General features: G+C 54.9%; 3 protein-coding genes, 1 long non-coding RNA gene and 1 other non-coding gene across 11 annotated transcripts; 4 read left to right on the top strand and 1 right to left on the bottom strand.

Moving 5' to 3' along the window:
- Positions 1–7,412: 7,412 nt before the first annotated feature.
- On the top strand, positions 7,413–12,022 carry FAAP20 (FA core complex associated protein 20). Of its 2 annotated transcripts, XM_086344147.1 has the most exons (5): positions 7,413–7,498; positions 7,776–7,911; positions 8,001–8,308; positions 11,007–11,075; positions 11,421–12,022. In XM_086344147.1, the coding sequence occupies exons 1-5, from the start codon at positions 7,437–7,439 to the stop codon at positions 11,422–11,424; spliced, it is 579 nt and encodes a 192-aa protein (XP_086200273.1). In that variant the 5' UTR covers positions 7,413–7,436; the 3' UTR covers positions 11,425–12,022. The 2 variants fall into 2 exon arrangements, with proteins under 2 accessions (XP_086200273.1, XP_086200272.1); XM_086344146.1 differs by lacking the exon at positions 11,421–12,022 and having other exon boundaries at positions 11,007–11,170.
- A 1,655-nt stretch (positions 12,023–13,677) lies between these two features.
- On the bottom strand, positions 13,678–113,717 carry PRKCZ (protein kinase C zeta). Of its 5 annotated transcripts, XM_086344137.1 has the most exons (18): positions 113,470–113,717; positions 109,141–109,262; positions 108,134–108,223; positions 107,669–107,719; positions 40,469–40,554; positions 34,593–34,724; positions 33,934–34,015; positions 32,390–32,442; positions 31,183–31,371; positions 28,149–28,246; positions 20,648–20,734; positions 19,143–19,278; positions 18,869–18,956; positions 17,660–17,779; positions 16,577–16,656; positions 16,143–16,232; positions 14,258–14,373; positions 13,678–14,065 (listed from the first exon to the last, which is right to left on the bottom strand). In XM_086344137.1, exons 1-18 carry the CDS (start codon positions 113,544–113,546, stop codon positions 13,978–13,980), a joined length of 1,785 nt encoding a protein of 594 aa, XP_086200263.1. In that variant the 5' UTR covers positions 113,547–113,717; the 3' UTR covers positions 13,678–13,977. The 5 variants fall into 5 exon arrangements, with proteins under 5 accessions (XP_086200263.1, XP_086200264.1, XP_086200267.1 ...); XM_086344138.1 differs by lacking the exon at positions 109,141–109,262; XM_086344141.1 differs by lacking the exons at positions 107,669–107,719; positions 108,134–108,223; positions 109,141–109,262.
- Positions 75,431–75,538, top strand: LOC147356503 (U6 spliceosomal RNA). The gene has a single exon (XR_015143897.1). It is a non-coding gene; the product is annotated as a U6 spliceosomal RNA (small nuclear RNA).
- On the top strand, positions 77,539–81,089 carry LOC147356502 (uncharacterized). The gene is made up of 2 exons (XR_015143324.1): positions 77,539–77,673; positions 78,185–81,089. It is a non-coding gene; the product is annotated as an uncharacterized LOC147356502 (long non-coding RNA).
- A 74-nt stretch (positions 113,718–113,791) lies between the features above and the next one.
- LOC147356500 (uncharacterized) lies at positions 113,792–121,066 on the top strand. Of its 2 annotated transcripts, XM_086344145.1 has the most exons (4): positions 113,792–114,234; positions 114,349–114,444; positions 118,500–118,587; positions 120,717–121,066. In XM_086344145.1, exons 1-4 carry the CDS (start codon positions 113,905–113,907, stop codon positions 120,926–120,928), a joined length of 726 nt encoding a protein of 241 aa, XP_086200271.1. In that variant the 5' UTR covers positions 113,792–113,904; the 3' UTR covers positions 120,929–121,066. The 2 variants fall into 2 exon arrangements, 1 of the variants encoding a protein (XP_086200271.1); XR_015143323.1 differs by lacking the exons at positions 113,792–114,234; positions 120,717–121,066 and adding an exon at positions 120,226–120,419 and having other exon boundaries at positions 114,299–114,444.
- The last annotated feature ends 5,990 nt before the right edge of the window (positions 121,067–127,056 follow it).

The raw sequence follows: 127,056 nt of genomic DNA, 5'->3' as shown, positions 1-127,056 counted from the left end.
TAATTTACATACGATTCCATGTTGAAAAGCAGTATTTTAGATACGTTGGGTTAAAATGAAATATATTTTTACGATTAATTTCACTCTTCTTTTCCCTTTTCAGGGATGGCTGCTCTAATTTTGAGTGACCCAAGAGGAGGAGCAGGCAGACGGACGAAGGCTGGGAGGGAGAGGGCAGGTCGGAGAAGGGCACAGGGGGGCAAGCTGGGGACAACTGACTGCAGCCCCGTGAAGCACTGGGGGCAGGAGCTGGGGACCTGGCGAGAGCCATGCCGTTTGGGTTGGTCCGTAGGGTCCTGTGGTGCAGGGTGCCCTGGGAAGCTTGGTGCAGGCCCATGGCCCACCACTGCCTGAAGTCCTGTGGGTGGCCCCAGGTCTCAACCGCATCCTCCCTGCCCATGTGGCCAGCAACTCTTATCACGTGGGGAGGAAAATTTGCTATTCCAGGGGGCCGACCTCCCCAGGGCACCTAGCGGGGAACGGCTCCCTCAAAGGAGGTGGTGGTCCAGGAGATTTGGGGCAGTCTTTATTAACCGAGGGGCAGGCCAGGTGTCCAGGCCTGGGGACACCAGAAGGACACTGGCCACACACACCAGCTGCAGGTCAGCAGACCCTGGCAGTTGGGGTGGCTGCATGTGGGCAGAGTCGGGTGGGTAATCCTCTCCCCAAGGGCCTCAGGGGGCCTCTCCCAGCTCAGGAACAGCCTGTGAGACAAACAGGCACCCAGGATGGAAGGAGTTGGCTTCACTGTCTGCCTGTTCCTGGCCTGGGTCTCCCAGAGAAGCTGCCCCTTGTCCCCGTGCAGTGCTTGGAGCACCTGTACCACCTTCACCCTCAAGGTGGCCACTCAGGGGCAACAAGTCAGCAAGGCCACCAGCCAGGCAGCAGCACAGGAGACATGGGCTCAAGTCCCTGCCCAGAGCTCAGGGCTCATCAGCACAGCTGATGATGGGGGCTGGCAGCCCCCCTGTCGGTGGGGCAGGCAGGGCACCTCCGACACAGGGTGGGTATGCCCAGAAGTGAGCCCTGAACTGGGCTGCCTGTGGGCCAGGTATTGGGGAAGCAGTTCGGGGAGGCCGCCCAGCTGCCAGTCCTGTCCAGTAGCTTCCACAGCTGTGGCCCTGATGCGGCCCCCAAGCCCTGCATCCCGGTGGTCCTGAGTCATCAGAGACCTGCCTCACCTCCCCTCCTGAGTGGGTGGACAGTCAAGGCCGGGCTGAGCCCAGAGGAGGACTGTGTGGGCTCAGCTGGCCCCAGAGAGGGGGACCCATGTGCACTGGGTCTACCAGGAAGGCTGGCCCAGCTGGGCCCAGCCCAAGTGGGGTGACCAGTGATGTGGTCGGGAGGGCTTGGCCACAGAGGGCCCCTGGTTGCTCCCGAGGGAGAGGAAGGATGTGGTGGGGGAGGAGGGGGCTGCACCCCTTCTCCAGAGCCTACTGAACCCCTGGTAGGCCCTCACCACCCCGACTGGGGGCCCAGTCATGTTTTACAGGGATACTGCTCTCTAGGCAGGTGGGCGCAGCAGCTCAGGGAGGTGGACAATGGCCCAACACAAGTGCCCTGCCCCTGCCTCCTGGCCCCCTCCCCCACCCTTCTTCTCAGCAGCCAGATGGGCCTGAAGGTGCCTTGGGGCTGAGCAGGGCCTGCTCTCCCCCTGGGCTTCTGCCCCAGCTGGGAACCCTCCCTCCCTCCTGCCAACATCCTACTCAGGCCCTGTGGAATGGCCGAGGGGGTGGAAGCCCCAGGAGGAGGAGGAGGAGGAGGAGGGGAGATGGAGGCCCTAGGAGCAGAGGACAGGGTGGTCTCAGTGGCCAAGGAGGCTTAGGCAGGAGGGCGGCTGCCTGGGTGGTACCTACTGGCCACCTGGCTTGACTCCAGCCACGTCCTGCTTGGCCCCACCTTGGGCTTCAGGCCGGAGTGAAGCAGGTTCAGAGAAGTGACTCACAGGGCCGCAGCCACGGCTCTCACTGGCTGAACAGTCCCCTGCAGACTGCAAAGGGGACACTCAGGACTGGGGCTTCCCTCTGGCCTGGGGGGTTGCCAGGACCCTGGGGGCCATGTGGCAGCTGAGGCTGGAGCAGCCCAGTACCCAGGGCAATGGAAGGTGGGACCTGGGGTCCTGCTTCCTGCCTCCTGGATGGTGAGGCCAAGGAGTCTCAGGTCAGAAAGCTGGCTTCACCCCCCTCCTGCCCCCCACCTCCAGAACAGACACAGGCAGCCATGCCCTGACCAGCTGCTGCCCCAAACCTGGCAGTGGAAAGAGGAGACACAGGTCCTCTGCCAGGGCCTAGCATCTCTTGCAGAGTCTCAGGCTGTGACTCATGACCTGTGGTTGCTGCTGGGATCTCTGGTGGCTGAAGGCTGGGATCCCTGTGAGACTCAGAAGCAGGTAAAATAACTCCAGGTGCACAGCTGCAGCCCCCAACACACCCCTACCCGTTGGCCTGCCAGGGAGGCCAAACAACCGTCTGCTGACCCCTGACCTAGCCTCTGAGTCAATACGGGGAGGGGCTAAAGCCTTTGTGCCCTTGTGAAAAGAGGAGGGGGGTTGGTGGGGGAGGGGAAGGGAGGAGGACGAGTAGGGGGAGGAGGAGGAGCAGGGAGAGGACGCAGCTGAGCCCAGCAGCACCTCTGGGGGGGACGCCCAGCCCTGGCCAAGGACCGCCCTGCCCCTAGAGGCCCCCAGGGAGGGGCTCAAAGCTTTCGGTGTCAGGCCCCCTGCAGCGGGAGATCAGAGATGGCTCCACAGAAACGGGGGATGGGGGTGATGCAGTAGGGGCCTAGAAGGCCAGGCTCTGGCCAGCAGATCAGCTGTAAGCAGGTGAGAGGCCACTGCAGTGAGGAGCCGGTCCACCCCGGGGTCTCCATCTGGAGAGGCTGCCATCTCTGGGAGGCAGAGGGGGAGGGGAGAGGCAGGGGGAAGGAGAAGGAGGGGGAGAGGCGGGGCGGCAGAGAGGAGGGGAGGGTCCTGCCCCACCCTGGATCCGCTGGACCCGGCCTTCTCCCCAGGACACTTGCAGAGCTGGCTCTCCTCAGGCCACATTCTCGGCCACAGGACAGCAGCTTCCCCGTCCTGGGGATGCTGACGGGACCCTGGGTGAGAGAGGACACCCTGCTGCCCCCTCCTCCTCCGCACTCGGGGTCTTCAAGCCGCATGTGGTGCTGACAACTTGGAGAGTCCCTGTGTCCAAGTCCAGTGGCTGCTGCACAAATGACCAACTGGGGGCCTCAGCAACGGTGTCCACCTTCACACTCTGGAGGCCAGAACTCCACACTCAGGGCATTGCTGGGGCCCCAGCCCCCTAGAGGCACTGGAGAGGACCCTTCCTACCACCTCTGGCCTTCTGCAGCTCCGTGTTCCTGGATTTGTGGCTGCACGCCTCCGCCCACTGCCTCCACTGCTGCCTGGCTGGCCTCTGTGTGGCTGTGTCCAGCCATGCATCTTCATGCAAGGACACCAGTAGTGCTGGACTCAGGGCCCACCCTGACCCAGCACGGCGCCGTCTTAACCCTATTCCAGCTGCAAAGACCCCATTTCCAGCAAAGTCACACTTTCACGTTCCCAGGAACACTGCTCAGCTGCCCAGTAGCCTCAAAGCTTGGTCTCTGCTGGACCAACATTCTCCACAGGAGCCAAGGTGGTGCCCCCGCCAGCTCCCACGCCCCCTCCTCTGGGCCCAGCACTCCTGAAGCTCGGGGACACTGTGGGAAGGACATGGCACCCTCGCCCCATGAGTCCCACTGTGGGGCAGGAAAACCCAGCCAGGCGATGGGTTTCGGGAGGGTCAGGAGGGCTTCTCTGCAGGCAGGCCCCAGAAGAGAGCCTGGTGGTCAGTAGGGGTGGAGATGTGGGGACAGAGATGGGGCCGGGGAGCACAGGGCAGCAGCAGAGGAGGGTGTTGGGGTGGGAGGGAGGGGACCTCAGGGAGGACGAGGTTCGCTATGCATGCTGGGAGAGGGTGGCTGTCCAGGCGAGAGGTGGTAGCCAGGGTGGACTCCTGGTCACAGGCCACCATCTCTCCCCCCGCCACCTACGACTTTCAGGCTTTTGAAGTGGGGGCTGGAGGTCCAGCTGGTCCTTGGCTTTAGCCTGCTGTCAGTGGTGGCTCCTGGCTACGGACACCCACTCCTCTGCAGCCGTGACGAGGGGTCCTGAGGAAGCCGTGGTGCCCTCGCTTCCACAAGGGTGAGTGGGCCCTGAGCACCCGCTCTGCTGCCCAGTGGATCCTGCGATGTTTCCCTGGCAACTGTTTCAACCCAGCCTGTTTGCCTGGAGCTCCGCATGCCCATGAACGCCACCACATGGCTCCAGGCCTGCTTGCCCCCTTGGCACCCACAGGCCAGCAGGTGTGGCTGCCTGGGAAAGCTGGGCTCCAGCTCTCAAGGCCAAGCTGGGCAGCACACGCACCAACAGGGCACCCACATGGAGTACAGGAGCCCAGTCCCCAGTTCCACTTGGCAATCAGAGGCTGCGCTGCTCCACGGGGCTGGTTATGCCCACCAGCCTCAGGCCCTATTCTGCCTGCCTGCGCCGTCTTGACCCCACTTGCCGGGTGCCCTGATGGCAGAACTGGCCCTCAAGCAATCAAAGGAGGGTATGGGGAAGCCAAGTGGGGCTCGGACCTCACCAGCCAGCTGGGGTCCAGCCGACAGATCTTACCCTGCCGGCTTGCCTCAGAGTTGGAGGGCTTGGCGTGGGTCAGTCAGTGGCAAGACCCACTCCATGGAGAGGAGGGCAGAGCACAGTCACCAGGCTCCGAGGATACCAGGAGCCTGGACACCTGTGGCTCCTGGTTGTCGGAAGGTGCTGGAGAGGTCTGGGCCCTGACCAGCTGGCAGCAGACGGCACCCTGATTCTGGGAGGGAAGGAAAGGGGAGAGGGGACTTGGTTCGCCATCACAGACGAAGCCAGAGCACCAGAGGGTGGCAGTCTCTCAGCTGGGCCTTGCCTGCGGCTGCAGGGTGGGGTTGTCACCCCCTCACCCCCACCCACTGGAGCCCTTTCTGCTTCATTGGAGGGGTGCCTCCTTCAGAACGCTGAAACATTCTCTGTAAACATGAATTTGGCTTGTAAAAATTTCATTTCCGTAGTGCAGCGTCAGTCCCAATCAGAAATTATTTCCCAGTAAAGCCCATGGCCCCTCACTGCAGCAGATGGCTCAGAAAACGGGAGCCTTTTAATCAAGTTCAACTTTTAAACTTCCTCCAGCACCCCCTCCTGGCACTCCATCTTGCTTATAGCGCCGGGACAGCTGGGACAAGGTAGTCTCCTTCCACCTCCAGAAGGTCCCCGCGCGGGCTGGGCAGGCGGCGGGCAGCTGTTGGGAGAGTGCCGGCCGAGGGGCTAGGACTCCTGCTGGGGCCAGCACCTGCTGTGTGCTTGGCACAGGGGTCACCCCGGCTCCATTCTTGGTGGAAGTGTCCCAGGCTGGAGGTCCTGGTGATGATGGGGGAGTTAATCCCCAGCAGCCGGATGAAATCAGAGAGGAGAAGACCCCGGAGACAGCTTCGACTTGTCACTCTGGCTCTGCCATCCCCACATGCAGGCCCTGAGGGCCTCCGTTCTGCCCCCACCAGCAGCCCAGGGTAGAGGAGACCCCTGGGGTGGTTAAGGCCATAGGAGAGTAGGTGCCCGCTCACCTCATGCTGAAGGCTGGACCCGGGCTCAGCCAGCCCCTGGCAGCCCCTGGGACCTGCACCTCCTTGGGGCACCTGCCCTCAGGCCTCCCTATTGTCCTGGGTCCACCTGAGACCTTCCTGGCTCCTGCCTCAAGCTACCCTTCCTGGGTCTGGGAGCTGGCGGTGTGAGGTCCTTAGAGGAAGTGGCCGGGATGCTGAAGACCCCAGGGCTCCTTTTGCGGGGATCAGTAACTCACAAAATGTCCCCACACAGCTTCTCAGCATGCCCTGAGATCTGGGCACAGGCTGGCTGTTGGAGGCCTGGTAGGTCCTGCTTGCCTTGAGGAGGACTGGTGTTCCTCCTGAGAGTCTCCAGGCAGGCATGCAGATATGCAGTGACACTTCCAGGAACAGCTCTGAAGCAGTGGAGACTGAAGCCAGGGTGAGGGTAGGGGGACTGTGGCTGGGGACCACTGATGCGAGCCATTCGGGGGTCCTCAGTCAACCAGCCCCTGCAACATTCCAGGCCCGCCTGTGAGTCCTCTCACGTGGGCTTCTCTCACCTGGGAAAGTGGTAGGTCACCTCCTCTGGGGCCCTGAGACCACCCACTGTAGCAGCTCCCTTGTTTAGACATGCACAGGCTGTCTCCCAGGAACTGGCAGGCTCCAGGTGAGAGCTCTGTCTCATTCACTCCCCCAAGCGTCTTCAGCCTCTAGACCAGTCCCTGGCCCAGGAGAGTCCACTCTGCTCTGGAGGTCTGTGTAGCAGCTGGATGGAGGTCACTTGGGTGGCCTCAACTTGGGGATTGGGGCGCCTGGGGGCTGGAGTGTGCCACATGGTGGGTGCCACAGACCCGAGTTGGAAGAGGCAGTCTGTGATGTGAAGAGGGGCAGAGGTGAGGAGGCTATGGGAGTTCCTGCAGAAGGGTGTGCAGAACAGAGTCCCCGAAGCTGTGGGGCTGGGGAGGAGCCAGGGAGAGCCCATGACCCCGGCGGCATCTGCCTGTGGCCTGGAGAGGAGTTGGCCGCCACCCAGTACCCCCCGCACCCCTCAGCCCTGGTGGGACCCCAGGGCACCGACTGCACCAGCAGAACGGACAAGGGTGGCTGGGCATCTGCTGCCACCAAGTGGCGGATTGCAAGGTCGCTGGCTCAGCGAGAGCGTCTGGGGCCCAGTGTGTCCAGGAAACTCCTCGCAGGACCTCCGAGCACCCGGGCCCTGGTCTTCTCACTTCGTCTCTTAATTAAGCAAACTAGGCTCCTCCCTCCTGTAAGGAAACGCGGACATCCTGAGAAGGATCTCCCAGGCTCAGGATTGTCCAGGCAGAGGAAGGGGGCAGAACCAGGACCAGCGGCGGGTGGGGACGTCAGGGCCCCCGGCCGCCTTCTCGCCCAGTTCCACCTCCTCGGAGGTCCCTGCAGACCCCAGGTCTGAGGGTTGAGGGCGGCACCTCCCAGCTCAGCTGGAAAATGGCTCCCTCAGGGCAAGGCAGCCTCGCGACCTCAGTCCTGCCTCCACGGGGGAGGGAGCAACTCTGGCCTCCGTCTCCCTCCCTCCGATACTGCCACAAGAGGGAGGTCATCCCACGGTCTGGGGGTCGAGTCCAGCGCCCAGATGGGAGTGCGATTTCGGGTCCACAGAGCTCTCCGCGCGGTGCTGGGGCATTGAGGAGGGGACCCTGGGCCCGCTCTTGTCTGGGCCGGGCTACCCAGGGCGGGCTCCTGGGGGTGTGTCTTGTTGTGGGCGGGGTCTGTGCCAGGGGCGGGGCCTGGCGCGCCGGCCGCTCATTTCCGCCGGACGTGGGGCGTCTGGGTGGATGGAGGCTACGCGGAGGTCGCGGCTGAGTCTGAGCCGCCGGAGGCCGCCCTTGGGGGTCCGGTGAGGTTGGGGGCTGGGGGTAGCGGGAAGCGGGGGGCGGGAAGCGTCCTGGGTGGGGCCTAGTGTCCCCGGCCCAGCGGTAGCCGGGTGTCACGCCCCCACGTGCTCCCTGGAACCCGCCTCGATCCCGCCCCGCCAGCCCTCCTTCCGCCCCACTCCTTCCCCACTGCAGAGCTGCACCCCCAGTCTCTCCCCGTTGAGTCCTCCTTCCTGTTCCCCGAGGGCCCCGCTCCCCGCTTCCCCTGTGCTGTGATTATGCCCACCCTCGCCGCCCCAGGCCTCGGAGCAATACCGCCGGGTCCCTCCCGGACGGCGGCGAGTGCGCGAAGCTGTGGACTGAGTTGCTGCGCACCGCGAGCGCAGACCTGAACGTGGACGGCGAGCTGCCGCCGCTGCCCGCGTTCCCCGGCCAGGTGCGTGTGAAGTGGTCCCCGCGTGGCCCCGGGTCTCCAGCTGTGCCGGGGCGGGCAGGCGGGCGCGGTCCGACGACTCCTTTTTGCAGGAGCCCAGGCGCAGTCCTGAGCGTCCGCCCCCGGAAACATTCACCGTGGGAACCGAGACCTTCTTCTGGACGCCCTTCCCGGCGCCCCCGCCGGGGCGAGGCGGGAACTCGGGCGGTTCCGACCTTGTGCTCAGCGCGGTCCGGGGGCGCACGGGGTCCCCCCAACAATATGCAGCGCCCGAGCTCCGCGGAACCCCCAGCGCCGAGGAGCAGCCTTCGGAGGAGCAGCCCTCCCAGCGACAGTCGTCAGTGGACGGTGCGATGACCTTGCAGAGCTGTCCCATGTGCCAAGTCGACTTCGCCCCCGGGTGAGTGGCCCCCTAGGCCTCCCTCTCCTCCACTGCCACCCCCGTGGCCCCTGCCCTGTTTGGAAACCACAGGCAGTTTCTGAAGGCTAGGGTACCTTAGCTCAACTCTGGCTTTTTAAAGTGAAATTTCATGCATAGAAAGTTGGCAAAGTGCAGAGGCGGTGCTGATCAGCCGGAGGGCACAGGGCTGGGGGTCTGAAAGTCCCCCTGCAGGTACACTGGCCTGAGACCCTGCTGACAGGCTGCAGCCTCCCAGACACACCCCCTGCAGTGTGAAGGCAGGGAGGCTCTGGCTTTATCCGGGTCCACACTGACACCCGCCGGTGAGACTGCCTCCAGGGCCAGTCTGGGCTGTGGGTCACAGAGCAGTTTTTTGTTATGGTCCCTCGGACAACCTTCCCCATGGGTGGACTGCCGGTTTTAAAAATGAAGACTCTGTTTCAGTGTCTAGAGATGCCTTTTTTTGTTTTAGAAATCTGACATATATGCATTTTTTAAAGTAAGGTAATGGAATTTGACTTTGCTAAGTCCCACCTGTCCAGCTTTTGAGCCATGTGTCACATAGCTAAGGACACAGGCGTGGGGGTCAGGACAGCAGGAAGGAGCTTGGTCGGATGTAGGGGATAGATGGCAGGTTTTGGTAGCTGGTCTTACTCTGTGTGGCCTGTGGCCTGGAGACTGTGTTGAATTACATGCCTCGTCCCTGGTTTTTTGGAAACAAAACCAGCCCTAGGGGTGAAGGAAATGGCAGCTGATGACAAAAAGTTATCACAACAGTTACCAAAATGTGCAGCACAGACTGCAGAAAGGAGAAGAAACATGATCTGCATTCAGATATCCAGGCTCCTCCAATGGTGATGTTTCACAGGAACCAAGCCTTTGAGAGCTTGGACAGTTCACTGTGCAGGGAGCGAGGGCGAGGGGGTGGCTGTTCCCAGAAGGACCTGTGGTGAAGCCCCCCAGTAGGCACAGGTCTGCCGTGGCAGCAGGGCAGGTGTGGCGGCTTCGCTGAGATGCCTGTGCTCTGGAGAATTTGTAAAATGTCCTCAGACCCAGCGTTTCACTGAACACACCTCTTACCCCATATTGAGGCTCTTGGATGGTTGCGGGCTGAAGACACCAGCTCCCTTGCCAGTCCTGAGGAAGCCGTGAACACTTTTGGAAATACTAAGTCCTCTTGATTCGTACCAGTTTAGAGAAACCCAGGGACAGAAATATCATTGGAAGCCCTGGAGGGAAATTCATTTTCTTGGCAGAAGATGCCTTTGAAGCTTTCTGACACTGTCAGGGCACCCCAGCCCTGCCTCTCTGTTGTAGGAGCAGCTTTTGTTTTTGGATCGCTTGCTTTTCTAAACAGTCTAAGAAGGGAGTTCCTAAGACTTTGGAAGGATGTTGGAAAGAAAGTTCCAGTCTGAGCTCTTTGAGCAGTCAGCTAAGGCTTGGCAGAGTGCCTCAGCGTAGGTGTTGGTGTGGACGGTCCAGGTCTCCATGCGCCTGGAGTGCTTCTTATACGTTCTTCCCTTTGATTAAGGAGAGTGTACCCTGGCCAGGCCCCACCCCAAGGCTGCAGTGACTTGGGGACCCCCCCTCCCTGGGGACAGGCCAGGGCACGAGGGAGCAGAAATGAGTCTTGTGTCTAGAAACACGTTTGCTTTCAGGATTCTGGGTAATGTTTATGACCAGAGGGGGAAGCCCTGCCACCCTCTGAGCAGCGGAGGGATGGGGGCTGGGGGATGGGAGGTGGCTGCTGGTCTGCAGGAGGCACAGACAGCCTGGGTGCTTTGGGCAACCTAGTGCTTACAGGTCACTCAGAACCGGTGGTTCTCCGAGCTTCCTCTCTGACACCGAGGGCTGTCACAATGGTGGATTCCACAGACTGCATGCGAACACCCCTCCAGGTCCCTGTACCACAAGCTCTGGGGTAGTCAGGAAGACTGGCTCCACCTGCCACTTGACAGGAAGATGAGTCCCTGCATTTGCACGAGACCCAGGTTGGCCCGTGGGGTCTCACTGGCCCCTAGGCCCCTTGTACTGCTGGGTGTCCTGGAAGGTCTGGGCCATCAGTCCACACAGCAGGCTTTGGGCTCGAGTGGGATCTGCCTCAGAGCTCTCGTTGAGGGGGTTCTGAGGAAACCCCAGACAATGCTCCCCACTGAGGGACAGCACAGGCAGCGCCCAGACCCTCATGGGCCATCCCCTCCCCAGCAGGGCCAAGTCTGGCCCGAGGTGCATGCCCACCCTCATAGTGACTGCTCTCTATGGTGAGGTGCCACCCTTTACTCCCTGTGTTTTCCCAGTGGTTGTCAGAGGAGGGAAGGGTCGCCCGGGGCACATGTGATAAGAGCTTCTGCCTGAGAAGGGGTGGGGAAGACCCCGCCCTCCACCTCAGGGCCTGATTCTGCTGAGCCCACCTACACCCTTCACCCGCAGGTGGGTTCTCGGGGTTTTTCAGACACAGGGTCCCGGCCCTCAGATGCAGGCACTTGAGGAGTCTGGTGCCCTGGGGACCTTGGACCCAGGAACAGGGTCTGGAAAGGCCCTTTCTCATTGGGGGACCCCTGCCCCCTGTTCTGCCAGCTGAGGGGACCATCCTGGGTTTTTCTGTTATCAGCTCCCAGGAGGGGTGTGAAAGTGAGAGACACATACTCTGGCTGGGCACCCTCCCCGCCCATGACCCTCCCCTCTCCTCTGCTCACAGGCTGGCGCAGCTGGACATCGACGGCCACCTGGCCCAGTGCCTGGCAGACAGCACGGATGACATAGAGTGGTGAGCAGCCTGGCCAGTGCCTCCCCCGCCCTGGCTGGGCCACCTCCTCTCTGCTCTGTCCCCAAAAGCTGCATATTAAAGCATGTCGGCGTGAAGTGCTGTGTCCTATCTCTTTGTGTTGATACCGACACACTGAGTCCTTTTTCCTTTTCTGCTGATGCTGAGCGATGTGATGACTGAGGTGGACAGGGCCACCCAGCAGACGGACCAACCCCAGGTGGGTGACAGGGACAGTGTCACCAGCAGTGAGAGTATTTGAACTCAGGGTGGCTTGGGAATGGATGCTTTGCTGACTCCATGAACTTGACTCGGGCTTCACGACCATGTTTGAATTTGAATCCCCAGGTGAACCTGCTCCTGCAGCTGCAGGGAGGCAGAGCAGCCCCTGGAATTTGCAGAGAGGGATCAGGTCCGCCTGCTGACGTCCTGTGTGAGCTTTGTCTTGGAGGCCCTGTGCAGGGGGTCTTCTCTCCTGTGCCGTTCAGTCCACAGGTTCTGGAAAAGCCTCATCTTCAGCTCAGCCATGGCTGCAAAAGTCTAAGGTTACCGTCCAGAAGTCAGTATTTTCAAGAAAGGCTTCAGGCAAGCCATGAAAAGACACGGAGGAAAACTCCGTGCACACGGTACAGTGAAAGGCTACAAGCTGAGCAATTCCAACTCTAGGCTGTTCTGGAAAAGGCAGAACGCATGGAGACAGCGAAAAGATCAGCGGTTATCAGGGATTAGTGGGGAGAGGGTATAAACAGGCAGAGCACAGAGGATTTTTAGGGCAGAAAAACACTTTATGACTTGACGTGTCAGTGCAGCCTCTCATTTGCAACAAGTGCACCCCCTGGGGATGTGAAGGCGGGGGCTGGGGAGAAGGGGTCTCTGTCTTCCTCCCCACCAGAAATGGAAGTGAGGGACCTAAAACTGCTCTGAAAAATAAAACTTGTTTTTAAAAAGCATCTTCAGAAGCCTTTGTTCCTGGAGACACCTACTTTTAATGAAAATGACGACAGCACGCGTTGTCATTAAAGTCTTTAATAACGTGCAAGACTTGAGCAGCTGTGGCCCTGGTGGGCATGCCCTTTGCAAAAGGAAGGCCAAGGCCACGGCCCACCACTCACTGTACAAAACCACAGAACGTGTCTCCTGCTTCACAGTCCTGAAGGCGCCCGTTTCCAAGAACCATATCAGAGGACATGCCGTGTTGTGACTGGAACCGCTGGACCCACCTGGGCACATCCTTTGCCTTCTAAATTTATAAAAGCATGGGACCATGCACAAAATCACCCTGGCTGGGAGCCCAGGTTACACATAGGTCTGTACACCAGCAACCACACTGGTGACTAGGAGGCTGTATCTGGCACCACCGCAGCGTTGACATCAATGCCGTAAGTATGAACAAATCTGCGGCCCCTGTACTGTCTGAGCAGAGGTGTCACTGTCCCTGAGGTGGCACGTGACCCCGTTTGTGGGCACACTGGGGTCTCCCCAGGTGACTGCATAGCCCTCCTATGATGTCACCACAGGGTCACCACACCCACCAGGCCCGGGCAGCCCTGACTCTGGCCCAGGGCCCTCACTTCCATTTTGGGGGGTGGGGGTGGGGAGGTGCAAGTCTCCATGTTCTAGAGGTGCTGGCCTGCCACTGGGGCCTGGCTGGGATGCCCAGGGAGTCTGGGGGCACCAGGGGAGGCTGGTGTGTCTGCGCAGGGTCAGGCCAAGCCAGCAGCTTCTTTATTTTCAACTGCTGTTATCTGCTCCAGGCCGCTGCCACACTGAGAGAAGCGAGGCCCAAGGGTGCATGGCGATGTGGGACCCACACCCACAAGGGACATCCAGGGACCAGTGTCCTGAGGGTGCACAAGGCCCTCCTCCCCACTCTGCCTGGCCTGAGCCACACTTGACAATATCAGGGACTTAAAAAACCCACATGATTTACCTCTTTCTAAAAAACCTTGGGTTCAGCCTTTCACCTAAGAAGGAGGGTGGCCTGGTGGCCCAGTGACCGTGCCCCCTGCAGGTCATGGGAAGGAGGAGGTGAGCCCTGCCGGGAGGTGCATCCTTCTAAATATTTTAAATCTTATTCCTTTAAGGCTAGGGCCCATCATACACATACCCTTTTAATAGGTCTAATTCTGAGCATTATTACTCCTGATAAAAATACTCTCCAAAAATCTGATACATAACACAAGACATAATGTAGGCACTGCTTAGTGTTTCCAGAAATATATTTTGTGCAGATTTCTTTTTCAACTTTGTGGGTTTTTTTTTTTTTTTTTTTTTGGTTTGCGGGTGCTTTGGTGAGCCTTGTTTTAGAACCTCTATGACCCAATTTTCCTGGTCAGTCTAAGGCCCGGGTTGGGACCGATGGAGCCCACCTGGTGAAGGTGTAACCTGGGCGTCAGACCACAGGAACTGCTGACATGCTCGGTATGAAAATACTTGTTAAATATTAACAACAGGAACTTACCAGGATTTAGAAAATGTTCCGAATTTGTATAAACTCCACTGCGCAGGCACTTACACTCCGGCCATGCCTCCTCCGCGTGGGCCGCGCCTGCGACTCTGGGCGGGTGCCCCCCGCGGAAAAAAGGCATCAGAGGGAAGCGCCAGCATCAGAGGGACACTTTATTCCTCGGGACATTACAGGCCAACTCCAGGTGGAGCAGGTCAGTTCTGCTTCTGTGGAAAGTGTGCACCTTCGAAGTTGGGGGCAGTTTCTCCCTCGGACACGGTCACCGTGGCCCCTGCGGCGCAGGCGCGAGAAGCAAGTTCCTCTGGGCCTGAGGCCCATGGGCCGCACGGGGAGGCTGTTCTGCCCTGGGCACCGGCCCACGCCCGGCCCCGCATGCATGCGCAGGGGTCAGGGCCAGGGCCAGGGCCGTCCACGCGTCCACAACGAGAGCGCGGCGCCTCATACGGACTCCTCAGTGGACAGCAGCAGTGGGTTGATATACTCGAACCCTTCAAACTCCGACTGGTCGATCCTCTTGATTACGTCCCTGTGGCGCAGGACAGAGGAGGCTTGGTGGGCGTGTTCAAGACCTGGCCCTGTCTCGCCCCGCAGCTAAGGACGCCCCACCCCTGCATGGGACTTCTCCCCAACAAAGTTCAGGACGCCCTGCCTCCACCTGGGATACTTCCTCCCCGCCCCTGCAGCTCGACACCCTGCCCCACTGTGGTGCAGGCCTTACTCGTCGTCAGGGGTCAGCTGCACCGGCTCACTGGTGAACTGCGTATCGAAGTTGTCCAGGCCATAGTCGTCTGTGATCTGCGGCTGGAAGGGCGGGAGGGCCTGCTTCTTCCCCAGCTGCAGGAAGATATACGGTCAGAGCCACCTGCGCCGTCTCGGCGCTTTGCAAACTCAAACCACAGAATCAAACAGAAGAAAGGGTGCTTAAGTATATATGGCTCGTTTGATGGCCAATTGTTTTTCTCTAAAGTGTAGCAGAAATTTCTGCCAAAGTCAGAAAAACTCTACTTGAGCTGAAAAGTGCTGGCAGCACAGACCATGAGAGACATACCCCATGCCATCGAGGGCCTGCAACCCCACTCCTTAAACCAAAGGAGGCTGGTTTAGGGAGTTTTAATCTTGGAACCCCGGTGGTAAGAGAGCTGGGGCTTGGTAGGGATACCTATGTTCCACTGGGACCCCTCCTCCCGAGAAGCCTTAAACGGCCATTTCTAGTATTCTAGACTAGTATTCCTAATCCCAAAGGGATGCACGTCTCATCTTGGGGGTTGAGACATAGTGGTGTCTGGAGAGGGTAGAGTCACGTGGAGGAGGTAGAGCAACTCAAGAGTGGTTCCAATCACCGAGGGGGGCGGGCATGGGCCCCCAGGTTCATATACTCTTTACCTCTTCTCCCCTCCCTCCACCAAGTGTGTGCTGCACACAGGTGCCGGGCCAGGCCTGCTCCTCAGACCTCAGATAGAGCCACACAGGCATGGAGATCCCTGCCCGGAGGGACCGTCCCAGTCAGAAGGGAAGCTGGAGCCAGAGGACAGGCAGGAGCCAGTCCTCCAGTTGGACCACTGTACTCTCACAGCCGGGACAGCTTGATTCAGGGGGTGCATGACCCCGGCCTTTCAGGACTGGCTGCTGCCTTCCCTTGGAGGGTCCTGAGTGAGCCAGCCTGGAAACCCCTGCCTGGGTGGGGCCTCCACGTGACCAGGTTGGAGACATGGAACTGTCCCAAGGTCCCTGTAGGGAGAGAGCTCCAGCCAAGTCAGAAATAAGCCTCCAGTCCACTTCAGCTCACCCTGTCTTTGCATTGTGGGGCCAGGGCCCTTAGGAACACCACTTATGGCAACAAAAGCAAACTGGGCCTGGAAGGTTGAAACAGGTCCTGTAAGTTTGGGGGATTTGGGAAGCTGAACACACAAGTTCTGCTAATGAAGTTGGTGCAGGAAATGAGAATGTCACAGAGATGAATCCCCCAGTCCCGCCCGGTAGTGTCAGGGCTGAGGCCAGCACACCCAGGCCACCTGGAGAGGCACACCTATCTCTCTCACCCAGGGGATGCAGGAGGGGGGTGCGGAACAGAGGGGATGGGTGGACCCCACTGGCAGAAGGGGGCTACCAGTGTGTGTATGTGCATGCATGCAGGTGCCCACACACCCATGTGCACACTGCGATCCCAGGGCCCTGGGTGGCAGCACTGGGGGTGGGAGAAGGCCCAGACCCAGAGGGTTGAGTCCCCAGGACTGGGTGGGTCAAGGGCCACTGTAGGGGGAGGGGCCACAGTGCACCTGGGTGTCTAGTTGGGACTAGCTAGATGGTTAAGTGGAAGTATCTGTGAGCTGACTCAGGGCGTGGACATAGAGCTCAATCAATGGATGTATGGCTGTGCTCATCCACCCAAACACACCCCCACAGGACACCCAGCACAGCATGAATTGGACACCCCAGCAAGGCTGCTCTCAGGACCTTCAGGAAGCACTGCCACCAGGGCCTTGTCACAGCCCACCTCCTTGTTCTCAATCAGTGTTTCCCAATGCACCCCCATTTCCACCCATCCTGCCCCCTGGAGGCCCCTGCCCCCCAGGGAGGTGGGTATCAGGTTCCAACCACTTTACCAGGTCCCAGTCTATACTGCGGAAGAAGGCGTGAGACTTGATATCAGAAAATCCAGTCTGCGGCCGGCAGCCAAGCCTCTCCTTGGGGTCCTGGGGGGTCAGAGTTCAAATGAGGACAAGTCAGCACAGAGTAGGGCAGCCCTACTCAGTAGCGGGTGTTAAACAGCATCAGCAAACCATCCATGGCCGGCCCCCGACCCAGGTGAAACTGCTTCCTCCCAGCAGGTTAAGCTCCTTCAGGAAATGCCTCTTTGGCATAGTATCTCCTCATTATCTTTTGTCAAGTGTGAATAAGCAGCCATAGGACCACCAAGGAAGGAAGCAGAGTCACACCCACGTCCAGCACTGAACTAGCAGACCAGGTGGTAAAGCCTCAACCCCAGTAGCTGAGGAAGGGCTGCAGCCATGGCCGCTGGGGTGCCACAAGGGCGTACCTTGTTTAAAAATCCTTTCAACACGTGGGAGGCCTTGACGGACAGGAACCGGGGGATCCGGATGGGCTTCTCCAGGATGACTGCAGGACCGGAGGAGAGAGTTGTTCCTTCTGCTGCCCCTCCTCCAGCTCCCCCTCCCCACCCCCAGCCTGTCAGCTTTTCCCAGCAGCCTGCAGGGTACTGGGAACCTTTTCCGGGCGAGAGGGTCGCAGCAGTCATGGTGGCCTGGGCCTCTTCCTGCACCCCAGCAGGGTCTCCAAGCCTCAGAGGCCCTGGTGCCCATAATCAGGCATGCTCATGATCAGGGATGAACCAACGGCAGCTCAGCTGGTCCTGTCTTCCCACGTCCACAGGCGCAAGACAACACTGGGACACCTTCCCCATCCACAGGCACAAGAGGGCACTGTGGGACAGCCTCCCCACGTCCACAGGCACAAGAGGGCACTGTGGGGACAGCCTCCCCACATCCACAGGCGCAGGAGGGCACTGTGGGGACAGCCTCCCCACATCCACAGGCGCAGGAGGGCACTGTGGGGACAGCCTCCCCACGTCCACAGGCGCAGGAGGGCACTGTGGGGACAGCCTCCCCACGTCCACAGGCGCAGGAGGGCACTGTGGGGACAGCCTCCCCACGTCCACAGGCGCAGGAGGGCACTGTGGGGACAGCCTCCCCACGTCCACAGGCGCAGGAGGGCACTGTGGGGACAGCCTCCCCACGTCCACAGGCGCAGGAGGGCACTGTGGGGACAGCCTGGGTCAACATCCTGGGGGCAGTCAGTTCTGCTCCAGGGGCCCAGATGGCAAGGAGCTGAGGCTGAGCACAGCCCCCGCTGGGACTCCGGTGCACACCGGAGGTGGGGAGAAGGGGGCCTGGACTAAATCAGGACAGATTCTTTCTCATGGATGTGAAAGAGCAGTATCCTCCTGCCCACCATGCCTTGCTCCCTGGGAGCCAGTAGTGGACAGGTGGCCCCACCTAGTCTATGGAAGCCACAGCAACCAGTCAGGAGACTCTTTCACCCCCACTTCTAAAAGGGGAAAACACACAGGGCATGGAGGGAATAGGACATATGGCCCACGCACCTTGGAAAAGGTAGTCTTCAGTGTTCATGTCGGGGTTGTCAGTGATGATGTCGAAGGGGGAGCGGCCTGCCATCATCTCAAACATCAGCACGCCCAGCGCCCACCAGTCCACGCTGAACCCTGAGGGAGAGCCAGGCTGGTCAGGCCAGGATTCTCTATTTGTGCTATCCAGTCAAAGGGCAACAGCTGTGACCTGGGCCTGGACCACAGCTGAGGCTGGGTGTCCCCAGCATCTCCAGGTGGCCTGGCCTCCACTCTGTCCACCGTCTTGGCGGTTGTAAAGCTGTCTTCATGTGAAGGAAGCCCAGGGACAGCCAGCCGCCCCCGATGTCCAAAGGTGTGAAGCTCTGTCACACAGAGGACCCCCATCCTGGGAGGGCTATAGACTCTGCTCTGGACCATGGCTGCTGTCCATCCTCCTTGTTTGGTTATTAAGTGACTTCAATCGTACTGGCCTCCCGGGTGCCCAGGGATCTGAGGGGGAAGAGAACCTGCCCACCCTGCTACCCCCCAATTTCAATGGCAAAGAAAATATGTGGAACTATTTGAAAGAGTACTTGTGATGGGAAAACAGCAGAACCCCAAAATGCAGGGGGTGTGCACACACAGACACGTATGTACATATGTTCTAATCTCATTTTCATTTCACACCCAGAGGAGGGTGTGGATGCACTCCAGTGTCACAGGGGCTGTGGGTGGTTCTGGTAGGTTTGGGGAACCCACACTCGTGGGCGGCACCAGTGGCTTGGGACCCCTGCTTGGGGCCTGTCTTTGCATTGTCTTCTTCCCAAGCCTTTTGGGCTCCATGACCAGAGGGATCCTGTCCAGTGACCTCCCCAGGGGACACTCAGGTGGACACATGGGACAACAGCTGGGACTGAGGCCAGGTGATGACCTGGGGCTGGACAAAGTAAGGGTGTATGTTTTAGTGGAATTTGGTCAGGAAACCCTCTTCCTGGCAGCTGGGCCCGCTCCCCAGAGACCCTGGTTAGGACCCCGCCAGGGTTAGCCCCACTAGGATTGCCTCCTTCCCTCTGTGCTCCATCACAGAGTCTCCGGCAGAGGCAGCTCCCAGGGCTCAGGGTGTCCTGGTCCACTTCCGACTCAGATCCAAGTCCCTGGGCAAAGGAGGGTCTCAGGGCTTGGGGTGTCTGGGTGTCCTGGTCCACTCCAGCCTCAGAGCTGAGTGCCTGTCCCACCCGTGCTCACCATACTCTTCTCCGCGCAGGATTTCAGGGGCGATGTAGTTCGGGGTTCCGCAGAAAGTGCTTGTTGTATCACCAGGGCCCAGGCCTTCCTGTGGGGACAAAGCCAATTACCAGGAGGGAGGGCACCCCCAGACACGCCCCCACTAGTGGGAGAATGCAGAGGACTGTGGTCATGTGGAGGTGCCGGAGACCAGGCATGGGTGAGATGGTGCGGACGCCAGGCTGGCCATGACCCTGGGAGGCGGGCGGGTAGGAGCAGTGGGCGGGATGCTCACCTTGCACATGCCATAGTCCGTCAGCTTGATGTGGCCATCGGCGTCAAGGAGGACATTGTCCAGCTTCAGGTCCCGGTAGATAATCCCTCTCTCGTGTAGGAAGTTGAGTGCGATACAAATTTCAGCAGCATAGAACCTGGGGAAGGGGCAACACCTGTCATCAGCAGAGATAACCCAACCAGGAACCTGGACAGGAGGACACAAGACCTTGGAATTCTCTACTGATGAGCTCATGGGCCAATAGGACTGGGCAAGACACACGTGGGCCCACAGGACCAGGAAAGACAGGCAGCATCCCTATGGTCAGGGAGACACAACCCAAACCTACCATGAGACACCACCTCACACCTACCAAGACAGCCACTATACAACAGGCCCCCCATCCCTTCGAACAGAAAATGACAAGTGCTGGCAAGGATGTGGAGAAACTGCAACCCTCATGCACTGCTGGTTGGGATGTAAAATGGTGCAGCTGCTGTGGAAAATAGCTTGGAAGGTCCTCAGAACATTAAAAATAGAATTATCATGTGACCCAGCAATTCCACTTCTGTGAATAACTCGAAAGAATTGAAAACAGGGGCTCAAATGGGTATTTGTACCCCCTTGTTCACAGCAGTACTATTCACAGTAGCTAAATCATGGAAGCAACCCAAGTGTTCGTCAAAAGATAAGGATAAAATGTGGTCCATTCCTGTGATAGAATAGGATCCAGCCTTGGAAAGGGAGGAGGTGCCGACACTGACACCTGCTCCAATGTAGATGGACCTTAGGACATGACACGGAGTGAAACAAACCAGATGCAGGAGGATGCATCCTATGTGATTCCACTTCTCTGAGGTCCCTGGAGGAGTCAGAGTCACAGAGACAAAGTAGGAGTGTGTGGGTTGAGGGAGGGGATGTGGAACGAGTGTTTTATGGGGACAGAGCTTCGGTCCAGGAAGAGGAGAAAGTCCTGGCAATGAAAGTCCTGGTGACGAAAGTCCTGGAGATGGTGTTGGGCATGGATGCACAGCAATGTGAATGTGCCTGATGCCACTGGCTGTGCACTTAAAAATGGTTGAGGTGGGAATTTTATGTTATGCGTATTTTTCCACAATTAAAAAAGGAGAACATGAGTATGTGGGGTTCTTGATTTATTACTTGCCTCTCCCCAAAAAGGACCTATGGTGACTCACAGTGCCACATGGAATTATTTTTAAGTGAGGAAATGAGGAAAAGGGAAAAAAGTATGGGAAAACAGGAAAGAGATGTGTATGGGGTGGAAATAAATGCCCCACCCACCTGTGAGGTCGAGGCTGCAGGGGGGAGGGGGTGGCCAATGTGGTCAGTGTCCCTGAGAATCATTTAATAACAAAGATCATCCTGCTGAGGCCGGATGGCATCACTGCGTACACTGAGCGCCGAGGGTCAGGACCAAGGCCGGGTCACTCCCAGGACCCTCGAGGCTGTGGCCTGGCCTCCCCTGCCCCTCCCCCCACCCCCGTGCCTGCCCCAGCTGCACCCACCTGGCGTGCTCCTCGGGCAGCTTCCTCTGCCTCTGCATGTGGAACATGAGGTCGCCCCCGTTGACGTACTCGATGACCAGGAACAACCTGCAGGATACACAGGCTAGGGTTACCCTTGTCCTGAGAGGCCCAGGCAGGCGGCGACCAGACCATCCAACTCTGGGGTCAGTGGCAGGAGCCCCTCAGCTCTGATCCTGATGAAATAAAACTTGGGAGAGAAACTCTTGTCGACCACTCATGTCATTCAACACAGTTATTTACTCTCCCAATGATGCCTTTAGAGGGCTTCCCTGGTGGCTTAGGTGATAAAGAATCCACCTGCAATGTGGGTGACCTGGGTTCGATCCCTGGGTTGGGAAGATCTCCTGGAGAAAAGAACTGTTTCCCACTCTAGTATTCTGACCTGGAGAATTCCACGGACAGAAGAGCCTGGCAAGCTACAGTCCACGGGGCTGCAAAGAGTCAGACACGACTGAGTGACTTTCACTTTTCACTTTCAATGATGCCTGGCCTGCCTTTGGGGTAAAAATGTAAAAATAAAGCAGGGCTGGTGGCCGGGGGCTCACTGGGGCTGGGAGGGCACTATGTGGCTGGTTGCTATGGAAGGCCTCCCCAGGGAGCAGAGGCCTGGATGGTGCGTAGGAAGAGGTGGAGGAGGGCAAAGCTGAGGGACCACCCTGCAAGGAGAGGGGCCCAGCTCAGCTGGAGAAGCCAGAAGGGCGGGTGCACCAGCTGGGGGACATCAGTGACCCTCTGGCCACTGTCTGGGTGGACCTGGGGCAGGGAGATGGGTAGGCTGAAGGAGACGAGGTGCTCAGCCTCCTGGTGTAGCTGGCCTGGAGGGCCTGAGGCAGAGCCCACAAAATGGCCAGTGGGGTAAGCAGTCAGGAGGGGAAGGGCTGGGTGGAACCATGGGAGGGTCCCATGCACCCCTCCTGTGGGACCCACCCCAAGATGCGGGTCCAGAGTAAGAGGGTCCAACACGCTGACTTGGCCACTGGGAATCTGCAATGCTACGGGCCTCCCAGAGGAGGGTGGGGCTGCTGGCTGGAGGGGCCTGTGATTGACAGGCCTCTAGGAGGGTGGGGCAGCAGGGTGGGTGGGGGTGCTGGTGGGAGGGCCCTGTGATTGACAGGCCTCTAGGAGGGTGGGGGTGCTGGTGGGAGAGGCCTGTGATTGATAGGCCCATTCTCTGGAGGCAGGCAGGGCTCTTCAGGTCCCTAAACAATTTACCTTGTGGTTTCTTTCCTTGATAGGATCCTCCTCACATTTAATAAGGTTCTATTTTCAAAATTAAATTCACACACGAATTCCCTGAAATGCCCTGCTGAGGCCAGCTTGTGGATTTTTAGGTAACAGTTCCTCTGGGTATGGAGAGGGGCGGCTTTCAGAGAGTCGAGAGCACAGAGGGAGCCCTTCTGAGCACTGGCAGCCCGTCTGCATCACCGGTGCGATGATGGCGATGCCCAACACGTGGAGCATGTGAACAAGCTACAGACCACCTACCAAGCCTGTGATCACATATTTACACAAGAAACAATTCCTAAACGCACACAGCAGACATGGAGACTGAGGACTGAGTACTGGGGGAGCAGCCAGAGCTTTCCATGTGGTCCTGCAGGGCGGGACGGCTCTCATGCTTGGAGAGGGCCCAGTGACCCTGACCCTGACACTGGGCGGTCTGCACTGTAGCTAAGTTTTACTCACACGTTTGCCTGTGGCTGCTTTCACGCTACAACAGAGGTGAGAGACGGAAAAGGCTTGCCGATGTGGCACAAACAGGACAAGGATGGCTGCACAGCCCCCACAGACCTTTGCGCGCTGTTCCAACATGTGTGCACGTTGAACCCTGGCAGCCACCCTGGGCGAAACGTGCAGGTGCTCAAGCCCTGGGGAGAGGCCCAAGGCCTCGCCACTAAAAAACAAGAGCGTTTATTCAGAACGCTGTGACTTCAAAGAACAGGACAAGATTTGCCACGGTGATCAGGGATGGCGCTGCCCCAGGAGACGTGTCCACCCTACGTGGATATTCCCCAGGGAATGGATAGTGGCCGCCCACATGGACAGAAAGAAGTGCCATCTTGGAGCTGGTGACAGACACCAACATGAGGCCTCGGGGAGCAGAAGAGATGTTTAAAACCCGAGAAAAGTAGCAGCAATGGTGGCTTCCTCTCTGGATCTGGAGGAAAGCCTATAACAGGGGTTTCACAGAAGCCATGTGACTGCAGTGGACACGGAGGCACACTTGGCTGGTCTGTGACTGCCACCTGGGGCCCCGGGGCTCAGGTAAGTCGCTGATCAAGGAATTCATTTAATCCGCAACACTGATCAGCTGTAACAACAGGGCAGAGTGGGTTTTTTGTTTTTCTTATTTTTTTGGCCATGCCATGTGGCACATGGGTCCCCAGTTCCCTAATATTTTTTTCCTTTTACAGATAAACATTAACACTACTTTTGACATTTAAAAAAAAATGTATCCTGGAGTCTAGTTGACTTACGATGTCGTCTTAGTTTAGGTGTACTACCTTCAACATTTCTGTGGAGCAAACCCCTCAGGAGCCACCAGGGGCTGATTCACTCCGATGATGACGCTTCATGTGACTCCGATAAGCTGGCTGCTGTGACAAACACCCCAATGTCCATGGCCGAGCACAGCCAAGGGCCCGTCTCCGGGCTCAACTGGCTCTGCCCGTGAGCCCCAGATTGCATGGCTTGGTTGGCACGTGTGTGATGCCAGGACAGGAAAGAAGCCTCCCCCAGGGCCGAGACAGCAGGTCACGTTTCCTTAGTACTTAACTAAATGTACAGAATATAGTAAAAACTCACAAAACAGGATTAATCAAGAGCTGGAGACAGAAAGGGGCGTAAACACCACAGTCCACTCCTGGGCCAGAGACCAGGGCAGGAGCCAGGCTGCAGAGTGGGGGCCAGAGATGCTACCCACCTGACCCCTCACCCAGGATAAACCTGGAATGCCGGCCCCTCTGAGGGCTGAGGTGCCAGGGGGCAGGAGGGGACCACCTGAGCGCTTTCCTCATCTCAGGGCCAAGTCAGCCCAGCCTCCCTCCCCTATGGGGTAGATTACCAGCCTCACTCAGAGGGGACCCAGATGACACGGGACAGTGCTGAGATCAAGAGTAATGCCACCAGCATCTGACCACACCCACTCCCCAACCCGTGTCTGTCGATAAGGCTTTACTGGAACACTGCCTGCGTCCGTCTGCACCCCAGTGAGTAGCTGTCATAGAGACCATGTGGCCCTCAAAGGTGATGCTACTATCTGGTCTTCTGAGAAAAAGTGCTGACCCCCGGTATAAAAAAATAGTAAGAACACAGTTCTCACAACTCTCACAAAATGTCAGGTGCTGTTCTAAGCACACCTGTGTATGAAACTTAACCCAAGAACTTCATGGTAGATTCTAGGAGTTTTCTTATTTTAGACAGGTACATTGAGATGCTGGGAGGTCAAGTAATTTTCCCAGGACTACAGGTACTGTCTATGAGATCCGATACTGGGTGGCTTGGAGGAATCCAGAACCCACACCTGGAGCCCCACTTCCAGGTATAAACCCCCCAACCACAGGGTGGCCACCCCCGTCCCCCTGAAGCTAGGGGACAGAAGAAAGGAACAGAGGAAGCAGACAAGGGCCCGGGCTTCTGATAATGAAGGACAGACAAAAAAGGAGGTCAAAAGCCAAAGGGGCATCTCAGGATGGACCAGGCTTGTTCCCAAAGAAAACACAGATCAGAAACGCTAGGCAACCCCTGGACCCACATGGTCAGAACCTGGTCCCTGACTCAGAAGGATGCTCACATGATCCTGCTTGCTCACTGTGAGCAAGCAGACCAGACAGAGACCACAGCTCAGGGACAGATACTGACAGGAAATTGATGACACCGGCCCAGAGAAACCTCCTTCTGGATGAGAGGACAAACAAGCCTCCAGCTCCCCGTAAAGGACGTGTGCCCACCACACCACCCAACACATGTCCGAGTTCCAGGGCGAGTGCGACTGGGCTGAGTCCAGCTCAAATGCAGGTGCCCTCACATGTGAAGGATGCCTGGAACATGAACCGCACGTTCACAGGAGACATGCCTGATGATGAAATCAGGCAAAGTAGGAGAGACCAAAACAGCGGAGCAGCTGCAGAAGGACACTGAGGATATCACTACCTAGAAAATGTGAAAAGTACAGCGAGCAAAACTGGGCAGCAGGGAAGCCACCTTCTGAAATGCCCTTCTCCCCATGTGCACCCTCATGCTGAGACTCTAGTCCATGGGGTCGGGGCTGCACGTGGACCATTTCAGGGGATCTGCATGGAGAACAGAGGCTGACGTGGCTCCGCCCACACCCGCTGTCACTCAGCACCCCGCTTTCTATTCTGAGTTTAAATTATGACAGGAACAAATGCTCTACCTTTTGAAAGTACTATGACTCATGCTCCTAGGGAGGGGGCACCTGGCCTCTCAAGGTCAAAGCTGATTCCTCTCGGGGTCACAGCCTCTTGTGCAGGTTCTTGCATCGCAGCCGCTGGTGTGTCCTGTGAGCGCTTCCGCCATCTCCAGGGCCCCCAGGAACCAGTTCTCCCCAACCCCCATCAGGAGTAGGTGATCAGGCTGGACCCTGTGTCTGCTCACTGCAGACCCACCTGCTCCTCTTCTGATAACTGCTCATAAGAAGCTGGGTCTTATTCGCCAGGTTTTTGCTGCTGGGAGCCCACGGGCACAGCTCTGCTTGAGCAGGTGTCCACCGTTTGGCAGCACTGCAAGGACTCAGTGGGCCCCTGGCTCCACAGCAGGCGCTCGGGGGCAGACAACTCATGAGGAGCCTGGAGGAGGTGGTGCAGCAGCCAGCAGGTGCCCTGGCCACATCCCCACAGCCGTGCTGAATGCCGTAGGCCTTGCTGCCCCCTGCAGTGTCCACTCTGGTCTGTGTGGGGGTCCTGGTGGCTGCACTTGTCAGATGCTTTCCGACTCATGGGGGGTTCTATGTCAACAATGCCATCCACAGACTTGCAAAGGAGGTCTGCCCCGTGCAGACCCCTCCCGGCCCCCCAGCCAGCTCTGCACTGGGCATCTGTCCATCCCAAGGTCCCCGTCAGCCAACACGTGCAGGACCTGGAACTCCTGTGGGCACGTCATGACCTCTTACTATTTTCTCATTAATCAGACAGTCAAGCAAACTCTGACATACGCTCACTGTGCCTCTTTACCGAGAACATGGCTGCACTTAGAGAATCATCCTTTAACACTGTGACTGCCCATGAGGTGCCAGGATCAACCAACTGCTCAAAGCATGCCTGGCCCAGTTCTTAGGGAGTTCATACTGAGGGGCTGGGTCCAAGCAGGCACCGAGAAACAGCCTGGGAAAGACACCTGCCCCAACCATCCAGGTTTCAGGTGCTTCTAGAGGTTACTGCCGGGCTCTGTACCGTTGGGCTTCCCTGGTGGCTCAGAGGTCAAAGCGTCTGTCTGCAATGCGGGAGATCTGGGTTCGATCCCTGGGTCGGGAAAATCCCCTAGAGAAGGAAATGGCAACCCACTCCAGTATTCTTGCCTGGAGAATCCCATGGACAGAAGAGCCTGGTAGGCTACAGTCCACGGGGTCGTAAAGAGTCGGGCACAACTGAGCAACTTCACTTTCACTTTCTGTAATGTTAGAGGCAAGGAAACTAGATACAGACGATAACTGCTCCAGGGTGCCTCCCAGCTATGGTGCTGAAGGCTCTATATGAGTCTTCTCACGGCGGTCTGGAAAGGCAGTATCATGCGTGCCTGTATCGTGGGGATCACACAGGAGTGATCCTAACTTTAATGCACCTGGGAACATGTGAACTGGAGGGTTGCCAGGGCGTGAGCTCAGAGGGTGCTGTGCTCCCAGCAACAAAGCTGTAAGTGAGGCTGAAATATCTGACCCCTGTCTGTCCACACTCTTCATGTTCCATGTAGTAAAGTTAACAGAACATCACAGTGAAACCCATTTTAGAATCCATTTAGGAAGAGTGAAGTCAGGAGCACTCCCTCTCTAGGGTCTGTTCCATATCCCAGAGACCGGTCAGGGCCAAACAGAGGCGTGGAGAGTACACCAGACACAAGTCCCAGGCTCTCCATGCACCCTGGGCTGGGGAAGAAGAGGTGAGGAAAGGGCTGCGCGGCAAAGATGGACAGACTGGGATAGAGCCTGGTCGCAGGGCCTCATCCACATGCCTAGGAGCCTGGATGTTTCCCAGAAGCAACTGGGAAAGTGGTCAGAAGTCTCAGATCCGTGTTTTCAAACACGGCTCGGTTTCTGCATGGGGGAAGTGACAACCTGGTGCCCCAGGGACCGGATGCCCCGAGAGGCTGTGGCCAGGATTCAAGGGGAGGAAACAGAGGTGGCTGAGACCCTCTCAGGAGGCAGAATCACTGAGCCTGGGGACAGGGCTGGGGGACATCTGCAGACCCGGGGAAAGGCCAGTTCTGTGGGAACAGAGGGTCGGAGATGGGGGAGGTGAGGGGGCACACGGGGGTGGGGGTGACTCACTGCTCGTTACAGGGGACCTTGAGCAGAGACAGTGAGCACAGTGGGGCTGAGACCGCCCTGCTACACGCCGACTCCAGTGGAGTCACTGGCTCCCTGCGCTGATGCGAACCCTCCCCAAATGATGAGCTTGCCTCACACGATCACGCTGCAGAAACACTGCATCTGCCCTGGACACCTGCTGCTTACTGGGAGCCTGGGATTTGGCATGTGTTAGGTAGAGGTGCCTACATGACTCACCCCAGGTTTCACGATTCCTTTCAGAGGAATTCAAGGAGTCCCGTGGGACCCCATGCGGAGGGACTCCAGCCAGTGCACGCTTGGGTTCCTCCCATCTTTACCTCGAGCATCTTTGCCTTTTGCCAATTTTGCTTTATACCCTTTCCTGGAAGTAAGTCTCAGTCTTGAATTCAACATTGTGTTAAGTCCTGTGAGTTCTCCTAAGTCACTGAACCTGTGGGTGGGCCCTGAGGACTCTGACCCAGAACACAGTACTTTTTCAAATAAAACAAATTGTGTAAGTTCAAGTCATCTGGCCAAGAAAATTCCAAATTGAGTATATGCTGAATGTCATAGACCAGTAGTTCCAACCATTTTAAAGCAGAAATCTAACACATACAAAGCTTTTAAGTGAAGCTCCTGGTGTTTATTACTTTACTGCACTATCAGTGAGACCCACAAGTACAGAGACAGACCTCCCACTCACAGGGCCATACCAGCATCCAATCCCACACTTGTATCCCATACAGTGGGATGTGCTCAATAATATTTTGCAAATAGAATCAAAGAATTTAGCTTCATTTGTATGAAATTCAAGTCATATGACACCAGCTGAGAACAAAGTTAAGTGATGAACCAAAAAGCCTCGACACTTGCAAACAGGAGGGCCCCGCAGATAAAAGCGGAAACCTCACGCCAACTCAGCCTCTCCGCAGTTCAGACTAGAGAGCAGCAGAATCCCAGAAACACCCCTTATCTTACCGACTTGTTGTCTGGAAGCAGGAGTGTAAGCCGACCAAGAAAGGGTTGCTGGATGCCTGCTCAAACACGTGCTTCTCTGTCTGTACCCAGTCAATATCCTGAAATAGAAGCCAGGGAGTGTGAGTACTTCACAGACATCCTGGGGAAGGGGAGGCAACAGAGGAACTCTGCCAACTCTGCTTGAGGGGAGACAACGCAGAGAGGAAAGAAAACTCCCACTGAGACATTCTCCATCCCCACCACTGTCCCCGTTACCATCTGCCACCTTCACTGTCATCACCATCATCCTCACCACCACCACCACCATCACCATCATCATCACCACCACCACCACCACCACCACTGCCCTGACCACCATCTCCATCCCCACCAGCATCACCACCACAATCACCAACTCTATTACCATCAGGATCATGACTCATCAGTTATCACCATTTCTACCAAAGCACCACTAAAGCCACCATCACCAGCTGTGAGCTGGCCTCATGTGTTGCCCATGGTGCCGTGGAAGGTTCATATTATCATCTCCACTGAAGACGGGAGGAACAGAGAGTGGAGGATTCCCCACACCCCACACTCATCTCCCAAGCACCAGCTCCCACAATCGGACTGTCTCCCTCACAGTCCACGCTGAAACCTGGAGAAAAGTCAGCTTGACAGTCCCAGCTTTGGTTCCATTCCAACCGGAGAAAGAGCTGCATGAGGCCCAAGCCCCCAAATTCCCTAAGTTAAACCCCTTCTTTCAGGGAAAGTGAGAGGGAATGAGATGTGTTCAGAGTAGCCTGCCTTCCCCCAAGGAATTTGGGAAAAATTAGCAAACTCTCAGTGAGCACACATTTGGAGGGCCAAAGATCGTCTGGGTTCCTCATCCTAGGCTGGGTCCTGATCCCTCTGACCTCTATACCCCCCGAAGAGATGCTCTGGGAGGAATGGCTTCATCTAACCAGCCCTACCCAGCCCAGCTCTGCTTGCTCATGTGATGGCCACCTGGCATCTCCACTCAGAGTCTCAAATGCAGAGCCAGCCTTAAACACAGCCCTCAACTGTCCCTGTCTGTTCTCTAAGGCACCTGGCCACCCAGGTGCTCAGGAAGGAAACTTCAGTGGGTGCACGATACCCCCTCCCCCACATGGAGGCCAAACCGCCCCCACCCCTGGTCTGCCTTCCTCCCGCCTGCTGGACTCCCCAGGCTGTTGTAACAAAATGCCACAGAGTGCTGGGCTTTAACACTCCAGATTGCATCCTCTCGTTGCTTTGAGGCAGAAGCCTGAGCTCAGGTGTGGGCAGGGCCACGCTCTCTCCCAGGTGCCCACGGAGAGTTGTTCCTGCACCTCCAGGGGTCTCTGGCTCCTCTCTACCTCCCTCTTAACAGCTTCACTGTGTCTTTTCTTCTTTCTGTCTCAAATTTTCCCCTGCTTTTCTCTAAAAGGACACTTGTCCCTGGATTTAGGGCCCCTCCAGATAATCTAGAATGACCATCCCAGGATCCGTAATCACTTCTTGCCAAATAAGGTCCTGCTCACAGGTTCCAGGGATCAGATGCGGGCCACCCCTCAGTCCATTGACCAGGACCCAGGCCCGGGGCCACAGGATGGCAGAGTCTCACAAATGCACACAGCTGGCCCCTCTGCCAACTCCTAGTGTCTCATTCTCCTGAGACCACCTCAAAGTCCAGGCTCCAGCCCTGGCCCTGGCTATGTGATGATGCCAGGATCAACCACAGCAGTAACCCTCCCTGGAGACCTCTCCTCTCAGCATTCTAGAAAGTGCTCCACCCCCAAAGACACCATCAATCCTCCAGCCAGCTGTGCACTGGGCGGGGACTTGGAATCACCTTGCAGGGCTGTGACCAGCAGTGAAGACGCTGGGCCCCACACCTCCCAGAGGCTCCGCTTCCTCAGCTGAGAGGTAGGTTGCACCAGCTCAGTTGTGAGCTTAGCACCAGGGGCTGGCGGCCAGCTGGGCGGTGTGTGCACTGCACAAATGCACTTGCTGGGAGGGCAGGTGGGGACTTGGTGAAGCCCTGGCTCTGCCCTCTGAGCTGCAAGCCTGGGCAGCCCTGCCGTGGCCCCCACTCCATGTGTATCAAGTCGTCTCACAGTGACATCATCATTGCTCCCTCTGAAGTCACTCTGCTTCTAAGGGACATAACCCCCATTCAGGGGTCAAAGAATAGATCAAAAGTACACAGAGCCAAGAAGCCCATGAAAAGGTGCTGAATGCCTGTCAAAGCCACTAAACACCCGCTAGGACAGCAATAATCAAAAAAGAGAACACAGCCAGTATCGGCAAGAATGGGCAGAAGTGGGCCCTCGTGGCAGAACACAGCCAGTATCGACAAGAATGGGCAGAAGTGGGCCCTCGTGCATTGCTGGTGGGAATGTAAAACGACACAGGGGAAGACGGTTCAGTTGTTCCTCAGAGCGAAACACAAGATGACCCTACGACCTGACAGTCCCCTCCCAGGTGAACACCCAGAGGAGTAAAAACAGGGACTCAGCTGCACAGACGTTTACGGCAGCCGGAAATGGAGACAAGCCATGTGCTCATCAGGGACGGACACACGCCAAACGGGGCCTGTCCATAAAACACAACACAGCTGAGGCCTAGAAGAGACGGAGGTGTGCCGCGCCTCGATACACTTGGGTGGACCATGAGAATGAGATGCTCTGTCAGAGAAGCCAGACACAGAAGGTCCCACAGCACATGGTTCCATTTACATGTAGCGTCCAGAACAGGCAAATGCACAGAGACAGAAGTGGCCGGGCGGCTGTGGGGCTGGAAGAGACCGGGGAAAGACTGCTCACGGGGAGGAAACGTCGCGGGCTGGGCGGTAGCGATGGTTACCCAATACCGTGAATGCGCTAAAAGTCACTAAACTGCACACTGGAAAGCGGTAAAAGCACACATTCTGTTCTGTGCGCGTACTTGCACGCAGAGGAGCAGACAGGGAGGCCTGGCGTGCTGCAGGCCGTGTGTCGCAGAGCTGGACACAACTTGGCAACTGAACAAGTGGGAACAGATGCAGTCTCACCTCGTCGTCATGGACCAGCTCCTTCTTTACCACCTTCATGGCGTAGACCTGGTCGTTCTTCTTCAGCCGCACCAGCAGGACCTTGGCGTAGCTCCCGCGCCCGATGACCCTGATCAGGTCGAAGTCCTGCAGCCCGAGCCCCTGAGATATCTTGATCCCGTCCATCCCGTCGATGACTGGCTTGAGGTCCTGATGGGGGTGGACAAGATGCGAGGAAGCGGGAAGGGACTCATCATCCCCCATGCCCTCCCCACCCAGGAGCAGGCCCCTAGAGCTTCTGATGGAAGGAGCAGAGATCCAGGAGCCATCACCAGTCACAGGTGGCCCCTCTGTGAGCCAGGAGGGATGCTCAGGGCCAGCCTGCCCTGACTGCTGAGGAAGTGACCATGGGCTCACACACCCCAGGGCCATTGGTGCTGGGATCAGCTCACCTGGCCCTCCCCAGGGGGCACAAAGCATAACCTGCTAATGCCTCGGGAGACCCGCCACAGCAAGCGTCACTAGAAGCGACCGTCGATGGCAGGGAAAGGCCACGTGCGCCCCTCCTGAGGACTCTCTGAAGAGGGTTCTGTACTGGAGGAAAGGTAACTGAGTGCTCCTGACTCATTCCAGACACAGACGACCAGGAGAAAGAGCTCAAGTCCAGAGGGGACAAGGACCTTGGGAAAGGTGTGGCCTCCCCAGGTGCTGCGAGGAGGTTCAGTGGATGGAAGCTCCAGCTGGAACCGCCCTCGCACGGGACCAAACTTCTCAGAGCCTCATTTATCACCCAGAGTCAAACTGTGCTGTTGTGGTTGGTAATATAAAGTCCCTACTTGTTCAAGGGCCCCATTCCTGGCGCGGAGCTCCTAACCCCAGGGGGTTCCGGGTGCAGAGAGCCAGCAAAATGTCCCTTTGTCATGTTAACGAACCGCCTCGAGGGAAGTCTCTAGGTCACCTGAGGGTATGGCTGGTTGCCAGGGGAACCAGTCCTGGAATTAGAGGGTCAGTCCCACCTCCTGTCCGGCAATTGCCTCTGTGCTAAATGTCTCTTAAGACTTTGCAGACCTGTGACCCTGACGCCTTGGTGTATGCAATCCCTGATGCCCACCAGGCCGCGTCTCCCCGGACACTTGTAGTTCACCTTTAAGTTCCCACAGTGGCCCCAGAAATGAGCTGACGGACCTCTATAACAGAGACAGACACCGATGAGCCACTTTCTACTCACCTCAGCATCATCTTTAATGTTGTCATGTTTCCGGGTTGAAGAAATATAAGCAACTGGTGAAGAGGAAGGAAAAAGGTGGGGGGGGGGGTCACCGGCATCATCAGGCTTGTGGCCCAGGACCCAGGGACCCCATGGCCTCTGGCCCTCTGTGGACACGCAGTGCCGGGCCAGGCCAGGCCCCCTGCTGCTCAGGGGGCAGGCCTGGAGCAGCTGCTTCTGCCTCAACTAGAGACTCGGGAGAACAGTTTCCAGAGCCCACCCCCACCTGCCGACTCTCAGCTTCTGGGGCTGAGGCCTGGGAATCTGCATTTGTGACAACTTTCCCTCATGGTTCTTCTAGAAGTAAGCGGGCAGAAGGGTTTGATGTCGAGCCTTCCAGTCTCTGTTCTCAGTGTGTGCAGATGGGTGGGTAGACAGGTGGGCAGGTGGATGGATCGTGGGTGGATGGTGTGTGGATGGTGGGGGTGGGTGGAGAGTGAGTGGATGGTGGGTGGACGTGTGTGGATGGTGGGGGTGGATGGTGGGTGGGTGGATGTGTGTGGATGGTGGGTGGGTGGATGTGTGTGGATGGTGGGGGTGGGTGGAGAGTGAGTGGAAGTGTGTGTGGGGATGGTGGGGGTGGGTGGTGGGTGGATGTGTGTGGATGGTGGATGTGTGTGGATGGTAGGTAGGTGGACGTGTGGGGGTGGATGGTAGGTGGACGTGTACGGATGGTGGGTGGGTGGACGTGTGTGGGTGGTGGGGGTGGGTGGTGGTTGGACGTGTGGGGGTGGATGGCAGGTGGAGTATGTGGATGGTGGGTGGGTGGACAGTGAGTAGACGCGTGCGGATGGTGGGGGCGGATGGTGGGTGGATGTGTGTGGATGGTGGGGGTGGGTGGAGAGTGAGTGGACGTGTGTGGATGGTGGGGGTGGATGGTGGGTGGATGTGTGTGGATGGTGGGGGTGGGTGGAGAGTGAGTGGATGTGTGTGGATGTGGGTGGACAGGTGGGACAGGTGCGTGGGAGTCTCCTTTACATAAGGTGCTGTACTGCTTTGTGCTCTGTGGCCTCACATCACCCCTGGGGAAGGAACAAGTGTTTATCGAGTGAGGCCTAGGCTCTCGTACACCCTTGTGACTATGCACAGAACTGCAGAAGCTCAGAGCAGGGCCATCGGTCAAAATGGAATCAAAATTGCTCTCTGAATGCTTCTTAGCATTAAAAAAAAAAAAAAAATTCTGTACAACCAAAAAAAACAAACCTACTGAAACCCAAGAACTATGCAATACTGGGCATGGCAGACCTTTCCAGAGACGAGTATCTGTGGTGGCCACTGCATTAGAGCCTCATAGAACTCCCGAGGTTGGAACAGAGGGAACCCCAGCCCCAACCCCGACTCCCATGGGCAGCAGCACAGAAATGTGGGCGCCCAGGGCAGGCCAGCCTGCCCACTCCTGCTCTGGAGAGGCCGCCCCAGCCCTGCAGCGAGCGGCCATGCTCACAGGCTCTGTGGGAGACAGGAGGATCTAGAAAGGGTTCTGGGGGTGGGAGCAGCAGCCCTACTTCCATCGCTCTCCTCGGAGGGAAGGTCCACGTCGTCGCTCTTGTCGTCCACTGCAGGCTCCTGGGAAGGCATGACGGAATCCTGCAGAGACACAGGCCGAGTGACCAGGCAGTACCACACGGGGCTTCTGGAGACACTGCATGACCGGGACTCACCTGTCACATACACTGTGACGTCACAACACACGTCATTCACCTGTTACAGCATCGCCCTGAACATGGCAAGATGAGTACTGAAATTACCTGCGTTTCCACAGGCGGAGGTGGCCGCTTAGCCCTCAGGCTCCACTCTTCTAGCAGGCGCTTATAAAATGTGTCTTTTCACATAGTAACACTTAGTCCTGTCAGCCCTGCCCTCATCACACGGCGGCCGCAGTCAGGCCCTGGCTCCAGGTTCCATGGCTGACATCACAATTGAGGCAGCTCCCTACTGGTGGACCCTGGGGCCCCAGTAATGCTGGGGGACTCCTGGGGCTTGAGAACAGGCCCCGACCCAACTGCTGACCCAGGCCGTCACTCTGCAGCCCCTATGTCACCCCCTCTTCTCGTCTTGTGGGTAGCAGGGATGGGGTTAGCATCCCAGCTGGGCAGGGGGAGGCCGAGGGTCCCCAGGGGCAGCAGTGTGGACTGCACCCCAGCCGGCCGAGGTGTCTACTCACCATATGCCTGCTGCAGGTCAGTGGGACGAGCACGTAGCAGCGCTTATGAACCAGCAGTTTGCAGTGGATGCACCTGTAGCCCTGCCTCGCGAGGCCCCATATCCTCTCGCTGCACTGGCCGCAGTATGCTCTCTGCGTGGACAAGAATAGGCACCGTCAGCCAGGCCCGGTGGCCCCGTGGTTCCCCCACACCAAGGGGACACGCTGCCCTGTAACAACACGCAGCCGGGCCTGTGCCCCCATGGTCCCTCCACACTGAGGGGACATGCAGCCAGGCCAGAAAGAGGCCTCTTCATACCTGGTACCAGGCCCCACCCAGGCCTAGTAGCCCTGACTCAGGTCCGTCCCAAGGTTGGGGGAACCAAGGCCCCGAGGGGCTGGGGCTATGCTCCCATAGGACCTTGTGGGCAGATAACGAGACCTCTCCGTGGGCAGGGCCTCCTTGCCTGCAGGACCTGCAGCGGGGTTGCAAATCCAGCCTGGCTGTGCTCAGAACAGCCGAGGGGCCCCGCCTGAGTGAAGTGACCCAGGTGAGAAGGTCATGGGGGAGCCTGACCACTGCATGACCCTCGTCCAAACCCACATGACCCCTGCATGACGAACACAGAGGCGACCATGCCTAGCAACTGAATGCATCTGGATTCTGAACCACTCTAGGGCTCCATGCGATTCAGTTCAGTTCAGTTGTTCAGTTGTGTCCAATTCTTTGCGACCCCATGGGCTGTAGCATCCCAGGCTTCCCTGTCCATCACCAACTCCTGGAGCTTGCTCAAATTCATGTCCATTGAATCAGTGATGCCATCCAACTATCTCATCCTCTGTCATCCCCTTCTTCTCCTGCCTTCAATCTTGCCCAGCATCAGGATCTTTTCCAATGAGTCAGTTCTTTGCATCAGGTGGCCAAGGTATTGGAGTATCAGCATCAGTCCTTCCAATGAATATTCAGGAAATCCTAAAGGATTTCCTTTAGGATTGACTGGTTGGATCTCCTTGCTGTCCAAGGGACTCTCAAGAGTCTTTACCACCACAGTGCCTTTGAGTGTCTGAGTGTCTCCTGCAGAGTACAGGTCAGCAGTGGCCTGCGGCAGGGGCAGGGACTCTGGGTGCAGCAGACCTGGGTGTGGTATAAGCCCTCTTGGAGGAGGTCGCCATTAACCCCGCCACAGCGCCGTCAGAACTTACATAGGACTGGGGAAACAGACTCTTGGAGGGCACAAACAAAACCTTGTGCACTCCAGGACCCAGGAGAAAGGAGCAGTGACCCCACAAGAGACTGACCCAGACTTGCCTGCGAGTGTCCCTTCTAGTACTACTCCACCCTTGTATTTTTCTCAGCATTTTAAAAAGACTTTAAATGGTCAATCTTTGTTCCTCTTGGTTATAAAGGCTTGAGATTCATGATCATGATTGGCTCGTTTGGTGAGAATTTTGTAACTTTTGGAAGTCATAAAACGCAAAGATGAGTGTGTCCAGCAGTGGGGTCACCTGCCTACCACTTGGAGCCCAAGTCGTCTCCTTGGTTACACGGTGTCCGTACATTGGCAGGCTCCCGCTTACTTCTGTTGCAGCCATATCCCATTTACATGTTTTAGCCTCTTTTGTTACATTTAACAAATTTCTTTCCTTCAAGAAAGTTTCAAATTACTCCTGGAGAACAGAAAGGATGCACTGTACCGGCGCTGACCAGAGTGAATCTTCCCCAAGAGTGGGCCAAGGGTGCAGGACCAGCTACTGGCAGCCAGTGGGCACAAGGAGCTCATTTCCCCCCAGGAAGGAGCCTCTCCCCCACACAGAGCACACACATCTCAGTCACAGCCACATGGCCAGCACCTGGGATGGTGCCCAGCACACAGTGGGAGCCCAGTAAAGCTCTGCTGAAGACAAGTCCATGCATGCACACACACACATGCACACACACCACTGCTCACAACTTCAGGAAAAGAAGCATGTACCCAAGTCCCCCACGCTGCTGGAGTTGTCCCGACCCAAGGAGGCAACCACAGGTGATGGGGCTCCCTCTGGGCATGGCCCAAGAGACAGTGATGGCTGCGAAGGCCAGATGCGAGGCCAGCCACAGGGTCACCCCTCCTGAGAGCTCTGACTCTGGCCAGTCCAGTTTAATACTGGCACTGGCGCCTCCACCCAGAAGGGTGACTGCTCATGAGCAAATCCAGGATTCAAGGAGGGAGTGTCAAGCCCGAGACTGCTCTCACCCCTGTTTCCAGCCCGTCAGCATTCATGGAACCATTAAAAAAAGTCACGTCTTTGGGACTTCCCTGGCAGTCTAAGAATCTATCTTGCAGTGCAGCGGACGCAGGTTCAATCCCTGGTCAGGGAACCAAGATCCCGTAAGCTGTGTGGAATAGCCAAAAAGGAGTAGTAATAATAAATAAAAATAAGTATAAAACATAAAAAAATAATTGACTAATTAAATCATAAAAATAATAACAAAAATGAAGCTTCATCTCTCAGAAAATCATGTGAATTAACAGACTAATGGGTGAAAGTATTTTTCAGTCTGTCTCACGTGCTGCTCGGCTGGCCCCCTGCTCATGTTTTCAGTCATCAACCTCTGGGGCTGCTCTTACGTGGTCACATTGACTGCAGAGTTGTGCAGTTGCAACAGAGACTGCATGGCCCACAAAGCCTGAAACATTTACTCTCTGGCCCTTTGCAGGGGAGGTTTCCTCAGTTCGAAAAGCCCAGGAGAAATCCTCGACCAGCACAGCCAGCCCTGCTGGTGTCTTTACCCGGGTCTCCCCGCCCGCCTCTCACTCCATACTGTCCCTCCCCGCAGGACTCTCTCCTCATAATAAAAGCTGCAGTTCCTGAACCGTCTACCCAGCCAGTCCTGCAGCACAGGCGGCCCATGTGCCATTAGCAGACGCCCCTCCAGTTGTCCCAGGATGGGAAGAAGGCATCTACAGTGCCGAGGCTCAAACCCCTGCACTGGGGGGTTAAAGGCAGGGTTTCTCAGCACAGGGAGGGTGACAGTGATGTGGCCACTCCTCTAGGATGGACTCACTGCAGGGACAGCAGGACAGGGCACCTTAGAGCCACTGAGCTTTTCCCCAACTGCTTTCCAGAAAGCAGGGGTCTGGGTCTGCACCCCCAGAAGTACGAGGACTGTCACTGCATAAACAGCAGCCCGGGGCACTGGCAGGTCTGAATGTCCTGCGTTTCTCTGGTCACCAACAAGGTCAGGGTGCCTGCATTCATGTGCAGTGACCACTCTTGTTCTAACTGACCACTCACACCCTTGCCCAACTTCTGACTTGGGCATTTAGCAAAAGGCCAGAACTCTTTGGTACTAAACACATTTACTGTCTTGATCTCTTATTCCAGGTTCCGCTACAAACATCTTCCCTGTGTGTGTTTCGTGTTCAACGTTTGCGGGCTGCAGATGCCTGGCAAGCGATTATGGCTGAATCTGAAGACCACTCCCCCCGTTCCCCTCTGCCAGGTTTCTCTTGAGACCTGCAGCGCTTCTAGGTTTTGATTCTATTTTTCTGTGTGTGTGTGGCACTGCCAGGCTTGTGGGATCTCAGTTCTGAACCAGGCCACGCCAGTGAACACCTTCCCTGATGATCTGCCCCGACTCACTCTGCTGTGAACCCAGCCCTGGACAGCCCCTCCCTGCTGACTCACACTCAACCAGTATCTCCCTGGGATGGACTGGATGACCCTCCACCCTTACAGGAGACACTCACGCCCTGGGTCCCAGGCCAGGTTCTGATCGCCAGTTCTGTCCCAGAGACTGGGGGTCCCCATTGGCCCCTCGTGCTCCCTGTTCTGGGGTGGATGCTGCACCCCCCTCTTCTCTCTGCAAGTCCCTGGCTGAGCCTCTCTCTCTGCTCGAGATCACTTGTGTCCAGTGAAGGGAGCTCCGCCCTGGGAAGCTGACAGCCCTTGCTTTCGTCCTTAGGTCACCAGCAAAGATGGAGAGACGTGACCTCCTTCGTTGGCTCGTCCTTGTGAGCCCTGTTGACCCCACAGAGCCAGGTGTGCAGCTCCTGAGACATGTGGAGTGACTGCCCAGCGAACACAGGTGGATGGTATGGCCTCCAGATGTGGAGTCTGGGGACCCCAGGTGGGAAACCAGCCTGGGGATGAACAGCGACACGCCCACTTCCCCACCTGTGACGAGCCAGCTCCCGAAAGGCTGGGGGTATCAGGGTTGGCTCCCCCCTTGGCCTCCTGGTGTTTGTTAGAAGCTTGTCGGTGCTTGGGGGAGAGCAGATGGGAGAGGACTAGAGTGGCCACCCTCACCCCAAATTCCTGCTCTTCCTTGGAGAGGAAAAGCCTTGCCCACAATTTTGGGGAGGGGGTGTGGCAGGAGGAGTGCCAGGCTCTGCACCTGACGAATAGAGAAATGAGTTTTCCTCCTAGAACCTGTAGGCAGGAGAGGCCAGGCCCCTCTGAGCAGTCTTGCCAAGTGGGTGGGCTTCATCGTGGGCCAGTGAGCCACTTTGTCAAGAAGGGCGTGAGTGGTTCCCTGAGGTCCTTCAGGGCGGCCTGGCCCATCTGCCTGAGACCATCTATGGCCAGAACCTAACTGGTGCCCAAAGGCACAGGAGAGAAGCTGTCTGACCACAGGCTGGTCAGTCATCTGTTTCTTAACATGGGAGGGCAGGCAGTGGTACCTCGTGTCATCGGGGCTGGAAGTTTCGATTTCTCCAGGTTTCATCTTGTCTGTCTGGGTGCTTCACCGCAGTCTCACGTCCACACCCATCGGGTGGCCCGTCATCCCTGCAGCCCCCGCCCTCTGTCCACGCTCAGTGATGCCCAGCCTTCCCACGTTATCCGACACCCCAAGGACCTCGTGTCCTCTTGTCATTGTTGGAGGAACCAGGGCCCCCTCCTTCCCGACAGACACGCTTCATTCCTCGCTCACTCCTGACACAGCCCCGGGGCCCCTTGGCTGACTTCCCTCCAGTCGTTCATCACAGTGAACGGCACCCGCCACGCTGTGTGTGCCTACTCGTGCCAGGTGCAGGGGCCAGCCTCCAGGTCAGGGTGCCAGCACACGCGGGGCCCTAGGTCAGCAGGTGCTCGGCTGCTGTATGGGACTCAGTGGTGTCCCTCAAATTCATGTCCACCCATAAATGAGGTCAGATTGGGTCCTTGTCATGATGGGCATCCCGGAGGTGAGGAGTCGGGGGTGGGGGTGGGGTGCAGAGACAGGAGGTGGCAGAGGCAGGAGGGCTGTGCTCCCAGCCCAGGGCCTCCGAGGATGCCAGTGACCCTAGAAGCTACACAGAGGCAGGAGGGACTCTCCCTGAGAGCAGCTGGGCCCTAAGAGCAGTCCTCGTTTTGGACTTCAAACACCAGACCAACCTGCTAAGCGCCTAGCCTGGGGCGCTCTGTGTGGGGAGCCCTGAGGCAGGCGGTCTTCAGCCACAGGGCCTCTGCAGGCACCTCCCTTTCCACGTGGCAACAGGACAATGACCACGTGAGCCCCGTGGTCTCTACAGGACACAGGGCAGCGTGAGGAGAAATACCATACGTGTAGCTATAAAGCCTTTGGAGTGAGCTGGGCAGTGGGGCCAGGGGCTGGAGGGCCGTTATCAGGCCTTGGGCTTCACAGGACACCCTTGAGACCAGCAGGGGACACTGTGTGGTAACACATGCATCCTGGTTACAGGACAAATCCAGGGTCCCTTCTGAATGTCTATGGAGTCCCAGTGCCAGGACTGGGGTCATGTGATGGGACACGGTACCTGGAAGGGGGTCATGTGACAGGGACACACAGGTCACATTTGTCAGAAAAGACCTGAGCTGGCGCCTTGCCGGCTCAGGGAGCTCATGAAGGGCTTGTGGCCATCCAGGGCTGAGTGTGGAGCAGAGCCCAGCATCTCCCCCTGGGGGGGACTCACCCTGTTAAAGCGCTTGGCCTGGAAGAGGTGGCCGTTGGCGCGGTACAGCTTCCGCCATCTTCTGGCTCCACGGCGGTAGATGGATTCTGGAGAGAACATGAGAAGAGCGTAAAGAAATGGCCTTGGGGCTGCGAGCCCAGCTCTACCACACGGTGGGTGGTGGGGACAGGCCGCCAGTCCAGGCGGCCCGGGGCGGTGGCCGAGGAGCTGAGACGCCAGCACCCTCGCAGCTGTTCCACACCGCCGGGTGGGGAGATGGTGCCCCGGACGACCCACAAGGACGGCCGTCTGCAGGGGCTCAGGCTGTGAGGCCACTGGGGCCTGTGTGCCCCCATGGGCTTCCTGTCCACTCCCTTCCCTCCGGGCGTGAAAACCAGGTCCCGTTCCACATGGGGACTGGCTCCATGGGAGCCAAGGGTTCTCCAGACCTTTACATTCAATTGTCCAGGGAGGGACCCTGGCCGCTGGGAAGTCCACGGTCAGCCCAAGGCAGGCGTCCAGCCAGCACCGCCCCCCTCCCCCAGCTCCCCTTTAAGAACAAACCTAGGGGCAGAAACAAAGCAAAACCAACCGCACACTTATGCTGAGTTGAAAGTCACCAAAAACATCACATTCCCAACCTGCACCAGACTTGTGTGGAAGCAGCGGCTCATGAAACACGCTGAGGTACACGTATGACCAGGACGGGCGGTTTCATTCCTCCTCAAAAACATTTCCAACTTTGCTCCTTCCCAACGCTTTGAAAGTATGTGAAAACAAAATACTTGGGCTACAACGGGAAGCTTTGTGCTTTTACAGAGGTCTGTAGTGAAGGCGACTTTCATGAGAGTCAGGGAGCTGCCAGGAACATACAGAAGTGGAAACTGTAACGGAGTGTTTTTAAAACAAGCAAATGACCAGCTCTGGCTGGAACCTGTGAAACCTGGTCACAGTGACTGCAAAACCGGCTCCCCTCCCATCAACTGAGGGGTGAAGGGGGAAGCCAAGACGCCAACGCACAAACAGAACGGGGCTCCCCCGCCTATCTTGCCCTGGGCTCCAGGGGTTCCTGCTGATGCCCCAGGGTCCCTGCCTGATCACAGGGCATAGCCCTCCCAGCCAGATCTGGGGGAAGTCTGGCCCCCAGCAGGTCCCTGCCGACATCCACAGGGCTGACTGCCCTGTGTGTGGCGTTCACAACCCCCAGCCGTCCCTGCACGCGGCGGGGTGAGGCACCGAGTGACAGACCCCGAGACACAGAGGGAGCCGGGTTGTCAGGCAGGGACGCGGTGGCACAAGGCTCTGGCCCTTCCAGTGTTCAACACACACACAGCACGAAAGCCTGAAAATGCACCCACAGGACGCCCTTCACATTTCAGTAAAGCCACCCGAAATAAGGAACTCAAAGATGTCTAGCAGCCCCCAGCAGACCAGAAAGCTAGGCTAGGGGACAGAACAGAGCCCTTCGGGACTCCTATGTGTTGAGCAGGGCCGAGGGAACATGGGCGATGTCTTGTTGTCCACAGTGAGAGAAGCCGGGATCCCCGCTGTTGTGGAAGCTCTGACCACCCCCCTCAGCCCCTCTCCACTGCCCCATGTATGGCTGTATTCGGAGGCGGGGCCCCTGGGGAGGTCACTGAGTTCAGCGGTCATGCGTGGGGCCCCCTGATGGGGTCAGTACACTCATAAGAAGAGGAGGAGACACCTGACCTCTGTCTCCACTGCATGGGGACCCAGCCGGGGCAGTGTCTGTAAGCCATGAAGAGGGTGCTCATCAGACCCCGACCCTGCCGGCACCCGGAGCTCAGCCGTCCACCCCCAGACCCTGAGAAGTGAGGTCCTGTAGTCTCTGCTGCATACGGTGTATTGTGACAGTGACTCGAGCAGACCAGACGCCTGCCTCACTCCACACACAAATCATCCCCTCAGTATGTAGGGACTGAGGGACTTCCCTGGTGGTCCAGTGGCTAAGACTCTGTGCTCCCAATGCAAGGGCTCAAGTTCGATTCCTGGTCAGGGGACTAGATCCCACATGCCACAACCAAGACCTGGTGCCACCACACAAATACACTCATCTAAAAAGACAAGGACTGAAACTAAGGGGCAAAATGACAAGTCTTAGAAGGAAACCTGACGATCTTAATCGGAGGTGGAGAAAAACCCTGAAAACAAAAGGAGGAAAGGACACACGTTCACCCTAAGGCAACACGAGGCCAGACAAACCCCCGTCTCATTATCAGCTGTGCCACATGGGCTAATGATTCAGGATACAGGAGGCATGCCCACAAGTCAATGAGGGAAAACAGAAACGGAAACAGAAGATGAGTCTCCTGCAACGCCAAATACTGTCAAGGATCAGAGTAACCGAAGTCGCCTGTCCTTCTGGGGGAGCTCAACCACGGCCAGAATCAATGGTCGAGGGCATGTGTGCTTCCCCGGGACGCAGCAGTCACACTGCTCCTAGGTCAGCGCCTGACAGGCCTCACATGTGGGCTCACGGCCACCGGAGGATGTCTGCAGCCACCCAGGTCCAAGAGGACAGGTGACCTGGGGCATGGCTGTCTGGGAGGACCCTCAGTCAAAACCCAGCTTGAGCCACCCTCGGCCACACAAATGCATCTTCCAAAATCAAATCAAATCAAAAAATCAGTACAAAATCACAGGGGCTTCCCTAGCGGCTAAATGGTAAAGAATCTGCCTGCCAATGCAGGAGACATGGGTTTGATACCTGATCCAAGAAGATCCCATGTGCCGTGGAGCAGCTAAGCCTGTACACTACAACTACTGAGCCTTGCTCTAGAGCCCAGGAGCCACAGTGAAGCCCGAGTGTCCCAGAGCCTGTGTGCCACAGGAGAAGCCACTGCAGTGAGAAGCCTGTGCACCACTAGAGAGGAGACCCCGCTCACCACCATCAGAGAAAAGCCTGTGCAGCAACAAAGACCAGCACAGCCAAAGATAAACGAACAAATAAAAAAATTTTAAGTTATAAAATGGCAGACTGACGTATATGAAATGGGCTCTGTAAAATGACGCCTGTTATCAAACTAAAATGGCTTGCCCAGTGGCTCAGAGAGTAAAGAATCTGCACACAATGCAGGAGACCTGGTTTCAACCCCTGGATTGGGAAGATCCTATGGAGAAGGGAATGGCAACCCACTCCAGTATTCTTGCCTGGAGAATTCCATGGACAGAGGAGCCTGGAGGTCTACAGTCCACAGAGTCAAATTAAAAACCAAGAAAATGGACAGTGTGATGTTTCAGGATGCATGTTCATAAAGGGAAATCATCCTAGTAAGTAGACTGGGACAGTGCGTCAGTGCTGGGCAGGCTGGCTGCTGAGGGCGTGCATATCCACTCCACTGTATGTTTCATAACATGCGTGATTCCCATGTTCTTGGGGTGCCTCAAAGGCTGCAGTAAACAATATACAATAGGAACTGTAAAAACACAGCGAGGGGCCAGAGGTGGCAACAACATGGTCATAAATGAATCTCAGATCTTAGTAGAAACACTGAGCTCTGTCTCTGCACAGAGGCTCCAGCTGCTGCTGTGAGCCCACTGCAGGAACCATGTCCATGCCGCTGCTGCTTGTGCCCTGACCAGTGGGGAGCAGTGCCTGCAGACACACGCTCCATACCATGGGAGGACACTGGCTAGAGGGGTGGGCTCAGAGAGCCACAGGACAGATGCAACACGGCTCCCAGATGGCAGAGGTTATAGGTGTGTAAGTTGAGGGAGAAGCAGAGAGGAAGTGCTGAGCAGACAGGAGGGAAGTGGCGTCCTCCAAGCTCCAGAAGACAACCAGCCCTCCTGGGGGAGGGGTCAGTGTATGTCCAGCACGTTGCAGGACAGACACATGTCGGACAGAGGTGTGACCATGCTGTTGTCTTTAGCGGGAGACTGAGTGTGGATTCAGGAGGCACCTCTTGGCAGTGGGGGGTGGGGATGTGGTGGTTCATTTCATGTGTCAGCTAGGTGGACCACAGTGCCCAGATCTGTGGTCAAAATATCTTGGATGTTTCTATGAGGGCGCTTCCAGATGAGATGAACATTTAAGTCAATGGCCTCAGAGTGGAGCAGATTGCCCCCCACGGGTGGGCTTCATGTGATCAGGTGATGGCTTTGTTCAGTCACTCAGCCATGTCTGACTCTTTGTGATCCCATGAACTGCAGCATGCCAGGCTTTCCTGTCCCTCACTATCTCTTGGCGTTTGCTCAGATTCATGTCTATTGAGTTGGTGATGCCATCCAACCGTCTCATCCTCTGTCATGGTGACACCCTGAACAGACCCAAAGGCCACCTTCCCCCAGCGAGAGGGATACTGTGGCAGACAGCTTTGGACCTGGACCATGGCAGCAGCTCCTCCCACATCTCCAACCTGCAGGCCTGACTTGCGGCCTCCATGACCCTGTGAGCAGGATCCTTACAATAACGACTCTCCACATGTTCTGTCAGTTCTGCTTCTCTGGAGAACCTGACTCACATGGGCTCTCAGGTGTACCATCCATCACCCCCGTCCCTGGCAGGGATGGGGAGATGTCAGAGCCCCAGCAGTGCAGACCCTTGCCCCAATCCCAGCAGAGGCACAGGAGCCCCTGGTTGTCCAACCCACACCCACGTTGCCACCTGGAAAGCAGTGCCCTGTGGACTTATAAGGAACCATGAAGGACTGCAGGGAATCCCATACCTTTTTTTTGGGGGGGGTGGGGGGGACACTGCATGGCATGTGGGATCAAACCTGTGCCCCCTGCACTGGAAAGCAGTCTTAACCAATGGACTGCTAGGAAAGTCCCCATTTCACACTTACATTCTGGAGTGCGAAGTCAAGTGGGCCTTAAGAAGCAATGCTGTTAATAAAGCTAGTGGATGCGATGAAATTCCAGCAGAACTATTCAGATCCCTAAAGGATGATGCCATCAAGGTTTTGCATTCATTATGTGAGCAAATCTGGAAGACCCAGCAGTGGCCACAGGACTGGAAAAGGTCAATCCTCATCCCAATTCCCAAGAAGGGTAGTACTAAAGAATGTGTTAATCATCAGACAATTGCACTCATCTCCTGTGCTAGGAAGGTCATGCTTAAAATCTTGCATGCTAGGCTTCAGCATTATGCGAACCAAGAACTTCCAGATGTCCAGGCAGGGTTTCAAAAAGGAAGAGGACATAGAGATCAAATTGCCAACATTTGCTGGATTATAGAGAAAGCTAGGGAATTTTAGAAAAACATCTATCTGTTTCATCAACTATGCTAAAGCCTTTGACTGTGTGGATCACGACAAACTGTGGAAAGCTCTTAGAGAGACGGGAATACCAGACCATCTTACCTGTTTTCTGAGAAACCTGGATGTGGGTCAAGAAGCAACAGTTAGAACCCTGTATGGAACAACTGATTGGTTCAAGGTCAAGAAAGGAGTGTGACAGGGCTGTCTGCTGTCACCCTGTTTGTTTAACCTATACGCTGAGCACATGTGAGAAATGCCAGGCTGGGAGAAATATCAACAACCTCAGATATGCGGATGATACCACTCTAAGCTGAAGCTCCAATACTTTGGCCACTTGATGCAAAAAACTGACTCATCTGAAAAGGCCCTGATGCTGGGAAAGATTGAAGGAAGGAGGAGAAGGGGACAACAGAAGATGAGATGGTTGGATGGCATTACCGACTCGATGGACATGAGTTTGAGCAAGCTCTGAGAGTTGGTGATGGACAGGGAAGCCTGGCGTGCTGCAGTCCATGGGGTCGCAAAGAGTCGGACACGACTGAGTGACTGAACTGAACCAGTCTAATGGCAGAAAGCAAAGAACGGAAGCACATTCGGATCCCAACTCATCTCACACAACAGGCAACGGAGGCAGGCACACGCATGTGCAGAACACATGTCTGTGCAGATCCTGACTCACCCGACACAACAAGAAACGGAGAAGGGCACGTGTGCAGAGTGCTTCAAAGGGCCGGGCACACTGGGGATGACCTGCCCCTTCCCACCGCTCTGGCCGTGGGCCCTGCCTGTCCACCTTCCTGTGCAGCTGGTCTCAGTGGTAAGCAGTCCTGAAAACCAGCCAGGGGTGGGTGGGGGTAGCTGGCAAGACTTCCACAAGAAGAGGCACTGGTGGGCGACCCCAGCTGACCTCGCGGCTGCTCCACCCAGAGTCCTTGGGGATCAGGAGGCTCCACCTTAGTCACTGTGTCACGGCTGAGTTCAGAGTTGGAGCTGCTCAAAGCCACAGTCCACTTGGGAGCATCCAGTGGTCTCCGGGGTGCCTGCAATCTGAGTGCAGGGTGGGAACAACTGCAGTCCTCATGGTCCCTGGGCTCGGCCACTCTGGTATCTTCGCTCAGCCTCAGCGACACCCCCAGAGAAGCTCGCTGCTTGTCTTTGGAATTCTATAATTAGGGTGGCTGCAGGGAACTTTAATGAGCTCCGTTTCTATGGCAATCTAGCATCATGAGGGCTCTGACAAGGTGAAGAAACTACACTTTAAAAAGGGAGCTTAGAGCAACAGACCTCGAAACAAACCAGGCAGCCCCCAGATTGGGCGGGGCGGGGGGAGTGGTGCGTGAGGAGGTGCTGAATTTGCAGGGCAGGTCATGATGCTCTCGGAGGCTTCTCTGGCTTTTTGCTAGACATGGACCCACCGCCCAGGTGACTGGCCCAACCAGCACAGCCCCCAGTCCTGTAGCCTCAGAACTACAGCAGGAACGCACCTGCAGCAGGGCACCTGGGTCAGCAGAATGCGTCCCTGGCAGTTCTAGGTTGGTGACCAGCCCAAGGCAAGGCCAGGGAGCTGGGAGGTCCTCGCAGCCCTGGGGCTGGGCTGGGGTTGGGGTCCTTGGCAGAGCAGTGCTGTTTCCTCCAGGCCTGGCTTCCTGCAGGGGAGTCGTGTCCCCTGGGATCCAGGCCCCAGGAGGCAGGGCATTTACTCAGGTTGCCCTGTCCTCACCAACCACACGTTCCACCAAAACCCTCCTACTGCAGGCTGCACGTGACCATCTGAAAAAGAAGTCTGGGATTTAGGTGGGTTGCTGGCCTGAACTGGGGGACATGTCTGGAGCTGCTGTGGAACCTGGTGGCCGCATAGGCTGGGCATCCCTGAGGGACACAGTGAGACTGGACACAAGCCCCAGGAAGCCCATGGAGCCATACAGCTTGTGGGCCTTTCCCTAAGGGCTGGTATCACTTGACCGTGGCCACCCACTGCTAGGCACACCAAGTGACCTGTCTCAAGAGGGACCTGGCACTGCCCCTAGAGCCATACGACCCAGACCCATGTCCACCTGCAGCCCTGAAGGTCATGATGGGGGCAGGGCAGCAGTGAGCAGGACATGGCTGGGCTGACTAGGGGGGGCACCCCTCCAGGGTCCTCTCTCACATGGCTTCCTGCTTCTCACTCTGAACTGTGTCCTGCTGTCCTGAGAGGTGAGTGAAGGGGCCCAAGGCCAAAAACGCAGACTGGGAAGGGTTTCGGAGCTGCTATGGCAGGTAGCCAGCCACACAGGGATGGTGGCAGTTTGGTCCCCTCAGCAGGCTGGCTCCCACGAAGCCTGTCCCTCCTCACGTGGTCCTGACGCGGTTCCTAAGCCTTGACATTGCTGGTGGGGAGGTGATCTCATCTGGGTCTACCACAACCCAAGAAGGACAACCCTGGGATGTGACTGGCCCAGGGCCATCACGTAACCAAAACCACCCAATCAGGCTGCAGGCTCCGCCCCCCTCCCTGAGGCTGGCCACCCGGGCTGGCCAGAGGAGCAGGGACACGGGGCCTGGCATGGCTGGCTGCATGGATAAGGCAGGTCAGTCCCACAACAGCCATGGGAAGATAGAGTGACTGGGGCTGGGCTCAGCTGGACCCACCTCACGCCACCACCTCTGGACACATGCTGTGGGGACAACCTCCATCAGCTGTGGGCCCAGAGGTCTGTGGAGCACCTGCCAGCAGCGGGGCCAGCAGCACTGGGGGGGTGCACAACGGAAATTCCCCCAGGGAGCCTGGGACCAGACTGTGTCCTGTCTCCTGGGGCCTCACGTGCAATAGAGAGAAGAGGTACGGGGGCCCCACCCAATGCCACACCCTGTGTGCAGAGCAATGGGGCAGAGACATGTCCCCAGAGTTCACCTGCCTGACACTCTTCCCACCCGGTGGCCAAGATGGACATCTGAGTCGTGCCTGTGAGGACACAACAGCTGAAGGTCTGGACAGCAGAGTGGCTGTGTGGACAGCAGAGTGGCTGTGGGAGCCACGGAGCAGCCAAGTGTGGGGAGGGGAGGAGGGCAAGTTGGCCCTCGAGGCAGGAAGCCTTCAAGTCTCCGTTGAGGGAAGACAACAGCAGAGGCCCTGAAGAGTGGGTTCGCTCTCGCAAAAGTGTTGAGGGACCAGCATAGGACAAGGGTTCTGATGTTTGTAAAGAGAAATGCTTCAGTGAAACAAAGCCTTCTGCTTCCTGAGGCCGGGACCTCCATGTGGAGCCAGGGCCCAGCCAGCACCGTACACCAGGGTTTGGGGAGCCCAGCTACCAAGACCTCAAGGCCTGTCCCCATCGGCTCAGTTGCTGTCACAGGACCAGATGCTCCATCAAAGAACAAGACCTTGATGAGGCTCAGGCGGTGGAGACCAGGGTCACAGCCTCGGGGTCCCAGGAGGGGCAGGCCACCTACCTGGGCTCCTCAATCTGTCCCTCTGCCCCATTAGTGACCGTTATGAAGCCCAACCCTGGACTTGCCTGGTGGCTCAGTGGTAAAGAATCTGTCTGCCAGTGCAGGGGACAGGGGTTTGAGCCCTGGTCCCGGAAGATCCCACATGCCATGGAGCAACCGAGCCCACGCTCCACAATGAGAGAAGCCACTGCAATGAGAAGCCCATGCGACGCAACTAGAGAGTAGCTCCCGTTCACCGCAACTGGAGAAAAGCCCGCACAGCAATGAAGACCCAGCACAAGCAAAAACAAGGAAGCCCAACCTAAAAGGCATTCTGGGGGGTGGGGGTGGGGTGGGGTATTGTAACAGTTCCACTTTCTAACAAGTTTCGTCACAAAGAGACAAATTGTCACGAAGTGAGTTCAGTTTTGATGAAATAGCGGACCAAGACCAGGGTTTTCTCAAAGAGTTTCTGGAAAAACACAGAGACTTGCAAGTCATCTACTGCCACTGAGCTCATGCTGAACCAACCCATCTCTATTTGGAGGCTTTCCTTTGCGGATTCACTTTTAAAAACAGCACAAGTCCTGGAGCTGCTCACAGCCCACCTGTGCTGTCGGGGCCGGTGTTACCTGCTGCGTCCACGGCTGGGAGCACAGGGCCAGGCTGACTGAGACACAGCTCTGGCCCGAGAACATGTGCCCCACGTGTCCCCGGGGAAATGACGGGCAGAGACTGGGGATGCCGGCCTCTGAAGGTCAGCCAGCAATGGCTGGGCCACAGTCAAAACGGCGCCTGCATCACAGCCAAATGTGCGGGTCAAAGCAGGAGACGAGGCTGGTTCCTGGGAGGCCAAGCAGAGAGGGAGGCCCGGAGCTCGTGGGAACCAACTGTAGATAAAGGCTGGGATTTATGAGGAACTACATTCAATATACTATAATAAACCAAATAGAAAAAGAAAAATATATATATGTGTATAACCAAATCACTTTGCTGTACATGAGAAACTAACATAAAATTGTAAATTGACTATAGTAAAAATTAAAAAAAAATAAAAAACTGGGGTTCAGAGCAGCAAAGACAAGCCTCCTGAGGGGTCACCTCAGCCCTCCTAGACATGTGACAGACCCACAGGCTGTCTCCAGCAGGGTCTGGGGACTGAAGGTCTGGGTTCTGACAATGGCCTCTCCCCAGGGTCTCCTCTCACAGGGTATAAGCCCCCCAACCCCAACTATTTCCTCCCAAAGTCCTCATGGCCTCACACACATTTGGGGGTGGGGCTTCTGCACAGGACTTAGGGGTCACATTTGGTCCCAAACAATCTGTTCCTGGTTCCCCCAGATTCATGCTTCTCTTGCACACAAAACACTCCATCCAACAGCTCCAAGGCTCCTCTCCAGCAGCAACTCTGACATCCACAGTCTTATAAAAAATCATCTAAACTGCAGGAGTGACACTCAGCTGTAATTTGTCCTGAGGAAATCTACCCCACCCCTGCCCTCACCCAGCCCCAGCTCAGACCTGTTAGACCAGACAAGCTGTGTTTCGAAAATGCAATGCTGGGGGAACTTCCTTGTGGTCCAGTGGGTAGGACTCAGTGCTCCTCCTGCTGGGGCCCAGGTTCAATCCCTGGTCGGGAAACTAGGATTCCCACAAGCCATGCAGCGTGGCAAGAAAAAAAAAAAAATCAACATTGGACAGGAAGTGGATAGCCAGTCCCGCTCCAAATGGAGGAACGGAAAAGCAAGGAAAGCGACAGGTCCCCAGGGAGCCCACACTTGCCAAGGCAAGTCCACTGGCTCTATGAGGCTCAAGAACGACCCACCTGGTTTGATGCTGTCCCCTAGCCTCACCGGAGGATTGGGGTGACCCCCACTATGGGGCTCTCTCAAGGTCCCCGAGGAAACACGGATGTGAAGAAATGAACCTCAAATCCAAGCTTCCCTTCGAGGGAAGGGAACTACAAGTCCTACGCTGTGAAGTTCAGGGCAGAAGGTCACGAAACGAAGCTACACAGCTGTTAAATGGAAAACAAAAAAGCCCAATACGAGATTTTTGGCTGACTAATGGTGTCGGGGAGACAAAAGATGGAGACTGGGGTCCTAGTCACCCCCCAGACTTTTCCAGCTGCAATTACTACAAGACATTAAAGGAAAATGAGGAACAGACCAGCATCAGCGGAGTCCAGGTGACCCATCCACAGTCCATCTGCCGGGATGAGATCAAGTCCCTTCATGAGGAAATAACATCACTCAGAGCTCCTGCCACTTTGCAAACACAGGATCTGATATTCAGAAATCACCAGGCTGGCCAAAAAGCAGGAGCATTTGGGCCAACAGTCAATAGAAACGGACTCAGAGGAGATCCAGATATTCAACGTACATTGAAAAAGATGGCAAAAGGACAGAATTTTACCCAAGAACTGGATCTATTGAAAAAGGAGTCAAATTTTAAAGACCCTAGGATTTTAGAAATTCTCAAAGTGAAAATACAGCGTCTGAAATTAATAATTCAGGAGCCAGATTTAAGAATAGGCTAGGGCTTCCCTGGAGGCTCAGTGGTAAAGGATCTGCCTGACATTGCACGAGACACGGGTTCGATCCTTAGTCCAGGAAGATCCCACATGCTGAGGAGCAACTAAGCCTGGGAGCCAAAACTACTTGAGTCCATGTGCCACAACTACGGAAGCCTGCTCACCCTTAAGCCTGTGCTCCGCAACAAGAGAAGCCATCGCAGTGAGGAGCCAGGACCCTGCAACTAGATAGCAGCCCCTGCCCACCGCAAGTAGAGAAAAGCCCACAAGGCAAGGAAGACCAAGCACGGAAAAATAAAAATTAAAAAGAACAGGTTAGATAAAATAAGAGACAGAAGATCCAAAGCGTCCCTGGTAGCTCAGCTGGTAAAGAATCCGCCTGCAATGCAGGAGACTCCAGTTCGATTCCTGGTTTGGGATGATCCCCTGGGGAAGGGAAAGGCTACCCACTCCAGTATTCTGGCCTGGAGAATTCCACGGACTGTATAGTCCATGGGGTCACAGAGTTGGACGTGAATGAGCGACTTTCACTTTCAGATGAGAAGATTCAGACTGCAGCACAGAGAGGGGAAAGCAGGATAGAAGGAAGTGCAGAAGAGAGCAAAAGGGCCTGTGGGACCCGGTGAGAAGACAGGGATGCGGACGTGGAGTCTGAGGGGTAGCGGCAAGCGGGGAGGGGCCGGGCAGCACCTGAAAGGACCGGGCTGACACCTTACAGCGGAGATAAGAGACTCTGCCCAAGACGAGGCGCTCACAGTCTCAAAGTAAAGTCAATACTCCCCCTTTCTCAAGTCTGTTGAAACAGAAGAATGAAGGCTGTTCTTTTCATTGAAATCATTGATAATATTTATTAAGCATTTATGTAAAAGTATCCATCTAAGCTTTTTACTAGACTTCCCTGATGGTTCAGTCAGTCAAGAATCTGCCTGCAGCATAGGAAAGTCAGGTTCGATCCCTAGGTTGGGAAGATCCCCTGGAGAAGGGGATGGCTACCCACTCCAATATTCTTGCCTGGAGAATTCCATGGACAGAAGAGCCTGGAGGGCTACAGTCCATGGGATCACAGAGAGTCAGACAAGACTGAGTGATGTTCACTTTCAAGCTTTTTACAGAAATATCGCATTAAACATAACCCACACTTAGAATGAAATTTCAAATATCCTATAATCTTTCTAAAATGCACAGAAACTAAAGGATAAAGAGACTAAGTTGCTTGACCAAGGCACTCAAGCTATAAAAATACAGTCTGGCTTCCAAGATTTTGAAGCTCATGTGTGTAAGAAGGACAATTATGTAAAATAAATATCATGTCTGACAGATGAAACATGAGTTCACATACTCTGAAGATTAAGTTAAGAACAGGTCATGAGATATGATTTTCTTGCATTTATAAATACAAGAAATTTAAATGCAATTTAGTAATTTTAATATAATTTGACAAATTTGCCCAAAGACCATTTTTCAGGCAGCCAGAGAAGAAAGAGAAGCACCCACTCCCAGAGAGTAACAGGGTGGTCAGGCGAGTCTCTAAGAGACACAGCAACACAGCCGCGGCCAAGAGACCAAGCCCCAGGCATGCAGAGAGAGCATCCCTGCCCTCTGGGCAACACACCCAGAGAAAACAGCCTCAAAAATGAAGGCAGGCGAAAGACATCTGCACAGAACCAAAACCCAGCAATTCTGTTAGGAGAAATACTAAAAGGAGTACTTCAGGAAGGAAAATGGTCTTGGACGTAAGCACGGTCCTTCAGGAGGAAATGGGTGCATGAGGAGGGGAATCTGAATGAATGCCATTTAAAATAACATTAATAGTTGTTGTGGGGCTTAAAATATAAGTAGAGTTTACACATAAGACGACAACAGCATAAAAATTGATAAGAGAATAAATAAGACTAAAGCATTGTAAGGTTCTTGCATTACCTGGAAGAGTAAAAGGAATAACTTAAGGTACATTTCAAGAATGTTTTGTATAATTCCTAAGGTACCTGGAATATTTTTTAAAAAGTATTACTTAGCAAATATAATAAAAGGTGGGGGTGGGGGTGGAAAATAACACTTGATTAAACCAAAAGGAGGCAAGAAAGGAAGGCCAAAAGAAAGAACATATAGGCGTTACAAAATAAACAGTAAGATGATAGATTTAAATTGGAATTTACCAGAATAACATTAATTATAAATAAACTAATGCTTCAGTTAAAAGATACAGATTTCATGCTAGGTCAAAAACAACAATTAACTTCTGTTTATAAGAGCCATTTCCAAAACATGATACAGAGAAGTTGAGAGTATAGGATGGAAAAAATATATCACATGAACACTATGTCTCCCCCACCCTGCCACACATACACACACACAGAGGCATAGTTGTACTGATGTCAGACAAAGGGGACTCAAATGCCAATAATAGTTCTTCATCTAAAAGAGCAAAATTTCGTGATGATAAAATGTCACTTTTAAAGGAAGATATAATGATCCTAGATTTGTATGCACCGAATAAAGCACAAAATACATCAAGAAAAACGAAAGGAAAAAGACACATCTGCAAATGGGTAAAGGGGATCAACTGTATGATAACAAATGAAAACTAAATTTTTGGTGGTGACCATGCTGTTGTCAGAGAAGGCAATGGCAACCCACTCCAGTACTCTTGCTTGGAAAATCCCATGGACGGAGGAGCCTGGTAGGCTGCAGTCCATGGGGTCGCTAGGAGTCGGACATGACTCAGCAACTTCACTTTCACTTTTCACTTTTACGAACTGGAGAAGGAAATGGCAACCCACTGCAGTGTTCTTGCCTGGAGAATCCCAGGGATGGAGGAGCCTGGTGGGCTGGCATCTCTGGGGTCGCAGAGTCGGACACGACTGAAGCGACTTAACAGCAGCAGCATGCTGTTGTAGAAATATAACAAAGTAGAAACATAATGTTATACACATGAAACTTGTAATAATGTTATAAACCAAAGTTACCTCAGTAAGAAATACACTGCTGCTGCTGCTAAGTCGCATCAGTCGTGTCTGACTCTGTGCAACGCCATAGACGGCAACCCACCAGGCTCAAGAAATACACTAGTGAACCAAAAAATAAGTGAAACACAATTAAATTTAAAATGTTACCACAGAAAACTAAAACACCGGGTAGCTTGTACATGGTGGGAGTGGGAAAATAAAATGGAGAAGCTGCACGGTAAAAAAAAAGAGAAGACAAATCTGTAATAATTTAATGTCTACGGATATTAAAGATATTCTAAAGGGTAATAAAGATACACACTATGTAAATAAGTATGGTTTAGACTTGAAAATCTATGGGGTTGGAAAGAGCTGGACACGACTGAGTGACTTTCACTTTTTCTTTTCACTTTCAGACTTGAAAATATCCTTAAAAACACAACTTACTAAAGGTGATAAAAGAAGAAATAAAAAATCTGAATAATTTGTATTTTAAAAATTAAATCTAGAATTTAAAACATTCCCACAAAGGAAACTCCAGGCTCACAGACCTTTGCTGTGAATTCTTTCAAGTAATTAATTTAGAAATAATATTAATCTTAACATAAATCTTCCCAAGAATAAAAAAGCTCAATTAATTTTTTAAGGCCAATATACTTCAACATTAAAAAAAACTAAGAAAGGCATCTAGTCTTATCATTTCATGACAAAAAGAAAGGGAAAAAGTGAAAGCAATGACAGATTTTATTTTCTTGGGCTGCAAAATAACTGCAGACAGTAACTGCAGCCATGAAATTAAAATGCTTGCTCCTTGGAAGGGAAACCGTGGAAAATTTAGACAGTGTATTAAAAAGCAGAGACAGCACTTTTGCTAACCAAGGTCCAAGCTATAGTTTTTCCAGCAGTGATGTATGGATGTGAGAACTGGACCATAAAGAAGGCCGGGCACTGAAGAATTGATGCTTTCTAATTGTGATGCTGGAGATGACTCTTGAGAATCCCTTGGGCAGCAAGGAGATCAAAGCAGTCAATCCTAAAGGAAGTCAGTCCTCAATATTCACTGGAAGGACTGATGCTGAAGCTGAAGCTCCAATACTTCGGCTACCTGATGTGAAAAGCTGACTCATTGGAAAAGACCCTGATGTTGCGAAAGATTGAAGGCAGGAGGAGAAGGGGATGACAGAGGATGAGATGGTTGGATGGCATCACCAACTCGATAGACATGAGTTTGAGCAGGCTCTGGGAGATGGTGAAGGACAGGGAAGCCTGGAGTGCTGTAGTCCAAGGGGTTGCAAAGAACAACAAAAATAACCTCCATGTTTAACTGTGAAAACAAAGTTACCAAAAAAGAAAGAAAGAAAGTGGCAGGTCAACTTCTCTCATAAATAGTTGCAAAAATACCAACAAATGTTTGCAAACTGAATCCAGCAAAACATAGAAAAAACAACACATTATAGCCAAACAGGATGAACTAAGGGAATGCAAGTTTGGTTTAACAAAGTCAAATAGTATAATTCACCTTATTAATAGAATAAAAGAGAAAAGCATGTCAACAGATGAAGGGGGAAAAACGCTTTGATAAAATTCTATGTCATTCAGGATAAAAATCCTCAACAAGGAACAGAATAGAACCTCCTAAATTTGACGATGGGAATTTACAAGAGAAAGAAGAGTCATTCAGCAAACAACATCCTTAATGGCAGAATTCTGAAAACCTTCCACTGAAATCTAGAACAAGAGGATGCCTGTGGTCAGAACTTCTGTTCCATGGTGTTTTGGAAAGATAAACAGTGCCAGTGATGCAAGGTAACAGATGAAGGTTTGGAAAGAGAAATAAAATGCACTGGTGAACTGGGAGTGTACACAGGAAACCCAAAAGAACCCACAGATAAAGTCCTAGGATGAATACATGAATTTAACATGGTGGCTGGACAAGGGTTCAATATCAACAGTCAACTGTATTTCTCCATATATTTCTATAAGCAAACAAATAGGAAACAAAATTATAAAAGGAACACGATTTAAAGCAGCGTAAAAAGCCAAATGACAGTGGAGTGCTCCAGCAAAAAATGTGCAGGACTGCTCCACAGAAGACACAGATGTCACCGAAAAAATCTGAAGAAGAATTGAGTACATGTTCAAGGCTCAGAAACCTCAAGGCTGCGAAGATGTCGATTCTCCCATGCTGATCTATGAACTCAAATGTAATCCAAATAAAAAAATCTCACTGGGTTTTGGAAAACTTAAAACCAATTGTAAAATTTGTATAGAAATGGAAAAGCAAAAAACAACCAAGACAGACTTCCCTGGTGGTCCAGGGGTTAAGACTTTGCCATCCAATGCAGAGGGTGTGGGTTTGATCCCTGGTCAAGGAACTAAGATTCCACACGCCAAAAAAAAAAAAAGCCACAAAAAAACCCAGAAGCAGTGTTGTCACAAATCCAATAAAGACTTTAAAAATGGTCCACATCAAAAACTGTGGTGTTGGAAAAGACTCTTGAGAGTCCCTTGGACTGCAAGGAGATCCAACCAGAACATCCTAAAGGAAATCAGTCTTGAATATTCGTTGGAAGGACTGATGCTGAAGCCGAAACTCCAATACTCTGGCCACCTGATTCGAAGAACTGACTCATTGGAAAAGACCCTGATGCTGGGAAAGACTGAAGGCAGGAGGAGAAGGGGACGACAGAGGATGAGGTGGTTGGATGGCATCACCGACTCAATGGACATGAGTCTGAGTAAACTCTGGGAGTTGGCGATGGACAGGGAGGCCTGGAGTGCTGCAGTCCATGGGGTCACCAAGAGTCGGACACAACTGAGCAACTGAACTGAACATCCAAAAAAAAAAATCTTAACAACCACCACAAGAAAGATACCCTTGAAGAAAAACAAAAAATACATGATATTAAGAGTTATTATAAAGCCAAGTTAAAACCATGTGATATTGTGCAAAAGGCCAAAGGGACAGAAGTCCAGAAATGCCCCCTCCCCCACCCCGCAACAGTCGATGATAAAGACATCACTGAATTGTGGTGAGAGGAGGATGCTTTTCCTATAAGTGGTCCTGGCTCAACCGGCTATCACCACAGGGAGCAGGGGTGGGAAACCTCCCCCCATACACAGCTTACTCCCAGGTGTGGCAGGACTAACGAGGGTTATGACTCTGTCAGGAGGGAAACATTCAGGGCCTGGGGTTCAGGGGCAGCTTCTCTAACAAAAGGCACACACTGTAAAGGCACTGTCCATTTTTGTTCACCAAGAGTGGAAAGGCAAGCCGCCGAGTGAGATGCTAGCAGTGTCACAAACACACACAACACACAGAGCTCCTACAAATCAGTAACGTAGGCGCATGGCCCATTAAGTTGCTTTTCAACACCCTGAGTCTGAAACTGAGGAAAAGACTTGGAGGAGCAGCTGACAGCTGCTGCTGCTGCTAAGTCGCTTCAGGCGTGTCCAACTCTGTGCGACCCCATGGACTGCAGCCTACCAGGCTTCTCCGTCCATGGGATTCTCCAGGCAAGAACACTGGAGTGGGTTGCCATTTCCTTCTGCAGCTGACAGCAGTGGGTCCTAAACAGCTTATAAGCGAGAAGACACTTAGCTTTGGGGGCAAAGAGGAAACGCAGACCATGGCCACGATGTGACACTCACGCAGACAACTCTCAGGTCTACTCTGATGGCAGAGAGCTCTAACAAGCCCAGGGCTGGGGAGGCCAGGGAGCGGGACCGCAGAGCCCAGGGATGAGGGTGGATGGTCATCAAGGTTGGGCTCCTGACACATGCCTCCTGAGAGCCCAGAAGTCTCTGAGCATCCTTTGTAAGCTGATGAGACTGGCATCAGGTTGGGGGCTGGTCATCAAAGTCCAAGGCATGATTAGAGGGTCAGAACTTTCAGCCCCACACCTGACCTCTGGGGAGATGAAAGGGACAGAAGGTCATGCCTGACTCTGGGTCACAGACGGTCAGTGAGCTGCCCATACAGCCATGTCCCTCCCCTCTCTCCACACTTTCAACACTGTCTGTCCTTAAAGATTTGGGCACAGGTCCCCATCTGTCAACATCAATGGCCCTGACCTTCCCTGTCTTCGTCTACACCTCAGACCTACATCCCTCAGAGCCACCCACTTTCCAGGCCTCCATTTGTGCTGCTCCCAACCTTCGCTCTGCCTGGATGCCAGCCCTCATCCAACCTCAGAGACCATGACTCACCAAAACACCATGATCTTATGGACCAGAAAGATAGAAAATGACACTGCCAACTGAACGGCAACCCCAGGCTGCAGGATGCCTCAGTTTCAGCCACGTTAGACCTGATGGAATGAACCGGGTGTGGGGTACTCCCAGCCCCCCTGGAAGGAAGCCAGCCTGCCCTTCACCCTGTGCTGATCTCTTCCACTTGGGTGGACATTTAGGAACCTCGATGGACAGATGGCTGGGCAGCAGGTTGGACACACGCACATGCCAAGTTTTGTAAATCCTGAGTCTGAGGATGAATCATAAGGAATGAGGTCTGGGGAGAGGATCTGTACCTCGTGACACAGGAGCTCAGAAAGGGTCTGGCAAGGGTGGGCTTCATCCCAGGCAGGGCTGCGGTCCAAGCTGGGTCCAGGCTGAGCCGGGGAGGTTGGGGGGAGAGGGGAAGCAGTGCTCAAGAGCATGTGTCCCTAGAATGCAGGCTGGGGCCACCCACAGGGCCAGCAGCGAGCGAGCAGCGAGGAGGATGGTTCTGCGGCATGAACCAGCCCGTAGAAGCAGATCCAAAACCAGATGAAGGGGCGGGGGTGTGGTTGTGGGTGGGGCTCCTAACTGGAACTGACCCAGCAGGCTGGGCTGCCTCCCCTAATCCAAGTCCTTCGCCATCACTCATTCCCGCCCTGGACTCCTCACTGGTCACATCTCATCTCTAAACCTCCACCCTTCCGCATCGCTCCCAGGCCCCCAGACCCTAGCTTATCCACAGACCCCTAGTGCATCTGCAGCCTTCAGGGTGCATCCCCCTGCTCTCCCTTCCCTCACCCAAGACCCTCACATCAGCTCCCATCTCCCCTGTCTGGCTCCCTGGCTCTCCTCTCCACTGCCACTTTTTGGCTGATGTGTGGTCCTCTCTTGACCCGTTAGGTGGTCCCAAAATACCTTCCGAATCTTTTTCCACCCTACCCGCTGTTATGGATTGAATGTCTGCGTCCCCCTAAATTCCTGTATTGAAGCCCCACCCCCACTCCAGTGATAATATTAAGAGGTGACTGGGTTTAGATGAGGTCAGGCAAGTGGGGCTCTCACAAAAGGATTAGCGTCCTTCCTGGAAGAGAAAAAGGCCAGAGCACAGCACGCAGAAGGAGGGAGTCCCTCTCCTGACACCCTGGCCCTGCAGGTTTCATTCCCACCAGCTCAGTCCAGGCCACCTGTGGGGTTTTCCACCAGTGGTTTGAGGGTGGACAAGTGACCAAGGGCACGAGGCATCAGTGTGACCCAGTAGCGAGGGGACCCTGAGGAGGCACCTGATGGAGGGTGACTGCTCCGAGGAAGTCAGCATGCAGAGAGAGAAGCAGGTCTGGCCACCCCAGGATGAGCCAGCTCACTCCTGGCCATTGGGTTTCCAGTCTTTCCAGACTAGAGATCTGTCTTCAGTTTCCAGTCACTCACAGGAGCCCTAATGAAAGCACTCTCCTGTCCAGCTCTTCCCCCGCCACAGCTCCCCTGGCAGAAACCTGCCCTCCCTGAGTGCCCAGCCTGCAACCACATCCACTGATTCTGCCTCCAGATGACCCTAGACTCACCCCCGCATCCGGGGCCCCAGGTCCCGGCCTGACCATTGCTGTCCCGTGTGGTTCTTAGTACTGACACAATCAAATCTCAGGGACCCACACGCCCCCCAGACCATGCTGGGGGCTCCCCCTGCCCCGAGGTGGGCCTGTAAGATGGTCTGCAGACAGGGCTGCAGGGTGGCAGAGCCCAGACCTGGCACCCCCTATGTCAGCCACCGAGTCACAGCTGCTGTCACATTATCCCCTTCCTCAGGCCTTCCATGGGTGTCCTGAGGCAGCTCAGCCCAGCATGTTTGAATGCCTGTGATGACATCTGTTCATTATTAGAGGAAAAGGGGTGGCTACTATGACTTCACTTTACATATGAGCAAACTGAGGCCACCCAAGGCCAGGGGTCCCGGCTGCCCCCACCACCCCTGGGACTCCTGTCGGTGCCCTCTGTCTGGGTCTCACCCCAGGAATCCCTCCTCAGAAGCCAGAAACCGAAAGCATCTGTGGTTGGCTAAGTATCTGCCCCCAGGGACGTCCCATCCTAATCCCCAGCCTGAGCCTCCTCACATGGGGCAGGGACTCTGCTCAGTTAAGGTAAGGACCCTGGGAGGGGGTGATCCTGGATTATCTGGGGGTTAGTGTCATCACAAGGTCCCCATAAGGGGGAAGCAAGAGGGTCAAGTCAGAGGGAAGGCATGAGGACAGAGCCTCAGGGTGTGCCCCTCACTCACCTGGCTCCCAGGGGCTCGTCTGGTCCAACAAGGAACAAGAAGGAGGCCTCCGAGAGAGAGAGATGACTGGCCTCCACTCCCTTCCTTCTGCTGCAGTCCTGGAACCATGCCGGGGGCCAAGCAGGGCCCTAGTGGACAGCCCTATTCACCCCAAAGGAAAGCTCTCCATCCCCACTCAACATCTCACAGCAGCCAGCCAGCTCCTCCTTGCAGCTCTTAGGCTCATATGACCACCTCATCCCAAATCCATTTGCTCAGATGACCATTAGGGAGAACTGCACACACCATTCACGCTGCACTTGGTCACTCCCAGGCCACAGGGGAAAAGCCCCGTTTCATCAACTGTGAGCCCCAAGTGCACCCATGGCTGCCGTTCCCCCCACAACCCCAGCTCCTTTTAGGCTGTTCGTGCAGGTGGCCTGTGGGCCCCATCTCCCCTGCCAGGAACAAGTCGGCTCCTGGTCATCTGCAGGCCCGGTTACAAGACCACCTTCCCACCAATGCCGAGTCCTCAGCATCCTCGCCAAAAGAGTGCCATAATGCACATGGCGGCTATGCAGGAGACAGGAGTGACCCGGGGTCAGCCCCAGGGTCAGCCCAGCAGCTCCTGCCGAGGCCAGTGTCCCTGGCTGAATAAGTGCCTTGGACACATCTGTCCTCAAACAGGGACTATGCGTGCAGAGTCAACACCTCCAATCCCAGTGGCTTCTCCCCTCACTGGAGAGATGGGACTTGCACACCTGTCTATGCCCATGTTAACTTGCCTGCACCCACCTGAACACACTCAGCTGTCCACATTCACCTGCTCACACACACCTACTCACACTTACCTGTCCATGCTCACCAGCCCACACTTACCCACATGGTTCACATGGGACCCAGCCTCCAGTTCTCCCTTTCCTGGTCCTCCCAGGTCCTGCCAATCTCCTCTCAGCACTGGACTCCTGCCCCTTTTCCCCTTCCCTGACCCTCTGCCCCACTGTCTTTGGCCTTGTGGGCAGCAGGGGGCCCCACAGGCCTGCTGGCCCCAACCCACTCCAGCGCAGAGTGCCCACCTGGTCCACACCCCAACCACACAGTTGCACCTCACAGCCACACCAGGCTTCCTTCTCCTCCTCCTCCAGCTACACCAGGTCCCTCAGTATCCTAACTCTGTCCACACCAGGGCCCAGGCCTGCCCCACCCCACCTCTTGTCTCAGCTAAAACAGCATCTCCTTGGGGGTGGCAGTAGCCCTGTGACCTTCTGGCACCTGCATGTCCTCCCCTCTCCAGAGCACAGGCTCCACATGGACAGGTGGCATACCTGGGTCCCTGAACCAGACACGGGTTACAGGGGCCTTGCACACAGGAGCCGAGAGGTACGGGCAGCCTGTGATCAGCGAGGCCCACCCTCTCCTCGCTGCCCTGGGGGAGTGCCCAGCATCCATGGCTACTGCACCAGCCCCTGCAGCTCTGAGGCCCCGAGTCTGGTTTCAGCCACAGAGAAGGTAACCTGTGACGCTCAGCAGTTGACAGCCTCCACCCCCTGCCTTTCCCGCCACATTTGGGGTTGGGGCGGGGAGGATAGAAAGCCTAGAGGAGCGGGTGGGAGCGGGGAGGTTCACACCCTGAATGCCCCAGCCTGGCTCACCCCCTCCCCAAAACTTAAACCCAAGCTGCCCCCCAAGTCGTCTGGAACCAGCTCGGGAGCCCATGGCTCTCCCATGTCTCATGACGTGAGAAGGAAAGGCACCCTGTAGAGCCTGGGGCCCAGCGGGTGACAGTGCCCCCACCACCGCCCCTCGCTGCTGCCTGAACAGGAACCTGGGAGACACTGGCCCCTCAAGTCCCACGTCCAAGCACCCCCAGGAATTACTCTCCTCCTGGCCCGTGGGTTTCCCACGGGCAGGAGCTGAGTTCATGTATCTTCCAGGTGAGCAGCAGGAGCAAGGGCTAAACAGACAAGCAGCAGCTGCCAGTCAAATCCCCCTCCCCACCCCAAGATGGACTAAGGAGCAAACTGCAGCCCCACCCACTGGGACGGCTTCCCACAGAAAACAGCTTATTCAGCTGTCATGTTAAAGATTTGTCATGTCGATGTGATGTGAATTGATTTGAGAGACAGAAAGAGCACTAGGGCCACGTGTCCACGACCACCTCACATGTGTTCGGGAGGGGTGGTGCACTCCCCCACCGGGCGTGAGAGCATCTCCTAGGCCCCGCAGGCACACCTGCTTTTTCTCCACACCTTCCCAGCAGTGTATACATATGCATCCCCGTCAAGAAAAGCTCTCCCCCTCCCCAGGAGGAGAGGCCTCTTTATGAGAAAAACAGTAACAGAAAAAGTGATGGTGGGGCCATTCACGCCACAGTTGGCTGCACACCTTTGTTTTGCAGCCCTTTAGTAAGGCAAGGTGGGACTATGTTTTAGATTCTTTTCTGCAAAACTGTAGTAAAGAAGAGAGCAAAATACAAACAGTTCCTATGAATCTGGAAACAAACCAACAAAAACTTGTAAGCAGACCTCGAAAAGCCCACAGCAGACTCTGAAAGAAAAAAATGTAAATTCAAAAGACTCCTGTGGGGTGTCTTTTGACAAGGGGTGGGGTGGGGAGAGGACTGGCTCTGGGACCACCCCCAAGCCCCCCAGCCTGGCCCACCACACTTCTGACTTTAGGACCCAACCCAGAAGGATGAGCCTCCACCCACCAGACAGGAAGCACAGCCCTGCTGTGTCTGATAAAAAACAAAAGGGGGAGAGGGAGAGAAAACTGGATGTTTTCCCAAACTCCCATCACAGTCCTCCCCAGGGAAAAGGATCCCACAGTGATGAGAACCCTACGCAGGGCATTCGTGATCCACTGTTGGCACACACTAATCCTACAGTGTGCGCACCAATGATGTGTCTGCTATAGGTGCGTTTCTGCTGTATGTGCCTATGATGTATCTGCTCTGTGTCTGCTGCTATTGCTGCTAAGTCACTTCAGTCTCGTCTGACTCTGTGCGACCCCATAGACGGCAGCCCACCAGGCTCCGCCGTCCCTGGGATTCTCCAGGCAAGAACACTGGAGTGGGCTGCCATTTCCTTCTCCAATGCATGAAAGTGAAAAGTGAAAGTGAAGTCGCTCAGTCGTGTCCGACTCTTTGCGACCCCATGGACTGCAGCCTACCAGGCTCCTCTGTATCTATTATATATCTACACTGCGTCTGCTATGTGCCTATGATGTATCTGTTCTGGGTCCACTATATATCTTATATCTACACTGCATCTATGTGCCAATGATGTATCTGTTGTGTCTACCATGTATCCATTATATATCTATTCTGCATCTACTATGTATCTATGATGTATCTGCTCTATATCTATGATGGAGTTAATCTGTATCTATTTATATCTATCTTCTCTGTATGTACTGCATGTTTGTGATATATCTGTTCTGTATCTACTATATATTACATATCTAACATGTATCTACCATGTGTCTAAGATGTATATACTCTACTATGTACTACATGTCTACACTGTATCTACTATATATCTATGATGTATCCATTTTGTATCTCAGTTCAGTTCAGTCGCTCAGTCCTGTCTGACTCTTTGTGACCCCATGAATCACAGCACACCAGGCCTCCCTGTCCATCACCAACTCCCAGAGTTCACTCAGACTCACGTCCGTCCAGTCGCTGATGCCATCCAGCCATCTCATCCTGTCGTCCCCTTCTCCTCCTGCCCCCAATCCCTCCCAGCATCAGGGTCTTTTCCAATGAGTCAACTCTTCACATGAGGTGGCCAAAGTACTGGAGTTTCAGCTTTAGCATCATTCCTTCCAAAGAACACCCAGGACTGATCTCCTTCAGAATGGACTGGTTGGATCTCCTTGCAGTCCAAGGGACTCTCCAGAGTCTTCTCCAACACCACAGTTCAAAGCATCAATTCTTTGGCACTCAGCTTTCTTCACAGTCCAACTCTCACATCCATACATGACCACTGGAAAAACCATAGCCTTGACGAGATGGACCTTTGTTGGCAAAGTAATGTCTCTGCTTTTGAATATGCTATCGAGGTTGGTCATAACTTTCCTTCCAAGGAGTAAGCGTCTTTTAATTTCATGGCTGCAGTCAACATCTGCAGTGATTTTGGAGCTCAAAAAAAATAAAGTCTGACATTGTTTCCACTGTTTCCCCATCTATTTCCCATGAAGTGATGGGACCAGATGCCATGATCTTCGTTTTCTGAATGTTGAGCTTTAAGCCAACTTTTTCACTCTGCTCTTTCATCAAGAGGCTTTTTAGTTCCTCTTCACTTTCTGCCATAAGGGTGGTGTCATCTGCATGTCTGAGGTTATTGATATTTCTCCCGGCAATCTTGACTCCAGCTTGTGTTTCTTCCAGTCCAGCGTTTCTCATGATGTACTCTGCATATAAATTAAATAAGCAGGGTGACAATATACAGCCTTGACGTACTCCTTTTCCTATTTGGAACCAGTCTGTTGTTCCATGTCCAGTTCTAACTGTTGCCTCCTGACCTGCATATAGGTTTCTCAAGAGGCAGGTCAGGTGGTCTGGTATTCCTATCTCTTGAAGAATTTTCCACAGTTTACTATGAAGTATCTGTTCTGTATCTACGACAGTTGCTCTGTATCTATTATGTATCTACTCTGCATGTACTATATGCCTGTGACGTACCCTGTGACTATATGCCTGAGACTCGGTGTCTCTGCTACATATAACCTGGGATGTGTCCACTCTACTGTATCAGATGCTGATTTAGACCAAGGACACACTGAACCTAGATCCCCTCACAGGCCTCTGAGGGGGGCAAGCGTTGACATCTGTTTCACAGGCAGGCCTGCAGGACAGCATCTGGACTCCAGGTCAGCCCAGTATTTCCAAACTCGGTTTCATCCTTAACCTTCAAGTAACAGAGCAACAGACGTGAGGGACACACAGTGGACAGGAAAACATACACTAACGGCAGAAGTCCACTGGCCTGGCCGAGGCCTGTGTCCCCGTGCTTGGCTCTCATCCTAGCGCCTCATTCTAGGGGATGAGGGACAAACCGTCAGGGAGCTGTGACTACAGCTGGGGAGAAATGGCATAGAGCGGGGCAGGGGCTCGTGAGAGCGGGGGCAAGTGCTGGGCCCGCCCACCTGCCCTGCGAGGCAGCCCCTCCTAAGGGAAACTGAGGCCCAGGGAGCCTTGTCCTGCTTCCTGCAGCCAGAGCTGACTCAGGCCAGCTCAGCCCAAGGTGCCTGGCCGTGGTCTTGACAGCTGAGCTGGAATGAATGAATGAGTAAATGACACACACAAGCTGAAGAAAGAACAAGGCAATCAGCCTCAGACCCCCACGGAGGCTGTCCCTGGGCTCTCATGACCAGGTCAGAGGAGAAAGAGGCAGAGGGGGAGACAAGTGCCCGGGAAATCCTGGGCCACCTGGGAAGGGGCAGGGAGGATGCCCACCAGCCTCCCTCTGGTTGGAGGACTCAGCTGCTGCAAGTTTCCAGGTTTCTTAAATCACATCTGAGATTGAAAACTGCTTTGGTGATTAAACACATACAAGAGGCCGGCTTCTCCTTGAGATTAAGCCTTCTAAAAGGCTTTAAGAATTTATCAGGGGCAGGCGGTGGGGGGAAGCCCCAAGCTGTCACAACTAAATTTTGATGTGTGATTTGCATATATATTCGTGACTGAGCAACTTCACTTTCACTTTTCACTTTCATGCACTGGAGAAGGAAATGGCAACCCACTCCAGTGTTCTTGCCTGGAGAATCCCAGGGACGGCAAAGCCTGGTGGGCTGCTGTCTATGGGGTCGCACAGAGTCGGACATGACTGAAGCAACTTAGCAGCAGCAGCAGAGAAAGAGAGGACTCAAGGGTCAAGGGTCAGGGAAAGAGGAGGGGTGGGGCTGGCACCAGAGGAGCCCCCTTGGAATTCCCCCCACACAACAGAGAACCTTTTAATGTCTTTTTACAAAATAAAGTATTTCCTCCCTGTCCTACTCATTTTAGAAAGTCAGACCTAAGGAAGCCAGGACCCCAGGGCTTCCAGGAGGCGCGATGTCACACGGGGACAGCACGCCAGGAAAACGTGTTGTAAAGATCATGTATCAGCACAGGCACACCTCAGGGATGCTATGGGTTTGGCTCAAGCAAACATAAAGCAAGTATCATGATAAAGTGATACACACAAATGTTTTGGTTTCTCAGTGCAAAGTTACGTTTATACTATAACTATAGCCTATTAAGTCTAAAAAGAATGCCTAAAAAGAATGTACATGAAAGTGAAGTCGCTCAGTTGTGTCTGACTCCTTGCGATCCCATGGACTGTAGCTTACCAGGCTTCTCAGTCCATGGGATTTTCCAGGCAAGAGTACTGGGGTGGGTTGCCATTTCCTTCTCCAGGGGATCTTCCCGAGCCAGGGATCGAATCCAGGTCTCCCACATTGTAGGCAGACGCTTTACCCTCTGAGCCACCAGGGAAGCCCAAAAAGAATGTACATACCTCAGATAAAAAATATTTTATTGCTAAAAAATGGTAAGCGTCATCTTAGCCTTCAGCAAATCTCTTTTTATTTTCCCCACTGGAGAAGGGTCTAGTCTCCATGCTGATGGCTGCTGATTGATCAGGGTGCTGGTTGCTGAAGGCTGGGCTGGTTGTGGCAATTTCTTAAAATATAAGAACAATGACGTTTGCCAAATCAATGGATTCTTCATTCACAAACAACGGCTCTACAGCGGTAATGCTGGCTGACAGTATCTTACACGTGGGAGAACTTCCTTCAAAATTGGAGTTAAGCAACTCAAATCTTGATGCTGCTTTTTCAGCTCTGCTGTCATGTCAACAATCTTCACAGCATCTTCACCAGGAGCAAATTCTATCTCAAGAAACCACCTTCCTTGTCGTCCACAAGAAACAACTCCTCATCTGTTAGAGTTTTATCCTGAGATGCAGCAATTCAGCCACATCTTCAGCCCAACTTCTTTTTTTTTCAATCAATTTGTTGTTGTCTAGTCACTAAGTCACTAGAGATTTCTTCAAGAAAATCAGAAATACCAAGGGAACATTTCATGCAAAGATGGGCACAATAAAGGACAGAAAGAGTATGGACCTAACAGAAACAGAAGATATTAAGAAAAGGTGGCAAGAATACACAGAAGAACTATACAAAAAAGATCTTAATGACCTGGATAACCAAAATGGTACAATCACTCACCTAGAGCCAGACATCCTGGAGTGCAAAGTCAAGTGGGCCTTAGGAAGCATCACTATGAACAAAGCTAATGGAGGTGATAGAATTCCAGCTGAGCTATTTCAAACCCTAAACCATGATGCTGTGGAAGTTCTGCACTCAATATGCCAGAAAACTTGGAAAATTCAGCAGTGGCCATAGGACTGGAAAAGGTCAGTATTCATTTCAATCCCAAAGAAGGGCAGTGTGTAAGAATGTTTAAACTACCACACAATTGCACTCATTTCACATTCTAGCAAGGTAATGCTCAAAATTCTCTAAGCTAGGCTTCAACAGTACGTGAACCAAGAATTTTCAGATGTATAAGCTGGATTTAGAAAAGGCATAGGAACCAGAGATCACATTGCCAACATCTGCTGGATCACAGAAAGAAAAAGAGAATTCCAGAAAAACATCTACTTCTGCTTCACTGACTACGCTAAAACCTTTGACTGTCATGACTGAGGAACTGAACAAGTCACCAAGTCACGTCTGACTCCTTGCAACCTCAGGGACTGCAGCACGGCAGGCTCCCCTATCCTTTGCTATCTCTGGGAGTTTGTTCAAACTCATGTCCATTGATTCAGTGACACCATCTAGCCATCTTATCTTCTGTCACCCCTTTCTCCTCCTGCCCTCAGTCTTTTCCAGCCTCAGGGTCTTTTCCAATGAGTTAGCTCTTTGAATCAATGGCCAAAGTACTGAAGCTGAAGCTGAAGCTTCAGTGAATATTCAGGATTGATTTCCTTTAGGATTGACTGGTTTGATCTCCCTGCAGCCCAAGAGACCCTCAAGAGTCTTCTTCAAAAAAGTTGGAAAGTATCAGTTCTTTGCGTTCAGCCTTCTTTATGGTCCAACTCTCACATCTGTGCATGACTACTGGAAACACCATAGCTTTAATCATATGGACCTTTATTGGCAAAGTGATGTCTCTGCTTTTTAATATGCTGTCTAGGTTTGTCATAGCTTTTCTTCCAAGGAGCAAGTGTATTTTAATTTTGTAGTTGCATTAATTAATTACTATTTTTGGCTGTGCTGGGTCTTTATTGCTGCACTCATGCTCTCTCTAGCTGTGGTGAGCAGCAGCTGCTCTGGTGTGGTGTGGAGGCTTCCCACTGAAGTGCAGGCCCCACTTCTAATTCCAGCTCTCTCGCTGTTTCCACATCTGTAGTTGCTTCCTCCACTGAAGTTTGGAACTCCTCAAAGTCATCCATGAGCATTGGAATCCACTTCCTCCAAATTCCTGTTGTTGTTTAGTCACTAAGTTGTATCCAACTCTCTTGTGACCCCATGGAATGTGGCCCCCAGGCTCCTCTGTCCATGGGATTTCCCAGGCAAATATACCGGAATAGGTTGCCACTTCCTCCTCTAGGGGATCTTCCTGACCCAGGGATCGAACCAGAGTCTCCTGCGTCTCCTGTATTGGCAGGCAGATTCTTTACCACTGCCACTTGGGAAGCCCTTCCAAACTCCTGCGAATGTTGGTATTTTGTTGATATTCCCATGAATCATGAATGTTCTTAATGGCATCTAGAATGGTGAATCCTTTCCAGGTACTTTTCAATTGACTTTGCCTAGAAACAACAGAGGAATCACCACCTATGGGAGCTATAGCTTTATACAATGGGTTTCTTAAATAATATGACTTGAATGTTGAAATTCCTTCCTGGTCCACGGATGCGGAGTGGATGCTGTGTTTGCAGCATGAAAACAACACGAATCTTGTTGTCCTTCTGCATCAGAGCATGACCAGGTGTGTGGTCAATGAGCACTGACATTTTGAAAGGAGTATTTTTCTGAGCAGAAGGTCTCAACAATGGGCCTAAAATCTTGCAGGAAACCATGTGGTAAACAGATGTGCTGTCATTCAGGCTTTGTTATTCCATTTCCAAAGCACATGCACAGTGCATTCAGCTTAATTCTTCAGGGCCCCTTCGCTTGTGTCAAGGACTCCCAGGTGGCTCAGTGGTAAAGAATCCACCTGCCAATTCAAGAGACACGAGTTTGATCCCTGGGTCAGGAAGATCCCCTGGAGGAAGAAATGGCAACCCACTCCAGTATTCTTGCCTGGGAAATTCCATGGACAGAGGAGCCTGGTGGGCTACAGTCCATGGGATCGCAAAGAATCGGACACGACTGAGTAACTGAGCATACACGCACTTGTGTGGCCCCTTCATGCTCTGAGCTGGATCTTCTGGAAAACTTGCTACAGCTTCTTCATCAGCACTTGCTGCTTCACTTTGCACTTGACGCTGTAAAAATGGCTTCTTTCCTTAAACTTCATGAACCAACCCCTGTGGCTTCAGACTTTTCTTCTGCAGCTTCCTCTCCTCCCTCAGCCTTCACAGAACTGAAGAGTCAGGGCCTTGCTCTGCATGAGGCTTTGCCTTAAGGGAATACTGTAGCTGGTTTGATCTTCTATCGAGGCCATTAAAACCTTCTCCGTATCAGCGGTAAGGCTGTTTCGCTCTCTTACCATTTCTGCATTCACAGCAGCAGCATTTTTAACTTCCTTCAGGGCTTTTCTTGGTATTCATGACTTGGCTAATTGTTTGGTGCAAGGGACCCAGCTTTCAGTCTGTCTTGGTTTTTGACCTGTCTTCTTCCCTAAGCTTAACCATTTCTAGCTTTTGATTAAAACTGAGAGACGGGCGACTCTTCCTTTTACTTGAACACTTAAGAGGCCACTGCAGGAATTGTTTTGTCCTGGTTTGGGTGTTTTGGGGCCATGCCACACAGCTTGCAGGATCTTAAATCCCTGACCAGGGATGGAGCTGGGGCCCGAAACAGTGCAAGTGTGGCATCTTAACCACTGGACCACGAAGGAAGTCCCCCCATTGCAGGGTTATTAATTGGCCTGATTTCAATATTGTTGTGTCAGGGAACAGGAAGGCCCAAGGAGAGGGAGGAAGATGGGGGGACGGCCAATCAGTGGGGCAGGCAGAACACATCACGTTGACAGGTGAAGTTCAGCGGGTGTGGTTCGTGGCCCGGAAACAATGACACAGATCACAGATCACCACAACTAACGCAGTGATAATGAACTTGAAATACTGCGAGAACTACCAGAACATGACACACAGACATCCTTGACCACAGGCGCTAACCCTCATGATGGCGACCCTGGGGGGTTGTCCACGGTCAGTGTGCAGCCTGCAGATCTACAGAGCCTTGGGAGCAAACCACATCCCTCGGGGGACCAGGTAGGGGCTGGGAGGAAAGGGTGGCTCAGGGCCTTGGGGGTGGGGACAGGAGCAAGCAGGGTGAAAAAGCGAGATGCCAGCACAAAAGCTGCAGCCTTGGTGCCACAGATGGATGGTCCCACAATGGGTCTGTTTTTCCAGGTGGCAGATTTTGAAATAATTTTAGCAAGAGAGCCTCTATCACTGCAAAATAAAACCGAGGAAAAGCCTGGAGTGAAGGCTTAGGTCAAGGGGCTGAGACCAGCTCCTCCTCTGCCCCAGGGCCATGATCACGGGAAGGAGGGGTTGGGGGGGAAGACCCTGAAGGGGAAGACCCTGGAGGGGAAGACTCTGGAGTACCTGCATGCTTTGCAGGGACAAGAAGTAACACAGGCTTTTAACCAGCTGGTTCAGAGCAGGTGCACACAGCTCGCTGCCACCAGGGTGCGGAATCCGAGTGTTCTCTTTTCCTTTTTCCAGACTTACTTATTTTTGGCTGTGCTGGGTCTTGGTTGCTGCACCCAGGCTTTCTCTAGCTGTGGGAGCGGGAGCTGCTCTCTAGCTGTGGGCTTCTCATTGCAGTGGCTTCTCTTGTTCCGGAGCACAGCCTCTAAAGCGTGTGGGCCTCAGCAGCTGTGGGGCATGGGCTTAGCTGCTCTGCGGCGTGTGGGGTCTTCCTGGACCGGGATCGACCCCATGTCCCCTGCATTGGCAGGTGGACTCTTAACCACTGGGCCACCAGGGGAGCCCTCGAGTGTTGCATTTTCCCTCAGAAAAAATCCTCGTCTCACTTTCACTGCTTTAAAAATGCATTTCAAGGCTTCTCTGCTCCTTGCAAGTCATTTGATTTAGCTGGATGTGGACAAATGATTTTCAGCTTAACTGGAACAGCAAGTAGGTCATAACCGGGATTCAGGGCTGTTGAACCAACACCTTACAGGCTCACAAAACACAGGACTAAGGGGTGACCAGAGACTCCTGTGTGGCCCCCTCCCTGGCCTCCCCAGGGGTTCTGCCAGCAGGTTCTCCCAGTTCCTCTGAGGGGCCACACTCCCCACCCCTCAAGAACCTTGCCGGTCCCCTTCCATGGCCAGGTCAGCGAGTCCTCACCTCAGGTGTTACCCCTCCTTCCTGGGCCCCCAGCACCAGCCCTTTCCATCTTGGTGCCACTTACATTCACTACAAGCTGCAACTTTATCTGTTTCTGCACATGTGCTCACTAACCAGCTGAGACTAGGAGCACGTCCTCTATATCATGGTTCTCTCAGTATCTGCCTGGCCTGGAATCTGGGGCCATACCACTCAGATGTGGGAAAGGAGAAGGGAAAGGAAGGAAGAAGGAGGGAGGAGGGACAGGAGGGAGGGAGGAGAGGAGGGAGGAGGGAAAGGAGGGAGGGAGGAAGGAGAGGAGGGTGGAGGGAAAAGAGGGAGGGAGGAGGGAGAGGAGGGAGGAGGGAAAGGTGGGAGGAGGGAAAGGAAGGAGGGAGGGTGGAGGGAGGAGAGAGAGGAGGGAAAGGAGGGAGGGAGGAGGGAGAGAAGGGAAAGGAGGGAAAGGAGGGAGGGAGGAGGGAGAAGAGGGTGGAGGGACAGGAGGGAGGGAGGAGGGAGAAGAGGGTGGAGGGACAGGAGGGAGGGAGGGAGGAGGGAGAGGAGGGTGGAGGGAAAAGAGGGAGGAGGGAAAGGAGGGAGGGAGGAGGGAAGGAAGGGATGGAGGGAGGGCGGGAGGGAGAGAGGAAAACCCAGGCTCATATCAGCAAAACACCTGCTCGGGCTCCATGCACTGTAATTCCACATAGATCTCCTAATTCATTCTCGCAACTCCTGGGGACGGCGTGTCCCTGCTGTTCTGTGTGGGAAGGAGGGTGTGGCGGGGCGTGCAGAGGGAGAGGAGTCTTTGGTCCCAGAACAGATCCCCCCCAACCCCCAGAGGCGGCGCCGAGCTGGTCCAAGGCAGCAGGAGCCTTATTAGATGTATCTGTGAGTCCAGGCACCGGGAAATCCAAAGTTTAAACCTGACCCTGCAGCTTCGAGGACAGGCATGAGGGGTTGTTTGGAAGTAGAATCACAAGCCACCCACCCAGCCCATCCTCTGAGAGAACCCCAGATGGCAATCAGCTCCTTAGACCACTGCTGTCCTCATGATGGGGGCTTCAGGCAGGGGCGCAGCACCCATGGGAACCGAGTGCACCCCACATTCATGTTTCTCGGGGTGTTTAAGTAAAGAATCTCCTGAGTTTAGTGAAATGGCCTGAAAACCTGGGTCTTGCAGGCTGCATTCCAGGGAGAAGCTGCCAGGGCTCCTGGGCTCAACCTGGCGGCGGCAGCACTGCCTTCTCATCAGGGCCCCCAGGCATGGGGGCAGAGAGCAGGGACTCACCACCCTCCCTCATGCTCATCAGCTGAGTTGTTTCTGATCCCTCCCTGGTCCCCAAGAGAGGCCCCCAGGACCCAGAACAACCGCTCCTCCTGGAAGGCCACACGGTGTTTCACACACAGGCTGCGGGTGTGTCCCCACCATCCTGAGAAGTGAAATCGCATTCCTCCCAGCTCCTGGGGCTGGGGCTGGGGGTGGGGGTGGGGGTGGGTGCCAAGTCCACCAGCTCCTGGGGCCGGGGATCCAAGTCCACCAGCTCCTGCGGGGGTGTGTATGTCCAAGTCCACCAACACCTGGGAGGGGGATCCAAGTCTACCAGCTCCTGGGCGGGTTGCAGCCTGTCAGCCCTGCACCCTGACAGTGTCCACCTGACAGCTCCCCCACCACACACCAGGCAGCAGGAATAGATGGGTCCATCCAGGGCCAGGGGCCAAGGCTGGTCAGAGTGCCACGCTCCTGCCACACCAAAGGGTCAAGGCTGGGCCCAGGACCAGGCAGGGCTCTGGACCTCTGTCAAAATGCTAGAGAGACCTGCCCTCCTCCATGAACAATGGAGGGCCAGAGGGCAAAGCCTAGACGGAGTCAGCCTGCCCTGCTCGCCGCCTCAACCCCTGGTGGATCCACAGCATCTTGCTGATCCTCCACTGCTCCCCAGCTAGGCCCTGAAGCCTCCCTTTCCCCACGTGCATACAGCAGGCAAAGCTCAGAGCCAGGTTGCTGCCCAAGCCTCCTCAGGGACACGGGGACCTGATCAGTGGTGACATCAAAGGATGCCCTCAGTGACAAGCTAGCAGGACCTGCCTCTGTGGTGACAGCTGACACAAACCAAGTACTCGTGGACATCAGCTGATCAGTCTTCCTGACAGTCCTCTTCCCTAAACACTGCAAAACACAACACAAGGGAGAGTCACAGCTTCCCTGCACCACCAGCAGCAGAGCCCTCTGTGCAGGGATTCCCATTCCTGGGTGTGTGGGTATGTGTGTGTGTGGTGTGTATATGCATGTGGTGGGTCTATGTGTGGTGTGCGTGTGTGTCTATGTGGTGTCTGTGATTCTATCTGTGTGCATCTGTCTCTGTGTAATGTGTATGTATGTGTGTGTCTCCGTGTCTGAATGTGTATGTATTCTGTATGTATGTTGTGTCTCTGTGTGTATGTATGTGTATGTGGTATGTGGGGTGTGTGTATGTCTGTGTGCATGTGTCTCTGTGTGTGCATGTGGCGTGTGTGTATGTATGTATGTGTCTGTGTGTGGTGTCATTTGTGTCTTGTGTGGTGTGTACGTGTGTGTGTGTGTGTGCCTGTGTGTGGTATGTGTGTATGTATATATGTGTGAGTGTGTGTGATGTGTGTCTGTGTGTGTGCATGCATGTGCTGCTAACACTCGGGCTGAGGACACAGCAGAGACTGAGGCCAGAGTGGACCCCTGGCTCTGCAAGAGGAGAAGCCAGGAGTCAGAAGTAGACCTGGGGTCTTGCTGCCTCCACATTTTCTGACTCCCAACTTGCAGCCCAGGACCATTTCTAATTCCCATGGAAACACCGAGGGAGCAGCACGGAAGCCGCTTCCCCCAGAATTGTCACCCACAGCTCAGAAATACGTCACCAGCTCCAACACACTAGTGCTGCTTTTGAGCGCCCACTGGAGACAAGCCTCACCGGTACAGAGAAGGTTAGCATGGCCCCTGCGCAAGAATGACACACAAATTCGTGAAGCATTCCATATTTTTTACCACTGTCACCATGACTGTCAAGACACTAGTACTGCTGATGGGCAAAGAAGGTGTCCACGGCGGTATGATCAATAAGAAATGTTATGAAATGGCCTCTCACCTGCGGCGTTCCCAGTACTGACCTCGTCTAGCCCTCCCCTCACCACTCCCCAGTGCTTCTGCACCCCTCTGCTCCCCACCACACTCCCCACCACACACACCATTTTTATTTTGGGGCCATTACCCCACACCTTATTGCTGCTAAAACCACATGGGTGGGGGGCCCACACTGGATGGACAGACACCTCTGCCCCCAACCCATACCCTCCTGTGTGTGGTTGGAAAACATTTTTGCTTTTCTGAATAAAAAAGGTTCTACTGCAAAAAAAAAAAAGACAAGCTTCACAAAATCCACGTGATTCCATTCCCTGTGCCCACACCTGCCTTCTGAGGAGGCCCAGAGGAGACTCAAGACCAGAGGGGGAAGCAGGAGCTGCCAGACACTGAGACCCGAGCTCTGACCCCTTGGCGGTCAGCCTGAGTGTCCCAGACACATGGAAACCCCTGCCCCATCAGAGGGACGAAGCCCCAGGGTCACAGAAAGGAAGGAGCAGCTCCTTCCTGGTCACCATCAACAGTACCAACGGGCTTGTGGGAGACCACAAGAATAGCAGCGAGCCTGGGAAACTGGGCAGAGCTTGTTACAGACAAGAGACTGAAAGAGACCGAAACTGAGCTTTAAGAAAAATGACTGGGGAACAAGAAATTAATTCAAGGCCAAAAACAGCCAACATGGGAGGTGGGAGATGGGCTGCGGTGGGGTGGCTGGGGGAGGGCCACAGCAGGAGCCTCAGAAAAGACCTGATCACCCCTTGGTGACCACTGTCCATGCTGTGGGCCAGCACAGCACACATAAGAACACGGCCACATGCGGAGACCACAGGGAGGCCACAGGCCCTGGGACATGCAGTTCAGGCTGGAACCAGGTTTCTTTCATTTCACACCAAAGATGGGATCTAGGGACAGAAGGGGGCTGCCTCCCAGGGGTGGAGAGGTGATGGCAAAGGAGAACCCTGAAACTGTGCATCAAAATGGAAGGACATGTGGGCTCTCTTGGAAGGTGGCTGCTCCGACATGACAAACCAGGAAGTCACTGGGAAGTCTCTGATGTGACAAACTGGGAAATCACCCACAGCAGGTGGGACAAGGGGGTGTCTGGCAGGAGACGTGGCCCTCAGGTCAGACTGATGAGGGGTGTGGACTGGACCTAGCACTGAGGCCCCTACCTGTGCCCGCATGCAAGCATCTGTGTCCATACCTGTGGTTACCTGGTGCACCCCCTCCAAGGCCATCCAAGTGTGAGCAGGCGCCGGAATAGAGGGGACCAAGTGCTGCAGGCCCTCTGTCCACACCGTCCACGTCCAGCGTGTCCACACCTGTCTGCACAGCACCCTCGCCCGCCCACATCACGTCCACACGGTGTCTGCACCCGCCCACCCCTGTCTAAACCCAGGAGGAAGCACTTTTCAAAGGAACAGCAGCTGCCAGCTCAGCCCATGGGCTGCCCGCCTCCTCCCTACTGGGCAGGGATTGCAGAGACTCTGGCTTCAGCCTCCCTCCTGGCGGGAGACCCTCGCAGGCGTTGCAACATGTCTGTGGATCTGCTTCCCGAGACCCGCTACAGGGCGTCCCGGTGCACTGGGGCTGTGCCTACACCTGGACCACAGGGCAGTCCCTGGAGAGCGGCAGGGCCTTCCCTGACCCTGGGGGCCGGCGTGTCAGAGGCCTGCAAGGTTTAAGATGGTGGAGCTGAGTTTAAAGTCTTGGCCGGGACTGAAGTCAGAGCGACCCCCAAACCCTTCCCGACATCTGGGCCTCTCTCCTTTCTGAGCACAGGGCCCAGACCCCCACCCCATGCCCCACCCCACTGCCATCTGCTCACCTTGAAAACCGAGCCTCCAGCTTTCTCAGATAAACCATCCTCTACTGCTTAAAAATAATTAACTTTAAAAGCTCCCTTTGTACAAAAACAGATCAGCTAAAATCCATGAATAATTTATGCTTGTTCTGTTCACTCCCAAGAATGTCGCCGCGGAGCTCAGCGAAGTCTCTGTTCTAAATGGACCCAAGGCCTTCAGATCCACAGGACCCTGGTGAGTCTCCACGGCCCCAAAGCCGAGAAGGCGAAGGTGGTCTGCATTCACCAGCAGGTGCTCCCAGAGGGGCCAGAGCGGAGGGAGGCGCCTGCTCTGGGCTCTGTTCCCCCGGGCTGTCCCGAGGTGGGACCCCGCCGCCTGCCCTCCTCCCAGCGAAGCGGCCCACCGGGTGCAGGGCTTTCTTCCTCAACACCAGGTGTGCCCATCACCCCACAGATGGCCCAGAGCCCTGGACTCATTCCATCTCGTTCTGTTATCCCGCGGGGTCGCTTCATGTAGCAAAACATGCTGGGGGTTGGGGGGGGTGTTGCTGATGTGACCAAGCATCTAGGGGTTCTGGACAGACAGGGTAGCCGCCACTGGGCAGACCCCACAGGAGCACGGGGAAGGATGTTCTCATGGGGACAGACTGACTGACTCACGGGCCCCCAAGTACCTTCTGATTCAAGAGTCCCTCCTCCACATGAGCCTTTCTCCTTCGTAATGAATTTTTATGCTATAAAAATAGGTGGTAAGAGACATGGAAAATATCAGAAGAACGAAAAGAGAAGGAAAACCGGTCAATCTTCACACTGACATCACAGATGCCCGTCTGTTCTCCACCTGAAGTCAGCTCCTCGGACAACCTTGCTCTGACGTGCCAACCAGTGGGTTCAAGTAGAGAAAGCTGAGCCCAACGTGCACAGCAGTGGGTCAGTCATTATACACCGACCAGGACAATCGACAAATACACAGGCACACAATCCCATTCTAAACTGGGCAAAGGACCTGAACAGATGTTTCTCAAAGACGACATACTGGCAGCCGATGAACGAGAAAAGATGCTCAACATTACTGACCACTAGGGAAACGCCAATCAAAACCACCATGAGACACCACCTCACACCCAATAGGGTGGCTCCCAGAAAACAAGACCAGAAACTAACTGTTGATGAGAAAGTGAAGAAACTGGAAGCCTGTGCACTGTTGGTAGGAATGTAAATTAGCGTGGCTCCTTCGGAAAACAGTCTGGTGGTTCCTCAAAGAATTAAAAATGGAATTATCCTACGATCCAGCAATTCCAATTGTGTGTATATTCCCAAAAGAACTGAAAGCAGGGCCCTGAAAATGCATTTGTACACCCATGTTCAGAGCAGAGTTATTCACAACAGCCAAAAGACAGAAGCAAACCAGTGTCCATCAGTGGGTGATGGATAAGTGAAGTGTGGTCCATCCACACGATGGACGATGATTCAGCCATAAAAAGGAGAGTCTGACACCCACTGCAACATGGGTGAACCTCGAGGACACGGTGCCAAGTGACACAAGCAGACGTGAAAGAACAATGTAAGATGGCACTTCCGGAAGGACCTGGAAGGTGGGTGTCAGAAGGGAGGGGTGCGGAGTGTTTAACGGGATGGAGTTTCAATTTGGGAAGAGGAGAAAGTTCTGGAGACGATCACGGTGATGGCTCCACAACTATGTGAGTACACGTTAACTGCTGACCTGCGCACTTAAAAATGGCTAAAGTGGCAAGTTTTATATGAAGCCTATTTTTTTTCTTGTTGTTCAGTCACTTAGTCATGTCTGACTCTTTGCAACCCCATGGACCACGGCATACCAGGCTCCCCTGTCCTTGACTATCTCCTGGAGTTTGCTCAAACTCATGTCCATTCAGTCACTAATGCCATCCAACCATCTCATCCTCTGTCGTCCCCTTCTCCTTCTGCCCTCAATCTTTCCCAGCATCAGGGTCTTTTCCACTGAGTCAGCTCTTCACATCAGGTGGTCAAAGTATTGGAGCTTCAGCTTCAGCATCAGTCCTTCCAATGTACAGTCAGGGTTGATTTCCTTTAGGATTGACTGCTTTGATCTCCGTGCAGTCCAAGGGACCCTCCAGAGTCTTCTCCAGCACATTTCGAAAGCATCAATTCTTCAGCACTCAGCCTTAAATGTGGTTCAACTCTCACATCTCTGCATGACTACTGGAAAAATCATAGCTTTGGCCATATGGACCTTTGTCGGCAAAGTGAGGTCTGTCTCTGATTTTTAATATGCTGTCTAGGTTTGTCACAGCTTTTCTTCCAAGGAGCAAGTGTTTTTTAATTTCATGGCTGCAGTCACCATCCACAGTGATTTTGAAGCCCAAGAAAATAAAGTCTGTCACTGTTTCCACTTTTTCCCCTTCTATTTGCCATGAAATGATGGGATGCCATGGATCATGGGATCAAGTATATTTTCATCACCATTTTTTAAAACAACAAAAAACAAAGGTGGGCTGGATTTGGTGCGTTGGCCATAGTTTTCTAACCCTTTTTTTAAAGTGTGTCCATGTACATTGGCTGGTCTTCATAAGTGGTCTTTACAAAGTGTATTCAATGATCTGCTTAGATCACAATGTCAAGAAAAACGAAGTTCTGCATATTATACAGAAAACTAAACTAACATGGTGGAAATATCTGGACAGGCTCTCTCTGACACTTCAGCCACGTGGGATCTGAAGAGCAAACCGCATGCTGGACACAGGAAACGAGGCGCAACCCTTCATTCCTACATGTGTGATGGCCTCTCTAGAGAAGTGTCAGAGGTTTCTTCACGACCACATGAGCTCAGGACTCCCCAGTGACCGGGCCCTCCTGTCCAGGAAGGGGCAGCTGCAGAGTAGGACGTCAGAGCCTCACCACGTCCTCCAGGTGGTGTGATGGACCCTGTGGGGACACTGGGCTTGGGGTCCTGGTTAGCAGGGTCCTCTGTGGTCAGTCACACACCATTCACTATAAATCCTCAGGCATTTTTCTTGTTCCCAATTGGGAGAGGACGCCAAGGACAGCTGACCACAAGGACTGCAGACCTGCCAGGCTGTGAACTTGTGCGGACCCCAGGATTCAATTTCTGCAGGTCCCATTCGGGCCAAATTGCATTCCCCCAAACCCAAATGCTAAGTCCTGACCCCCGGTACCTCAGACCGTGCCCTCATTTGGAAGTTAGAATGAGGTCACAGGGTGGCCCCTGATCCGAATGACTGGTGGCTTTATAAAATGATTCTAAATGATTAAAATACATTGATGTTCCTGGCCAGAGTGATTGCTGGTCTGGGATTCTGCGCCAAGGCAATGACGAGTCGACCAGAGGGGCTGACACAGCGCAGCCCAGGGAACCCTGCCGCCCCCGGGGCCACTAGCAGCTGCTACCCGCCTGCAGCCAAGCTGAAGATGGGGAGGAATTTTAACTAACGTGATGCCTCCACAGCACCATAACATTAGTAAGCACGTGAGACTAGATTAGAATTTAAAAGGATCCACTCACTGGGTAGCTCCAGAAAGGGCAATTAAAATTTTTCCTTTCTGTTTTATTGCCTGTTTCAGATTTTCTGCAGTCAACATGTGCTTGTGGTTTCAACCAGAAATGCTGTCTAAATACAAACTGGAAAGTCCTGTCTGTCTGATTTGGCCTTTTTGTCCACTCCTGGTCACCACTGTTCCCCCCAAGATGGTGAGTGAAGATGCTGCGGTGGCGGAAGCTTCAGGGAGCGGCACACATGATCCAGCCCTGGCTGGCTTGAGGCCCTGGCAGGCTGACCCACATAGCAGGGCTGCCAGTCCTCCCGGGCAGCGGGCAGCATGTGCAGCCCATTGCTGACCAGTCCTGGAGTTGGGGGACCTTTGGTGTTAAGGAGGGGACATCTTCACAGAAGCCCATCTGATAAATGCCCATGGAGACTGCACCTGAGATCAAAGCAGGCCAACTCCAACCTCCAGCACAAGAGTCCTGTGTACTGGGGAGAGAGGAAAGGCTGTGGGGGTTGGTCTTCATGGAGAGAAGGACAGTATGGAAGAGGTAGGGAGGGATACAGGGCTGGGAGCAGATGGGGAGATGGGGGAGGTGGGGGTGGGGATGAAGAGGGGCGGGAAGGAGACAGGGATGGGAAGTGGTGGGGAGGGAGATGGGGGTGGGAATGGGAGAGGGGCAGGAAGGAGACAGGGATGGGAGGGGGTGGGGAGGGAGATGGGGTGGAAGGTGATGGGGAGAAAGACAAGGGTGGAGGGCCTGCCCGCCCCCCGACACAGCTGCCTTTGCAGAGGGAGGTGGGGGCTGGGGCAGAGAGGGCCCCTGACTCTGGCGAGATGGAGATTGGGGGTCATGGGGAGTCAGCCCAGGGAGAGCCCATTTACAGGCTCTGTCAGGCTGCAGGGGCAGGGTCATCAGGTAAGGGGGCGGAGCCTGGGCCAGGTAGACCTGGAGAGGCTGCGACTGTCCTCAGGTCACATGAGAGGGAAAGAGCAGGACGGAGGTAGTAAAGGCCACAGAGAAATGGAGGGCGCAGAGAAAGCCGCTATTCAGCCATGGCTCTGCCTCAGCAGAACAAAGGATGCCTTCAGGCCACGTGTCCAGGCTGCCAACACGTGCCAGTCACCAGGCAGCCAGCCCCTCGTGCCGTCCCCACAGCCCACCTGCAGCCCCACCTCGAAGCCAGGGCTCCCCCCACGGCTGCCTGGACACTGCCTCCACCGCTGCCCCCAGGGCCTCCACACCAGGCACGAGCTCCCTGGGGGCACGAGCTCCCTGGAGGCCAGCCGGATGGGACGTGCCTGCCCCATTAGGACACACATCCTTCCTTGGGGGGTCACTTCTCCACACACAGGGGCAGAAAGATGGCACCCTAACCCCCTAAATGCCGGCTTCAGAAGAAAAACCACCTCGGCTTATTAATTTATTCTTCCCACAAGTCTTCTTGATGACATAACACACACATTGCTCAGATACCTTATCACAGCCCTGTGCTAACAACAATAAGAATTTCTGGATGATGAGATAAGACCAAAAAAATGTCCCCTCCCCTCCAAAAACCCCATATTATGCAAGAATAAGGGAATCATTAAAATGCTTTTGAGCAAGGTCTTACCAGTGGCTCGTAAGTGCAAGGACCACCTGGCATCTCAGTTCCCTGTCAACGGTACTACCACCACTGCTCTCTGGGAGGCAGGGCTCTGCCCGGCTGTGGGCACGGTCAGCAGGGCTCTGCCCCACTGTGGGCACGGTCAGCCTGTGACAACACCATGACTCTAAGCTATGAGGCAGCAAACCTGTCTTTTATTCTGTTTCTCACAGAACTCTGTTTAAAAGCAGATGAGAAGATGAAAGAATTCTCAGGCTCTGCTGTACAACATGGGAATATGGTTAACACCCCTGAACCACACATTAAAAGTGGTTAGGATGCCCTGTTAGAACGACCAAAACCCAGAACACAACGGCACCAAATGCTGGTGAGGACTGGAGCAACAGAAACTCTTCGGTGGCCACTGATGGGGATGCAGATGGTGCAGCCACTTGGGAACACAGTTCAGAGTTTTCTTATGAAACTACACACAGTCTTACCAGACAAGCCAGCAGCCACACTCCTTGGTGTTTACCCAAAGGAGCTGAAGACCATGTCTGTACAAAAACGTGCCCATAGATGTTTACAACAGCTTTATTCATATCCGTCAAAACTCGGAAGCAATGAAGGTACCTTTCAGTGGGTGATGGACAAATAAACTGTTCTAGCCAGACAATGGAAATACTACCCAGCTAAAAAGAAATGAGCCAGGTTTCCCTGGTGGTGTAGTAGTAAAGAATCCACCTGCCAATGCAGGAGATGTTGGTTCAAGCCCTGGTCCGGGAAGATCCCACATGCCACAGAGCACCTAAGCCGGTGCACCACAGCTGCTGAGTCTGTGCTCTAGAGTCTGACAGTGGCAACTACTAAGCCCATGCTCCACAACAAAGAGAAGCCGGTGCACCACGATTAGAGAGCAGCCCCCGCTTGCCACGACGAGAGAAGGCCCATGTGCAGCAGCGAAGACCCAGGGCAGCCAAAAATAAAAATAAATTTTTTTTAAAAAGGAAATGAGCCATCAAGTCATGAAAAGACATGGAGGAAACTTAAATGCATATGACTTAAGTGAAAGATGCCAATCTGAAAAGGCTACATACTGTATAATTCCAACATAAAACAATCTGGAAAAGGCAAAATGCTGGAGACGGTAAAAGATGAGTGGCTCCCGTGGGCGGGGTGACCAGGGGGAGCACAGAAGGCTTTCAGGGCAGTGAAATGCTGTGTGTGATGCAACAGTGGTGGGTGCACATCACTGTACATTTGTCCAAACACACGGAACGCATAACACCGAGAGGGACCCCCAGCGTAAACTGTGGGATCTGGGAGACGTAACAAGGTACCCTCTGGCGGGGGTGTCGATAATGGGCAGGTCGTGTGTGTGGTGGGACATGTGTGGGAACTCTCTGTATCTTTCTTTCAATTTTGCTGCGAATCTAAACTTGTCCTATAAAATAAAACCTTAATTTTAAAAGAGAATCCTAAGCAGGGTTGAGACGGTGATTTTTATGTCCTGTGTTAAGCGGCGATGGCTGACTGAAGAAGATGTATGAGGGACGAGGGGGCCGTGGAGGGTCGTGGATGCTCCGGAGTTGGCTGGTCCCAGCTGCTCTGCAGGACAGAGACCGGCACCTCCATCCCAGCTCTGACGCAGCATCACTTTGTTTGAGGGCACCAGCCTCCAGCAGGGCCAGGGGCTGCTGGTGCTTCTGTGTGACTCACTGTGCTTCACACACTTACAGAAATACTGAGTCAAGTCACACACTGCAAGCATCTCTAAAAACTGCAATGTGAATGAAGGTAACACAAAATTCATGCAGTGTGCATCTATGAGGACCTGGACAGCAAAATGGTAAATGCATGATTATCATCTCAAAGAATATTTAAGATGAGTCACTGCATGAGAAAATTTGAAATATTATGAAGTCTTACAAGTCAAAAATGAAAGAAACTGAGGTTTTTCCAAAATTAGAAAATAATCCTAAAAATAGATGTGACATTTCCAACAATAACTTTTTGTTTATGGGTTCTTTTTGGTCTTTTAGCTCCAGCATGCAAACTTTTCCTTATGTGGGATCTAGTTCCCTGACCAGGGATTGAACCCAGGCCCCCTGAATTGGGAGTGTGGAGTCTTAGCCACTGGACACCAGGGAAGGCCCTCCAATAGTAGTTTGTGGGGGTGAAAAAAAATTTTTTTCTAAATGGCCCCAAAGTAAACTTTTGTCAACTATACAACAGGAAAGTGAAAGTCGTGTCTCTTTGTGACCCCACGGACTGTAGCTTGCCAGGCCCTCCTCCAGGTCTCCCCAACCCAGGGATGGAACCCAGGTTTCCCACACTGCAGGCAGATTCTTTCACCGTCTGAGCCACCAGGGAAGCCCAAGAATACTGGAGTGGGTCAATCCCTTCTCCAGTGGATCTTCTGACCCAGTAATCGGACCAGGGTCTCCCGCATTGTAGGCGGATTCTTTACTGTCTGAGCCACAAGGGAAACCGTATACAATGGGAAAGACTGAGGTAATTATCTTTGAGGTTTCTCTACAGGAAACATTGCAAAACTGTCATTTGAGAAGAAAATTAAAGAAATGTATTATAGGATCATGCCAAGCAGATATTTAATGATGAGTGTAATTAAGGTGATTTTTCAAGATTTTGGAATGCTGTTTGTATTTTAAAAGTTATCATTTAGCTTTACTTCTCATACTAAATACAAATGCACATACATGTGTAAAAGCAGACAAGTGCAGAAAGTACAAGCAAACACATGCACATGTACCAGGCTACTCTTCATGCAGCAGAAAAGGGTGAACAAAACACACATTTCCTCCTGGAGAAGGAAAAGGCAACCCACCCCAGGATTCCTGCCTGGAGAATCCCATGGACAGAGGAGCCTGGAGGGCTACAGTCCATGGGGTCTAAAGAGTCAGACACGACTTAGTGACTAAACCACCACCATCACAAGACACACACACACACACCCCTATTTTTCCAAAAAGAAACACAGGAAGAATAAGCACAAAAGATGAATGAAATTGGCTGCACATGGGCTGAAGGTACATGATTAGGAATCTTTGTGCAGAGTTTTTATTTTTGATTCAATTCATGTAATATCACAGAATTCCTCAATAAACAAACAAAGATGGGGACATACCCTAAAAGTGAGTGCAGACAGAAAGAAATAAACCCAGCTGACCATTGCATTGACAACACCCAGGGGGCCATGGGGCCCAGGTGACCCCCCAGGAGCCACACTTGAACTGAACCCATGTCAGGGTAGCAGAGTCCAAGGACCAAGGCTGCAAGGGAGGCATGTTGGCACGTAGGCAGGGCACACGTGTCCTGATGCAGTGGACTGGGGCTGAGGAGCCCAGGAGGCCTGAGGCAGGCGTCTGGAGGCAGGGCAGCTCCAGTCCAGGTGGGAGCTCGAGGGTCAGAGCATAAGCCTAGGCCCCACTCCTGGGTGTGAGGGGCACACAGAGCCCAGACCTGCCTCCAAAAGTCCCCTCCACCCCAAGGAGGCCAGGTCCCCGGAGCAACTCCAGGCTGGACAAGGACCGTGCCTGCTAGTCCCAGAAGCAACTGTGCCAGAAAGTGGGGACCCCCTTAAATGCTGGGGGGACGTGCCCCACATCGGCAGAAACCGCTTCTGCAGGCCCTGCCAGCCAAATGCAGCAAATTGGAGCCCCAAAAGGAATGATAAAAATGAATTTTAATAAACTCACGATTCAGAAAAATCCCAGTCCACATGGATACAATGCAATAAGAAATCTGCCTGTCAATGCAGGAGACACGGGTTCGATCCCTGGGTCAGGAAAGATCCCTGGAGGAGGAAATGGCAACCCACTCCAGTATTCTTGCCCGGGAAATCCCATGAACAGAGGAGCCTGGGAGCTATACAGTCCATGGGCTTGCGAAAGAGTAGAACACACTGAGCCACTAAACCACACCACCACCAGGAAAGGGAGTGACGGCAAGAGAAACTGGCTACATGAGTGCCCCAACAACAACAACCCTCCCACAGAGGCCCACACCACGTGCAGCAGACACACACCCTCAGCCTCCATCCCAGACCTCCCCTCATTCCATGGACCTGGGACACCAGTGCTAGAAGCAGGACCACGGAGTGGGTGGCACCGGCTTGGAAAGGCTGCTCCAGACAACAAAGGATTTGGAAAAAGTGTGATAAACAGCACAGTGTGGCAAGAGGAGGAGGAGTACGTGGTCCACACGGTCTGTTCTGAGACTCAGTGCTTTCAGGAGAGCAACACGTGGAACGCAAACCTGGGAACGGGGTGTTTAAAGCTGGTCTCTGCAGTGTGACAACCCTCACCACGGCTTCAATCAGTCCTGTCACCGTGCAGCCGCTCTGCCCCTGCCCACGTCCTCAGGGCTGCTCCAGGGAGCCACCCACCACTAGGCTCGCCCATCGACTTTGAATAGCAATGGGTACGGCTCTGAAGGGGGCAGCCTGGGGAAGTGGCATTTCTGAGCTGTGGGGATCAACCAGCTGAGACCCGGTGTCCGAGTCGCCCTCTGACCTTCTCTGATGACTGTGCATCTCCTGCCTGCAGTCAGGTCACCGGGCAGCTCCAGGTCGGCCGCAGCAGCAGCATTTGCACCAGGGAAATGGGCAGGAGCGACATGGGAGAGCAAGCTTACACGTTCCAAGTGCTCAGCCGCCTCCAGGGCAAAACAGTCACTGATGCTTAGTCAGCTACCCCGAGTCTCCTGCAAACTCACCTCACACCAGCCAAGGGACACACGGCACCAGTGGAAAGGTGCCCCTGCCTGGTTGATCCTGGATGACTGCTCGGCAGCCCCAGCTCCCCACCCACTCAGGGTTCCCTCCCCAGACAACACCAGAGATGGAGGTGGGGGAGGCAGCCAGGGTTGAAGGGAGCCACATGCAGCCACTCCGGCTCAGGTCGGTCAGGAGAGCAGCCAGAATATGCCTGGGCTCTCCTGGGGCAGCACTGCAGCGTCTGACCTGGGGACTCGCCTGGAGTTGTGACGGCCAGATCAGCCTGTCACCACCACCACTTAACAGGAGGACGGGTGGCAGAGAACTGACCGTGCTCCCTGGGAAAACCCCGTGTCCACAGCCGTAGCTGTGCTGCCCTCCACACCCTCTAGCCCTGGCCACCTCTCCCGGATGATGGGACTGAAGGGAAGTCTGTGTCCCTGCCTGTGGGGGTCGGAGAGCCCCCTGCCTTGCCCCACCATGGGGGCTCCAGGCCTACCACCCACCACTGAGCACCCAGCATCACCCTACTGGCCAGGGTCTGGCCCTTTTGCTCCCCAGGCCCATCACAAGCTCCCAGTGGCCAAAGTTGGAATAATGTGGACAAGAAACAAAATAGGAGCATGAAATTACCATCTGAGAGTCCAGACCAACATAAAGAAGGAAATGGCGTGACATCAAACACCTTGAGTAGAAAAGTCCAGATAATCCACGTGGATACCCCCTCCCCTCAAGGTGGGCTGGGCTGGCTACCTTCCTCAGAAAACAGGGTGAGAAAGGGAAAGAGGGGCTTTACAAGGGGACCCCTGGCAGAGACACCTCAGCCAGGGGTGCAAGGCCACGTCACCTGGTGCCGTGAGCACGGGCGAGAGAGCAGGGCCTGGTGCAATGTGCTGAGCAGGGTGGTGGTCCTGCGGTTCCTCTGGAGGCCCTGCCCCAGTCTAAGCATGAGAAAAACATCAGACAAAGCCCAGCAGCAGGGCACCTGACGGACATCTGGCCAGACCTCCTTCACAGGCCAAGGTCACAGAAACAAGGGGGTCTGGGGCCTGTCGCAGCCAGAGGAGCCCAAGCACACATGACGACTGACGTCACACGGGGGCCTGGGTGGGAAATGAGGACACCGGGTGAGGTGGGACAGGAGCCCATGGAAACGGGCCAACACGGGATCAGCGGCCATGACTGGCACACACACTGGTGGTGCTGCGGGACCACCCTGACCCGCCCTAAACCCAAGCCTGCTCTGAAACATGGTGTCTATCAACCCACACACAGAGCTGGGCTGGGAAGAGCCACAGTGCGCCAGCTCTGCTGTCCCCAGCCGCTGGGGCTCCCCTGCTCACCCTCACCCCTCTGGCAGCACCAGTCCTTGTCCCATGGGCACTTGGGCCCTAGGACGCACTGATTCCCAACATCCACACCCACCCACGTTCACCCATGATGGCCTGACCAGCCAAGGTTCTTCTGCACAGTTTTAACCATCTATTAATAGAAGGTGTCCAGGCAAACAGCAGCAGGAACACAGTCACTTACTATGTTCCCTCCAAGACCACAGTCAAAGGAAAAGAAACACCGATAAACCCATCACAGCAAAGAGGAGGTGGGTGATGACACCATGTGGGACCCCGGAAGGCAGCCCCCCAACTGTGGTCACAGGAGACGAGACAGGGAGGAGCCCCTGAGGCCTGACTCGGAGACTCCTAGACTCTAAGGAGAAGACCCCCATCCTCACCTGGGCAGCAGATGGAATGAGGGCCTGACCCAGGGGGATGGTGGCAGCCTGGTCACACAGTATGAGACCCCAGCCTCCTGGGAGTAGCCCAGTGGGGATACCAAACTGGCCATCCCTATGGGCTGGTGATCGTGGGTCACAGGGGCCGATGGAAACCTCCCGGCAAAATAAGCTGCGAAAAAGAACCTAGGTGGACATGGAACCATGGGAAGGGATGAAGAACATGTTTAGAATGAAGACACCAGCTCCTCTTTCACCCACCCCCCTCTGCTCCCACTGGCTATGGGTGCCAGTGTCTCATTCACGAACTAGGTCCTCGAAGTAGTGGGGACTTGAGCTCACAATCACACTCCATTTAAGAGGGTCTGAGTGGGAGCCAAACTCTCAGCAGAGAGCCTAGACTTGGACCCAGCCTGCGGAAGATGAATCCCAGCTCTGCCAGGCACAGCTGTGTGATTTGGGAAAATGATCTGACCTCTCTGTGCCGTGGGTGGCATTCTCTCCACAGAACACAGACAACAGCAGCAGGTGCCCAGAGAGGATCGTGAGGACTAAAGCGTTCATGTGTGTGAAGCCTTAAAGCCATCAAAGTGCTCAGTGACTCACTGTGTATGACGGCGCCTCTCGCCACAATTAATAACCTCAAAGCAACACTACGATTGTCCAGCTCTGAAACAAGGGCAGAACAGTCTATTCCAGGAATGAATCTTCAGAGAACAAAACAGAACTCTTAAAAAATAAGGATAAGACAACACACTTAATAGATGGTTTGGATGAGAAAAATTAAAGGTATCACCTAGAAAATAAAACAGAAGTGGAAAACAGAAAATCATAGAACCAGTCCAAGAGTTCCAACAAACCACTGGTGGGCATTCTAGAAAAGGGTACCAGAGGGGAGTGAACCGTCAAAGGAATAACTGAACAGAAGTGTCCCACCAGGAATGCCTGGCGCGTCCATGCTGAAAGTTCCAGCACAGGAAACAAAGCACCTCTCATCGAGTCACGTTGTCATGAAACTTGAGGATATAGGAAACGAAAGATCCTAGAAACCTTCAGCAGAAAAAAGATCCCACAACAATCAAACTGGCCTCTGACTTCATGATCAGACCAGAAACCAGTGGGCCATGGTCAGTCCCTTCAATGTGCCAATGGGGGTGATTCTAACATAGGCTTCCATACCCAGCTAAACTATCACCAAGTGTTCTACTCAGGTAAACGCACATCCACTCCAGGTATCAAAAGACTTACTCTCCTTTCCCTCCAGACCCCTTTCTCAGAACGTATCTGGAGAACATCTTAACCGGAGACCAGGCCAAGAAAGAGGACAGGGGACAAGGCCCAGAAAGGTCAGGTCATTTTCCCAAATCACAGGATGGAGGATGGACCAGGGATGAAAGAGGCAGATAAAGCAGAGCAGTGGGAGATTCAGGGATGAAAGCAAAGAGAGGTCCTGGGTATGCTCTGTGGGGCCTGGGGGTGCCCAGGAGTGTTGCCCATGTACTGAGAAGATTGTGGGAATATTTCAGGCAGGACTTCTAGAAAATTCTAAGGAAGAAAATCAAGACAAGTATCAACAGCAAGAGAAACTACAAGCTGTGCAAGACAGGAAATATGACGCTGGTGGCTCTTAAACATTTACTTGTGCATTAAGTTGTTGTTTAGTCACTGAATTATGTTTAGTCACTAAATTATGTCTATCTCTTTTGCAATGCCATGGACTGTAGCCTACCAGGCTCCTCTGTCACTGGGATTTCCCAGGCAAGAATTCCGGAGTGGGTTTCCAAATCCGTCTGCAGGGGATCTTCCTGACCCAGGGACTGAACCTGTATCTCCTGCATTGGCAGGCAAATTCTTTACCACTGAGCCACGAGGGAAGCCCCATGAACGATCTACGTGAATGTTTATGTCACGTAGACATAAACAGTCAGTGACTAAACAATCCCACTGGGAGCAGAGGGAAGGAGTGCTGCACTGCCGCGTCCAGAGACATGACAGAACAAGAAACACCTCTGACGGAAATGCAAGATTCAGAAATGCAGAAACATGTGCCAAGGGTGGGGAAGAGGCAGTGATACCAGTTTTCTCTCTTTAAGCCACATGGACTATTCAGCACCTTAAAACAGAAATACATAAAACTCAAATTTAAATTCAAGATGTGAAAACAATACATCACACAAACCGTACACACGAGCACGTCCCGACCAGGACGAGATGTCCACCCTGTTTGACATGACCTCGTTCCAGCCTCCTGACAATCCCATGTCAAAGAAAAAGAAACCAAGGCACAGGGCAGGAGGGCCATGGGGCAGGTGACCAGGGCAGCCCTGGGGTGCTGACTGCAGTTCCCCTCAGGGTGCCCACACACAGAGACACTCCTTGCTGCTGCAAATCAACTCTTCAACTTCCCAGAGAAAGCACATGAAAAAGAGCAACCTTTAAAAAGACCACACACATAACTACCAAATTAAACAGTAAAACACAAATTCAGGGTCCCCCCAGCCCCAGCATCCCGTGCACAATCTCTTGTTCACCCCATAAACCATCATGGAGTAAAATGAAGATGAAGCAGCCTCCATGGCCATCAGATCACAGCCTCTGAGATAATCTCCAAGAAGGCTGGTTAGTCGTCAACCTGGATCCTCACCCCTCCTGATCGGGGGCCTCTTGGAGGAAACGGAGACTTGCAGGCTCGTGGTTCAGCAACTGGGGCTGGGGATGAGGGGGTGTGGAACCCGACTGGGCCCAGGCAGAATGAACAAGGTGGCCTACTCCACATTTTAGGATGATCCTAAAAATAAACCGCCACGTCCACATGCATGGCGGGGATTCTGCAGTGCCACCTCCTGAGTGAAAGATAACAGCCATGATTTGGGGACCAAAACAACTCGAAAGCTGGATGAGTAGCCGGTTCAGGTGGCTGATCTTAGACAAAGCTGTTCCTGCCCTTTGCACAGAACAGCCAGCTTTTATGGTCAGAAAGCCTGCCTGGGGCCCCACCCCCACCCCAGCATGAAACACACATCTGACCCTTCTGGAGCTGTGGCCCCAAGTGCTGCTTGCCCCCCAGAAGCAGAGGCCCAGCAGCACGAGGCATCTACTAAGGGGGGGGGGGGGGCCAGACCTACTGGTCCCTCACCCCAAACGTGCCATTCCCAAGATCTAGGCAAGGAAATACAGAAAGGAACTGATCTCTGTTCTTGGCTGTAGACACAGTGACACGACACCTGGAAGGAGGGTCTGTCCTCCAAGGACTGGCGTCACCAGGCCTTGGCTCCAAGGGCAGCACTTAGGACAGTCCCCTCACCCTGGGCCGCCCCACAGCAGCAGGAGACAGGTGCCCCCGGGCCTTAGGATGCTCAGTGGGGCTTGGGGCCTGAGCCAGGCACCTGCCAGCTGGAGCACTGAGAAGGACAGACCTCACAACGGACGGACTGCCGTGGGCCCCGCTTCATTCTAGGGCATAGACACATCCCCCAAACTCACTGCACAAATGTGGAAAGGGACAAGACAGGAAGATGGGGATCTTCTGAAGCAGGCTGTCTCTGTGGGGCCCCAGGCCAGCGCCCAGGGAGGGGGCCTGAGGGTGGCATCTGCCCAGGAGGGCTCCTCGCTGCTCCGTGTGACCGACTGAACAGCAGGCAGCCTGGAGGTAAAGTCAGGTAGGTTACACAGCTCACGCTCCTTACGTAAGTGTCAGCGGCTCTCAACTCTGTGAAGGCGGTCTATCGGTGGCTGACGCAGTGGAGACAGGAGTGAGAAAGCCACACAGATGGGACCAGGACACGGATACAGGTGGGCCCCACTACAACCCCACCTGGCAGTGCCAACGCAGACAGGATGGCTGCGGTTCTGGCGGGCTCACTCTTCCAACCGGTCCCCCATTCATGGCTTTGACTAGACCCAGCCGAGGCATTGGGCCCCAAGGCCACGTCCTGAGCCCCCGGGCAGCCTGCCTGTACCAAGGGTCCCACCAGCTCTGCACAGACGGCGCGTGATCATGAATGGGAACAGGCCGAGACGGCCCAGAGAAACTATGACACAGCTAATTTCTGCTCCGTGGCCACACACATGCGAGCAACTCCCGCTCCATCTCCCCTGCCATGCACCCCTCCAGTGCATCCCAAATTCTATGATTTATCCGAGTCACCCCCACACCCTGGACTGGCTGCAGAGCGGCCAGATTTCAAGGGTCCTGCTTCTGGGGGAGGGGCGGCCCTGCCTGAACAGCCTCCTGTCACCCCAGCACTGTCCACATGGGGGGACCTGCTCCCCGCCGGCCTAGTGGGGGGCTGCCTCCTGCTTCTTTTGTTTTTTGCAAAAACATCTTGCAAAATGGACGTCAGAAGAGCACCCACATCCCCCTGTCCCCACCAGCGACTCGCAGCCCCAGCATCCGCGTGTACCTCCCACCATGTCAGGACGAAGAAGCCGAGACCCAGCCGCACTCGCTGCCAACAGCCCAGGGCCGGGTGGAAGAGCCACACTGACACGACCCGCTGTCCACGGGACTGCCAGGGCCGCGGGAGCGCAGCTACTCTGTGGACAGGGCTCAGGGCGGGGAAACAGGTGCCGGCCACGGCCAGCCTGGGCGGCCCCATCTCGGTAGCTGCCCACACTCGGGCGGCAGCGACGCGGAGCGCAGAGCAGGCAACGCACATGCACACTTGCGCCCAGGCCCTCCATGGAGGAGCCCAGCAGCAGGACTCCCAGGAGCGAGTGAGCAGGGCCCCCGGGCGAGGGTGTCGGATGAAAACGAGGCTGCTCCGGAGCCAACCAGCCGCCAGGCCTCGGGCACACACCGTCCATCTCAGGGGCACCTTTCCTCCCCCGCCCCCGCATCAGCCGCATCCCTCGCTGGGCAGGCTCTCCTGGGGCTTGTTTTTCTAAAACCTGTCACCCCACAGTGCTGCTCCCCCCGCGGCTCAGCTTGGAGCTGCAGCAGCCACATCCCTGCCCGGGCCAGCAGCACCAGCGCGCCCATGTCTGGAGCATCCATGCAGCGGGGAGGCTGCGTCCGGACACAACCGCTGCCTGCACGCCGCCGGGCGATGCACGTTACTCACCGGGCTTTCTTCTCCTGCCTCCTCGGCAGATTCTTTATGCTCTACGGAGCGGTGGGCGTGAAAGAAGGCATCCTCCTTCCGTGAACGCGCGGACGCTGCCCTCTGCTCCCCGTGGGCCCTGACAATAGGCGGAGGGGTTCACACACCAGGGCAGATGGATATTTAAAGGAAGGCTGGCCGGCCCGACCCCCGCCTCTCACATCCCTGCCTCCTCATGTCTCCAGGCCCGGGTGGTACCCGGCTCCCCGGGGAAGCTGGAGCCGGCAGCTGAGGCACCGACTAAAACATGGCCTGGATGCCGAGGAGCTGACGTCACGGGAGCACAGCGTCTCTGCGTGGAGACGGACCTCAGGAGCCGGGGCAGCGGCTCGGCCTCTGAGCCTCCCAGAAGCGGCGTCTGTGGGGAACAGACCCAGTGGGGCCCCAGCCTGTCACACGCCAGGCTCGCTGGCCGAGTGACAGTAGCCCCGGATTGTGGGTGACCTCTGACCTGGCTCTGCAAAGGCCAAGAATGGGTCCAACACAAATGCTCACAGGTCCCGAGCTCCCGGGTGCCAGAGCTGGGAGGAGGGCAAGAGGGAGGCCTGGTTCTGGCCAGTGAGGTGAACGGGACCAGGGTCGGGAGGTGTCTGGGTGCTGCTGCTGCTCTGAGGGGTGGGGGTGGGGGGAGCAGGAAGGGCAGAGATGAGGGAACCAAGGTCCCAGAGAGACGAGCACTGGGGTGACCAGCCTGGAGTCACACCCACTCCAGCCTCAGGCAAGAGGTGGGCCCCAGCAGGTGGCCTTTGTTGTGCCGGCTACGGCCAGAGCAGACCTCTGGGCCCCGACAGTCACTCTGGGCTCCCCCACGTGACATCTGGTCCTTGCCAGCTTCTCCTTCCAATTCCAAAATCACGAGGGGACTCAGCCGACCTCCCTGGACCCCCAGAAGCCTATGCCGACCCTGCCTAGACCCCCAACTGCCTGAGCTGACCTGTGCATCCAGGCTCCACGCTGGGAGCCCAAGAGGTCTGTGAAGCTTCTCCCCCTAACCTCCAGGCAACACCAGGGCTGGGAAGGGGAGCAACCCTTCTGCAATGGGTTCTAGGCAGGTGGCCAGCTCAGGAGTCTACACTTCTCTGTGTTCCCAACACAGAATCTGACCAAAGCTCTGGGTTCGAAACCCAGCTCCTTCCCTCACTCTGGCCTAAAGTCACCTGGGAGAGTTGAGTCGTCAAGTGATGGCGTCTGAAACTCATGTGACTTTGGAAGAACCAGTGGAACAGAAGGTTCCCAGAAGACACAAGAAACTGTCCATTGATGACACCTCGTGAGGGCACAGCCCTGTTCCCCATTCATCCCCCGTTTCTGCATGGTGGCCAATTTCACATGACATGACACGTGAGGGCCCAACATATTCATTACTGGACCTCTACTGGAAAGGTCTGCATCACCCTCAGGCTATCAAACCACAAAATCACAGACCCACCACCTCTACTGGGGGCTTCAGTGGGAAACGCATCTACCCTGAGTCCAACAGGCAAACCCAAGTAAGTTGAGCTGGACATCAGTTACCACCTTTCAGCCCACTCTCCTCCAGTCATTCCAAACGTGCAGCTTTGCAGAGCTCTAGAAAACCCAGGCTAAACTGGGGGACTGTTCATTTTAATGGCAGTCCATTTTAGATAGAAAAGTAGCTTTTCTAGGTTACAGATAACCTGAGACAAAGCTGAATGAAACTGGGCTTTTAATAAAGCAATACACACACATATAAATACCAGGGAATAACAAGCGTCTGTTACCTTGGAAGGATTCAGTGGTAACTAGTCCAGCCCTGCCAGCTTGACCCCCACTCTGAGTGCCCCCTGAGCCCCTCACTCAGGCTGGGTCTGGCTCTTGTCCTCTCATCTGAGGATGCTGGGTGGCCTTGAGCACACAATGGCAGGGCAACTTGCTCCCCCTAACCCACCAGCGGGGGCAGGGGAGGCAGAGAGCTGATCTCACCAGGCACCAGCCCGTTCTCGGAGCCCTTCTAGCTCTCTTATTGCTCACATGGCGTCCGAGGGGGTGGTCACTCCAGATCCTTTCCACAGCAGGGGGAGCTGAGGCACAGAAAGCCACCCCCGCCTGCCCAGAGCCGGGGTCTGGCCCTAACAGCACAGAAGCAACCCCTTTTGTGGTCTTACAAACACGCCTGAGTCCACAGAACTGCCCCTGCTTGTCTGGGTGGGTTGTGGCCATGGGAGATGCGCCTCAGCACGGCCTCTCCTGCACAGCTCTGCTCCTGGGTGGGTATCCAGCATGACTGGGAAGCACACAAAGCTTCAGAGCCAATAAAGAGACAGACAGCAGTTCTGGGCCCACCGGGCGGGGATGTGAGGGAGAAGGGTGGGCCCTAGCACAAGCTCCATCCTCCTCCACAGCCCCTGGCAAGGCCACCCCTTCCTCTGCACCCCACTATGGCTCCTGCAGCCTGTGGCTGACCCCACTAGCCCCAACCTGGCGCCACTCCATGGTCACCACTCCTCCGGGCTTCTGGAGGAACCTGTCCAGGTGAGCCGAATTGAATGTCCCTTCAGCTCCCCCTCCAGAGGCTGACTGGCATGTACCTTCTTTAACACCTTGGGTTGTGAAAGCTTCCTTGTGGCTGGAGTAGAAAAAGGAATGGCTTGGGGCCCAGATGCAGGGACAGCAGGGGCAAGCCTGTCACCTCCCCAACCTCACTGATGAGGGGCTAGAGGGCTTCAAAAGCTCCAAAGGCCAGGACTCCTGACAGGCCAGAAAGCCCAGCTCAGTCCTGGGCCACGGGGGCTGGCAGGGGCACAGCTGCGGGCAAAGCCATGTATCAAACAGCCCCTGACCCCCTCAGACTGCACCTCCGGACCAGAGGGGTAGGGATGGACAGGGTCCTGGCTCCTCAGGGTCTGACCAGGTACAGTCTCCTTGCCCTGGGCACCAGTCCCACAGGCCAGCCACCCGGGTGACAAGCAGGGTCCTCTGCAGGGCTGCCTGCCTCCAGGGAGCAGGCTGGAGAAGGGCCGTCCTACACCAGCCAGTCCACCCGCCATCCAGGGACACCTCCTCACTTGAGCGCATGGACAGGGTGGGGCCAAGGACATGAAGCAGTCAGGGTGCCAGTGCCTGGTTCCCATGGCCTCGAGGGACACCCCCGGCTTTAAGACAGGCTGCCGCGCCACACACCCCCAGGTTCAGCTTTTCTCTGAGACCATTAAGGACTGAGAAGGTTTCCTTTCTGTACCCCTTCCCAGGGGGTCACCTGAGTGCTAGCAGTGTCCATGTGACAGGGCCTCTGGCACGACTCCTCCTCCAGGAAGCCTTCCTGGGGCCAACGCTCACTACCCCCAGGGAAATCCTCAAGTTGACAGAAAGGGCTTCTTTACTATATCTATTCTGCTTTGTAAGTGCCCCCAGCTGTCTTTCAAGACACACTGAATGACCGCTCCCTCCACAGAGGTGTTAGCGCTCTCACAACCGTGTCTGATTCACAGCCCCATGACCCCATTTTATGGATAACAGTGGGTCCATCATCTGCTCACTGGTGGAGCCCTGGCTGCCACCTGGGCACTTGCCTGATTCCCAGCCGCACACATGCAGCCCATACCTACCAAGGGAGGCCACTCCACTCCACCCCTAGGCTGGAGTCAGGTCCCTAGAAAGAGGCCCCAGGGCTGGCAGAAGTGGCCGATGGGGCTCCAGTCACATTGTGGGGAGTGTGGCCGGATGATAAGGACAGCAGCCATCAGAGGGGCCAAGGGGGCAGTGGGCAGCAGGACCCCAGTGTCCTTGGAAGCAGGGCTGAAGGCCTCAGCCATGCTTATCCCCTGCTGGGCCTGCTCCCTGCTGGAGGACCCACAGTCTGTGCACAAGTGACCAGCACAGGCAATGTGAAAATGTTAAACAGATCTGACCATACTTAACACAAAAATCAAACATGAACGTCTCCATGTGAACAGAGGCAGGATGACCCACACAACAGAGGAGCCCCCCCACCCACCAGCGCAGGACGGACAATGCACAGAGGGGCTGACATAAGCCTGCTGGGGACCATGAGGTCACAAAGCCCCTCTGTGCTGCAGCCACCCCTGCCCAGAGCCAGCAGGTGGCCCCCTCAGGCCCCTGCACTGCCACGTCATTCCTGGGCTCCAACAAGCCACCCAGAGCCACTACTGGCCAGGGGTTCTGCCTGGCCCAGGGATGTCACCAGCAAGCTCACCTCTCCCCACAAAGACCCAGCCCACCAACCACTAAGACCCCCTTATCCTGTCAGGCGCCCAACCCAAAAGCCCTAGAAACGTGCTTCCACTTGGTGGCAGGGAGCCACCAAGCCCCTAGCTGCCACACCAGGGAGCACGGCTCTCTGGCTGAGCCACTGGCCTGTTCACCTCCATTGCCTGTAGCCCCCAGGCAATACAGGGCTCTATTCACCCAGGAACTGGGCGGGAGCCAGACCCCTTTAAAGTGGGCACCTCATGGGCTCTGCTGACAGTTTATTCTTATGATGCTTCTACACACACAGACTCGAAAAATTCTTTGTGCTGTGGCCAGAACAAAATTACCAATCCACTGTTTCAAAAACCTATAATCTCTGCATGAATGTCCACAATACCCGAGATGCAGAAACAACCCAAATGTCCATCAGTGAGTGAATGGATACGTAAGATATAACAAAACACCCAGCGGAATACTACTCAGCCATAAGAAGCAATGACGGTGCAGTCAGACTGGAAACAAACAATGAGACCAAGGGCTTGAACAACATAAGAAGCCAAGGAGACGTGATGGACACACACACAGAACCACCCCCAAGAGCAGCACACGTCCTCGGGTACAAAGGGACATCTCCAGAACAGACCATGTCAGGCCACACAGTAAGTCTCAATCAAGTTTTAAAGGACAGATATCATACAAACTATAATCTCTGACCACAGCAGAATCAAGTTAGAAATTAACAACAGGAAAGAAACCTGGAAAAATCACAAATGTGTGGAAATTGAACAACACATTCAAACAACCAGTGGATCAAAGAAGAAATTACAAGGGAAATAAGAAAATACTCAGAGACAAACAAAAACACAGCATACCAAAACCCAAAGGATACAGAGAAAGCAAAGCTAAGTGGGAAATTGACAGCTATAAACCCTTTCTTTTAAAAGCAAGAAAGATCTTAAATCAACAGTCTAACTATACACCTTAAGATCCGAAACTTTGTTGTTGTTCAGTGGCTAAGTTGTGTCTGACTCTTTGCAACCCCATAGACTGCAGCGCGCCAGGCTTCTCTGTCCTTCACCATCTCCCAGTTAGCAGAAGGAAATAATAAAGACCAGAGCAGAGATAAACAAAACAGAATAGAAAAACAAAGGAAAATCAGTGAAACCATTTTTGCTGAAAAGATCAACAAAACTGATCACCTTTCAGCTAGATGGAAAAAAAGTGAAAGTGAAGTCGTGTCTGACTCTTTGCGACCCGGTGGACTGTAGCCCACCAGGCTCCTCCGTCCATGGGATTCTCCAGGCAAGAATACTGGAGTGGGTTGCCATTTCCTTCTCCAGGGGATCTTCCTGACCAAGGGATCAAACCCAGGCCTCCTGCATTGCAGGCAGATGCTTTAGCCTCTGAGCCACCTGGGAAGCCCACACAGTGGAAGTGCAGGCTTAACCAGTGATGCCCCAGAAAAAAGAAAGGATCAAATTACTAAAATCAGAAATGAAAACGGGAACATTACTCGTGATTTCACAGAAATAAAAAGGACTGTAAGGGAGCGCTGTAAACAATTGTATACCAACAAACTGGATAACTGAAATGAAATGCACAAATTCTGTGTTTCCTAGAAACATAGGACCTACCAAGATTAAGTCATTAAGAAACAGACAATCTGAATAGACCTGTAACCAGTTAGGTTAGTTGCCGGGCCGACTCATTGGAAAAGACCCTGATGCTGAGAAAGATTGAGGGTAGGAAGAGAAGGGGGTGACAGAGGATGAGATGGTTAGATGCCATCATTGACTCAATGGACAGGAGGAGTTTGAGCAAACTCCAGGAGACTGAAGGAAAAGGAAGCCTGGTGTGCTGCAGTCCATGGGGTTGCAAAGAGCTGGACACAACTGAGCAACTGAATAAGAACAAATAACTAGTAAAGTGAATCAGTAATTTAAAAATAATAATAATCTCCTGACAAAGGACAGTCCTGGACCTGAGAGCTATGTTGGTGAATTCTACCAAACATTTAAAGAAGAACTAACACCAATCTTCCTCTTCCAAAAAACTTAAGAGCAAGGAACACTTCCTAACTTATTCCAGAAGGTGGATTTACCCTAATGCTAGAGTCGGACAAAGACACTACAAGAAAAAGAAGACCAAGGACCAACATGCCTTATGAAAAATCCTCAACAAAATACTAGCAAACCAAACCCAGCAGCATATTAAAAGAACTATACACCATGACCAAGTCAGATTTATTCCTGGAATAAAAAGATGAACAATCAATGCGACAAACCACATTAATAGAACAAAGGGAAAAAAATGATAATTTCAATTGATGCAGAAAAGGCACTTGACAAGCTGAAAATCCTTTCATGATAAAAATATTCAACAAACTAGGCACAGCAGGTACCTGATCTGGTTTTTACTCATACTACCAATTCTGACACCATCTACCTGCAGGCAGTGGCCGACCCCATACGTTAAGGGCTCAGTTCTACAAGACTGCCCTCCAACCCAACTGCAGACACCAACCGCCAGTCCAGGCTAATGCCTGGGCTTCTGACCCACAGATCAGTTCAATTCAGTCACTCAGTTGTGTCCAACTCTTTGCGACCCTATGGACTGCAGCACACCAGGTTTCCCTGTCCATCACCAACTCCCAGAGCTTGCTCAAACTCAAGTCCATCGAGTTGGTGATGCCATCCAACCATCTCATCCTCTGTCGTCCCCTTCTCCTCCTGCCTTCAATCTTTCCCAGCGTTGGGGTCTTTTCCAATGAGTCAGTTCTTCGCATCCGGTGGCCAAAGTATTGGAGCTTCAGCATCGGTCCTTCCAATGAATACTCAGGACTTATTTCCTGTAGGACTGACTGGTTTGATCTCCTTGCAGTCCGAGGGCCTCTCAAGAGTCTTCACTACAGTTGACAAGCATCAATTCTTTGGTGCTCAGCTTTCTTTATGGTTTTACTCTCACATACATACATAACAACTGGAAAAACCATACCTTTGACAAGATGAACCTTTGTCAGCAAAGCAACATCTCTGCTTTTTAATATGCTGTCTAGGTTTGACCCACAGGCTACAGGCTCACAACCCCCTCCTCAGATTAATTTGCTAGGGCACAGCACAGAACTCAGATTAATTTAGGAACAGGCAGAAGCAAGATGCACCAGGGAAGTGTGAGGCTCTCCAGGAGTCACTCCCCGCAAATCTCCATGTGTTCACCAACTAGAGAGCCTCGGCACCCCATCCTTTTGGGGTTTTATGGAGGCTTCATCACAGAGGCATGATAGATTAAATCACTGGCCATTGGAGATTAGTTCATCCTGCCCCCTGCCTCTCCCTGGAGGTCAGGTTCCAACCCTCTAATCTCTGGGTGTTTCCAGTGACCAGCCCCATCCTGAGGCTATCAGGGGCCCTACCCAGAATCCACTGCTAATGAATGACAAGACACACCTATCACTCAGGAGATTCCAAGGGTTTCAGGACCTCCCTGCCATAAACCAGGGAGGAAGACCATAAACACTTCTTATACACAGGAGGAAACCACCTCAACACAAGAAAAACTATACGCAAAAAACCCACAGGAAACACCACACTCAATGGAGAAAGGCTGAAAGCTCTTCCTCCAAGAACAAGACAGGGATGCCCAGTATCACCATTCTATTCAACAAAGTACTAGAGGTTCTAACCAGAGCAATTAGGCAAGTAAAAGAGATAAAAAGCATTATCAACTGAAAAGTAAAATTACCTCTCTTCACAGGTAATATAGAAAACCCTAAAATTCCAAACAATGTTAGAACTAATAAACAAATTCACCAAAACAGCTTAACAGCTTGTCTCAACTAGAGAAAAGCCCATGCAGCAATGAAGACCCAGCACAGCCAAAAATAATTTTTAAAAAAGAATAAAATACTTCACAATATTATCTAACAAGGAGGTGATAGACTTGTACACTGAAAACTATAAGACAGTGCTGAAAGACATTAAATGACAAAAATAAGCAAAAAGAGATCTCATGTCTATGGACCAGAAGATTTAATATTGTTGAGACATCAAAAAAGTGTTAGTCGCTCAGTCATGTCCCACTCTTTGTGACCTCATGGACTATAACCTGCCAGGCTCCTTTGTCCTGGGATTCTTTGGGATTCTTTGTCTTTGGGGTTCTCTAGGCAGAATACTGGAGTGGGTTGCCATTTCCTCCTCCAGAGGATCTTCCTTACTCAGGTGGGGTGGTGCATTGCAGGTGGATTCTTTACAGTCTGAGCCACCAAGGAAGTCCCAATACTACTCACAGTAATCTAAAGAGTCAGTGTATTCCCTACCAAAATTCCAATTTTTTTGCAGAAAAACGTCCTAAAATTCATATGGTATCACAAGGGATCGAGAATAGCCAAAACACTCTTGAAAAAGAACAAAGCTGGAAGATGCACACTCTCTGGTTTCAAACATTACTGCAAAGCTACAGTGATCTAAACTGCGGTGCTGCATACAGACAAGACATATGGGCCAGAACAGAAAGCCCAGAAATGAACCTCACAAGTTTGGTCAAATGATTTCCAACAAGGGTGCCAGGACCATTCAATGGGGAAAGGACAGTCTTCAACAAACGGTGCTGAGAAAACTGGACATACACATGTAACAGAACAAAGCCAGAGCTTTATCCAACATCATGTGCAAAAGTCAACTCAGAAAGTACCAAAGACCCTAAGACGAAAACAAAGGACCAAAGCCTCCCCACAGGGGATTTGGCAATGATTTCTTGGAAGGAAAGCTGTGAAAAACCTAGACAGCATATTAAAAAACAGAGACAATCTCTTTACTGACCAAGGTCCATATAGTCAAAGCTCTGGTTTTCCAGTAGTCATGCACGGATGTGAGAGATGGACCATAAAGAAAGCTGAGCACCAAAAAATTGACACTTTTGAACTGTGGTGTTGGGGAAGACTCTTGAGAGTCCCTTGGACAGCAAGGAGATCAAATCAGTCAAAACTCAAGGAAATCAACACTAAATGTTCATTGGAAGGACTGAAGCTAAAGCTCCAGTACTTTGGCCATCTGATGCAAAGAACTGACTCATTAGCAAAGACCCTGATGCTGGGAAAGATTGAGGGCCGGAGGAGAAGGGGGGTGAAAGAGAATGAGATGGTTGGATAGCATCACCGATTCAACGGACATGAGTTTGAGCAAACTCTGGGAGATAGTGAAGGACAGGGAAGCCTGGTGTGCCTCAGTCCACAGGGTTGCAAAGAGTCCAGCACAACTTATCGACTGAACAACAGCAAAACATGCAACAAAAGAAGAAACAAATTGGAGTTCATGAAAATTTTATAATTTTGTCACCACAAACGAAGTAGGAAAAAAACCTCAGAATATGAGAAAATACTTGCAAATTGGTGTATCTGATATGCTGAGTAGGTAGAGAACTTCTAAAACTCAACAACAAAACAACCCAGTTCAAAGTGGGTGAAAAACTTGAGTAGACATTTCTCCAAAGAAATGGCCAACAAGAACTAAAAAGATGCTGAACATCACTGACCATCACGGGAACAAAAATCAAAACCACAATGAGACACCACCTAACATCCGTCAGGAAGGGTACCATCAACAAAATAGAAAACAAGCAGCACCAGGGAGGAACTACGCTGGTGGTCCAGTGGCTTAGACTTCACGATCCCAACGCGGGAGGCCCAGATTCCATCTCCCGTCAGGGAACTGGATCCCACAGGCCGCAGCAAAGGGTTTGCACACCCCAATTATAACGAGAGATCCCATGTTGCACAAGGAAGGTTGCAAGGGCAGCAACGAAGATCCCGCACAGCCCAGAGAGACCAGTGTCAGAAACAGGAGATGAGCACTGGTGAACGCAGGGGGCGAGGAGAGCCACTGCGCACACTACCGGTGGGACGGAAGGCGGTGCTGCCACCGGAGACAACAGCACAGCAGTTGCTCGGGAAATTACAAACAGAGCCAGCATTGCTGTTGTTCAGTCGCTAAGTCATGTCCGATTCTTTGCGACCCTGTGGAGTAGAGCATGCCAGGCTTCTCTGTCCTTCACCATCTCCCAGAGTTTGTTCCAACTCATGTCCATTGCATCAGTGATGCCATCCAACCATTTCATCCTCCAACCTAGGAATTCCATTTGCGCATATATACCCAAAAGAACTGAGAGCAGAGTTTCAAGGAGATATTTGCACACCTGTGTTCATAGCAGCATTATTCAGAGTAGCTAAAACACGAAGTAACCCAGCTGTCCATGATCAGATGACAGATAAACAGACTGCAGTCTGTCCATACAACGGAATATGTCTCAGCATTAAAAAGTGAGGAGAATCTAACACCTGCTCCAGCACAAATAAACCCTGAGGACATGATGCTGAATGAAACAAGCCAGACACAAAAGAAAAAAATCCTGTGTGATCCCACTTCTAGGAGGTCCCTGGCGTCAAAATCATAGAAACAGAGAGTGGGAGGGTGGGGGCCAGGGGTTGGGGGCCGGGTGGGGAGAGTTTCATGGGGACAGAGCTTCGGTTTGGGAAAATGAGAAAGTTCTGGAGATGATGGTGGGGATGGTTGCACAACAATGTGAATTTAGTTAATATCAACAAACTGTATACTTAAAAATAGTTAAGATTAGTGAATTTACGTGTACTTCACCATGGTAATAAAAACTGGAGGAAAAAAAAAGGAATGAAGTTCTGATACATGTTACAAAATGGATGAACTTCAGAAACATCACGCTAAGTGAAAGAAGCTACCACAAAAGACCACATATTGTACATTCCGTTCCAGGCAATGTCTACACAGGGTGACTCCGTAGAGATGGCACAGTCTGCTGCCGTCAGGGGCTGCATGGAGGAGCCACAACTGCTCGGGGGCTCAGGTTTTTCTTCCCAAATTGTTTCAGAAGCAGGCAGAGGTGATGGACTTACTAAACGCCACTGAATTTGTTCAAAGTGGTTAAAATGGTTTTATGTTAGGTGTCTTTACACAACTTTTTAAAAACCCGAGAGAACCGATTAAATTCAGGCTGTGGACTTGCACAGAAGGGGCTCTGCTGCCAGGAACGCAGGCTTGGCAGGTGTGGCACGGCCCTTCCGGCCAGACGCACCCAGGCACCCCTGCATCGGCATCTCTACAGCACGTCCTTCTCCAGCCACGGCTTGTCACACCGTCAGCCCTCCGCGTGGGGTCCTGACCCGGATCATGGCTGCCACTGATCCCTTGTCACTGACCACGGCCTTGGCAGGGAACACAGATGCAGGTGCTAGAATCACACCTGTAGCTGGGCCATGGTGGGACCAGTGGGAGTTGTCCTGACTGCCTGAAGGGAACAGTGCGGGCCGTCCTGACTGCCCAAGGGCACCGTCACAAAGAAGCCGGACAAGCAGAACTCAGAGGAGATGCCACCTCTCACACTCTGTCCACTCTCCTCTCTGCCCACCCCCACCCCACCCCCCACAGCACTGCTGGAATGTTCCAACAACACCAAGGGGCCTGGAGCCTCGGAGCCGCCCCGGGTGAGCATCTCAAGGGCCTGCTGGCGAGCAGAGACGGCACCACATTCCCCGAATTCCCACACAGGGACACGGCCCTTCCCACACGTTATCTCATGTCAACCTCCAGTAGAGACCCCGTGACACCAGGAGGTCACCGGGGTGCTTGAGTGCAGCCCCCACTGCCATCCCCTATGTGAGACCCCAGATGGGGCAACATCCACATGAGGATCAAGCCAGGAGGGCACCAAGGCAGGGACAGAAAGGGCAGACTTGAGCCCTCAGGCAGCACAGCCAGGGCCCTGGGCTAAGCCAATGGCTGGCTCCTGCCCCGGGGATGCTGAGACGCGGAGGTGCTGGATGTCCCTTGTGCCCCAGGTCAGCTCTGGCTGCTAGAGACGGCTCTGGGCAGACAGTGAGCCAGCCTGTCACTCTGGCTGAGAGTTGCCCACAGAGCACAGTAGAAAGGGCCTCGTCTCCAACAGGAACACCTCTCTCATTTTACCTTTCCGTGTGTCTGAAAACACAGGTGAGATGTACCAAGTGTGATGCTGCCCCTTCCAGGAGACGTGGGCACCCAGGCAGGAGGTCAGGTGGGGGCAGCCACATGGGGATGAGGACCCCGAAGCCCCTGTGCAGCACACCCATCTCTGAGCCCCCCACTGACAGGCTCCTCTCTGTCTACCCACCCCACCCCCCAAGGTCCTGCTTTGACCACATCCTTGCAGGTTCAAGTACACGCACAGCAAAACTGCACATGCGCACAGGCGCCTCCCATCAGCTCCTCCCACTCTGGCCAGAAAGTCTCACCTGCAGGACTGGCTACTGCCGCCCACCCCCACTTCTCTAGGCGACTTCCAGGCCTCAGAATCTCCAGGCCCCTCCCCTTGCCGCCTTTAACTTTATTTACCATAGTCTGACACCAGCTGGGACCTCCTGGGCTCCTCACATTGCTCCCCCAAAACTGCCCTTCACGTCTACCCCCACGACCACCACTGGGGCAGCACCTTCTGCCACCCCTGGGCTGCTCCAACCTCTTCAGGCTGCCTGCTCCCCTCCTGCCAGGATTCCACAATCAAGATGTTTCCCTGCCTTACTGGTGCTCCTTCAGGGTCCCCTGTTCTCCTCGTGGGACCCCAGGCCAGCCCTGCTCACTGGCCACTCCGACCCTCGGTCTCAAAGACCCCCAAACCTCTCTTCAGCCCTGATTTCTCCCCTAAATCCAGGACTCACAAACACAAGGGCCCACTGAATACCCCTGGGGGGTGCACACAAACTCAGCCCGGCCTCTGCTGGAATCTGCTCCCACCCTTGAGGACCCCTGCCAGGAAAGGGGCTGAGCTAGGTCCTCCAGCACCATGGCATGCCCTCAGCCCCATGCCAGGGGCCAAGCACAGTCCTATAAGCTTCTCTGTGCTCCAGTCAGTAGAGGCTGCCCTGAAGGACAAGGTGGACCAAACTGCCCAGGGTCAGGGGCCTTTGGGGTGTGGTCAGAAGCTCTTCTCCGACCCACTGCCCCTGGGACCTCACCTTCAACCCACAGACCCTCCGCGAAGGAGAATGGGGCCAGTAGGAGTTGGGACAGACACACGGGAGCCGCATCCAGCTATCCCAGCCAGGGTCCTGCCTGCCTGGGGAGGTCAGGGTGTTTCCGGGATGTTTCCTCATGGCACCGCTGGCCAAGCCGATGCCCTGTCCAGTGGTGGCACTGGTGCCTGAACACACACAGCCAAGGGCAGGGGCACCAGTAAGAACCTCTCGTGAGGCCACACCAGCTGCCCACTCTGTCCTCACACACTTCACGAGGAGCACTGAGCCCCAGGCCATCCGGCTCCCATTCTCCCCTCCCTGGCGTAACAGACATGTCAACCCACAACCAGGACACGCGTGGCAGGAGGACGGTACTCACTGTCTTCTCCGGGACAGGGCATGCCTGGTTCCTTGGGGATGCTGGGGAAAACTGCATGCAGAGAGAGCCAGAAAAAGAGTGAAGGTCAGTGACCACTGTGGCCTTGCAAGGAGCCCTGCACTGAGTTTGACTGCCCATGGAGCCCCATGGCCTGCTCTTGCCAGATAATTATTAAGGCAAAACCTTGGAAACCCTGCACATGGACGGGGAGTGAGGGCCGATCACCAGAACCCAGGCTTCTGTGTCCAGTGAGATGACACCTGACTGACTCCTGACAAGTAAGAGCGGTTTTTATCTGGGATAATAAGACCTAAGAGCAAAAAATGAAACCAGATTGCTTCCTGTTCCACATTCTTAAATCCTCTGCATCCTAAGATCTTAAACCGTGATCTGTGTGGCTTCCGGTCTAACAAAGCGCCCAAGTGCCCACCCCCACCCCCAGAGCGTCCACTGGCCGGCACTGACCGTGAAGGGTGAGCCCTTCATCCTTGTGCTGACAGGACAGGCGGAAGGCCTCCTCCAGCTCCATCTGGGAGGACACAGTGCAGGGGTCACCTAGGCAGACGAGAGACACAGATGAGGCCACTGCAGGCCCGAGGCAAAGGGCTTCACGGTGGTGAGCACCCAACCTTGGGAGGGCAAAGTGCAGCTGCTAGTGACCAGCCGCCCAGGGCAGAGTTGGCCGGTCCCAGAGTGAGTCACCCCCCCAACCCAAAGGCCCAGGTCAGAACCAACGAGCCCCAGAATGGCAATGAATTCACCCACAGCTCCACATGGGGTGCCAAGCTGGGCAGGTTTCCTGGCCTGGGAGAGAATGAGCACCCTTCCTATCCAGTCCTAGACCGGAAGGAAGGGCTCCTTGTCTACTGAGGCTGGACAGGAGCACAGATGCTTGGACAGCCAGAGCCAGGACAACGTGGCCTGGCTTCAGCGGAAAGGCACGTGGCCAGAGGTCTGCCTGCCCCTACCCTGCCCCACTCCCATATCCAGGCTGAGAGCTGCTGGGCAGGCCCTTCTGAACTGTTTTCCAAACCCTCCACTATCTCAGACGTGTGTCTGGCTACAGGAAAGGAGGGAGGGAAAGGAAAAGAGAGGTGGACCCTAGGGAGCTGGCCACCCTCCCTTCCCCATTTCCCTGAGAAACTACAATTCAGCTAGCAAATCACCCGCCAGAAAAATCCAGAACATGAGGAACGGGGTCAGGAAGGTTAGGACCCACACAAGGTGGGGGGTACTCCTGCAGCCTCTCCCCGGGGCTCAGCACCAGAGCTGGCCTTGACGGGGACGACCACCCCTGAGGGACCCTCACCCTCGCCCCCTAGTCCCTCCATGACCTGCCACAGCCTCTTCCCTGGAAACAAGAAGCTAGTTAATTTGAATCGCTTAATCCCAGGGCTGTCCACCTCCACAGGGAAGGGGCCGTGCCCAGGTTTAGAAAGCCACTGCCTGACCACCACACCCCCCAGGCCCACCTTCATTGTCCACCCACTTAAGGGTGAGCGGGTGGCCCGGGTGCAGCCAGCACATCTCCCGCACCTCTGCGCAGAGCTCGTCGAAGGTGGTGGCGGAGTCCAGGCTGGTGATGAGGAGGTCCCTGGGCGCAGAGGACACACAGGTCTCACCAGGGAGCACATTTAAGTCACATGAGATACTGATGATCAACTAACCAAGTTGTTGATCAAATACAGGAAGCTGTGTTGTCCCCAAGGGTATGACAGCTCCCCTTGCACCCCGGAACCACTGCCCACAGGCCATGTGAACTACACCATGAGTGCCCTGGTGCAGAAACACCCATCCTGGCACCTGAACGTGCCTCCGAGGGGCAGAAGGACAGGGTAAGGGGGAGTCACCCAGGAGGGGTGGGCGCAGCTGGACAGACTGTACAGTTCAAGCCCACAGGCCTTATTACATCGTCCCACTACCTCGATGGTGCCAACAGGGCCACATGGTATCCAGGGGTGAGACCTTTGAGAGGTGGGAAGTGGTGGGGGGTATGGGGAGGGGGACTAACTTATCACCCCAATGCCACAGCCTCTTGAAACCCTGGAGGCACCATTCAACAACTGCCTTTGGTAGGGCCACAACATAATTCCAGACCCAGTCTGTTGGGAAAACCAAGTCCCAGAATGCCACTGCCTTTTATCTTTTCATCCACACTTGGGATATAAAAGCTGGATGGTTGAAGACAGCCCAGGGATTCATGGTCAGTCTTTGAGAATGGCCCTTAGAGGTAAGGCAAGCCAGCACCAGGGAACACTCGACTCCCTAGGACAGGGAAGGGGGGGTGTTCACCACCCCCATGCACTGTCCCCACATCACCTACCACCCAAAGCAGGGCTGGTGTTGACATGGGTAAACGTACGTCTGCTGAGACTCTGAGCAGGAATCACACAGGATACACTGAAGTTGGGGGAAGTTTATCCACATCTGACACCACAAGGGTGGGAGCCTCTGAAAAAAGTTTTGAAACACCCCCAACAAGAGAAACACAGGGTCCACTGAGCATTAACACCAATGGCTTCTGAATTCTATCAAATGCGTGTTGACAGAGCGTCTCGGTCCACCAGGTAACAGACCCAGGGCCACCAGGATCCAGGATCCATCTGCTGGATGCCCGTGGCAGCCCGTGTCCAGCCCATGGCTCGCTCCCTAGGGGGTGGGGGGACACAGTTGGAACCCACCCCATCTGCTCAGACCCTCAGCGCCCACCCCAGGGCCCCAAGCTCACCAAAGCCTGTGGCATCTTGGCAAATGGGGAGACTGAGGCATAGAGGGGTCTCACGGCTTATCAGTGGGGGCCCCAGAGACCAAGCCCCCCCACTCCCACATCTCCCAGACCTTGTACCTGTGCCACCCGGCACACCCATCAGTCCCCGTCACAGGGAGCTCTGGAACTGAGTTTGCCACCCATCTATCCCTGGGTGGCAAACTATCTATCCCTGCCCCACAATCCTCCCCCACAGTTCCACCCCCAGGTGGTAGCTAGTCCCCCTGCCCGGTGCTTCAGGGCCTAGAGGTCAGGTGGATGGCTCCCCAGTGGTCTGGAGGCAACGGACACCAGGCTGAGGTCATCACCCAGTGACAGCACTTTAGCTCTTCCCTCCACCCCACAACCTGAGCACAGCGGGGAAAGGTTGTCCCACTCCCTGACCAGGTCTCTGACCACCACCCCGAGCATCACCCCAAACCGGAATCAGGCAGCCTCTCTGAGCAAACAGCTCAGACAGAGCCCTGGGCAGGGGCAGCACCCACGAGGCCACCCAAGCTTCATATGCAGCCCAGGCTTTGAGTTCTGGAAACCAGGCTTGAGCTGGAGAGAAGAAGATCCAGCCAGGTCTTTCTGTCATCTCAGAAAACCAGGCAGAGCAGGGTCTCCAAACCCAGCACACTTCACCCGGAAACCCCCCAAAACACAGGACACCCCTGAGACTCCAGTGACCACACCCTCAAAAAGCCCCACTGGCAAGGGGGTGACCCTAATCTCAAGCCTCCGGAGGGCCTGGGGAGGAGAGGGGATGGGAAAGGGTGATTGCAGAAGCCATTCCGGGGTGGGGGGGGCCCTGAAGACCCCTATTTTTAACAATAGTGTCTCCAGTGTATCTGACCCTCAGCTCCTCGCCCAGGTGCTTAAACAGAACCTCCCTCCACGGGCCACAGGGCAGGGACAAAATTTCACTTGGACCTTGGGGTTTGGATAAGTGAGCGAGGATTCTGGCGGACACTTTCTGGAGCCTGCGTCAGGTCTACCATCCCTGAGGACTAAGTTTCCCAACCCAGGCCCCTCCCCAGGCAACAGTGCAAAGCCTTTAGGAAAAGCACTGGGAAGAGAAGAGGAGCTCAGACAGGGAAGGGACAGTTAGCCTGGGGCAGAAACAAGAAGGGTGGATGCAGAAGGAGGGAGGAGGCATAAAGAGGTGGGAGCCTCAGAGGGGAGGAAAGAAGAGGAACCAAGAGGGGGAGGGGAGGAAAGGAGGGGGCTGGGGAGGAGAGAGGAAGGGGCACAGGTTGGAAGGGGAAGAAGAGGGAAGAGTGTAGGGTGTGGCCTCATCTCCAGGAAACCGGACTCAACAGGTCACATTTCCCAAGGTAACCAAAGCGCTCTCCAGGGGCCCAAGCTTAGGGGGTGGGGATGGCGAGGGGCGGCTAAACAGGCTGCTCGGCCAGCACTCCCAGGGACTCCCAGAGCACTGCCCGGACACCGGCCGAGTCCACCTCCCCCTCCCCTCCCTGGGCGCAGTGCCGACTGGAACTCGTCCCTGGGTGGAGGGCTGGGGGTCTGGTTCCCACCTGCCCTCTGCCTCTCCGGGTGTGGACTTCCTCTGGCTAAGGATCAGCTCTGATTTCCACAGTCAGTCACTAGTTGCTCAATCCCACGGTTCCAGACAGAAAAGAGGACTGTCTGATGTATGACTGCCACTCGTCCCTCTCGGACAAGCCGGGACCCAGCTGACACCTCACCAGCTTCAGTCTGCAGTCCACCTTGACAGGCCAGAAGATTCGATCCCTCATCCTCTTCAGGTGGGATGGCCAGTCATCCCCCCAACAAATCCTTATTCTCTAGGGCACCACCACCAATTCCCTTCCCACCACCTCACCCCACACCCACACTCCCAAGGCAGTCAGGCTGCGGACAGCAGAGACGGCAGGTGTGTCCTGACTGACACCCCAAACAAGGTGTGCTCTCCAGGTCAAGAGCTGGGGTTTCCAGGCCCTATACCCAACCACCAAGTTCAACTGCAGGTGGCATTCAGCTTCCCCACCCCCCAACCCCTCAGAGGCGACCCTGGGGGCAGCCGCCCGATTTGGGGGCTCTTGGAGACCAACAGGAGCAGAAGGCTGCAAAAGCCAAATACCCTCATTCTCCCCCAGTATCTGCGTGCACAGTGCTGGGGGCCGCAGCCTTCTCCACCCCCACCAGGACTGTCCAGCGGCCAAGAATCCAGCGAGCGCCGGGGCCGGTCCAGGGGTCTGGCCACTGACCCCTGTGGACGCCGGTTCGCCCATTTCACAGGGAGGCAGGTCAAATCCAGAGCACCGAGTGTGGACAGTCGCAGGGCCCCAGGCCCTCCAGGTGCCCTCGATTCGCGCGACCCCCACGGCTCACCGCACCTGCCCTTCTCCCGCACATAAACTGGTCTTAAACTGAGATATCCGGTCGGGTAAATTGGGAAAAGTTTAGAAAACCTCTGCTTTTAAAACCTGCCAGCAGTCTTCACAATTTGACGAAAACTTTCTTCCTTACAGATTGTGGCCTTAACATACCGGCCAACTTCCCAGGGAGAATGTCAACACGGGGCTCGGAGACGCGGAGAGCCTCAAGGTGCCCGTCTTCCGCGCCACGGGCCCCCTCCGGGCAACTTCCAGCCCAGGACAACCCCGTCGGAGCGGGGAGAGACCCGCTGACCCGAGAGGCAGCGGCGCTCGGAGCTGGGCCGGCGACTCCGAGCCGGGGTTGGGACGGGAGGGCGGGTGCACGCTGATCCAGCCCTGCCCGCAAGCTTTCCCGTCTGTGAAGTCCTAGTGAGGCCGGTGCGCCCGCATCGCCTGGGGCAGTCTCTAAGCGCGGGCGCGTCCAAAGCTCCTGGGACCCCCTGGGCCCGGAGGGGCCTCGTTGTCCCCGCCCTCCCGCGCCACCGCCCGCTGCCCCCAAACCTCGGCCTCCCGAGCGGAGGCAGTACAGTCCCCGACGGCCAGCGCGGTCGGGGGCAGCTTCCTGCGTCCGGCTCTGCACTCGGCAGCGCCGCCTCGACTCGCACAGCCCCCGCCCCGGCCGAGCCCCGCCGTCGGGCGCTCGCGCTCACCCGCTATAGTGCGCCTTTAGGCGGACGCGGCCGCGGCCGCCGCTCCCGTCCATCTTGGGGCCCGTCCTGCTGGGCATTGCGCGCTCCGCCGGTCGCCGTCAGCGCCGCGCCCCGGACACTCGGGCCATGGCGCGGGGCCCCAGCGGCCGAGCCGGGCCGCAGGTGGGGCCGACGGCGGAACGCGGAAGGGAGCGCGCGGCGCACGGACCGAGGGACACTGGTCCAACTCTAGAAACTTGGCGGCGGGCGGGGCGGGGAGGGGCGGGGAGGGGCGGGGGCGCGGCCGGCGGGCGCGCGCGGGGGGCGCGCGCACGGAGTCCAGCGTCAGGCCTCGCGGGGGCGGGGGGTGTCCGAACATGGCCGACCCGAGGCCCCGCCGGCGGCCAATCGGCGGGGCGGGCGGTCCCGGGGCGGGGGCGGTGGCACCTGCGGCCAATGAGGGCGAGGCGGGGCCGCCACCTGGGCCAATCCCCGGGGGACCCCGCAGCTGCAGCCCAATGGCGGGGCGCGGGGCGGACTACCTGTCGGGCGGGGTGCGGCCCCACCTGCGGCCAATGGGAGCGCGCGTGGCCCGGCTCTGCCCGGCAACGCGCGCCCCCTGCCCGCCCGGCACGTCTGTCCCCGGGTGCAGTGGGCTCCCGGGGCCGCTGTTCCCAGGTGGGCTCCCGCACTGAGCGTCTCGAGAACTTTTGGAAATACAGGTTCCAGCCCAGACTCGCTGAATTGAAACTCCAGCAGTCTGAGCTCACAGTCCGGGTAATTCAGGTGAGCGCGAGTCTGCGAGCTCCCGGGCTAGGGGACAGCGGCAACGGGTCGCCCCTTCGACCCTGGATTCCGAACGGCGCTCGGAATGAGAATGAGTGACACGCGTTCTACCAGCTTAGAGATGCGGAGACAGACTGCAAAGAGCCTAGAACCCGGCGAAGGTCACAGCCGTCAGGTCCGGACTCAGCGGCCCTCCTCTCCGTGCAGAAGGTTTGTCTACACTCGCTGGCTTGCTCCCTCTGCTCCAGTTCACTCCTCGGTCCGGGACAAAAGGACTGCGTTTGTCCAGGCCGCCTGAGACCTTCACTTCTGAATCCACATCCTCTCTGGGTCTTAGTAACACCGGGCGTTTGTCCGGGACTGTCTCTTTGGAACACTCTCCACGCCGCCACCCCCCAGGTGCCTCTATCCTGGGCCCATTCCCCTTAACCTTGGGATGGGGTTTTTCCAAGGAGCACGTCCTTAACTGGTTGCATCCACAGGGACCCAAATCTGCAATTTGTAGCACCTCAGCCGGGCACCGGGTGCCCACCGGGGCTCGGGGATCTGCAGACCCAGCATTCCTGCCTTCCCGACCAAGCCCGGTCCTCCGCTGGGCCACACCCCTGTTGCCTGCCTCCCTCCCCTCCCCCACCGCTACCCCGTTGGCAACCTCTGACCCTCGCCTCCAGTCCTGGCTAAGCCCTCACAACTCCTCACCTGCATAATGTGAGGCTTTCTCATTCACCTTTCATTCCACAGACATTTCCTGGCGCCTCCCAGCACAGGGTGCTGGGTGTTCCTGAAGAACCATGTCCCTATGGTCATAGAACCTTTGTCCTCCCTAGAGATGGACACACAAATCTGTTGACAGCCCACCTCTCTCCTACTTAGGATGGTTTGAACTCCCCATCCTAAAAAAACAAAGCCCTCTCTATACCACACCTGCCTGCCCACTTCTCTGCTCTTCTTTACAACATAATACCCGCCTGCCCCGCCTCCCAACTATCTGCAGCCTCATCTCCACTTTCTCAGCCCTCCTCGTCCCCCACTGTCACCACCAACTCCTGTGTTTTACATACACTGGCCAATTCTCTGCTTTTTTCTGAACTGACCCCTGGCAGCATACTCACCCCTGAACGCTGCCGTCTCCCACCTCTCCTGCACCTCCCTCTGCTGCTTCCTCCGGCAGCCTGGAAATGCACCCCCACCCTCTCCGCCTCAGTCTTCGGTGCTTCTCAGACCCTTGAGCTGCTCAGCCTGGAAATGCGCCCCCACCACATCCGCCTCAGTCTTTGATGCTTCTCAGACCCTTGAGCTGCTCATGTCCACTTAGGGCTCAAGATTCGTTCCCAAGCTCGATGGCCCCACTGGGCTGACCATCCCCCTCACCCTCCACCATCTCTCATCCCACCAGGCCTCCCTCAGACAGGCCCTTCTCCATCTCAGGGTGCCCACCCCTCCTTTTTCCACTCTCGGGTCAGAGTTCTCTGGTGTGGGGTGGTCACCTCCATTTGGTGATTACATCCACTGCTGCCACCTGGTCCAGCTGGGATTTTTGCATCAGCCTTCTGTTTCCCTAAAACCTCAGTCCATCCATGTCCATCTCTCTGGACGTAAGAGTTGCAGTGGTTCCCATCATCTTAAGGGACCCCAGGCCTTCCTGCCCTGCCTCCCGCCGGCCTCATTCTGGTTCATCCCCACCAGCCCCCGGCTGCCTTCTGCCTCCGGGCCTTTGTGTGTGTGGTGGCACTTTTGCCCAGACCCACACTTACTTACAGCGCCCACTCAACATTTCTGACGCCCGTGTGAGTCTGCTCTCAGCCCCACCCCGTGGACATCCCTCCACGCCCACCACAGGAGGGCGCAGGAACTTGCAGTCCAGGGGCGAGAGTGTGGGATACAGTCCCCAGTCCCCCTCTCTTGGCCCCATGGCCAGCACTGGGGCTGTGTCCCCTGGGCTATCGGCAGCCCAGCCTGGCATGTGGCCTTAGGCAAGATGCCCCACTGCGCCCTCTCCCCACGTTCCTGCCCCAGAGTGGGGTGGAGACAGAGGAGGAAGGGTCAGTGGGTCCAGTCCTTGATGCCCACTGAAGGCAGCACTGGCCAACCAGAGCCTTTCCCTGGGCACCATCTCCTGGACCTGCTCCATCCAAGGCCCTACCAAACACAAGAGCCCTTTCTAAGGAAGGAAGCCCTGGCCGCAATGGGAGCCTCCACATCCAAGTGGCCCCATGGATACTGGCCTTTGCCTGAAAACCTGAGGGCCACGTGGGACCCTCCATCCAGGAGGCTGGAAGCTGGAGCCACCAGTCTTAGTGAGGAAGTCCAAAGGGGGCTGTTGCTGCCCACTCGGGGTCAGGTGGGTTTGGAGGGTGGAGCCTCTGTTCTCCAAGAGGGCTGGGGGAGGGGAAAGGCCTATTCTGGGACTGGGGTCTCCGACCATAACCAGCCCCAGGCCCTGGTGAGGGTACATGGTTGTCCAGAATGCCCAGAACACTTCCCTGAGCCCCTCCCCCACTCCCCAACAAGCTTTGCAAAACAACCCCAGGCAGCTCAGGCCAATGGACCCAGCTCCAGAGGGTGAGGCCGCTGAGTCTCCCACACCCCGGGGCCTCGAGGGCATAGGGCTGGTCCCCAGTGAGTGACAGGCAGGTGTGCCTGCCTGGTGTCCACCGTTCACCCTGCATCCCGGCCATAGGCACAGGGTGTTCCAGTGGTTGGCAGGCTGGGACTCTATCAGCCTGAGTCACCGCTGTGTCCAGCGTCTGGCACGGCTGGCGTGAACGATGAGTGAGAGGGTGGAGACCCCTTGGAAACGCTGGGGCCAGTTGTCCCCCTGGACCCTGGGCCTGTTCTGGGGCTCACCTGCCAGCAGGCTGCGGTGTGATGAGGTCATGAGAGGACTCGCCCGGCGCCTGGGTGCGGAACAGCGGAGACAGACCTGAGGACAGCCTGGCCGCTGAGGGCCAGTCCTTTCCACTTCTGGGCAGTTTCTCTATTTCCCAGTTTTCCACAAAGATCTCATAAACTTTCATGATCACAAACACCTATTATCTCCAAAGTGGAAAGTACAAAGGTGTGTTGTTTTTAGCTGCTTATAAAAGTGACAGAGGCTCATTGTAGAGCTCTGACAGCAGTGGGTGCAGGCAGAGAAGACCTCCTCCTGTGCTGACGCCCCTCCCAAACCCAACTGGGCCTTCTGCCCTTCCAGTCACCTGGGACCCAGGGCGGGGCTGCTGCATGTGCGTCCCACCCGCTGTGGGCCCTTTGGGAGGAGGTGGGCAAGACAGAGTGCCCCCACCCCCGGTGCATGGCTGGCCCCCTTACTTTCTTTGATAAATGTTCTTTATGAAATAATATCAACAACTGAGCCCTTATAGGTGAAAGGTAAAAGTCAGGTGGAATTTATGCTCAGTGAGCCCCATCAGACAGAAGCAAAGGCCTCCGCTGGGGGTCAGTGGTCCTGCCTGAGGGGCTGGTCTCAGCACCCACCTCCTCACATCCTCAGGTCCCCTGGGCAGGGTCCCTTCCAAGGCCGTGGGCAGACCCCACTGTCTCTCTGCCAGGTCTGACCTGCCCCGTGCCACCTGGGTGCAGACTCTCATCTGCACGGTCAACAGAATGAAGGAGCAGGTGAAACAAATGTTGTCACTGAGCCAGTCTCTCCAGACTGCGAGGCCCCGGCCAGGAAGGTTCACAGGCTACATTTGTGCCAGGCCAGCCCTGGGGCAGCCCAGGAAGAGATGACTGGCGGAGCTGGCATCTCCCTGAGCCTGGAAGGTAGGGGGTGGGGACTGGTCATCCTTTCAGGTGTGACACTGACCCACGCAGGGCCAGGTGAGGACCACACAGGTCACTAGAAAGCCCAGGCACCCGCTGACAGGCGTTGGGCACACAGCTGTCGGGGGACGACTGAAGGTGCTTCCTTTCCTCGTCTGGGACCTCGCGGTCTGGAGAGACTGGCTCAGTGACAACATTCGCTTTACCTGCTCCTTCATTCCGTTGACTGTGCAGATGAGAGCCTACACCCAGGTGGCACGGGGCAGGTCAGACCTGGCAGAGAGACAGGAGACAGTGGGGTGTGCCCACGGCCTTGGAAGGGACCCTGCCCAGGGGACCTGAGGATGTGAGGAGTGGTGGGTGGAGGAGCCTGTGGAAGGCCCTGGGTCCTGGGGAGCAGGGAGGTTGGGAGGGTGCCTGTGTCCACGCAGGCACGTCGGTGTGTGTATGTCTGGGCAGCCGTGTGTCTATCAGACTCAGGCACAGTTTTGTTTTTTTTTCAGGCACCGTTTTCTACCTGTAACCCTAGACGGGCTTCCTTCCAGGTGATCCTGAGGGTCTCTCCCCCAGCACCGCTGGCACTTGGATCAGGTGGGTCACCGCAGTGACCCAGTGTCTTGCGGGTGTGGAGGAGCATCTGGGCCTGCCTCACCCCCAGCGCATTCCCTCGGGCGCAGTGCTGCAAGTTCCCAGCAGAGGGCACAGCTGGACACGGTGGGAGTCTTGGGCACGGGGCTAAGGATGTTCACCATATGCTCAGACCACGAGTCCACCTGGGAGGGGCCCCTCCAAGTTCATCTCTCCGATGGCATAAGCCCTGTCTTCCCCCGACAGCAACGCGTTCATCTCAGCCATCAGTTACACTGATGCTCCCTGTCTGAAGGCACCACAAAGCTTGTCTGTGGACCCAGACAGTCTGTGTGTGTGTGTGTGTGTGTGTGTGTGCTACGGCACGTGATTGTGGGCCTGCATGTGTTTCCACATGCATGTGCTGCTGGAGGTTCTAGGAGAGGCCGTGTCCACAGATGCAGGACAGCGGAGCCGGCGTGGGGGGTGAGTGTCCAGGCTGGAGGGGGACTGGCAGGACACCGACTGCTTTGCTGGCAAGGGCTGGTCACTGCAGAGCAGGCACATCCCACACGCTCATGGCTGACCTCACGTCCATTACCCAGCTGAAGATCACCGGGCAAGGCACCCCAGGGCAGGCCCTGTGCCAGCCTCAGCCCCGGGCACCTACCTAGGACATGACCTCTCTCCGGAGGGGGACACCGAGGTCAGGTTGGCCAGTGCTTTGTCCAGGTTCTAGGGCTGAGACCAGCCCTACCCAGGACAGTGGGGACACACACACACATCTCTCCCTTCAGGCTGGACGTGCCCACTGGACGGGGCCTAAGATGAGCCGTCAGAGCACCGTGGGGGAGGGGTGCTCCCCCTCCTGCGGGAAACAGCCGCTCCCCCATCCCCTCAGCTGCCTGGGATTATATTTAAAACCCAAAGCAAGCTGGGGAGGCAGCACCCAGCACGGTCGCCATGGCAATACTGAGCCAGGGCTATTTTAGCCACAAGGCGTCACAGGGAAACATGGTGGTGGAGCTGGGACAGGTCCCCAGCTCTCCGCCTGAGCCCCTTGCCTGTCCTCAGTGGGCCACCTGCATCAGGACCCACCTGGCTGCACTGCCCCCACATCACTGAGCCCTGCCCATGGGAGCCCAAGGCTGTGGCCCAAGGTGGGTGAGCAAGGCTAGAAGCCCATCATTGCTTCTGAACTGCTGTCCTTAACCCTGGGGGTGGGGGTGGGGGTGGGGGCAGGCAGAAGGCCCCTGTCCAGCAGGGAAGGTGCAGCAGGGCCTGCCTTCCGGGGAGACCGGTGCACAGAGCATGCCTGCATCGGCAGGTCCCGTCATTCTGCTCCTGGGGATCTGCTTTACGGAAAGAACCAGAAGTGCCAACAGTTCCAAACCAGACGTCCCCATGTCAGCTGCAGGGTCCAAGGTGGAAGGTGACCCGCCTGGCCACAGGCTCCACGTGACCCTGTGATAGACAGGTGCACACTCAGGCACGCATACACACATGCAATGCAGCACACGCGGCCAGGCAGGAGCAGCACTGCCAGCACCCCTGCCAAGTAGCCCAGGCAGACCAGCAGATGGATAAGCAGGACACTGTCCAGCAGGGAGCTCCAGCCCGGCTGTGTGCAGGCATCAGTCTGAAGAAAGTTTTCCCACACAGGGAGAAGACCCTCTGGAGTCTCATCGTCACCCAGGGTCAGCAGCCTCCTCTGGGCGTGGACCTGGCTTACAGGGAATGATGTTGGATTCATGATCTCCAAAGAAAATTTAGCTTCAGGACCAGGGACCAGGCTTGATCACTCAAGAGCTTTTGTGTAGCAGAGTTTTATTAAAGTGAAAAAGGGACAGAGAAAGCTTCTGACATAGACATCAGAAGGGGGACAGAGAGTGCCCCCACTTATTACCCTTATCAAGGCCTTATATACTTTTACCAGACCCACTCTCACAACATCTTAAATTAACAAGATTAGAACTAACAATAGACAGGTTTTACCAGACCCACTCCCACAACATACATTTTAAGATGATAGGATTAGTCAGAAGGTTCTTGTTAAGGAGAAATACACTGTTATATTGACTAAGACAAAGCAATGCACAAAAAAATGTTCTTTCCTCTTCCTTGAGAACTCTAGACCCCTCTCTCCTCCTCAGGAACCCCGAACTTCTTATCAACCTACCTAGGAATTGATTCACTACTGTCCCCTCGGGACAGCCAGCTGCACCCTCAGCCCTCACGGACCCCTGACGGCGCTCACCAGGCAGAGCAGCTGGAGTTGACAGATGCCCTCAGGATGCATGGCACTTCACCTCTGCAGCTCCCACCAGGTGGGCGAGTGGGGCTCTTCGGCCCTGAGAGGGTCTAGCACAGATTGAAGGCAGGCCCCTCCATGCCCCCCCCTTACCCCCCAGCACGGTACCTCAGGGTAACTCCGAGAGGAAGCCACCAGCCTGGCCGGAGAGTTCCCAGGACCCATGAAGGCCAGGCCTGGGGCCCTTGTACCCAGGAGAGTGGGGCTGCTGGTGCCCCAGGCTGAGGACACGAAACCCACGGCCACCCCAACCAGGAACTCGGGCACCTCGGCCCCCTGGTGGGCACCTGAGGAAGGCAGCCCTGGTGGGCACTGCATGCACAGTTGGTCCCTTACAGGAGATGAACCTGAGCTCCAGGAACCCAGGTATTTATACTAGGCAGACAACCTGCTCCTTCTCCCAAGGGGTTGGTCCATGCTGAGTGGGCACAGGCCTCCTTGGAGAGACAGTGCAGGGTGACAGGCAGGTGGCACCTTGCTCCTAAGAGGTGCAGAGACCTGAGGCCCAAGGGGAGCAGCATCCCAGCGGGAAATGGGAGCAGAGCTTCCCAGGCTGGGAAAGGGGGCTCCTCCATTTCTCAGGACCGATCCTTCTTTAGAGGGCAGTGCAGCCCCCTCTGAGGAAGAGGCCAACGTCTCCTGGAGGTGCCCTTGCTCTGCTAGACAGGAGCTAAAAGTCTTCAGGGAATTTTCAAGACATCCCAGATTGCAAGTCCACTGTCATCACTGCAAACCCTATTTCGAGTGTCTAAACCCAAATCACTGTGGATGGTGACTGCAGCCATGAAATTAAAAGACACTTGCTTCTTGGAAGAAAAGCTATGACAAACTTAGAGTATTAAAAAGCAGAAACATCCCTTTGCTGACAAAGTGATGAATAGTCACTTTGTGAAATGAAGTAGTAGTCACAAAGTGACTAGTCACAAAGTGAAGAACAGTCAAAGCTATAATTTTTCCAGTAGCCATGTACGGATGTAAAAATTGGACCATAAAGAAGGCTGAACGCCCAAGAATTGATACTTTTGAACTGTGGTGTTGGAGAAGACTCTTGAGAGTCCCTTGGACAGCAAGGAGATCAAACCAATCAGTCCTAAAGAAAATCTACCATGAATATTCATTGGAAGGACAGGCTGTAGCTGAAGCTCCAGCACTTTGACCACCTGATGCAAAGAGCCAACTTGTTAGAAAAGACACTGATGCTGGGAAAGATTGAAGGCAGGAGGAGAAGGGGGTGACAGAGGATGAGATGGTTGGATGGCATCACCGACTGAATGGACATGAGTTTGAGCCAACTCCAGGAGATAGTGAAGCATTCCAGGGAAGCCTGGCATGCTGCAGTCTATGGGGCCGCAAAGAGTTGGGCATAACTGAACAACAACAACAAACCCAAACACTAACCAGGCTCTCCTGCAGGTCTCCGCCACCTGGCTAATCGCCTCCCAGCTGGGCAGATGGGTACCTTGGGCAACAACAGCTGTTAAGTAGCACCTCCTGAGTGGAGCCTGGTGGGCTGCCGTCCACAGGGTTGCATAAGAGTCGGGCACGACTCAGCGACTCAACAACTGAGTGAAGCAGACTGCAAGCCCTGTTGCAGGTTCTTTTTATTATTCACAGCAGTTCACGTTCACAACGACCACACACCATCACCTCCTACTTAGCAGCTGAGGGTCCCCTGGTGGGTGAGTCACCTCCCAAGTTTACATGAGAGGCACTGGGTCAGGAGCCCACACCATAGCCACCATGTTCTAGGACTTCTCAACCCAGGAGCCACACTGGGCAGGGAGTAGAGCGTGGGCACAGGAGACAACGCGTTCATTTTCCCTGCAAGCCTTACCTGTGACACAGGAAATCCAGAACCTCCTAGTTGTGGGGGCTCTCGGCTCTCAGCCAGGGCCCCTCAGCTCACCTCCATCCTCAGCAGCAGGTGGACAGTCCCTGAGCACACGGCCAGTGCCCTGTCTCCACAACTGTCCCACCTGGGACTTCCTCTGACCTGCTCGACCCAGGATGGGGCAGCCTGAAAGAGTGGGGGTTAATATCCCTAGGGGCTGCCCTCGGCCAGGAGTAAGAGACCCAGCTGATCACCCTCAGAGGGCAGTGGCAAGGGGCCTTTCAGGGGCTCCGGGGATGGAGACCACACTCCCCCAGCTTTCCCTCCATCTCCCCCACCCAGCCCCAGCTTGCTCCTGCCTCCTGGGGTCACTTCCCAAGGTCACTGCACACGCTGAGGTCCTTGAGGCCGATGCACTGCTGGGTCCTGGAAGAGACCTGGGGTTGCTGCTCGAGAGTGACACCAAGGGCCCAGCTCTGCTGTTGGATGTGAGAGGTGAGAAGAGGCCTGCACACCTCCTGCCGCTGTGTCCAGAGCCAGCTGCGGCCTTGGGGGCAGGGAGAGCCGGCAAGTTCTCCAGGTCACCCCATCTCCTGCAGTTGGAGGGCAGGGGGTACTGATGTCACATCAGGCCCCGGGTCCAATCCTAGACCCTCGAGAGGGCTGACCTGAGCCCTTGCCAGACCTTGTGCTAAGATCCGGACCTGGACTGGGAGGCATAGGCCTGAGGTTCACGGTCCATGTAAGCGAGTCCACCTGAGGGTCTTGTAATCTTAGTCGTATTGCACTTGTTTGGGAGTCCCTAAAAATACACGTGGGCTTCCCAGGTGGCTCAGCAGTAAAGAACCCACCTGCCAGTGCAGGAAATGCGGGTTTCATCCCTGGGTCGGGAAGATCACCTGGAGAAGGGACTGAAAACCCACTCCAATATTCTTGCCTGGGAAATCCCATGGAGAGAGGAGCTAGGGGGGCTACAGTCCATGGGGTCCCAAAGAGTCAGACACAAATGAGTGACTCAGCAACAATACCTTTGTCGAAGGGCACTTGCCATATGAGATTCCTATGGATGCTGTAATCCGGGGTTCCCAATCCCTAGACCCCTAGACTGGTACTGGTCCTGTCAGGAGCCAGGTTGCGCAGAGGGAGGTGAGTAGCAGGCAGGGGAGGGAGTGAAGCTTTGTGTTCACAGCCGCTCCCCCATCGCTCTCTCATGGGGAGCGCTGCCTCCCATCAGATCCGTGGCAGCATCAGACCCTCGAAGAGCAGAACGCTACTGTGAACTGAGACTCGTTCACGTGAGGGATCTAGTTTGCCTGCTCCTCATGAGAATCCGCCTGAGACCAGCTCCTTCTCTATGGAAGAAATCGTCTTCCACAAAACCAGTCCCTGGTGCCAGAAAGGTTGGGGACTGCTGCTGTAATAAAGGGCCACAGACTAGGGAGTCTTGAAAACAGCAGAAATCCGTTCCCACGGTCGAGGGCAGAAGCCTGCGGCGAGAGTGGGGCAGGCTGGAGGCTTCTGCAGGGAGGACCCCTGCCAGCCCCTGCCTCAGGCTCCGTGGCCTGTGGATGCCTCCCTGCCTCTGTCCCGTCTCACTGTGTCCGCTCCTTAACTGAGGATGCGGGGGGTGGGCCCGAGACCCATTTCATCTAAACCTGCATCTTAACCGCATCTTCCGAGACCCTTTTCCCAATGTCACTCTCACAGGCGCCATGAAGAGGTCCTAAGGCATCTTCTGGGGGACACGATTCACCCCACTATCTCATGCTGTTCAGAATCTGCCCGCCTCCCCCCGCCTTCCCTCTCAGTGTCCAGACCGACAGCGAGGACTGAGTTTCAGTGGCCTGAGCACAGACGTGGGGAACCTACAACCCCTGGCTTGCCCGTGCTTGGCCGCGTGGGGGTGGCTCTCCAGGATGTTGGAATGGGGGCAGGGTGGACATAAGGCTGGAAAGGGGACAGTTTATTGATGTGAGTGCTCACCTTTGAGTGGGGTGGACCATCCGAAGGAGGTGGCACCTCGTACAGTTGGGGCAGCTCCCTGAAGCTGGGGTGTGATGGTGGAGACCCTGGGCTGTGTGTGAGGAGCTTGAAGACTCGGGAGTGGGGAGCAGGGGGCACTGTGAGGATGAATCCACTGGAACCACCACCTGCTGGGTCCCCAGGAGGGTTTAGGAGACAGGCCTTCGCTGAAACAACAAGAAAGTATAGGCAAGAGGGTGCAGGGCTGCCAAGGAGCACAAGGTGCGCTGGCCCGAGTGGCCATGTGGATGGGAGGACACGCTCCCGGGTCCTAAGAGAGCAGAGACCTGCAGCCTGTAGCCATCCAGGCAACGAGAGCATAGTTATGGCAATGGGAGGAGGGGCCTCAAGGAAACCACAGCCCTGGCTCTTAGACCTTGTGGTCTGGGCTGGGGTGAGGGCATCCTGCCCCTGGACCCTCTGACCTGGGGCTAAAGCCCAGCTGGGGAATGCCTGGGGGTTCCCTAGGGCTCTGGGGTGAGCAGAACCTCTGGCATGAAGACTGGTTCACATATGAAAGTGGCTCCCAGAGTGCGACCAGGCCCTCATGGTGGGGGGCTGGGTGCCTAACCTCGGAATGTGGGTGCCATCACACCAGGAGCTGCCCTCTGCCAGATGGGGTTGCCACATGGGCATGGCCCTGTCCAGCAACAGGGGGAACCACCGGTACTGCAGCTTAGCACCAAGTGAGTCTCAAGGGTGAAGAAGTTATGTTAAGAGGTACTTGGACGCCATGGCACAGACACCTTGGCTCAGCTTGATTTGGTGGCCTCATGGGGGGCTGAGCCCCTAAACCAAGTGACAGAGAAGGCAACCTGGTTCACAGAGGTGCCAGCTCCACATCCATCAAAGGTGCCAGTGGCCTGTGGTGGCCGCTAGCCCTGCCCAAGGGTGCCATCACAGAACAGTGGTGACAGCGGCAGGTGGAGAGTCCCTCTCCCCCGCCCCAGGCGGAAATCTGAGTGGCACCCTTTCAGTTTTACAGGAGTCACCTCTCGGGCTCCCGTGGCCTGTGGGCGCAGAGTGGGCCACGGAGACAGGCGCCTGGTGAGGGCAAAAGGACCAAGGCTTCCCGGGATCAGGGTGGCCCCTGCTCCAGGAGGTGCCCTGAGCAAGCAGAAGTGCTGGCTGGGGACAGGAGAGGGGGGTGGGAATGGCTGATCACAGCCCCGGTTGGAGGCACTACGGCACTGACCGTGGCTTCTTCCACTAAATTTCGCTTTTTTTGCTGCTGCTGCTGTGACAGACACCACCTTGGAGGACCAGTGCCATCCTGGCAGACATGAGCGCCATGGGGGTGACTGCCTGCCACTGTCCCGCTGTAAGGGCAGCACCCCCGCTGCCGCCCCAAGCACCCTCTGGAGCATCCAGAGTGCTGCTCAGCTGGCAGGCAGGCAGCCTGAGGGTGGGAGTCGGTGAAGCCCTAGCCTCTCCTTCAAAAGGACAATTTGGGGCCCACTCCCCAGGGCTTTGCAGGGGTCCCCAGGCCAGTCCAGCACCTGTGCACTTGCCTTCTACCTCTGTGTCCCCCACCCCTGCTCCTGTGTTTGGGGTGTCACCCTCTGTACTGGGTTGAACAGTGACCCCCAAATTCACTTCTAACCAGAACCTCAGAATGTGACCATATTTGGAAATAGGGTCTTCACGGATGTGATGACTTAAGATGAAGGACACTGGATTACAAGGCTCCAAGTCCAATGAGAGCTGCCTTTACAAGGAGAGGAGGGACACACAGAGAGGTCACATGATGACGGAGGCGGAGACAGGGTGATGCATCCACAATCCAGGGGTGCCGGCAATGGCCAGCAGCACGGGGAGCTGGGGAGAGACCTGGGGCAGGCTTGCCATCAGCCTTCAGGAGCCCAGCCTGCCCGCCTCTGGGTCCTGGACACCTGGTCCCCAGAACTCTGAAAGCACCAGGTTTTCTTCTTTTTTCTTTTTCTATTTTTCGGCTGTGCCTTGCAGCTTGTGGGATCTTACTTCCTCATCAACCAGGAGTCAAACCCAGGCTAAGGCACCACAAGTTCAGAGTGCTGATCGCTGGGCCAACCAGGGAAGTCCCTGAATTTCTGAATTTTAAGCCCACCAGTCTGTGGTACTCTGTAATAGCTGCCTGAGGAAACATCTTCCCCCAAATAAACTCCCTGCACCAGGTCCTTATCTCAAGCCATGCCCCCCAGGTGTGGGCTCCGCCCAGTGGGCAGGCTGTCAGCCTCACAGGGAGGGAGAAGGAAGGGTAAGTGGGGGCAGAGGGAAGCTGAGGCCCTGTCCCCTGACACTGCGGCCCCTCCAACCTTGGGGAAGAGGTGGTCCAGGTCTCAGGGAAGCA

This window comes from Bos grunniens, chromosome 16 (assembly GCF_055505025.1).
Source record: "Bos grunniens cultivar Pamir isolate PY7600 chromosome 16, Bosgru_T2T1.0, whole genome shotgun sequence".
Taxonomy (NCBI): Eukaryota; Metazoa; Chordata; class Mammalia; order Artiodactyla; family Bovidae; genus Bos; species Bos grunniens.
This window is presented reverse-complemented; position numbering and strand designations above follow the sequence as displayed.

What these genes read in the sequence shown, in the direction of transcription:
- FAAP20 (XM_086344147.1), top strand. Translation starts at nt 7,437, where the DNA reads ATGGAGGCTACGCGGAGGTCGCGGCTGAGTCTGAGCCGCCGGAGGCCG. An exon ending in AGGCCGCCCTTGGGGGTCCG is followed by an intron (nt 7,499 to 7,775) that starts GTGAGGTTGGGG and finishes TCGCCGCCCCAG; the next exon opens with GCCTCGGAGCAATACCGCCG. An exon ending in CAAGTCGACTTCGCCCCCGG is followed by an intron (nt 8,309 to 11,006) that starts GTGAGTGGCCCC and finishes CTCTGCTCACAG; the next exon opens with GCTGGCGCAGCTGGACATCG.
- PRKCZ (XM_086344137.1), bottom strand. Translation starts at nt 113,546, where the DNA reads ATGCCCAGCAGGACGGGCCCCAAGATGGACGGGAGCGGCGGCCGCGGC. An exon ending in TAAGTGGGTGGACAATGAAG is followed by an intron (nt 108,224 to 109,140) that starts GTGGGCCTGGGG and finishes TCGTCTGCCTAG; the next exon opens with GTGACCCCTGCACTGTGTCC. An exon ending in AGCTGGTCCATGACGACGAG is followed by an intron (nt 28,247 to 31,182) that starts GTGAGACTGCAT and finishes CTTCTATTTCAG; the next exon opens with GATATTGACTGGGTACAGAC.
- LOC147356500 (XM_086344145.1), top strand. Translation starts at nt 113,905, where the DNA reads ATGAGGGCGAGGCGGGGCCGCCACCTGGGCCAATCCCCGGGGGACCCC. An exon ending in CCCTCCTCTCCGTGCAGAAG is followed by an intron (nt 114,445 to 118,499) that starts GTTTGTCTACAC and finishes TTTTTTTTTCAG; the next exon opens with GCACCGTTTTCTACCTGTAA. An exon ending in ACCGCTGGCACTTGGATCAG is followed by an intron (nt 118,588 to 120,716) that starts GTGGGTCACCGC and finishes TCTCCTCCTCAG; the next exon opens with GAACCCCGAACTTCTTATCA.